This window comes from Salvelinus alpinus, chromosome 2, assembly GCF_045679555.1.
Source record: "Salvelinus alpinus chromosome 2, SLU_Salpinus.1, whole genome shotgun sequence".
NCBI classification, from domain to species: domain Eukaryota; kingdom Metazoa; phylum Chordata; class Actinopteri; order Salmoniformes; family Salmonidae; genus Salvelinus; species Salvelinus alpinus.
This window is the reverse complement of record NC_092087.1, coordinates 10,836,259-10,980,437: the sequence shown is the minus strand read 5'-3', so window position 1 is coordinate 10,980,437 and position 144,179 is coordinate 10,836,259. Positions and strand designations below refer to the sequence as shown.

Sequence of the window (144,179 nt, the reverse complement as noted above, 5' to 3'; positions counted from 1 at the left end):
ACGGAATGCATATTTACTTGTGCTTTTGGGGGGGGGGGACAGTTTACTTCATGTTCTGAGAGGAGAATTGTAAACGTAACCACTGGGCACAGACGTCAATTCAACGTCTTCCACATTGGCTCAACGTAATTTCATTGAAATGATGTGGAAACATTGTTGATTAAAAAAAAAAAAATTACATCCCCTGAATATTGCCAAGAACTGACATAAAAGAGAACCATACATTCTCTGAATGTTCTGAGCATATCGCTTAAGGCACACCATTTTTTAGAACGTTTGAAGAATGTAGTAAAAATATGACATTAAATAGAACCACATGGGAGCCTGTTTAGAATGTTTTGTGGAAGTACTGACAATCCCACAGAAGAACAATGTTTTTTTAACGTTCTCTGAACAATTTGAGAATAGGACTTTAATCAGAACCATGAGGAAACTCGTAGGAAAGGGTATGCTGAAATACTGAAATTCACACATAATATATTTTTTTTATGTTCTCGAAACAATTTCAAAACATTTCTTTAAACAGAACTATGAGTAAGCCTGTAGAAAACGTTATGCTGAAGTACTGAAATTCCCACAGAAGAACGTTGTTTCTTAACGTTCTCTGAACCATTTGAGAACATTGTCAAAACAGTTGGAGAATGTTGCTAGAACATTAACAAAATTGAAAATAAATGTAACCATTTCGGAACTTTTACGAAACGTTATGTTAAAGTAATGAAATACCATGTAAATAAGGGTTTATTGTCATGTTCCTTAAATGTGCTGAGAACGTTCCAAAGCCAAGCAACTGTCCTGCACCATTCCCAGAATGGTGTGCGAAGGTTGTATGCAAAATAACCATAGGACAACCTCGCTCTAAGAAACACATGGTTCTCAGAACGTTATGTGCTAGCTGGGTTGTGCGTTCATTTTAAGCTCCATTACCCCTGTAATGAATGGATACTTCCAGCACCCCTGGAGTCAAGGATACAGGTGGCTCACCGGGAAACCCATCTCTCCTCCTCTCTCTATCTTTATCCTTCTATCTATATTTACCTATCTATCTATCTTGATGGGTTGATCTGTCCGTGGATGGTCAGCCCAGTCAGTCGATCGGTCCGTCATGTTGCTTGTTTGGCCAAACATTGTCCTTTATCTGTGACTATATTCATGATATGGGACAAGGTTCTTGTGCCATACTGCTTACATACAATATCATCAGAAATATCTTTTGTCGGTTGGGACATACGTCATTTGGCAAAATCCAAACAGAATAAGGTTATACAGGTAGAGAGTAGGCCTGCAGTATGGTGACTCTTCGACATACTTTCGGGGGCCAAGCCAAATGTTTTGATCAATACCCGGGACGAGCACGAATCAGTTCCCCTCACAATTGAAATGTGCTTCTTTGAAAACAAAAGAGTGTGAGAGACCAACAGGAGAAACAATGCAATGTACTTTCAAAAAACATTTTGTATTTTTTGTATTTATTTAACCTTTATTTAACTAGGCAAGTCAATTAAGAACAAATTGGTATTTACAATGACGACATACCAGACATGGTACAGTCACTCTCAGGCTGCGACCCAAAATGGCAGCCATTTGTCCCATCTATTACCAGGACAACAGAAGAGGTGTTATTGTCTGTGACTAATCTAGACTACAGCACTATCTGCTGTCATTGAAATGGATTAGTCTCCAAGCTCCTTGTTCTGTCACATAACAATTTAGTTTAGTTTATTAATTCGACCTTTAAAAAACAAAACAAGCACAGATAAAACTAAGATCATTTAAAATATTTTTTATTGAACCTTTATTTAACTACACTGCTCAAAAAAATAAAGGGAACACTTAAACAACACAATGTAACTCCAAGTCAATCACACTTCTGTGAAATCAAACTGTCCACTTAGGAAGCAACACTGATTGACAATAAATTTCACATGCTGTTGTGCAAATGGAATAGACAAAAGGTGGAAATTATAGGCAATTAGCAAGACACCCCCAATAAAGGAATGGTTCTGCAGGTGGTGACCACAGACCACTTCTCAGTTCCTATGCTTCCTGGCTGATGTTTTGGTCACTTTTGAATGCTGGCGGTGCTTTCACTCTAGTGGTAGCATGAGACGGAGTCTACAACCCACACAAGTGGCTCAGGTAGTGCAGTTCATCCAGGATGGCACATCAATGCGAACATCCTATAAGAAAGGTCTAGTGGCCTAGTCCTTCCCAGTACAGACAGAGGACATGGAGGAGGGGGGAATGTAGAGAGACAAGTTGAACAATAGCTGCTGTTCACTGAGCAGAGAGAAGAGAGAACACTGCAGGCCACACATTAGGAAGACAGAGGCAATCTCCATTTCATCAACGCACCATCCATCTCCCTTCCTCCTTCCCTCGCTCTCTATTTCCTTGTCATCTCTTTCCCTTTCTCTCCCTCCTACTCTCTCTGTCATTTCTTCTCCTCCCTGCTTTCCTCCCTCTCTTCTCTCCTCCTGTCCCCTAAACCTCCCCCTCCCTCTCTTCTCTCCTCCTGTCCCCTAAACCTCCCTCTCCTACTCCCTCTCTCCTCTAGTGTAAACACCAACCCAGGGTTCACCAGAGTGAAAACATGGTCTTTGGTGGTATTAGTGCTCTGAACACCAGCTGAATGCTGATCAACACTGAGGGAGTGAGGGAGCATTGCCATCATGGTGTCATCACAGAGTGGCCTACAGCTTGATTACACTGGAGAGGAAGATGTGGAGCGTATACACCTGGTATTCTGCTGAGAGAGAGACAGAGAGAGAGGGAGAGAGACAGAGAGAGAGAGAGAGAGAGACGAGAGATACGAGAGAGAGGGAGAGAGAGACAGAGAGAGAGACGAGAGAGCTTTATTGGCATGGGAAACATGTTTACATTGCCAAAGCAAATGGAATAGCCAATAAACAAAAATAAAATAGACAAGGGAAATAAACAATCAGTAAACATTACACTCACAAAAGTTTTCAAATGTTATATTGTTGGCTATGTACAGTGTTGTAACAAAGTGAAAATAGTTGAAGTATGAAAGGGAAAATAAATATAGGTTTTATTTACAATGTTGTTTTTGTTCCACTGGTTGCCCTTTTCTCATGGCAACAGGCCACAAATCTTTCTGCTGTGATTGCACACTGCGGTATTTCACCTAACAGATATGGGACTTTATCAATGTTTGATTTATTTTCATATTCTTTGTGGGTCTGTGTAATCTGAGGGAAATATGTGTCTCTAATATGGTCAAACATTTGGTAGGAGGTTAGGAAGTGTAGCTCAGTTTCCACCTCATTTTGTGGGCAGTGTGCAAATAGCCTGTCTTCTCTTGAGAGCCAGGTCTGCCAATGGTGACCTCTCTCAATAGCAAGGCTATGCTCACTGAGTCTGTGCACAGCCAAGGATTTTCTTAATTTGGTGTCAGTCACAGTGGTCAGATATTCTGCCACTGTGTACTTTCTGTTTAGGGCCAGATAGCATTCCAGTTTGCTCTGTTTTTTGTGTGGATTCTTTCCAGTGTGTCAAATAGTTATGTTTTTGCTTTCTCATAATTTGGTTGGGTCTAAATGTGTTTCTGCCCTTGGGACTCTGTGGGGTCTGTTTGTGTTTGTGAACAGAGCCCCAGGACCAGCTTGCTTAGGGGACTCTTCTCTAGGGTCATGTCTCTATAGGTGAGGGCTTTGTAATGGAATGTGTGGGTATCGCTTCCTTTTCGGTGGTTGTAGAATTGAACAGCTCTTTTCTGGATTTTGATAACTAGCAGTATAGTCCTAATTCTGCAAACACCCAATTGAGCAGAGTCTCAATTGGGTGTTTGTCCCATTTTGTGAATTCTTGGTTGGTGAGTGGTCCCCAGACCTTCATAACCATAGCGGGTAATGGGTTTGATAACATAACTGATTGAAGTATTTTTAGCCAGACCCTAATTGGGATGTTGAGTTTTGTGTTCCTTTTGACAGCATAGAAGGCCCTTCTTGCCTTGTCTCTTAGATCGTTCACAGCTTTGTGGAAGTCACCTGTGGTGTTGATGTTTAGGCCAAGGTAGGTATAATTGTTTGTGTGCTCTAGGGCAACAGCGTTTAGATAGAATTTGTATTTGTTGTCTTGGCTACTGGATCTTTTTTGGAACACCATTATTTTTGTCTCACTGAGGTTCAATGTCAAGGCCCTGACAGAATCTGTGCAGAAGATCTAGGTGATGCTGTAGGTGCTCCTTGGTTGGGGACAGAAGCACCAGATCATCAGCAAACATTTGATTTCTGATTCCAGTAGGGTGAGGCCGAGTGCTGCAGACTGTTCTAGCGCCCTCGCCAATTCATTGATATACAGTACCAATCAGAAGTTTGGGCACACCTACTCATTCAAGGGTTTTCTTTATTTTTACTATTTTCTATATTGTAGAATATTAATGAAGACATCAAAACTATGAAATAACACATATGGAATCATGTAGCAACCAAAAAAGTGTTAAACAAATCAAAATATATTTTAGAATCTTCAAAGTAGCCACCCTTTACCTTGATGATAGCTTTGCACACTCTTGGCATTCTCTCAACCAGCTTCGCCTGGAATGCTTTTCCAACAGTCTTGAAGGAGTTCCCACATATGCTGAGCACTTGTTGGCTGCTTTTCCTTCACTCTGCAGTCCAACTCATCCCAAACCATCTCAATTGGGTTGAGGTCAGTTGATTGTGGAGGCCAGGTCATCTGATGCAGCACTCCATCACTCTCCTTGGTCAAATAGCCTTACACAGTCTGGAGGTGTGTTTTGGGATATTGTCCTGTTGAAAAACCAATGATAGTCCCACTAAGCACAAACCAGATGGGATAGTGTATCGCTGCAGAATGCTGTGGTAGCCATGCTGGTTAAGTGTGCCTTGAATTCTAAATAAATCACAGTCAGTGTCACCAGCAAAGCACCCCCACACCATCACACCTCCTCCTCTATGTTTCACGGTGGGAACCACACATGCGGAGATCATCCGTTCACCTACTCTGCATCTCACAAAGACACAGCGGCTGGATTCAAAAATCTCAAATTTGGACTCATCAGATGAAAGGACAGATTTCCACCAGTCTAATGTCCATTGCTCATGTTTCTTGGCACAAGCAAGTCTCTTCTTATTATTGGTTTGTTTGCAGCAGTTTGACCATGAAGGCCTGATTCACGCAGTCTCCTCTGAATAGTTGATGTTGAGATATGTCTGTTACTTGAACGCTGTGGAAAAAATGTAGACTGCAATTTCTGAGGCTGGTAACTCTAATGCACGTATCCTCTTCCTTTCCTGTGGCGGTCCTCATGAGAGCCAGTTTCATCATAGCGCTTGATGGTTTTTGTGACTGCACTTGAAGAAACGTTCAAAGTTTTTGACATTTTCTGGATTGACTGACCTTCATGTCTTAAAATTAATGATGGACTGTCATTTCAAAACTGTCACCAAGGCAAAGGGTCATCAAGGCAAACATTGAAGAATCTCAAATATAAAATATATTTAGATTTTTTTAACACTTTTTTGGTTACTACACGATTCCATATGTGCTTTATCATAGTTGGGGGATTATCCATACATCTCCATTTTGGATAGATAGTTTGTCTAGTATGTACCATTTTTTCCAGAAGTGATTTGACACTATGAATTCTTCTATCACAATTAGCTGTTTTCTGTCATGCTGTTCCTTCTTTTACCATAGTGTATTTCTTTACTGTTTTAGTGTTTCACCATATTTATTTAACTGGGCAAGTCAGTTTTAAGAACAAATTCATATTTACAATGGGGGCCTACCCCGGCCAAACCCGGACGACGCTGGGCCAATTATGTGCCGCTCTATGGGACTCCCAATCACGGACTGGATACAGCCTGGATACGAACCAGATACAGCAGTGACGCCTCTTGCACTGAGATGCAGTGTCTTAGACCGCTGCGCCACTCGGGAGTCCATAGCGAAGGCGTAAGCTCAAGTTTTCTGGGTCTCCATGTTTTTGTTTGTATAGGTTTCTCAATTTCATTCTTGGGTTTTTGCATTCTTCATCAAACCATTTGTCATTAGTTGCCAGAAATTATATCTGATATGTTAGCTGATAGGTCAAATATATTGTTTAGGCTTAATATAAATTTACACTTCACTATTGCAGGAAAACATTTTGTCCACTAAGTTTTCTAGGAGGGATTCGATTTATTGTTGACCAATCGTTTTTGGTAGGTTTCTACACCACCTTCCTTCCATCTATAGCATTTGTTACTAGTATGCCGTTTGTTGGGCTTTGATGCTTCATGGTTGATCATTGCTCCATTCAAGTAGTTGTGATTTTGCTGTGATCTGACAAGGGTGTCAGTGGGCTGACAGTGGACACTCAGAGACTCTGGGTTGAGGTTGGTGACACTACTACTGCCAAGAGATTAACTATAGGTGTATCTACCGTAGGAGTCACCTCGAAGCCTACCATTGACTATGTACATACCCAGAGTGCGAAAACATTGTGACCCGTTTTTGTTGGTTATGTTGTCGTAGTTGTGTCTAGGGGGGCATATGGGGGAGGGAATGCTGTCACCTCCAGGTATACATCTCTCCCTCTCTGTCTATTCCTCCCCCTCTCTCTCCCTAAAGACTTTCAGTCAGTCGCCTCACTATCCTACTCAGCCAAAGCAGCTCTGACAGCCCCAGCCATGTTCCCACAGCCACCATGTCTCTAGGGCAGACCACATTATGAAACAATTACCACCTTAATGGACACTTAATTCATCTAAAGTCAATTTATCCTTGCCACGGTAACCTTGAGAGCGAAAGGTGGTGGCAGTGGTGACATAGGGTGAGAGACAGGGTCTGATGGGGGGGAGGAAAGATAGAGAGAGTGAGAGAGAAAGAATAGAGAGAGAGAGAAATGATATAGAGAGAGAGAAAGGATAGAGAGAGAGAGGGAGAGAGAAAGGATAGAGAGAGAGAAAGGATGGAGAGAGAGAGAAAGGATAGAGAGAGAGAGAAAGGATAGAGAGAGATAGAGAAAGGATAGAGAGAGAGAAAGGATAGAGAGAGAGAGAGAAAGGATAGAGAGAGAGAGAGAAAGGATGGAGAGAGAGAGAAAGGATGGAGAGAGAGAGAAAGGATAGAGAGAGAGAGAAAGGATAGAGAGAGAAAGGATAGAGAGAGAGAAAGGATATAGAGAGAGAAAGGATAGAGAGCGAGAGAAGGAGAGAAAGGATATATATATATAGAGAGAAAGGATGGAGACAGAGAGAGAGATTATCTCTACTCTGTCAGAGATACGAAGCAGAGACAGATTCTTACCAAGTACAGGCTGAGTGACCACCAACTGGCAATAGAAACAGGCAGACATAAAAAGACATGACTACCCAAAGAGGAGTGAGTGTCTATCTGGTCACTGCACAACAGGGGAGGTAGAGACAGAGATGCACTGCCTCCTCTACTGTGAGAAATATTCCTCACCAAGAGATACATTTTTACGTAGAAATTTCTACATTTATTCCAAATCTTTTTAAACCCAGAGGAAAAACTAAAAATACTCATGGGTGAAGCAGCAACGGCCCCTCTTGCAGATAAATATGAATTTACCTGCCATAGCCTGAGGGACACTGAATAATAACATCTTCATAGTAAGCAGTAACTTACTTATTATTAATATTATTGTGATTGTTATTGCAAATAGTAGTGGTACGGTTTATAGGGGCGATGGTAACGGTAGTAGTTTAATGATGTGGTAGTACTGATATAATGGTGAGGATGACAGTTAGTTATAAATGAGTTATTGTTGTAGTAGGTAGAGATATTACAGATATAAATGCTACTGGTGGTAATGGTAGTAGTAGGGATAGGTGTAGTATTAGTGTTAATAATGGTGGTGGCAGCATTCATTTTGGTAGAAATAATAGTAGCATGTTCAGGCTTTTATTATCGCTACTATTTAATCTATTTTTATTTTCTACTATTGATTGTTACTATTTTAATATTTATCAATTTTTTTACTACCCTTTTATATTTAAGTGATAATGCCCTCGAAGCCGGTGTTTGGAGGATATATTGGCACTCAGACAGGCCAATAAAAATAAAAGATTAAGATGGGCAAAAGAACACAGACACGGGACAGAGGAACTCTGCCTAGAAGGCCAGCATCGCGGAGTCGCCTCTTCACTGTTGATGTTGAGACTGGTGTTTTGCTGGTACTATTTAATGAAGCTGCCAGTTGAGGACTTGTGAGGTGTCTGTTTCTCAAACTAGTCACTCTAATGTACTCGTGCTCTCGCTCATTTGTGTACCGGGGCCTCCCACTCCTCTTTCTATTCTGGTTAGAGCCAGTTTGCACTGTTCTATGAAGGGAGTAGTACACAACGTTGTACGAGATCTTCAGTTTCTTGGCATTTTCTCTCATGGAATAGCCTTCATTTCTCAGAACAAGAATAGACTCGTGAGTTTCAGAAGAAAGTTCTTTGTTTCTGGCCATTTTGAGCCTGTAATCGAACCCACAAATGCTGATGCTCCAGATACTTAGTCTAAAAGGAGGCCAGTTTTATTGCTTCTTTAATCAGAACAACAGTTTAAAACTGTGCTAACATAATTGCAAAAGTGTTTCTAATGATCAATTAGATTTTAAAAAGATAAACTTGGATTAGCTAACACAACGTGCCATTGGAACACAGGAGTGATGGTTGCTGATAATGGACCTCTGTATGCCTTTGTAGTTATTCCATAAAAAATCAGCCATTTCCAGCTACAATAGTCATTTACAACATTAACAATGTCCACACTGTGTTTCTGATCAATTTGATGTTATTTTAATGGACAAAAAAAATGGCTTTTCTTTCAAAAACAAGGACATTTCTAAGTGACCCCAAACTTTTGAACGGTAGTGTACGTATATACTGTATATACGTATATATATATTAGCATGGGTATTGAATGATACCAGAGGGTGGATAACAAAATAAAGCACCAATATAAGAAGTAGATGGTACATGTTTTGTTTTTGGGCTAAATGTATACATTATGATTCGTCTCTGAACTGTCTGTGAACCCCTCTGCAATCCACTGGTACTAACCATTAAAAACTAGGACTTCAACCAGGCTGTCCCTGTGCTATTTGCTCTCTTTCTCTCTTAAACTGCTAGCACAAAGCCTATGTGAAAATGTTTTTTTTTCTCACAAAAGATCATGAAAAAAAAATGTAAGCTGGCCCAAATCATCTCTACATAATTCAGCAGGGAGGTGTGCAACTACCACACATTACACCCATTATACCAGTGGAGAAACTACGTCACCTACATAGGTATTACCATATCCCTTTCAATTCACATTCCTTGCAGAAAGAACAATTTGCAAACCTTTTAAAAAATGTCCAGAAATACAGTGGTCTTATTTATACTTTAAAATACATATTGTATGTGAATGGATATGGATGAAAGAATTCTGCCAGTGTTTTAATGTCCTATTTTCATATATAAATATCCAAGTGATTCTATGAGGACGTTGGGGATCAGATGTACCATCATACCCCATTGATCAAACGTATAACAGACAGACACGGCTCAAAAGGAGTTGTGATATCTACACTCAGTTGCCACTTTATTAGGCTCACCACTCTGTTCATGAAAATAAATTGCTCCTACATACACCAAGTCCCGTGGTCTTGGCTTGCTAGACACTAAAGCATGCAGAGATGTATATTCTATTACTGTTTGTTTGAACTTTAGAATGTGCAAAATGTCAGCACAGTCTGTGATGGTCTTTGGTAAGTCAGAAAAGTTTCAAAACTGTTTTTTATTTTTATTTTTTATCATTCCAACACTCAGCTTGTACTGACTGTAATAAACTCCAACTGGACTTAAACACATGAACAGTCTATCTCCTTTCCCAGTTTCATCAACTGTTTTGAATTCACGCTGTTCCAGATGGTTGTACCTAATAAAGTGACCACTGTATCTATAGCCTTTCCAGAATGTGCTCTGGGAATAACAAGGGTATTAAACATTTAGTGGTAAGTGTTGAACAGTTGAATCTATTACCTTAGGAAAAAAGCCTGAATAAGGAAATACTGATATTGGAAACTACATTTTGGGAGCTTTAATGTACTTTGATGTAGGTTTGATATACCTACTGTAGTTGTTGTAATTCATGTTACATATATTTCTAAATCCCACATGGTAATCTCATGGAACCTTGCTGTTTTTATGTCTTGGCCACTAGGGGGAGGTGTTATTTTTATTCTGCAGTAGGCAAACAGGAAATACAGAAAAAGGAGGGAAATTCTCAGACTTACAGTTGATTACAACACGGTTGACTAGGTGTTTTCCAGGTGAACTTCTGGCTCCAATGGGTCGTGTAAAGCAGAAAGACAATCTTTGAGGAACCCCTTGGGGAATATTCAGAGGTGGAAACTTTCCGTAGGAATTAACGGGAATATATGAGAATTAGTGGGAATATATGGGAATTAACGGAAATATATGAGAATTAATATTAATACCGTTTAAATGTAGATGTTTTTTGCATTGGATATATTTACCATATTATATGGAGACAGAAACATAAGCCTTTTACCTTATCATAAGTAGACAAATTGCAAACGATTAAACCCTTCCAATAAAAAAATAAAAAAATACTATTTAGTTACGAATGTAACTTTAATTAAATGAGTTGACTCTTCACATGGGATGATTTCACTGAACAACAAAAGATAGGGAATATTGAATGATCCCCAATGATCCATCGCATCTCCTAAAAACGTTTTCAACATACATCTGTAAAATGATAGTCTAGAAACTAAAGCTTTGGTTGTCTTCCTCTCAAGCTTCCATGTCTTCTCCCTGGACCTCCTCAATGTCCACCTCTTGAACATCAGACTCTGAGGCTTCATCTTCACTGTCACTTTCCAACCTTGTTGAGGATGGCTCATTGTCAGGCTCAAAAAGCCTCAAGTTTGCCTGGATGGCCACCAATTTTTCAACCGTTGTATTGGTCAGCCTGTTGTATGCGTTCCCAAACAAGGACCAGTTGCGCTCTGAGGCGGTTGATGTTGGTGGGATTTGGAGGATGATGGCGGCAACAGGGGAAAGAGCCACAGATCCACAAAGTCCCTTCCTCCAGGTGGCTGATGAGATATGTTGGCACGACTGCCATATTGCATCTCCATCCCAAAGCCCTTGCTTGGAAGTGTACTTCGCCAGACTGCCAAGATCCTTGCCCCCATCCAGGCCAAGGTGGCGAGACACTGTAGTGATGACACCATAGGCCTTGTTGATCTCTGCACCAGACAGGATGCTCTTGGCAGCATACTTGGTGTCCAACATGTATGCTGTGGCATGTATGGGCTTCAGGAAGAAGTCTTCACGCTTTTTGATGTATTTCAGAACTGCAGTTTCCTCTGCTTGGAGCAACAGTGAATTGGGCAGGGCAGTACGGTTTCTTCTCTTACATTTGCAAGCAGAGTCTGAACATCAGACAGGATGGCATTGTCTCCCTCAATCCGTGCAATGACTACTGCTATAGGTTTCAGGAGTTTCAGGCTGCTTACCACTCTCTCCCAAAACACATCATCCAGGAGGATCCTCTTGATGGGGCTAACTAGCAGAAATTGTTAACAAGTTAGAAATGATTTAAACACATTTTGCTGTAAGCTACTATTTACTAGTTAACAAAAAATAATGCATGTCAAATGAAATATCTTCACCCCACCCAGTATTGTAATCAAAACCTACCAGAAAGCATGTAGTCCTTGGCTCAGACAGTGTAGTAGTGTGGACTCAATAGCATCTCATTAGTGTGCAAGATCTTGAGAATCAGCTGTACATGTGATGGAAGAGTGCACTGCACATGTGATGGAAGAGTGCACTGTAGATGTGATGGAAGAATGCACTGCACATGTGATGGAAGAGTGCACTGCACATGTGATGGAAGAGTGCACTGTGCATGTAAAGGGTTTCAATTCCATTGAATTGGGGATAGTTTAACCAAAATGTGCCACAAGACCTAGAATTGCCTTATGTGTATCCCACAAAAAAGGTTCACTGTTATAAGCTAACTAGTTTGATGAATTTAAGCAAAATTCCCGGGATTAACTTCCATGGAAAATTTCCGAAACAATTCTGTCCCTTTGCAACCCTAGTTATTGCCCAATGTTCTATTACCATGACTCTATTTTATTATTCTACTGTGAGAGATACTGGGAACATACTATGACAGCAATTCACTGTAATAGGTACACAGGTTGTATCTGGCACAAGCAACGATTAAACTGATTTGGATTTCAGAGACTAAAGACTATTATTGTAATGTTTGATAGTACAACATTGATGTGTGATAACTTATTTATCAACACATACGTTTTTTGCAAATGTATGCCTTTATTACTACATTATTTATATCGCCTGAATACTCAACGATGATTAACACCTCAGTTATGTGTGCTTCTGTCAGGGTTGTGGTCAAATGCATGTCATTTAAAGTCAATTTAGCAATTGAACAAAAATTCAATTCAATTTGAAAATGTTCCTATTTGCAAAAGCTTGGAAGAGAATTTGGGTATTCCAGAACTGTAATTTACATGTAAATAAACATAACCCTGTTTTATGTTTTGAATACTGCAGATAGAATGCTCTGTGTGCCAGAGACGGTACCATTAGGCTTGTCTGGGGATGACAAAGAAGGACTTCAACAAAGCCAAAATAGAAAATTATTGGAAGGGGCCTCTTTGCTGTTAAATTAGAGACGTTGAAATAAATGACTGTTGTGCCTTGTAACTACATTAAAATGTGGAACTGTTGCACTAAAAATGCAAATATTTATTTGACATACAATTTAAGACTGTAAACATTGTACAACTTTATGTAAACTTTGTACAACTTTATGTAAACATTGTCTACGTTCATATAGAACAAACTGCACTTGAAATTAACATTTCCTAAAGTTATTGCAAATAAATGCATATTTTCACTTTTTCTGAGACAATCACTGAATTAGATTTCTTCATCTTTAAATGCAATATTTGAGATTTTATGTATTTCTATCAAATCAAGACTGAAATTTCTACTCAAAACAAAGGTTGTAAAAGTATACTAGACATTTATAGAATAAATCATATCTAGCTTGATGGTTCTGTGACAAACGGTGAATTAATTATTGATTTATACATTTTTAAATGGCTTTTGGCGAATGTCTGTTGAATGTATTTCTTTAAAATCAAAACTGGAATTTTCCTCAAAACAAAGGTTGTAAAAGTATACTAGACATTTATAGAATAAATCATACCTAGTTTGATGTTTCTGTGACAAACAGTGAATTAGTTATTGATTTATACTGCTTTAAGTGGCATTTTAGCAGATGTCTGTTGAACGTCCGATGAACGTCTGTCGAATGTTTGTCGAATGTCTGTTGAATATCTGTTGAATGTCTACTCAAAATCTGTTAAAGGTCTGTTAAAAGTCTGTTGAATATCTATTGACATGTCTATAGAATAATTATCGAATATCTGTTGAATGCTCTGATGAATGTCTGTTGACAAATCTGGTGAATGTCAGTTGAATGTCTGTTGAATGTCTGTTGAACATTTGTTGAATATCTGTTGAATGTCTGTTGAATGTCTGTTGAATGTATGTTGAATGTCTGTTGAACGTCTGATGAACGTCTGTTGAACGTCTGATGAACGTCTGTCGAATGTCTGTCGAACGTCTGGCGAACGTCTGGCGAACGTCTGTCGAACGTCTGTCGAACGTCTGTCGAACGTCTGTCGAACGTCTGTCGAATGTCTGTTGAATGTCCGAATGTGTGAATATAAAACTAACTTTACCTCTGTGTTTTCTACCTGCAAATGAATACATGTCTAGTGCCAAATGTGTTAAATTATGGCCATGGTATGAAAGGGTTATAATCACCTCGGGGCTCTATGCGTTCTCTGGAAAATAATGCAACAGCATGGAAGTCAGTTCCAGTCCGGCAGCGCGTCGTGGAACACACCTCCCACGTCGTTCATTATTTTCCATAGAACGCATAGCCCCTCGTTGATTTTCCCTTACATACACTTCCACCTGCAAACATTATTATTATTATTAATTATTGTGAATTCCACCTGCAAACATTCCCACACCCTTTATTCCCCCATCCCCTCTCTCTTCTCTCATCTCCTCTCCTCTGCCCCCCTATTTTATCTTCTCTCACCTTCTTCTCCTCTCCCCCTGTCCCCTCATCTCATCTCCTCTGTCCCCCTATCTTCTTTCCTCTTCTCTCCTCTGCCTTCTCTCCTCCTCTGCCCCATTCCCTCTCCTCTCCTCTGCCCCCTACCCTCTCTCTTCTCCTCTGCCCCATTCCCTCTCCTCTCCTCTGTCCCCCTATCCCCTCTCTCTTCTCATCTGCCCCATTCCCTCTCCTCTCCTCTGCCCCCTACTCCTCTCTCTTCTCCTCTGCCCCATTCCCTCTCCTCTCCTCTGTCCCCCTATCCCCTCTCTCTTCTCCTCTGCCCCATTCCCTCTCCTCTCCTCTGCCCCCTACCCTCTCTCTTCTCATCTGCCCCATTCCCTCTCCTCTCCTCTGTCCCCCTATCCCCTCTCTCTTCTCATCTGCCCCATTCCCCTCTCATCTACTCTGTCCCCCTATCCCCTCTCTCTTCTCATCTGCCCCATTCCCTCTCCTCTCCTCTGCCCCCTACCCTCTCTCTTCTCCTCTGCCCCACTCCCTCTCCTCTCCTCTGTCCCCCTATCCCCTCTCTCTTCTCCTCTGCCCCCTATCCCCTCTCTCTTCTCCTCTGCCCCCTACCCTCTCTCTTCTCCTCTGCCCCCTACCCTCTCTCTCGTCTTTCCCTCTCTTCTCATCTCCTCTGCACCATCCCCTCTCTTCTCATCTACCTCCCTATTCCCTCTCTCTTCTCATCTGGCCCCTCTGTTCAAAAACAAACTTGGATTTACATTCACCCATTTACCCCCCTTTCATGAAACTCTCTTAGTTTTGTCTGAATAGCAGTGTGTATAAATGTGTTTCTCTCCGGTGTTGTGTTGCTTTCTGTTGGTTGGTGTGACAAGACAAAGCTCTCCCTTCACGCCCAGCTGAGTGTCTGTGATTAAAGAGACGACAACCAAAACCATCTGCTTGTCACATGCATCTGTCATGGCAGAGCATTCGCCATAAGCAGCCCATCACTCAACACAGAGAGGAGAATGACAGAGAGGAATGGAATGACGTGATGGGGGGAGAGAGGGTGGTGGGTGGGTTAGAGAGAGGCAGGGGGTGAGAGAGACTGAGAGGACGGGGGAGAGAGAGGCAGGGGGTGAGAGAGACTGAGAGGACGGGGGAGAGAGAGAGATGGGGTGAGAGAGACAGAGGACGGGGGGGAGAGAGGCAGGGGGTGAGAGAGACTGAGAGGACGGGGGAGAGAGAGATGGGGTGAGAGAGACTGAGAGGACGGGGGAGAGAGAGGCAGGGGGTGAGAGAGACTGAGGACGGGGGAGAGAGAGATGGGGTGAGAGAGACTGAGAGGACGGGGGAGAGAGAGGCAGGGGGTGAGAGAGACAGAGGACGGGGGGGAGAGAGGCAGGGGGTGAGAGAGACAGAGGACGGGGGAGAGAGAGATGGGGTGAGAGAGACTGAGAGGACGGGGGAGAGAGAGGCAGGGGGTGAGAGAGACTGAGAGGACGGGGGAGAGAGAGGCAGGGGGTGAGAGAGACTGAGAGGACGGGGGAGAGAGAGATGGGGTGAGAGAGACTGAGAGGACGGGGGAGAGAGAGGCAGGGGGTGAGAGAGACTGAGCGGACGGGGGAGAGAGAGGCAGGGGGTGAGAGAGACTGAGAGGACGGGGGAGAGAGAGATGGGGGGTGAGAGAGACTGAGAGGACGGGGGAGAGAGAGATGGGGTGAGAGAGACTGAGAGGACGGGGGAGAGAGAGGCAGGGGGTGAGAGAGACTGAGAGGACGGGGGAGAGAGAGATGGGGTGAGAGAGACTGAGAGGACGGGTGAGAGATGGGGTGAGAGAGACTGAGAGGACGGGGGAGAGAGAGGCAGGGGGTGAGAGAGACTGAGAGGACGGGTGAGAGATGGGGTGAGCGCGTGACTGGGCACATACCATGGGGATGTTGGTCTGTTATCTCTTTTCTGGAGGTAGATGACATCATTATTAACCTTTAGACGTACCAGTTAGCATACCCAGTCTCAGAGTTGGCTAACTCTGGAAATTCATTCTGTCTCTATACAGAATTAGGTATATCAGCTTTTCATTTTGTTGCACCTTACTTCAAACACTCTCTACAATGGGATGTTTTGGTGTCCTCTGGGGCAATTCAGACAGCTGATTAAATACCTTTTACCTGAACAATGTTTTTATCTTCTATGATTCTGTTTTTGTATTTCGGTTTTACAGTCTATTTTGTTGTGTGTCTATTTGTTGTGTGTTTCTTTGTTATCACAAGGCTCGTTTGTAAAAGAGACCCCTGGACTCCCTGTCAAAATGAAGGTTAAATCACATCAACTTGTTCACGTTGTCCTTCACAGGTGAGAGAGACAATAGTAGAGGTGTCGAGCCGGTCTGACTTTGGCCCGACTTCTCTACAAAGATGAAAAAGTATGTGGTAAAAACCAGCAAGATGTCAGCAGACTGCAGACTTCCCACCATCTCTACCTGTTCTCTTCATCCCTCCTGCTATCCCCCTTGTTCTCTCCTCTCATGATAGACTCTACTAAAATACTTAGTCAGCCAACAGGCCCTAGGAGATCCTGGGGAAACGTGCGCTCATTCTTCATCCTCTCATCTCAGGTCATCTTCCTACACCCCTCTTCTCTTTCTCTTTCTCTCTCTCTCTCTCTCCATCTCTATTTTCTTTATCTCTCTCCATTCTAACCTGCCCCACATCCGTAGGAGTATCGATTTAGAGCATGGTGTGATTGAGTCTTGGAGGTGTAATGTGGGCCCTTAGGTGTCTGCAAAATAGAGAGCCACATGAATTATGGTCTCACTGACCTGAGTCTGAGACTCCCCTAGACACCACACAGCCAGTAACAACAGTACTGCTACTCCCCTAGACACCACACAGCCAGTAACAACAGTACTGCTACTCCCCTAGACACCACACAGCCAGTAACAACAGTACTGCTACTCCCCTAGACACCACACAGCCAGTAACAACAGTACTGCTACTCCCCTAGACACCACACAGCCAGTAACAACAGTACTGCTTCTCCCCTAGACACCACACAGCCAGTAACAACAGTACTGCTACTCCCCTAGACACCACACCCAGTAACAACAGTACTGCTACTCCCCTAGACACCACACAGCCAGTAACAACAGTACTGCTTCTCCCCGAGACACCACACAGCCAGTAACAACAGTACTGCTACTCCCATAGACACCACACAGCCAGTAACAACAGTATTGCTACTCCCCTAGACACCACACAGCCAGTAACAACAGTACTGCTACTCCCCTTGACACCACACAGCCAGTAACAACAGTACTGCTTCTCCCCTAGACACCACACAGACAGTAACAACAGTACTGCTACTTCCCTAGACACCTCACAGCCAGTAACAACAGTACTACTACTCCCCTAGACACCACACAGCCAGTAACAACAGTACTGCTACTCCCCTAGACACCACACAGCCAGTAACAACAGTACTGCTACTCCCATAGACACCACACAGCCAGTAACAACAGTACTGCTACTCCCCTAGACACCACACAGCCAGTAACAACAGTACTGCTACTCCCCTAGACACCACACAGCCAGTAACAACAGTACTGCTACTCCCCTAGACACCACACAGCCAGTAACAACAGTACTGCTACTCCCCTAGACACCACACAGCCAGTAACAACAGTACTGCTACTCCCCTAGACACCACACAGCCAGTAACAACAGTACTGCTACTCCCCTAGACACCACACAGCCAGTAACAACAGTACTGCTACTCCCCTAGACACCACACAGCCAGTAACAACAGTACTGCTACTCCCCTAGACACCACACAGCCAGTAACAACAGTACTGCTACTCCCCTAGACACCACACAGCCAGTAACAACAGTACTGCTACTCCCCTAGACACCACACAGCCAGTAACAACAGTACTGCTACTCCCCTAGACACCACACAGCCAGTAACAACAGTACTGCTACTCCCCTAGACACCACACAGCCAGTAACAACAGTACTGCTACTCCCCTAGACACCACACAGCCAGTAACAACAGTACTGCTACTCCCCTAGACACCACACAGCCAGTAACAACAGTACTGCTACTCCCCTAGACACCACACAGCCAGTAACAACAGTACTGCTACTCCCCTAGACACCACACAGCCAGTAACAACAGTACTGCTACTCCCCTAGACACCACACAGCCAGTAACAACAGTACTGCTACTCCCCTAGACACCACACAGCCAGTAACAACAGTACTGCTACTCCCCTAGACACCACACAGCCAGTAACAACTGTACTGCTACTCCCCTAGACACCACACAGCCAGTAACAACAGTACTGCTACTCCCCTAGACACCACACAGCCAGTAACAACAGTACTGCTACTCCCCTAGACACCACACAGCCAGTAACAACAGTACTGCTACTCCCCTAGACACCACACAGCCAGTAACAACAGTACTGCTACTCCCCTAGACACCACACAGCCAGTAACAACAGTACTGCTACTCCCCTAGACACCACACAGCCAGTAACAACAGTACTGCTACTCCCCTAGACACCACACAGCCAGTAACAACAGTACTGCTACTCCCCTAGACACCACACAGCCAGTAACAACTGTACTGCTACTCCCCTAGACACCACACCCAGTAACAACAGTACTGCTACTCCCCTAGACACCACACAGCCAGTAACAACAGTACTGCTATCTTACCTAGACACCGCATAGTCAGTAACAACAGTCCTGCTCTCCCCTTCACACCACACAGCCAGTAACAGCAGTACTGTTACAGCCCTAGCACATCACACAGTTAGAAACAATACGTTTCTCCACGCCACTGTTTCGGTAAAAAGCTGAGGGATGGGGCTGGAGAAATGTACACACAAATTCATCGACAGAGCTATGGATGCAACAGTACTGACCACTCCACTAGACATCACACAGTATATTTTTAACCGTACTGCTGTTTTCCTAGGATACTCACACAGCCAGTGGCTACAGTACTGTCTACGGCCCTTGACATCTCACTGTCAGTAACAACAGTACTGCTGGTTCCCTAGATATCACACAGCCAGTATCATATCCGGACTGTTATTGGGCTAGACGCCACACAGTCGGTCAGCGTCAGTCCGGGTATTGGCCGAGGTATGGCACAGTCATTGTAAATAAGAATATTGTTACTTCCCTAGACTTCACTTAGTTAGTAATAACAGGTTAACTGCTACTCCCCTATACACCACACAGCCGGTTGACAACAGTACTGCTACTCCGCTTAGACACCACACTGGTTTAGTAACAACAGTATTGCTACTCCCCTTGGGCGCCGCACGGCCAGTAGCGACAGTACTGAACTAAGCTCCCCATGAATCATCCACACAGCCAGTATTCATCAACAGTCACTGGCTACATCCCCTTGACACCTACACAGTCCGAGTAATCAACGTAGCAACTGCAGACTCCCAGTTAGACACCGCGCAGCGCAGTAACAACACGTGACTTTCCTACGGTTCACTAGACATCGCATCAACATGCCAGATTGGCAACAGTACTGCTGACATCCCCTGTGAAAACGATGATAATGTCCTTTTAGTGTACAGCAGTACTGCTACTCCCCAAGACACCATCTCAGCCAGTAACGGCGGGACTGCGACTCCCTTGGTCTGCCACGCGTGCCAGTAACACCAGTGCTGCTACATCCCCTAGACACCACACAGACCAGTAACAACAGTACTGCTACTCCCCTAGACACCACTCTGCCAGTAACAGCTAGTACTGTTACTCCACTCAGACCACCACCCAGCCAGTACCTAGCAGTACTGCTACTTCCCTGAGACATGTACACAGCTAGTAACAACAATCACAGCTACGCGACAGTTTGACATCTACACGGGTCCAATAATAGGGGACAGTACTGTCTAACTTCTCTCCTTGACTTTGGGGAGTGTTGTGTTTTATTGGTCACATAGGAGGGTAGTTTGTTTTTATACGGTCACAGTAGGAGCGGTAGTGCTACTCCCATTGGCATCACAGAGCGAGTGGTAGTAGTGTTGCTTCTTGGTCACATAGGAGGGTACGTTTGTTTTTATTGGTCACATAGGAGGGTAGTGTTTCTTTTATTGACGTCACATAGCGAGTGGTAGTAGTGCTGTTACTGGCCACTAGAGGAGGGTAGCGTGTTTTTATTGGTCACAGCAGGAGGGCTACTGCCCCTGTTTTTAATGGTCACAGAGGAGGGTAGTGTGTTTTTATTGGTCACAGAGGAGGGTAGTGTGTTTTTATTGGTCACATAGGAGGGTAGTGTGTTTTTATTGGTCACAGAGGAGGGTAGTGTGTTTTTATTGGTCACATAGCAGGGTAGTGTGTTTTTATTGGTCACAGAGGAGGGTAGTGTGTTTTTATTGGTCACATAGTGTGTTTTTCCCCTCATTTATATTTGCCATTTTGCAGGTTTTACTATATAACATCTTCTATATAGCCACGTTTGCTAATTTGTTTGCATATGCCTCCCTAATCAAGGTGTTTTGGTACTTCCCTAATACACTACTCTTTTCCTAGTGCTTACTATACCACTGGTCAATATACCCAGCTAGCACATTTGGTTCCTTGGAGGTTGTAGGTACATCGTTTTTGGTTTCCCATTGGTTGTGGGAACGAAGCCATATGTTTCCTGACCGGTAAAACAGAACTTTTTTTCAATGTTCTGAGAACAGAAGTTACAATTTTTCCCTTTCTGGGAACGTTAATATTTAGGTTGCAGTGAGGTTCTGAGAACGTTTTACTTTGATTCCCTGAAAGTTTTAATAACGTTCAAAGAATGAAAACTATAACTTATTTAAAGGTATAAGAGGGTTTCTGTTTATGCTGGTATCAAACATTGGGTTGCACGGGCCTATTGCAACTTTCTGCCCTGTTTCTGTACTGTACATCTGACCGGTCTGGAGAGGCTGGGAGAACATGGAAGGCCGAGAGCTCCCCCAATACAGTTCAGTAACAGGAGGAAGATAATTATTAATAAAATCTTGAGGGTAAAAACTTTAAACCAAATTTAATGCAAAATCACAATAAAACATGCATACTGGATCAATTAAATAAATAATTAAGTAAGTACATAATTGGAAATACCCCTAATAGATGAAGGGATTAAGTGCCATGTTAAAGTGCAGAATATGATAAAAAATGTACTTACAGTGGGGAGAACAAGTATTTGATACACTGCCGATTTTGCAGGTTTTCCTACTTACAAAGCATGTAGAGGTCTGTAATTTTTATCATAGGTACACTTCAACTATGAGAGACGGAATCTAAAACAAAAATCCAGAAAATCACATTGTATGATTTTTAAGTAATTAATTTGCATTTTATTGCATGACATAAGTATTTGATACATCAGAAAAGCAGAACTTAATATTTGGTACAGAAACCTTTGTTTGCAATTACAGAGATCATACGTTTCCTGTAGTTCTTGACTAGGTTTGCACACACTGCAGCAGGGATTTTGGCCCACTCCTCCCTACAGATCTTCTCCAGATCCTTCAGGTTTCGGGGCTGTCGCTGGGCAATACGGACTTTCAGCTCCCTCCAAAGATTTTCTATTGGGTTCAGGTCTGGAGACTGGCTAGGCCACTCCAGGACCTTGAGATGCTTCTTTTTGAAGGTAATTAAACAATGTTCTGAGAACATGTTTCAATAAGAATTTTAATAATAATAAAATAACGTTATGCTGAAGTACTAAAATCCCCACAGAATAATTTTGTTTCTTAAAGTTCTTGGAACAATTTGTGAACATTAATTTAAATAGAACCATGGGGAAACCTGAAGGAAACGTTTTTTTTGCGGAAGAAGTGAAATTCCCACCAAAGAAACATATGGTTCTCAGAACCTTACGTGCTAGCTGGGTATCCTGCACCATTCCCAGAATGTTGTGGGAAGGTTGTATGCAAAATAACCATAGGACAACCATACTCTCACCAAGCTGTAATAAACATATGATTCTCAGAACGTTATATACCAGCTGTGTAGTCTACCAGTCAACTGTCCATCCTGCTCTCTATCTATAGTGACATTAGTGGTAGGTGGATCGTTTGTCCAGATCTGCAATTGGTTAACTAGCAATCATACCACACATAAAATCTGCAGCAATTTTTAGGCCGCGGAGAGGCCAGGTGCAGCGGAGAGGTCAGGTGCATCGGAGAGGCCAGGTGCAGCGGAGAGGTCAGGTGCAGCGGAGAGGCCAGGTATATCGGAGTGGCCAGGTGCAGCGGAGAGGCCAGGTGCAGCGGAGAGGCCAGGTGCAGCGGAGAGGCCAGGTGCATCGGAGAGGCCAGGTGCATCGGAGAGGCCAGGTGCATCGGAGAAGCCAGGTGCATCGGAGAGGCCAGGTGCAGCGGAGAGGCCAGGTGCAGCGGAGAGGCCAGGTGCAGCGGAGAGGCCAGGTGCAGCGGAGAGGTCAGGTGCAGCGGAGAGGTCAGGTGCATCGGAGAGGCCAGGTGCATCGGAGAGGCCAGGTGCAGCGGAGAGGCCAGGTGCATCGGAGAAGCCAGGTGCATCGGAGAGGCCAGGTGCAGCGGAGAGCCGTAGACATCTAGGTGGTAGTACCTCTCTAGGAGCTGATCCGTCGTCAGTATTGTGAAATAATGATAATGTTAAGGTACGATTTTAATGGAGAAAGCTGATCTGAGAGCAGTGCTCCCTTTCTTTCGATACTATCAGTACGGACACATGCTCCAACGAAGGACTTAGCGACCGTTCTCTCTACGCAGCCTGGTCTCATAGACTAGACGTAATTTAGTACATGTTAATCCGGGACACTCATAATTGTATGATATGTTTGGTATGGTCACATTACACAGATGGGTACTTAAGGTAGGTTGGTCTGGGTGTGCGTATAAAGGTACTTTGCAACTAGCATGTTAGCTAACCCTTCCCCTAACACTAACCTTAACCCTTTTATCTTACCCTTCACCTAATTCTAACCCCTTAATTTAACTCCTAAACTTAACCCTAACCTTAACCTTAACCCTAACTCCTAAACCTAACCCCAACCTTATAGCTAACGTTAGCCACCTAGCTACAATTCGAAACATATCATACATTTAAGGAAATGCATAACTTATAGCACGTTTTGCAAGTTGTAAGCTAAAGTATGTTTTGCAGATTCATAACATATAATACGAATTGTAAATCGGAACATATCATACAAACTGGAGCATCTGGGATTTAGAACAGAATAATATGAAATGCTCTGAGACCAGGTTGCTCTGCGTGGTGTTTCGGGAAACACTTGAGACCAGGTCGCTCTGCGTGGTGTTTCGGGAAACACTTGAGACCAGGTTGCTCTGCGTGGTGTTTCTGGAAACACTTGAGACCAGGTCGCTCTGCGTGGTGTTTTCGGGAAACACTTGAGACCAGGTCGCTCTGCTTGGTGTTTCGGGAAACATTTGAGACCAGGTTGCTCTGCGTGGTGTTTCGGGAAAACACTTGAGACCAGGTCGCTCTGCTTGGTGTTTCGGGAAACACTTGAGACCAGGTTGCTCTGCGTGGTGTTTCGGGAAACACTTGTCACATCGGCAGCCGTTGTAGGAAAACTGCATCATTAAAACACTCGTAAGCCTATCGGGAAACTGGCCCCAGGTTATCACAAACCAGACCTCGCTTAAATATGTACACTTTAAGGGGCATTTCATACACTTTCCCTGGCATGCAGACAAACAGAAACATTTGCTATCCACAGAGACAATGTCTACATATTTACATTGGACCGTAGTTCTTTGCTGATACACTGTACTCCAAATCGAAGTGTGTATTTATTTATTTGTGTCTGTTGTAACTTCCTGAAGCAGCACTGACTGTAATTCCTGAATCCTATTAGTTAGTGGCCCCAGAGTCGCTTCGGAGTGGGCCTGAGCTAAGAGCAAATAAATAATGTTAATGACCCTTAATTTTCTTCTGTCCTCTCCTCTCCCTTGGGGCAGTGCCAGTGCAGGTGTGGGCTGACGGCTATGGGCCTCCCCTGGTGGTAATTGCTTCCAAACTTCTCTCTGGGTCTTTCCTCTCTCTCTATATGGGTAGTCTCAGTCTCTCTCTCTCACAGACACACACACACGCACACACACACGTAAAGCAGTACTTCACAAAAAGCAGGAAAACATTTTAAAAATGAAGTGCTAAAATCTATACCTGATCTAGCAAAGAGGAATTGTAATATAGTTGAATGGAATATAGTTGAATGGAATATAGTTGAATGGAATATAGTTGAATGGAATATAGTTGAATGGAATATAGTTGAATGGAATATAGTTGAATGGAATATAGTTGAATGGAATATAGTTATAGTAATTTTTTTCACTAAATACGATTCTGAGGGTCAGCGGTTATGACCCGTCTTAGGGTCAGCTGTTATGACCTGTCTTAGGGTCAGCTGTTATGACCTGTCTTAGGGTCAGCTGTTATGACCTGTCTTAGGGTCAGCTGTTATGACCTGTCTTAGGGTCAGCTATCATCAGTTCTACAGTTCTAAAACATTACAATTCAATCTAGACGTACATTTATTTATTTTAAATTTTATTTTACCTTTATTTTACCAGGCAAGTCAGTTAAGAACACATTCTTATTTACAATGACGGACTAGGAACAATGGGTTAACTGCCTTGTTCTGGGGTAGAATGACAGATTTTTACCTTGTCAAATTGGGGATTCAATCTAGCAACCTTTCGGTTACTAGTCCAACGCTCTAACCACTAGGCTACCTGCCGCCCCAACGTACATACTGTATGTTGTAATGCATCTGATTAACATTCTGGATGAAAAACATTGTCCAAGACCAAGAAACCAAGAGCAAATAAAAAAATATAAAACATGACCACGATAAACCAAAGACTAAAAAAGCCACCGCATCGTTTAAAATGTCCGCTCATTCACCAACCAGTTGATGTCAACAAGGGCCCTCCACGTTGCTGGAGGAGAGGGGGGATACTTAGGAATGTTCTATCTGACCTGGATAGGTAGTCTAGGTCTATATCAAGATTAGCATGTGTTTTCACTATGGGATGAAATTCTAAAGACCCTCTACTGTGTGATGCTGGGTTAGATGAATATCTGGACTGGGTTAAACCAGGTACAACATCGCCCTCTGGTGGATAAAGTTAGCATCACAGCTAAATCTGTACAATTATTTTGAGTGTCTCTAAGATGTGTAGTTGAGCAATGATATAATATACTGACCTTTCATAAAATGCCTTTTTCAAAAGTTTCCGATGAAATCAGTTCCCTTGTGTGGCACCCTTTTAATATCACAGCACCCTTTTAATATCACAGCACCCTTTTAATATCACAGCAGGAAACCAGGCTGACTGAGCTGCATCCATTTCTTTAGTACTTTAGTCTCTCTGCCTGCTGCCATGCTCCTGTCTGTCTCTCTGCCTGCTGCCATGCTCCTGTCTGTCTCTCTGCCTGCTGCCATGCTCCTGTCTGTCTCTCTGCCTGCTGCCATGCTCCTGTCTGTCTCTCTGCCTGCTGCCATGCTCCTGTCTGTCTCTCCTCCCTTGTCTCTCTGCCTGCTGCCATGCTCCTGTCTGTCTCTCCTACCTGTCTCTCTGCCTGCTGCCATGCTCCTGTCTGTCTCTCCTACCTGTCTCTCTGCCTGCTGCCATGCTCCTGTCTGTCTCTCCTACCTGTCTCTCTGCCTGCTGCCATGCTCCTGTCTGTCTCTCCTCCCTTGTCTCTCTGCCTGCTGCCATGCTCCTGTCTGTCTCTATGCCTGCTGCCATGCTCCTGTCTGTCTCTCCTCCCTGTCTCTCTGCCTGCTGCCATGCTCCTGTCTGTCTCTCCTCCCTGTCTCTCTGCCTGCTGCCATGCTCCTGTCTGTCTCTCCTCCCTGTCTCTCTGCCTGCTGCCATGCTCCTCCCTGTCTCTCTGCCTGCTGCCATGCTCCTGTCTGTCTCTCCTCCCTGTCTCTCTGCCATGCTCCTGTCTGTCTCTCCTCCCTGTCTCTCTGCCTGCTGCCATGCTCTTGTCTGTCTCTCCCTGTCTCTCTGCCTGCTGCCATGCTCCTGTCTGTATCTCCTCCCTGTCTCTCTGCCTGCTGCCATGCTCCTGTCTGTCTCTCCTCCCTGTCTCTCTGCCTGCTGCCATGCTCCTGTTTGTCTCTCCTACCTGTCTCTCTGCCTGCTGCCATGCTCCTGTCTGTCTCTCCTCTTTGTCTCTCTGCCTGCTGCCATGCTCCTGTCTCTCTCTCTCCTCCCTGTCTCTCTGCTCATTGCCATGCTCCTCTCTCTCCTTCTTGTCTCTCTGCCTTTTGCCATGCTCCTGTCTGTCTCTCCTCCCTGTCTCTCTGCCTGCTGCTTGCCTCCTGTCTGTCTGAAAAGCTTGACAGGGGTTAGAGGTCAGAGATGACATGGCAGATCTGATGTCATGTCTCCCCATTCTGCCGTCTTGGTAAAGGGCAACCATGGCTGTTTCTAAGGGGAAGTGACCCGTGTCTGAAGGGTTCCTGTGTAGTCCAATCAGAAGACTGCTCAAGCATAGCTACCTGAGAGAGAGATGGATAAAGAGAGAGAGAGAGAGAGAGATAAAGAGAGAGAGAGAGAGAGAGAAAGAGAGAGAGAGAGAGAGAGAGAGAGAGAGAGAGAGAGAGAGAGAGAGAGAGAGAGAGAGAGAGAGAGAGAGAGAGAGAGAGAGAGAGAGAGAGAGAGAGAGAGAGAGAGAGAGAGAGATGAGAGAGAGACATGAGAGAGAGAGAACTTTAAAGAGTGATAGACATAGAGAGATGAGAAAGGGAGAACTTTGGTATATACTGTACATTATACATGGGGCCTAACCAGAGCCATACACTGTAGATTACATATGGGGCCAAAGCATTTCTAGCCTGCTCAACCTGCTCAGTTTCCCACCACAAAACGGCAAACAAGGAGTAGAACCAGGCGACCTGCTTTCAGTTCAGTTCACATAACAGGTTTCACTTTAAAATGAGGGACAAACGTTAATGAATCACTAAATCACATTAAATAAATAATCATCTTCAGAAAATGAAGCAGAAAAATAACTAGAGCTTTACAATGGTGGTAAAACTTGGACAAAATGTTTGATTAAGTGGGTTAAAATCTTTCTAGAAGTGACAGAGGTTTGACAGAGGCATTCATTGAATTCTCCATGTGGTCTATATTAAAGGCCACTTCATTCAATATAACAGACTTTCAAAATGCAATATTGGTGCACAATTATTTACTTAAAATATCAAAGGGACGCTAAAGGCACTCATTTCATGGAAGGACCCTCATGAATAACGGGAAAAATGTCAGAAAGAATAAGAAATCCACCATTCCATTTCATAAAAACCCTAAATATGTTTATTACACTGCCTCCCAGTGACCAGTGACATAAAGCTACGGTATTTGGGGGGAAAAATGCTTTAAAATTCTCAAACTGTGCTCTAGTCTACAGTTTTAATTTCATCCTCATATAAATGGCCAGAGCCTCAGATCTCCCGGAGAAGATTGGCAGGGGAGAACCCCAGCTTCTGTCCATTGCTGACTTTCTTCACAACGATCTGGGGGTACAGACAGACATACTGTATCTCAGCTGATCTAGGATCAAGTCCCCCCCCGTCCATAAAATACCATTCATTAGGAATTGAAAGGGATAACTGATCACAGGTCAGCGCTACTCTGACACGTCGTGAATAAGGGCCCCGACTCTACAGCAACTATACAAATCCACATCTATTTCTTCCATATATAATTCAGGAGTATAGATTCAGCATGTGTCTATTGTCTGTAACCTCATGTACACACCAAATCAATGTTCCTGAATAATGTAATATTTAAGAAGTAGTAGTAGCCTGGACCAGGCTGAGCACTGTGATTAATAGTAGCCTGGACCAGGCTGACCACTGTGATTAGTAGTAGCCTGGAACAGGTTGACCACTGTGATTAATAGTAGCCTGGAACAGGCTAAGCACTGATTAACAGTAGCCTGGATCAGGCTGAGCACTGTGATTAGTAGTAGCCTGGAACAGGTTGACCACTGTGATTAATAGTAGCCTGGAACAGGTTGACCACTGATACATAGTAGCCTGGACCAGGCTGAGCACTGTGATTAATAGTAGCCTGGAACAGGCTGACCACTGATTAATAGTAGCCTGGAACAGGCTGACCACAAATTACTAGTAGCCTGGAACAGACTGAGCACTGTGATTAGTAGTAGCCTGGACCAGGCTGAGCACTATGATTAATAGTAGCCTGGAACAGGCTGAGCACTATGATTAATAGTAGCCTGGACCAGGCTGAGCACTGTGATTAATAGTAGCCTGAAACAGGCTGACCACTGATTAATAGTAGCCTGGATCAGGCTGAGCACTGTGATTAGTAGTAGCCTGGACCAGGCTGAGCACTGTGATTAATAGTAGCGTGGACCAGGCTGAGCACTGTGATTAATAGTAGCCTGGAACAGGCTGAGCACTGTGATTAATAGTAGCGTGGACCAGGCTGAGCACTGTGATTAATAGTAGCCTGGACCATGCTGAGCACTGTGATTAATAGTAGCCTGGAACAGGCTGACCACTGATTAATAGTAGCTTGCTCAGTGTGTTGGGTCAGGGTCTTGGTTGTTCTTTAAGTACAGTTAGACTCAGATAATAACACAATACATGGCCACCTCAGCCAACTCATACATATACAGTACAGTATGGTAGCGCTGTGCCAAAGTGTGGTGACCTTGAACAAACAGAACATAGATTTGTATTTAACATGTATTAATTCAAGTATTGTTTAATCTCTCTGGTAAGAGGTTTGACATTGCATTTTCTACATAAATAGCTCAATTGAATTGTGCCCCCCAAAAAAGGTTATAAAATTCCAATTCTCTGGTCAATGAGGAGACCTTATCCAAGACTACAGCAATATTATCAGTATTACAAATGAATGTCTTGAACAAAACATCCACCTGTAACATAGTGCACCGCCCTGGTCTTTCTTCAGGGTGATCTGTCCCATCTCTCTGTTACCTACAAAGGAACGTGTCACCTTGTAACACCCTCTCCCCAGAACGCACCAGAGAGACTAATTGACAAAGAGACTAAGTGACAGAGATGCACAAAGACTATGTGACAGAGAAACAGAGAAACTAAGTGACAGAGACTAAGTGACAGGGAGACTAAATGACAGAGAAACACAGTGAGACTAAAGTGACAGAGAGACAATGTGACAGAGAGACTAAGTGACAGAGAGACTAAGTGACAGAGCGACTAAGTGACAGAGATGCACATAGAGACTAAAGTGACAGAGATGCATAGAGAAACTAAGTGACAGAGATACACAAAGAGACTAAGTGACAGAGATGCACAGAGATAGACGGAGAAACTAGGTGACAGAGACTAGGTGAAAGAGAGACTAGGTGACAGAGAAACTAAGTGACAGAGATGCACATAGAGCCTAAGTTACAGATATGAACAGAGACTAAAGTGACAGAGATGCACAGAGAGACTAAGTGACAGAGAGACTAATTGACAGAGAGACTAAGTGACAGAGATGCACAAAGCGACTATGTGACAGAGAAACAGAGAGACTAAGTGACAGAGACTAAGTGACAGAGAGACTAATTGACAGAGAAATACAGTGAGACTAAAGTGACAGATGCATAGAGAGACTGACAGAGATACACAGAGATAGACAGAGAGACTAGGTGACAGAGAGACTAGGTGACAGAGAGACTAAGTGACAGAGAAACTAAGTGACAGAGAAACTAAGTGACAGAGATGCACATATAGCCTAAGTTACAGATATGAACAGAGAGACTAGTGACAGAGATGCACAGAGAGACTAAGTGACAGAGAGACTAATTGACAGAGATGCACAAAGAGACTATGTGACAGAGAAACAGAGAGACTAAGTGACAGAGAGACTAATTGACAGAGATGCACAGAGAGATTAAGTGACAGAGATACACAGAGAGACTAAGTGACAGAGATGCACAGAGAGACTAAAGTGACAGAGAGACTAATTGACAGAGATACACAGAGAGACTAAGTGACAGAGATGCACAGAGAGACTAAAGTGACAGAGAGACTAATTGACAGAGATACACAGTGAGACTAAAGTGACAGAGAGACTAATTGACAGAGATACACAGAGAGACTAAGTGACAGAGATGCACAGAGAGACTAAAGTGACAGAGAGACTAATTGACAGAGATACACAGTGAGACTAAAGTGACAGAGAGACTAAGTTGACTTAGTTGTGCACTATATAGGGGATAGGGTTTCATCTGGAATGCAGATCCTCTGACCGTAACCTCCTCCTCTTTGGCTAAATTCTCAGGGGCTGGAGGGTTGTTATGGATAGCCACAGAGGCCTTATCGTCCAATCTGAACCATAGGACAGAAAAAAAAAAAAATGTAAAAAAGACTAAATATATTCTGAAATATATTGTTCATTAGGACAACAAGTAAGTGACAAATATGGGACAAGTTCAAATCTCTCTGGATTTAAAAATAAATCTGTTGAAGAATATTTTACATGTCACAAGTAGCTATAGACCTGACAAGGTAAACATCTGTCGTTCTGCCCCTGAGCAAGGCAGTTAACCCACTGTTCCCCTGAGCAAGGCAGATAACCCACTGTTCCCCTGAACAAGGCAGTTAACCCACTGTTCCCCTGAGCACGGCAGTTAACCCACTGTTCCCGTGAACAAGCCAGTTAACCCACTGTTCCCCTGAACAAGGCAGATAACCCACTGTTCCCCTGAACAAGGCAGTTAACCCACTGTTCCCCTGAACAAGGCAGATAACCCACTGTTCCCCTGAACAAGGCAGATAACCCACTGTTCCCCTGAACAAGGCAGTTAACCCACTGTTCCCCTGAACAAGGCAGTTAACCCACTGTTCCCCTGAACAAGGCAGTTAACCCACTGTTCCCCTGAACAAGGCAGTTAACCCACTGTTCCCCTGAACAAGGCAGTTAACCCACTGTTCCCGTGAACAAGGCAGTTAACCCACTGTTCCCGTGAACAAGGCAGTTAACCCACTGTTCCTGTGAACAAGGCAGTTAACCCACTGTTCTCCTGAACAAGGCAGTTAACCCACTGTTCCCGTGAACAAGGCAGTTAACCCACTGTTCCCCTGAACAAGGCAGTTAACCCACTGTTCCCGTGAACAAGGCAGTTAACACACTGTTCCCCTGAGCAAGGCAGTTAACCCACTGTTCCCCTGAGCAAGGCAGTTAACCCACTGTTCCCCTGAACAAGGCAGTTAACCCACTGTTCCCCTGAACAAGGCAGTTAACCCACTGTTCCCCTGAACAAGGCAGTTAACCCACTGTTCCCCTGAGCAAGGCAGTTAACCCACTGTTCCCCTGAACAAGGCAGTTTACTCACTGTTCCCCTGAACAAGGCAGTTAACCCACTGTTCCCCTGAACAAGGCAGTTAACCCACTGTTCCCCTGAGCAAGGCAGTTAACCCACTGTTCCCCTGAGCAAGGCAGTTAAACCACTGTTTGACAGCCCCCCCACCTCTCTGATTCAGAGGGGGTGGGTTAAATGCAGAATACACATTCAGTTGAATACATTCAGTTGGACAACTGACTAGGTATCCCCCGTTCCCTTTCCATTGTGCTGTATGGTAGTCAGGTCTTGGTGTCTATGGAAGGGCAGAGGGAGCAGTAGGATGTCGTAGAGACAAAGAAGGAGGCTGCTAATCTGCTGCTTCGCTTGTTGTGAATACATCAAGAGCATCCTAACCGGTTGCATCCCGCCTGGTATGGCAACTGCTCAGCATCCCGCCTGGTATGGCAACTGCTCGGCATCCCGCCTGGTATGGCAACTGCTCAGCATCCCGCCTGGTATGGCAACTGCTCGGCATCCCGCCTGGTATGGCAACTGCTCGGCATCCCGCCTGGTATGGCAACTGCTCAGCATCCCGCCTGGTATGGCAACTGCTCGGCATCCCGCCTGGTATGGCAACTGCTCAGCATCCCGCCTGGTATGGCAACTGCTCAGCATCCCGCCTGGTATGGCAACTGCTCTGCATCTGACCGCAAGGCGCTACAGAGGGTAGTGCGTACGGCCCAGTACATCACTGGGGCCAAGTTCCCTGCCATCCAGGACCTCTATACTAGGCGGTGTCAGAGGAAAGCCCATACAATTGTCAGAGACTCCAGTCACCCAAGTTATAGACTGTTTTCTCTGCTACCGCACGGCAAGCTGTACCTGAACGCCAAGTCTAGGACCAAAAGGCTCCTCAACAGCTTCTACCCCCAAGCCATATGACTGCTGAACAATTCATAGAATTGCCACCGGACTATCTAGAGTCGTGGCCAAAAGTTTTGAGAATGACACAAATAAAACATTTCACAAAGTCTGCTGCCTCAGTTTCTATGATGTACAAATGCCTACAGTAAATAACACCATACCTACAGTAAATAACACCATGCCTACAGTAAATACCACCATGCCTACAGTAAATAACACCATGCCTACAGTAAATAACACCATGCCTACAGTAAATAACACCATGCCTACAGTAAATAACACCATGCCTCCAGTAAATAACACCATGCCTCCAGTAAACAGCACCATGCCTACAGTAAATAACACCATGCCTACAGTAAATACCACCATGCCTACAGTAAATACCACCATGCCTACAGTAAATAACACCATGCCTACAGTAAATAACACCATGCCTACAGTAAATAACACCATGCCTACAGTAAATACCACCATGCCTACAGTAAATAACACCATGCCTACAGGCAGCATCCTGTTGTGGGGGTGTTTCTCTTCAGCAGGGACTGGAGCACTTGTCACGATAGAAGGGAAAATGGACAGTGCAAAATACCAACAGATTCTTGAGGAGAACCTACAACTCTCTGTCAGGAAGTTGAAAATGGGAAGATGGTTCACGTTTCAACATGATAAAGTACACCGCCAAAGCAACCGAACAGTGGTTGAAGGACAAGAAGGTGAATGTCTTTGAGTGGCCTAGTCAGAGCCCAGACCTAAATCCCATAGAGAATCTATGGAATGACTTGAAGAGTGCAGTCCATGAGCGGTCACCATGCAATTTGACAGAGTTTCAACAATTCTGCAAGGAAGAATGGGCAAATGTTGTAGAGTCTAGGTGTGCAAAGTTAGTAGAGACATATTCAAAGAGACTCATGGCTGTAATTCAAGCAAAAGGTGGTTCCACCAAGTATTAACTCAGGGGGGTGTTCACTTATCCAAATGGAGTATTTTACTATTTTAATACATTTTCAGATACATTTCAGATTTTACTTAGATATTGTGGGTTACTGTGTGTAAATAAAGCCGGAAAAAGTACAATTTTATGAGTTTTAATTTCAGGCTGTAAGGCAATAAAAGGGGAACATTTTGAAAGGGGGTGGTGACTTTCTATACCCACTGTACATCCCTGTTCGTGAGCATTTCTCCTTTGCAAGATAATCCATCCACCTGACAGGTGTGACATTTCAAGAAGCTGATTAAACAGCATGATCAATACACAGGTGCATATTGTGCTGGGGACAATAAAAAGGCCACTCTAAAATGTGCAGTTTTGTCACGCAACACCATTTTTGAGGGAGCGAGCAATTGGCATGCTGACTGCTGGAATATCCACCAGAGCTGTTGCCAGAGAATGTAATGTTAATTTCTCTACCATAAGCCACCTCCAACATCGTTTTAGGGAATTTGGCAGTACGTCCCACCGGCCTCACAACCGCAGACCACGTGTATGGCGTCGTGTGGGCAAGCGGTTTGCTGATGTCAATGTTGTGTACAGAGTTTCCCACGGTGGCGGTGGGGTTGTGGTATTGGCAGGCATAAGCTATGGACAATGAACACAATTGCATTTTATTGATGGAAATTTGAATGCACAGAAATACTGTGATGAGATCCTAAGGCCCATTTTTTTAAAGGTATCTGTGACCAAGAAACTGATACAGTATCAGTCAAAAGTTTGGACACACCTACTCATTCAAGGGTTTTTCTTTATTTGACATGAAAATAGGATGCTCTCGATGGTGCAGCTGTAAAACCTTTTGAGGATCTGAGGACCCATGCTAAATCTTTTCAGTCTCCTGAGGGGGAATAGGTTTTGTCGTGCCCTCCTCACAAATGTCTTGGTGTGCTTGCACCATGTTAAGTTTGTTGGTGATGTGAACACCAAGGAACTTGAAGCTCTCAACCTGCTCCACTACAGCCCCGTCGATGAGAACGGAGGTGTGCTCGGTCCTCCTTTTCCTGTAGTCCACAATCAATTTTGTCTTGATCACGTTGAGGAAGAGGTTGTTGTCCTTGCACCACACGGTCAGGTCTCTGACCTCCTCCCTATAGGCTGTCTCAATTGACTGATTTCCTCATATGAATTGTAACTCAGTAAAATCTTTGAAATTGTTTCATGTCGAGTTCATATTTTTGTTCAGTATAAATCTAAATCATAATTATAAAACGGGTTGTTTGGATCCTGAATGCTGATTGGACAAGCAGTTCGAAGTCTTGCTGTAATGCGCCGACATTGGCTCACCTTTGCCTGCTAACCTGAATAACAACAGTGTGTGTGTGAAGAGAGACGTTTGCTTTGATATTAATGCTGAGCAGACGGTTGTGATGGATGTGTTAATGTGATGACTGACGTCTAAACGGTTCACTACACTGGGAGGACCTGGAGACACAGCGTTCTCATTCCTACCAGTCAGCTGAGACACAGGGTTCTCATTTCTACCAGTCAGCTGAGACACAGGGTTCTCATTTCTACCAGTCAGCTGAGACACAGGGTTCTCATTTCTACCAGTCAGCTGAGACACAGGGTTCTCATTTCTACCAGTCAGCTGAGACACAGGGTTCTCATTTCTACCAGTCAGCTGAGACACAGGGTTCTCATTTCTACCAGTCAGCTGAGACACAGGGTTCTCATTTCTACCAGTCAGCTGAGACACAGGGTTCTCATTTCTACCAGTCAGCTGAGACACAGGGTTCTCATTTCTACCAGTCAGCTGAGACACAGGGTTCTCATTTCTACCAGTCAGCTGAGACACAGCGTTCTCATTTCTACCAGTCAGCTGAGACACAGGGTCCTCATTTCTACCAGTCAGCTGAGGCACAGGGTTCTCATTTCTACCAGTCAGCTGAGGCACAGGGTTCTCATTTCTACCAGTCAGCTGAGACACAGGGTTCTCATGTCTACCAGTCAGCTGAGGCACAGGGTTCTCATTTCTACCAGTCAGCTGAGACACAGGGTCCTCATTTCTACCAGTCAGCTGAGACACAGGGTCCTCATTTCTACCAGTCAGCTGAGGCACAGGGTTCTCATTTCTACCAGTCAGCTGAGACACAGGGTTCTCATTTCTACCAGTCAGCTGAGACACAGGGTTCTCATTTCTACCAGTCAGCTGAGACACAGGGTTCTCATTTCTACCAGTCAGCTGAGACACAGCGTTCTCATTTCTACCAGTCAGCTGAGACACAGGGTTCTCATTTCTACCAGTCAGCTGAGACACAGGGTTCTCATTTCTACCAGTCAGCTGAGACACAGGGTTCTCATTTCTACCAGTCAGCTGAGACACAGCGTTCTCATTTCTACCAGTCAGCTGAGGCACAGGGTTCTCATTTCTACCAGTCAGCTGAGACACAGGGTTCTCATTTCTACCAGTCAGCTGAGGCACAGGGTTCTCATTTCTACCAGTCAGCTGAGGCACAGGGTTCTCATTTCTCTCAGTCAGCTGAGGCACAGGGTTCTCATTTCTACCAGTCAGCTGAGGCACAGGGTTCTCATTTCTACCAGTCAGCTGAGGCACAGGGTTCTCATTTCTACCAGTCAGCTGAGACACAGGGTTCTCATTTCTACCAGTCAGCTGAGGCACAGGGTTCTCATTTCTACCAGTCAGCTGAGACACAGGGTTCTCATTTCTCTCAGTCAGCTGAGGCACAGGGTTCTCATTTCTACCAGTCAGCTGAGGCACAGGGTTCTCATTTCTACCAGTCAGCTGAGACACAGGGTTCTCATTTCTACCAGTCAGCTGAGGCACAGGGTTCTCATTTCTACCAGTCAGCTGAGACACAGGGTTCTCATTTCTACCAGTCAGCTGAGACACAGGGTTCTCATTTCTACCAGTCAGCTGAGACACAGCGTTCTCATTTCTACCAGTCAGCTGAGGCACAGGGTTCTCATTTCTACCAGTCAGCTGAGACACAGGGTTCTCATTTCTACCAGTCAGCTGAGACACAGGGTTCTCATTTCTACCAGTCAGCTGAGGCACAGGGTTCTCATTTCTACCAGTCAGCTGAGACACAGCGTTCTCATTTCTACCAGTCAGCTGAGACACAGGGTCCTCATTTCTACCAGTCAGCTGAGACACAGGGTTCTCATTTCTACCAGTCAGCTGAGACACAGGGTTCTCATTTCTACCAGTCAGCTGAGACACAGCGTTCTCATTTCTACCAGTCAGCTGAGACACAGGGTTCTCATTTCTACCAGTCAGCTGAGGCACAGGGTTCTCATTTCTACCAGTCAGCTGAGACACAGGGTTCTCATTTCTACCAGTCAGCTGAGACACAGGGTTCTCATTTCTACCAGTCAGCTGAGACACAGCGTTCTCATTTCTACCAGTCAGCTGAGGCACAGGGTTCTCATTTCTACCAGTCAGCTGAGACACAGGGTCCTCATTTCTACCAGTCAGCTGAGGCACAGGGTTCTCATTTCTACCAGTCAGCTGAGACACAGGGTTCTCATTTCTACCAGTCAGCTGAGACACAGCGTTCTCATTTCTACCAGTCAGCTGAGGCACAGGGTTCTCATTTCTACCAGTCAGCTGAGGCACAGGGTTCTCATTTCTACCAGTCAGCTGAGGCACAGGGTTCTCATTTCTACCAGTCAGCTGAGACACAGGGTTCTCATTTCTACCAGTCAGCTGAGACACAGGGTTCTCATTTCTACCAGTCAGCTGAGACACAGGGTTCTCATTTCTACCAGTCAGCTGAGGCACAGGGTTCTCATTTCTACCAGTCAGCTGAGGCACAGGGTTCTCATTTCTACCAGTCAGCTGAGACACAGGGTTCTCATTTCTACCAGTCAGCTGAGACACAGGGTTCTCATTTCTACCAGTCAGCTGAGACACAGGGTTCTCATTTCTACCAGTCAGCTGAGACACAGGGTTCTCATTTCTACCAGTCAGCTGAGACACAGCGTTCTCATTTCTACCAGTCAGCTGAGACACAGGGTTCTCATTTCTACCAGTCAGCTGAGGCACAGGGTCCTCATTTCTACCAGTCAGCTGAGGCACAGGGTTCTCATTTCTACCAGTCAGCTGAGACACAGGGTTCTTATTTCTACCAGTCAGCTGAGACACAGGGTTCTCATTTCTACCAGTCAGCTGAGACACAGGGTTCTCATTTCTACCAGTCAGCTGAGACACAGGGTTCTCATTTCTACCAGTCAGCTGAGACACAGGGTTCTCATTTCTACCAGTCAGCTGAGACACAGGGTTCTCATTCCTACCAGTCAGCTGAGACACAGGGTTCTCATTTCTACCAGTCAGCTGAGACACAGGGTTCTCATTTCTACCAGTCAGCTGAGACACAGGGTTCTCATTTCTACCAGTCAGCTGAGACACAGGGTTCTCATTCCTACCAGTCAGCTGAGGCACAGGGTTCTCATTTCTACCAGTCAGCTGAGACACAGGGTTCTCATTCCTACCAGTCAGCTGAGGCACAGGGTTCTCATTTCTACCAGTCAGCTGAGACACAGGGTTCTCATTTCTACCAGTCAGCTGAGACACAGGGTTCTCATTCCTACCAGTCAGCTGAGACACAGGGTTCTCATTTCTACCAGTCAGCTGAGACACAGGGTGTGTGATGTGCTCAGCTGTCCCACCCACACACACCGGAGCATTACTATACCTGTGAGGACTTTTTGGGGGACCAACAATTGATTCCCATTCAAAACCATATTTTCCCTAACCCCAAACCCTGATTCTAATCCCTAAGCCCAAAACATACTTTTTATAAGTGAGAACCGGTGAATTGTCCTCACTTATCCACATTTTCCTTGGTTTACTATTCTTCTGCAGACTTCTGGTGCTCACACATGGCTAGTACTACACACACACACACCTCGGAAGGGTACAAAGTCATTACAGCGGTCCAGTGATGCAGAGATGTTGACACTGGCGTGATGTCAACAGATGACTCACTTTAGGATTCTAGAAGGGGCAGAACATAAAAATATATAATACACAATGTTCTATTTAAGGCCATGGCATAGATGGAAGAATGTGTTGTGTAAACAGAAATATACATCCTGTGATTTGACCGCGTGTGTATTTATGGAGATTAGATATAAATCAAATTGATCAAATAAATTCCACTCACATCCAAATCCTCCGGGTCTGTTGAAATCATTGCAACACAGGAACAATTTGTTTAGATTTTTTATCTCGGCTTTTATAGTTTTTTTTTTAAAACAAAATAAAATAAAATAACTGATTAAATCAAATTTACAATAGACATTATGCAATCATTATGCACTTTTAACTACTTCTTCTGGTACGTTCTGCACAGCTGTCACCGAAAAACAGAAGCACAATGAGGGGAGAGTGGGGTCATGGCACTGGGAGAATAGGGTAAGGTGGGGTTGCAAGGGTAGGCTAGTACAGGGTTAGTTGGGCTGGTGAGGTAGGCTAGGACAGGGTTTGTTGGGGTGGTGAGGTAGGCTAGGACAGGGTTTGTTGGGGTGGTGAGGTAGGCTAGGACAGGGTTTGTTGGGCTGGTGGCGTATGGGAAAATTGGGCTGGTGAGGTAGGTGAGGAGGGGGTAAGTTGGGCTGGTGAGGTAGGTGAGGAGGGGGTAAGTTAGGCTGGTGAGGTAGGTGAGGAGGGGGTAAGTTAGGCTGGTGAGGTAGGTGAGGAGGGGGTAAGATGGGCTGGTGAGGTAGGTGAGGAGGGGGTAAGTTGGGCTGGTGAGGTAGGTGAGGAGGGGGTAAGTTAGGCTGGTGAGGTAGGTGAGAAAAAGGGTAAGTTGGGCTGGTGAGGTAAGATAGAACGGGGTAAACTTATCCACTGAAAAAGTCACTGAATATATCATTAATTTAATTCCATACGTCACTTATATAAATATATATAGAACCAAAAAAGAACAATACTCTTCTGAGAAAAACAGCGATATACAGAAACCCACAACAGCAGTATAAAGGCCAACAGAAAGCAGGAGAGACTAGTTGGAGAATGTGCAGAGAGAACGAGAGCATGACAGAGTATGAGACAATTGGCTAAATAGAGAGAGTTGGGGTAGGAGAGAAAGATAAAAGAAAGAGAGCAACTGTGCATATGAACGTTTAAATAAGTCAGCCTGAGAGAGAGAGAGAGTTAGAGAGTTAGAGAGCTAGAGAGCTAGAGAGCGAGAGAGCGAGAGAGCTAGAGAGCTAGAGAGTTAGAGAGTTAGAGAGTTAGAGAGTTAGAGAGCTAGAGAGTTAGAGAGTTAGAGAGCGAGAGAGCTAGAGAGTTAGAGAGCGAGAGAGCGAGAGAGCTAGAGAGTTAGAGAGTTAGAGAGTTAGAGAGTTAGAGAGTTAGAGAGCTAGAGAGCTAGAGAGCTAGAGAGTTAGAGAGAGAGAGAGAGAGCTAGAGAGCTAGAGAGCTAGAGAGAGAGAGAGAGAGAGAGAGTTAGAGAGCAAGAGGAGGAAGTCTGGAGGAGAGCGAAGGGAAGGATGGACTGAAGTTGACTGTCCAGTGTGTTCAGGAGCGCCACGTAACCCTGTTGCCTGTCTGTGCATGGACGTGGGTGTTAGCACAAATACACAGCAACAGTGATCCACATGCTCACGTATCTAATGTGCTCTTTAGGTATCAATAATATAAAACAAAACAATTGAAAATGAAAATATATTTTCATATTTTGCAAACACCATCTTCTCAGTTTGTGTTCTGTGTTCACCTGTTCCCCTTAACGTGTGACGTCTTGTCCCACTTTCCTGTCCGTCCAAACTGCTCAGTCCCCTCAGTCCAACTCCTTACCACTCCTACTTTTCAAAAGTCCCTTCTCTACTTTCTTTTCACTGGGAGCTGGCCCTCTCCAGCACTCTTAGGTCATAGTTCTTTTTGGTGGCCCTCAGTTTGAAGAGGCTCGCCCCACTGTTGTTGAGTTTGAAGGAAGCACTCTGTGCAGCCATGGTGGAAGGGAACACAGCCACCACCGTGTAGAGGTGAGCCGGGTCGCTGCCGCGGCCGTCGCCCTTCCCCCCTCCAGGCCCCATCCCAACCCCAGGACCGTGATGCCCTCCTGGGCCACAGTAGCCTCCACGGCCCCCCACCACCGGGTCCTTGAGCCACTGGATCTTCGCACCGCACATGGACAGCTGGTTGAAGAGCTTCTCGGCCTCAGGGCGACTGATGCCCTCTGGGAGATCTGTCACCTCCAGCACCCGACTCACCACTGGCGACGGGAAGACAGAGGTCAGACAAGACACGAATATAACTTACACACAATAACTGAAGGAATACATTCAGACCCATTCCAGTAAATCATTGTCAATAAAAATGTATTATTATTTGACCTACCTGGTATAATAAAGGACAAATAAAGATCAAGCATTTGTGTGTGTGTGTGTGTGTGTGTGTGTGTGTGTGTGTGTGTGTGTGCGCGTGTGTGTGTGCGTGTGTGTGTGATGGTGAAAGCATAAGGTAGTCTGTAGATCTAGCGTTTGCAATGTCATGAAGAAGTCTGATGTCTTACCGACGTCAGTGGTCCCCAGGTCTGTAGATTGAGACTTCAGTGTCTGTCTCTTCCCTCTCGCCCCATGCTTCATTCCTACTTGGCTCTGAAATTCACCAACAGCACCAGGGTCAAGCAGGTAATAGGCTAGTTATAGGTTATAGGCTGGTTATATGCTACACTTGAAGGGACGCGGAGGGCCGGAACAGAGACGAGGGAGGGATGGAGGGAAGGAGAAAGAGAGAGACACTACCTGATGTGAGCTGTAATTGGTCTGGCTGTGGATGAGAGGAGAGGGACAGAGGCTGTACTGGAGAGGCTGGCCCAACAGAGAGTAGCACCCGTCACCTGCACACACATGGCACAGAACACAAACTGAAATATTATAGAAATATGTGTGAGCCAGAATCAAAAAGGTGAACGTGGGTTTAAAGGGTTAGCTGGGAAAGTTGGGGAGAGATGTGTCTGTGAAAGGCCAGGATAACGGAGTGTCTGTGAAAGGCCAGGATAACGGAGTGTCTGTGAAAGGCCAGGATAACGGAGTGTCTGTGAAAGGCCAGGATAACGGAGTGTCTGTGAAAGGCCAGGATAACGGAGTGTCTGTGAAAGGCCAGGATAACGGAGTGTCTGTGAAAGACCAGGATAACTGTGTGTCTGTGAAAGGCCAGGATAACGGAATGTCTGTGAAAGGCCAGGATAACGGAATGTCTGTGAAAGGCCAGGATAACGGAGTGTCTGTGAAAGGCCAGGATAACGGAGTGTCTGTGAAAGGCCAGGATAACGGTGTGTCTGTGAACATACAGGATAACGGAGTGTCTGTGAAAGGCCAGGATAACTGTGTGTCTGTGAAAGGCCAGGATAACTGTGTGTCTGTGAAAGGCCAGGATAACTGTGTGTCTGTGAAAGGCCAGGATAACTGTGTGTCTGTGAAAGGCCAGGATAACTGTGTGTCTGTGAAAGGCCAGGATAACTGTGTGTCTAGAGTGTGTAGAGTGTAAACGGTGAGCTGAGGCAGTGTGTGAAGATAGATGTGTAGGTGAAAGAGCAAGCTAGGCAAGGTGGTGTGATGTGTGTGTGTGTGTGTGTGTGTGTGTGAGAATGTGTGTAGGGAAGGGGGGGGGGGGGGGTTCAGCGCAGCCATGTGGGTAAGGTGAGTAAGGTTCTCCGGGCCTGCTGGTGGCTGATCAAAAACAACATGGACAGCTCATCATGAAGGGGTCACTGTGTGAAGGGGTCACTGTGTGAAGGGGTCACTGTGTGAAGGGGCCACTGTGTGAAGGGGTCACTGTGTGAAGGGGTCACTGTGGAAGTGGGTGAAAGAGCAAGAACCAGGATTTGGCCAGGACTCATATCTCAATGCCAGGAATAACAGACCTGTATTATAACAAACCTGTGTATGTATGTGTGTGTGTGTGTGTGTGTGTGTGTGTGTGTGTGTGTGTGTGTGTGTGTGTGTGTGTGTGTGTGTGTGTGTGTGTGTGTGTGGAGGTTCCTCAGAAGAGGAAGGGGAGGACCATCCTCCTCAGTGAAAAATAAAAAATGAAAACACGAATCATTTTTAGTAGAGGTCGAACGATTATGATTTTTCAACGCCAATACCAATAATTGGGAGGACCAAAAAAAGCGGATACCGATTAAATCGGCCGATGTTTATATATATATATAAAAAAATAATAATAATAAATATAATAAATAATATATATAATGACAATTACAACAATACCTAATGAACACTTATTTTAACTTAATATAATACATAAATAAAATATGTACATAAATAAAATAAAATAAATAATGAAATATGTTCAATTTGGTTTAAATAATGCAAAAACAAAGTGTTGGAGAAGAAAGTAAAAGTGCAATATGTGCCATGTAAGAAAGCTAATGTTTAAGTTCCTTGCTCAGAACATGAGAACATATGAAAGCTGGTGGTTCCTTTTAACATGAGTCTTCAATATTCCCAGATAAGAAGCTTTAGGTTGTAGTTATTATCGGACTATTTCTCTCTATACCATTTGTATTTCATAGACCTTTGACTATTGGATGTTCGTACAGGCCCTATAGTATTTCCAGCCTACTCTCGGCAGTTGATAGGCTTGAAGTCATAGACAGCGCTGTGCTTCAAGCATTGCGAAGAGCTGCTGCCTGCCACCACTCAGTCAGACTGCTCTATCAAATATCAAATCATAGACTTAATTAAAATATAATAAACACACAGAAATACAAGCATTAGGTCATTAATATGGGCAAATCAAGAAACTATAATTTCCAAACTAAACGTTTATTCTTTCAGTGAAATACGGAACCGTTCCATATTTTAATCGAACGAGTGGCATCCATAAGTCTAAATATTGCTGTTACATTGCACAACCTTCAATGTTATGTCATAATTATGTAAAATTCCGGCAAATTAATTATGGTCTTTGTTAGGAATAAATGGTCTTCACAAAGTTCGCAACGAGCCAGGCGGCCCAAACTGCTGCATATACAGTTGAAGTCTGAAGTTTACATACACCTTAGCCAAATACATTTAAACTCAGTTTTTCACAATTCCTGACATTTTATCCTAGTACAAATTCCATGTATTAGGTCAGTTAGGATCACCACTATATTTTAAGAATGTGAAATGTCAGAATAATAGTAGAGAGAATTATTTATTTCAGCTTTTATTTCTTTCATCATATTCCCAGTGGGTCAGAAGTTTACATACACTCAATTAGTATTTGGTAGCATTACCTTTAAAGTGTTTAACTTGGGTGAAACGTTTCGGGTAGCCTTCCACAAGCTTCCCACAATAAATTGGGTGAATTTTGGCCCATTCCTCCTGACAGAGCTGGTGTAACTGAGTCAGGTTTGTAGGCCTCCTTGCTCGAACATACTTTTTCAGTTCTGCCCACAAATTTTCTACAGGATTGAGTTAAGGGCTTTGCGATGGCCACTTCAATACCTTGACTTTGTTGTCCTTAAGCCATTTTGCCACAACTTTGGAAGTATGCTTGGGGTCATTGTCTATTTGCGACCAAGCTTTAACTTCCTGACTGATGTCTTGAGATGTTGCTTCAATATATCCACATAATTTTCCTCCCACATGATGCCATTTATTTTGTGAAGTGCACCAGTCCCTCCTGCAGCAAAGCACCCCCACAACATGATGCTACCACCCCCATGCTTCACGGTTGCTTCACTGTGTGAAGGGGCCACTGTGTGAAGGGGCCACTGTGTGAAGGGGCCACTGTGTGAAGGGGCCACTGTGTGAAGGGGCCACTGTGTGAAGGGGCCACTGTGTGAAGGGGTCACTGTGTAAAGGGGCCACTGTGTGAAGGGGCCACTGTGTGAAGGGGCCACTGTGTGAAGGGGCCACTGTGTGAAGGGGCCACTGTGTGAAGGGGCCACTGTGTGAAGGGGCCACTGTGTAAAGGGGTCACTGTGTAAAGGGGTCACTGTGTGAAGGGGCCACTGTGTGAAGGGGCCACTGTGTGAAGGGGCCACTGTGTAAAGGGGTCACTGTGTGAAGGGGCCACTGTGTGAAGGGGTCACTGTGTGAAGGGGCCACTGTGTGAAGGGGTCACTGTGTGAAGGGGTCACTGTGTGAAGGGGCCACTGTGTGAAGGGGCCACTGTGTGAAGGGGTCACTGTGTGAAGGGGTCACTGTGTGAAGGGGTCACTGTGTGAAGGGGTCACTGTGTAAAGGGGTCACTGTGTGAAGGGGTCACTGTGTAAAGGGGTCACTGTGTGAAGGGGTCACTGTGTGAAGGGGTCACTGTGTGAAGGGGTCACTGTGGAAGTGGGTGAAAGAGGAAGAACCAGGAGTATCTCAGCTGGAATAACAGAGGCTCACCGTAGTCAAATATGCCTGTGTGTGTGTGTGTGTCTGTGTCTGTGTGTGTGTGTGTGTGTGTGTATGAGCATGTGTGTGTATGAGCGTGTGTGTGTGTGTATGAGCGTGTGTGTGTGTGTATGAGCGTGTGTGTGTGTGTATGAGCATGTGTGTGTGTGTGAGCATGTGAGCGTGTGTGTGCGTGTGTGTGTGTGTGTGTGTGTGTATGAGCACGTGTGTGTGTATGAGCGCATGTGTGTTTGTGTGTATGAGCGCGTGTGTGTATGAGCGCGTGTGTATGAGCGCGCGTGTGTGTGTGTGTGTGTATGAGTGTGTGTGTATGAGCGCGTGTGTGTGTGTGTATGAGCGTGTGTGTGTATGAGCGCGTGTGTGTGTGTGTGTGTGTGTGTATGAGTGTGTGTGTATGAGCGCGTGTGTGTGTGTGTGTGTATGAGCGTGTGTGTGTGTGTGTATGAGCGCGTGTGTGTGTGTGTGTATGAGCGTGACTGCTACCGGCTCACAGTGACATTTGGTCAGTAAGGTGGCATGTACACATCTGTTTGTCATGACATGTCAAACTGGTGTGTGTGTGTGTTTAAAAATAGATATTTTTCTCCCCTTATTTCGTGTCATCTTGTGTTATCACTGCAACTCCCCAACGGGGTTGGTAGAGGCATGCGTCCTGCATCACATGACCCGCCAAGCTACTTCTTAACACACTGCACGCTTAACCCGGGAAACACCGTTCAACTGACCACTAAAGTCCACTTGCAGGCGCCGGGCCCCGCCACAAGGAGTTACTTAAAGCGTGGCGAGCCAAGGAAAGCCCCCCCCCCGGCCAAACCCCCCCCTAACCCGGACGGCGCTGGGCTGAGTGTGCGCCGCCCTATGGGACTCCCATCATAGTCGACTGTAGTGGCGCCTTAGACCGGGGCACCTTTCGGGAGGCCACTTGTGTGTGTGTGTGTGTCTTTGTATGCGTGCATGCGGTGTGTGCATGGTAAGTGTTACGGTGTGCTGTCTGTCTGTCTCTGTGTGGTGTTACCTTGTACGGGCCCTGGTCCGGGCCGGGGGAACTGTGACAGTAGGGACAGAGGGCCGAGGCCTGGACAGACGCTGCTCACGCTGCCTGAGGGGGAGGGGGTAGGAGACTGGGTGGGGGAGGACAGGGGACTGCTCTGCGTCTGTGTACTCGTCTGGAGGGGGGAGGGGGGAGGGAGAGAGAGAGGGTAGGACATGGATAGAGGAGAGGACGAGACGTACTGTAGTTCACAATACAGATAGTCAACAAATATATCACAAATTAGTATTTTTTTTCATTTAAAATGTCATGGAGAATCCGACGCTGTGCTCCATATGAATAGTCCACGGGATACTGTAAGTGAGGAAGTGGTATAGAGTATACAGGAAGTACAGTAATTCTGTATATATAGCACCAGTCGTACTGTAGTGTAGTATTCTAGTACTGCTGTATATAGTACCCATTGTAGTACTGTAGTGTAGTATTATAGTAGTGCTGTATACAGTAGTGCTGTATATATTATCTGTTGTAGTACTGTAGTATTCTAGGACTGCTGTATACAGTACCAGTTGTTGTACTGTAGTGTAGTATTCCAGTAGTGCTGTATACAGTATCTGTTGTAGTACTGTATGGTAGTATTATAGTAGTGCTGTATATAGTACCTGTTGTAGTACTGTATGGTAGTATTATAGTAGTGCTGTATACAGTAGTGCTGTATATATTATCTGTTGTAGTACTGTAGTATTCTAGGACTGCTGTATACTGTACCAGTTGTTGTACTGTAGTGTAGTATTCCAGTAGTGCTGTATACAGTATCTGTTGTAGTACTGTATGGTAGTATTATAGTAGTGCTGTATATAGTACCTGTTGCAGTACTGTATGGTAGTATTATAGTAGTACTGTATGGTAGTATTATAGCAGTGCTGTATATAGCATATGTTGTAGTGCTGTATGGTAGTATTATAGGAGTGCTATATATAGTACCTGTTGCAGTACTGTATGGTAGTATTATAGCAGTGCTGTATGGTAGTATTATAGTAGTGCTGTATGGTAGTATTTTAGTAGTGCTGTATATAGTATCTGTTGTACTACTGTATGGTAGTATTATAGTAGTACTGTATGGTAGTATTTTAGTAGTGCTGTATATAATATATGGTGTAGTACTGTGTGGTAGTATTATAGTAGTACCTTATGGTAGTATTATAGTAGTGCTGTATATAGTATTATAGTAGTGATGTATATAGTATCTGTTGTAGTACTGGATGGTAGTATTATAGTAGTGCTGTATGTATTATCTGTTGTAGTACTGTATGGTAGTATTATAGTAGTGCTGTATATAATATATGGTGTAGTACTGTGTGGTAGTATTATAGTAGTACCTTATGGTAGTATTATAGTAGTGCTGTATATAGTATTATAGTAGTGATGTATATAGTATATGTTGTAGTACTGGATGGTAGTATTATAGTAGTGCTGTATGTATTATCTGTTGTAGTACTGTATGGTAGTATTTTAGTAGTGCTGTATATAATATATGGTGTAGTACTGTGTGGTAGTATTATAGTAGTACCTTATGGTAGTATTATAGTAGTGCTGTATATAGTATTATAGTAGTGATGTATATAGTATCTGTTGTAGTACTGGATGGTAGTATTATAGTAGTGCTGTATGTAGTATCTGTTGTAGTACTGTATGGTAGTATTACAGTAGTGCTGTATGTAGTATCTGTTGTAGTACTGTATGGTAGTATTATAGTAGTGCTGTATGTAGTATCTGGTGTAGTACTGTATGGTAGTATTATAGTAGTGCTGTATGTAGTATCTGTTGTAGTACTGTATGGTAGTATTATAGTAGTGCTGTATGTAGTATCTGTTGTAGTACTGTATGGTAGTATTATAGTAGTGCTGTATGTAGTATCTGGTGTAGTACTGTATGGTAGTATTATAGTAGTGCTGTATATATGCTGTATATAGTACCTGCTGTGTGTTGTCAGATTTGTAGAGGTCTCCAGGCTTACTGGGTCTCTGCTCTAGGCTGTAGTATTTGCAGGGGTTCCACTGTACCAGAGGAGGGTTGTGGGTAGGCTGGGGTCCGTTGGGGACACTAAGCTGCATGACCATCACCCCAGGCTGTGGGGGAGCCACCCCTGTAGCACCACACACAAAGTTAAACCATTGTAGGGAAAAGGTTACACTTTTAAAGTGAACCCTTCGTCATAAGGGCTACAACATAGGGCCAACGTTGTTGACCAAACCTAATCGATAAAGTTAGAGCTCGGAAACAGATGAACTCTCACCTGATTGGCATATTCAACAAAGTCAGAATACACCTGTGTGGCCTTCCTTCTGGTTCATCGCAGACCAGATGAACTCTCACCTGAATATTGCTGCTGCATCTGTGGAGGGTTGCAGGGAGAAGTAGACGGGTTCATCTGGTACTGCTCTGAGCTGGGCTGCAGGTACCCTACTGATGGACTGGAGAGACACACACAGAGAAACACACACACACAGACACAGACAGAGACATACACACAGAGAGACACAGAGACATACACACAGAGAGACACAGAGAAACACACACAGAGAGACACACACACAGAGAAACACACACACAGAGAAACACACACACAGAGAAACACACACACAGAGCCACACACAGAGCCACACACAGAGACAAAGAGAAACACACAGACACACGCACTGTAAGCACTTGGCAGTCATCCACAGACGTTAGGCATATCACATCAACAAGCTGCTAGGCTTCACTTACAACGCTCATATTTTGTTTAGTGAGCGTGTGGAAGCAATGTGTCAAAGAAAATAAAGATTCAAGTGTTTAAATAGGTTGTTATATAATAATAGGTTGGTTATTGATTCCAGTCAGGTGATTTTCTATCCTATTCAATAGTTTTTAATGACTTCATTTACAGCTCAGTTTCCCCAGAGTGTCTTACAATTATTGCTTAGCCAGGCGGTCAGCAGGAGAACTTGTTACAGAGAGAGTTACATTCAACTTCATTCAGGGAGGAACGGATTCAGACTCTATCAGTCTGCCTCTGGAGTTTAGACCATTTCCTCTGTAATGCTTGTTTGTTTGTTTTAAAGCATACTTTATTATTGTTATTCCAGAAGTGAGATTAGAAGTGACACTTATCTAGAACAAGTTATCTGGGTTGTAGCTCAACAGGTCTGCTGAGGCAATACGTTGGCTAGTGGAGTTCTTCCCCATACAATATCCAGCACTTCAGCATCTGTTCAAAGCACGCTATATATAAATCACTTTTTTTTAATGTATCTACCTTGTGCTGTTCTGTTGTGTGGGGGTGATGACGCTGTAGTATACGGGCATGGGCCCCTGGACAGTCTGTAGAGACTGGCTGACTGGCACCATGACCTGCTGCTGGTACTGCTGGTGCTGGATCATCTGTTGAGAGTCACTGGCCACAGGGACCTGCTGGGAGCCAAGACACATGAACACGTAGCCAAGGTGAGTTGCCACCCTCTGCCCAAGAGGGAATATCCTCTTGGTCCAATTGCCTGGTTTCCCCGAGCGAGAGACCCGGGTTCGGATCACACCAGTTACATCCCACTAGTTACTTTTACATAAGAATAGTTGTGGTCCGAGAACTGAGCCTTGAGAAACTCCCAAATGCATACAAGATGTAGCAATCACATTAACACACACACACACACACACACACACACACACACACACACACACACACACACACACACACACACACTTAACTGTACCTGATATGAGGGCATCTGTGGGTACTGGACCATCATGGCCGTCACCTGTCCATGCATGCCCTGCCCCTGGGAGGTGAGGAGAGCCTGGTTCTGGGGCTGCTGGGGTACTCCTATCATTCCCTGGTACTGGGGCTGCTGGCTGGGCATCATGGTCTGGAGAGCTGCTGGTTATGTAGGACATGGTCATGGTAACACAGGTGTGTGTGTGTGTGTGTGTGTGTGTGTGTGTGTGTGTGTATTCTGGGTATGCTGCATTTCCATCAACCCTGGTCCTACTGGTGACACGCAAGTCACATGTAAGAATCACATTTATACTCCAAATACATTTGAATGTACAGGAATTTGACAGGATATACAGACAAGCGATAAACAGGATATACAGACAGGCGATAAACAGGAGATACAGACAGGCGATAAACAGGATATACAGACAGGCGATAAACAGGATATACAGACAGGCGATAAACAGGATATACAGACAGGCGATAAACAGGATATACAGACAGGCGATAAACAGGATATACACAGGCGATAAACAGGATATACAGACAGGCGATAAACAGGATATACAGACAGGCGATAAACAGGATATACAGACAGGCGATAAACAGGATATACAGACAGGCGATAAACAGGATATACAGACAGGCGATAAACAGGAGATACAGACAGGCGATAAACAGGATATACAGACAGGCGATAAACAGGATATACAGACAGGCGATAAACAGGATATACAGACAGGCGATAAACAGGATATACAGACAGGCGATAAACAGGATATACACAGGCGATAAACAGGATATACAGACAGGCGATAAACAGGATATACAGACAGGCGATAAACAGGATATACAGACAGGTGATAAACAGGATATACAGACAGGCGATAAACAGGATATACAAACAGGCGATAAACAGGATATACAGACAGGCGATAAACAGGATATACAGACAGGCGATAAACAGGATATACAGACAGGCGATAAACAGGATATACAGATGCAGAATTTATACAAATCCACATACAGACAGGCGATAAACAGGATATACAGACAGGCGATAAACAGGATATACAGACAGTCGATAAACAGGATATACAGACAGGCGATAAACAGGATATACAGACAGGCGATAAACAGGATATACAGACAGGCGATAAACAGGATATACAGATGCAGAATTTATACAAATCCACATACAGACAGGCGATAAACAGGATATACAGACAGGCGATAAACAGGATATACAGACAGTCGATAAACAGGATATACAGATGCAGAATTTACACAAATCCACATACAGACAGGCGATAAACAGGATATACAGATGCAGAATTTACACAAATCCACATACAGCAAGCTAATAACTACAGAATACACTATACACTAAGATACACTATTTAAATTATGCATGTAGGGACGTATCAATAAAACATTATTTAAATTTCATGTTAACACAGGCTGTCTAGAAAGAAAGGAATGTAAATAAAAAGTCATGGAAGACCATGGGCCTATCTGGGAAGCAGAACATGACTGTCCGGCAGGGGGTAGGCTTGTCGCCGCCTGGATGCTCAGGGTCATTCCGACTATAATCAAGGTAACTTTTTAGGACTCATTGCATCAGTACTTCTGTCCCCAACTACACAATGTGGTGACTAAAATAGCCATTTATTCCTGGGAACCAGTATTTAGCTAACCTTGATCCTTGTGTTATTTTAGAGCACTGTTGGCGTTGTTTCTGTTGACACAGCAAGGGTCTGATCATGTTGACTGGGTGAGTGAACGGCTACCGTACACAGTTGCCAAATCAGGTAATCAGCACTTCGGTGCCTCTATGCCTTGAAGGTCTCTGTACTCGAAACACAACACACTGTTGATAAATGTTTATTCAGCAAATATACACAGTGAAATACAGTGTGCAGTAGTCCTGGCTTGCACCGGTCCTGCTTAGTCAGATTCTGACGCAACTGAGTGTAACCTCATTTTAACATGAAGTGCAGAAATTGAGTTGGCTTTGGTCAATAGCATGTCCAATACATTAAAAAAATGAAATAATAATGTTTATAACCTGGTATTTGGTTAAAAAAAAAGAAAAATGGCTGAACGGACAGTTACGAGATGCAGGGAGTGTATCGTGTAGCCCCATCCAAGTGGATGTCAGAAGTTTTATCAAAATTGGTGTTGTATGAACACGGATGTGGTCAGATGTAATCACACCCAACCTAAATATAAACGCAACATGTAAAGTGTTGGTCCCATGCTTCAAGAACTGAAATAAAAGACTCCAGAAATATTCCAAATACACAAAAAGCTTATTTCTCTCAAATGATGTGTACAAATTGGTTTAAATCCCTGTTAGTGAGCTTTTCTCAGTTGGCCGGCTGGACGTAGTGACAAATTCAGCAGCTTATGGAAGAAAAATTAACATTATATTCTCTGGCAACAGCTCTGGTGGACATTCCAGCAGTCAGCATGCCAATTGCATGCTCCCTCAAAACTTGAGACATTGTGTTGTGCGACAAAACTGCACATTTTAGAGTGGCCTTTTATTGTCCCAGCACAAGGTGAACTTGTGTAATGATCATGCTGTTTAATCAGCTTATTGAAATGCCACACCTGTCAGGCGGATGGATTATCTTGGCAAAGGGGAAATACTCACTAAAAAGGGAAGTAAACATATTTGTGCAAAATATATCAGAATGTATTTTTTTTGTGTACTGGGGAAAAAAATATAGTTTTTTTATTGGATCACAAGGGCAATACAATCATAAAAATAAAATTACAATTTCCCCCCCATAAAAAAAAAAACGTACATCCCCTCCCACCCATTCCAAATATACATACACACCCCCCACCCCACTTTCCATGTTTCCAGAGTGCTAGGACTTGTTTTATTCATAGGGCAGTGGATTTCTCCAACATAATTACATCCTGAAAGTATGCAAGCCAGTTCCTTATATGAAGGTCAGCGTACGGAACATTTCTGGAGTCTTTCATTTCAGCTCATGAAACCAACACTTCACATGTTTCATTTACAGATTGTACTCAGACCCCTTGACTTTCTTCCACATTTTGTTAGGTTACAGCCTTATTCTGAAATGTATTAAGTTGATGTTTTTTTCCCTCATCAACCTACACACACAATACCCCATAAAGACAAAGCAAAAAAAGTTAAGAAATTTTAGCAAATTTATGAAAAAGAAAAACTGAAATATCACATTTACATAAGTATTCAGACCCTTTACTCAGTACTTTGTTGAAGCACCTTTGGCAACGATTACAGCCTCGAGTCTTCTTGGGTATGAGGATACAAGCTTGGCACACCTGTATTTGGGGAGTTTCTCCCATTGTTCTCTGTAGATCCTCTCAAGCTCTGTCAGGTTGGATGGGGAGCGTCGCTGCACAGCTATTTTCAGGTCTCTCCAGAGATGTTAAATCGGGTTCAAAGCCAGGCTCTGGCTGGGCCACTCAAGGACATTCAGAGACTTATCCCAAAGCCACTCCTGCGTTGTCTTGGCTGTGTGCTTAGGGTCCTTGTCCTGTTGGAAGGTGAACCTTCACCCCAGTCTGAGGTCCTGAGCGCTCTGGAGCAGGTTTTCATCAAGGATCTCTCAGGTAATTGGCTCCCTTCATCTTTTTCTCGATCCAGGCTAGTCTCCCAGTCCCTGCTGCTGAAAATGCTCCACACAGCATGATGCTGCCACCACCATGCTTCACCGTAGGAATGGTGCCAGGTTTCCTCCAGACATGACGCGTGGCATTCAGGACAAAGAGTTCAATCTTGGTTTCATCAGACCAGAGAATCTTGTTTTTCATGGTCTGAGAGTCTTTAGGTGCCTTTTGGCGAACTCCAAGCAGGCTGTCAAGTGCCTTTTACTGAGGAGTGGCTTCCGTCTGGCCACTTTACCATAAAGGCCTGATTGTCGAGTGCTACAGAGATGGTTTTCCTTCTGGAAGGTTCTCCCATCTCCACAGAGGAACTCTAGAGCTCAGTCAGAGTGACCATCGGGTTCTTGGTCACCTCCCTCACCAAGGCCCTTCTCTCCCGATTGCTCAGTTGGCCGGGCGGCCAGCTCTAGGAAGAGTCTTGGTGGTTCCAAACTTCTTCCATTTAAGAATGATGGAGGCCACTGTGTTCTTGGGGACCTTCAATGCCGCAGAAATGTTTTGGTAGCCTTCCTCAGATCTGTGCCTCGACACAATCCTGTATCAGAACTCTACGGACAATCCCTTCGACCTCATGGCTTGTTTTTTTGCTCTGAGGTGCACTATCAACTGTGGGACCTTTATATAGACAGGTGTGTGCCTTTCCAAATCATGTCCAATCAATTGAATTTACCACAGGTGGACTCCAATCAAGTTGTAGAAACATCAGAAGGATGATCAAAGGAAATATGATGCACCTGAGCTCAATTTCAAATCCCATAGCAAAGGGTCTGAATACTTATGTAAATAAGGTATTTCTGTTTTTGATTTGTCATTATGGGGTATTGTGTGTAGATTGCTGAGGAAATTGTTTTATTTAATACATTTTAGAATAAGGATGTAAAGTAACAAAATGTGGAAAAAAGTCAAGGGGTCTGAGTACTGTATATTTTTGTTCAGTATAAAACTGTACAACACTTTAAAATTACAGACAGACTAATCTTTAATTGAGAAAGATGGTACTTTAGTGGTACTGACCAGACTGCTGTGTGGGCTGAGCCATGGGCTGGGGCATGGGCTGGGCAGGGTAGGACACCTGGTGAGACATGGGTCCAGGCCGGTACTGTTGCCCTGTGCTGGGGTACTGCTGCCCAGGGCTGGGGTACTGTTGCCCTGTGCTGGGGTACTGTTGCCCAGGGCTGGGGTACTGTTGCCCTGTGCTGGGGTACTGTTGCCCAGGGCTGGGGTACTGTTGCCCAGGGCTGGGGTATTGTTGCCCAGGGCTGGGGTACTGTTGCCCTGTGCTGGGGTACTGCTGCCCTGTGCTGGGGTACTGCTGCCCTGGGCTGGGGTACTGCTGCCCAGGGCTGGGGTACTGTTGCCCAGGGCTGGGGTACTGTTGCCCAGGGCTGGGGTACTGTTGCCCTGTGCTGGGGTAAGATATCTGGAGGAGCAGAGGGAGGGAGAAATACAGTCAGTTCATCGGTAGTACAATAAGAACCAACCAAGGTGCATTAATAATAAGGGCACAAACTAGAAATCAGCTCTTAGAGGTTGATGGAAGTTCAAAGTAGAGGTCGACCGATTATGTATTTTCAACGCCGATATTTCAGTCCCTTGCTCAGAACATGAGAACATATGAAAGCTGGTGGTTCCTTTTAACATGAGTCTTCAATATTCCCAGGTAAGAAGTTTTAGGTTGTAGTTATTATAGGAATTATAGGACTATTTCCCTCTATACCATTTGTATTTCATTAACCTTTGACTATTGGATGTTCTTCAGTATTGCAAGTGTAACAGTATAGCTTCCGTCCCTCTCCTCGCTCCTCACTGGGCTCGAACCAGCAACACAATGACAACAACCACCATCGAAGCAGCGTTACCCATGCAGAGCAAGGGGAACAACTACTAGAAGCCTCAGAGCGAGTGACGTTTGAAACGCTATTAGCTCGCTAACTAGCTAGCCATTTCACTTCGGTTACACCAGCCTCATCTCGGGAGTTGATAGGCTTGAAGTCATAAACAACGCAATGCTTGACGCACAACGAAGAGCTGCTGGCAAAACGCACGAAAGTGCTGTTTGAATGAATGGTTACGCGCCTGCTTCTGCCTACCACCGCTCAGTCAGATACTTAGATACTTGTATGCTCAGTCAGATTATATGCAACGCAGGACACGCTAGATAATATCTAGTAATATCATCAACCATGTGTAGTTAACTAGTGGTAATGATTGATTGTTTTTTATAAGATAAGTTTAATGCTAGCTAGCAACTTACCTTGGCTTACTGCATTCGCGTAACAGGCGGTCTCCTTGTGGAGTGCAACGAGAGGCAGGCAGGTTGTAATAGCGTTGGACTAGTTAACTGTAAGGTTGCAAGATTGGATCCCCCGAGCTGACAAGGTGAAAATCTGTCGTTCTTTCCCTGAACAAGGCAGTTAACCCACCGTTCCTAGGCCGTCATTGAAAATAAGAATGTGTTCTTAACTGACTTGCCTAGTTAAATAAAGGTATAATTTATTTATTTATTTATTTATTTATTTATTTTAAACGGCGCCCAAAAATACCGATTTCCGATTGTTATGAAAACTTGAAATCGGCCCTAATTAATCGGCCATTCCGATTAATCGGTCGACCTCTAGTTCAAAGGTAGCATTTATATTTATTATGGATGCCCATTAGTTCCTGCCAAGGCAACAGCTACTCTTCCTGGGGTCTAGCAAAATGAAGGCAGTTACAATACATTCATTACAGATTTCACAACACATTGTGTGCCCTCAGGACCCTACTCCACTACCACATATCTACAACCGCTACCTCACAAAGTGCTGAACACACTGCCACTAGTTACCTCACAAAGTGCTGAACACACTGCCACTAGCTACCTCACAAAGTGCTGAACACACTGCCACTAGTTACCTCACAAAGTGCTGAACACACTGCCACTAGTTACCTCACAAAGTGCTGAACACACTGCCACTAGTTACCTCACAAAGTGCTGAACACACTGCCACTAGCTACCTCACAAAGTGCTGAACACACTGCCACTAGCTACCTCACAAAGTGCTGAACACACTGCCACTAGTTACCTCACAAAGTGCTGAACACACTGCCACTAGCTACCTCACAAAGTGCTGAACGCACTGCCACTAGCTACCTCACAAAGTGCTGAACACACTGCCACTAGTTACCTCACAAAGTGCTGAACACACTGCCACTAGCTACCTCACAAAGTGCTGAACACACTGCCACTAGTTACCTCACAAAGTGCTGAACACACTGCCACTAGTTACCTCACAAAGTGCTGAACACACTGCCACTAGCTACCTCACAAAGTGCTGAACACACTGCCACTAGTTACCTCACAAAGTGCTGAACACACTGCCACTAGCTACATCACAAAGCCAACAAGAGACAGCAGTGGAGCTATTTGCCAAACTCCTACTTGCCCCCTAAAGCTCCTTTTGTGGGAACTATCCCCCCAGGGTGTAAGGTCAATGCCGGAGGTTTCCGCCTCCAGGATTTAAATTAATCTTTTATGGATTCAAGCAGTTTGTTACAGGGCTGCGGGACGGTGACGAGGAGAGAGGAGAGAAAGAGAGAGAGAGAGAGAGAGGGTGAGAGAGAGAGAGAGAGAGAGAGAGAGAGAGAGAGAGAGAGAGAGAGAGAGAGAGAGAGAGAGAGAGAGAGAGAGAGAGAGAGAGAGAAAGGGAAAGAGAGAGAGAGAGAGAGAGAAAGGGGGAGGGCGAGAGAGAGAGGGTGAGAGAGAGAGAGAAGGTGAGAGAGAGAGGACTTCACAGCCAGTCACACAGTACTCTGAGTGGGAGAGAGATACTGTCACACCGCCACCGACTGTGTGAATCCCGCCGCGATTTCACAGCAATCGAAACTCTCTCACATTTATTGGTAAATTTTGTTAAACAAAGTTTGGGCCAAATGTTCCACTTCAGCTTTTCAGGCTGCCAGGCTGTATATGTACCTGCAGTCTAACTCATGATGACAAAGGAAGAAAGGAAATTTTAATCCAAATTCTACTCCTTATTGATTCAAACCGAGTGTAAAGCACTTTGGGACAACTCTTGATGATTGATTGCGAACCCAGTATCATACCTGTTGAGGGGGAGACGGCTGCAGGTACCCCTGCGGCGGTGGTGGGGGCTGCATGATGGTCTGGGAGGGAGGGGGTGGAGGAGGAGGAGGAGGAGGATGATGGAGGTGTCTGGTGTTAGGCTGGTAGCCAGACTGAGGGGCCAGGGGCTGGGCCGTGGTGGCCATGATATAGCCCGCCTGGGGTGGGGGATGTTGGGTGAGGACAGTGGGCCCCTGGGTCTGGTATATGGCGGGGGGCTCCGGGGCCTCGCTGGAACTCTGTCGACTCAGAGTCATCTGGCTGAAGTGGGGAGCCAGCTCCTCACCCTGAGAGGGAGAAGTGGTTCATACAAACAGTTACTGGTGGATTTGATACAGTAACCAATAAACTGATTGTAGGTTAAACTGGATATGATGATATCATTTGAAGATATTTGCCCCTAAAAATGAAATCTTTCTATCTTCTGCACAGCATAATGACTACCAGAGGCTGTAATAGTAGTAAGGACGCAAGCATAGAAGAGAGTAGGTGTGAATATAGAGTTGATGACGATTGTCATATTGCCACTTCAGTGGCAATAATAGACCGGGAGAGAAACACAAGCAATGAAAGGTTTGGTACCATATTGTATAGTTGTTATATTTACTGTAAATAGAGAGAGAAGGTATGAAGGGTACCAGTAACATGTACTGCTTGGAGGGAGGAGAGACTGGGCTCAGTAACATATTGTATTTATAAAGGTATGGATGGTAGTAGTACCATGTACTGCTGGGGGGAAGAGACAGGCAGGAGGACCTGGGGACAGGAGGAAGAGTAGGACACAGGTTGAGAGGGCTGCAGAGACCCCACCGGCTAACAGAGGGAGAGATGGAGGGAGAGGGAGAGATGGAGGGAGAAGGAGAGATGGAGGGAGAAGGAGAGATGGAGGGAGGGAGAGGGAGGGAGAAGGAGAGATGGAGGGAGAGGGAGAGATGGAGAGAGAGAGAGAGATGGAGAGAGAGATGGAGGGAGAAGGAGAGATGGAGGGAGAGGGAGAAGGAGAGATGGAGGGAGAAGGAGAGGGAGAGATGGAGGGAGAAGGAGAGATGGAGGGAGGGTGAGAGATGGAGGGTGAGATGGAGGGAGGGGGAAAGATGGAGGGAGAGGGAGAGATGAGGGAGAGGGAGAGGGAGAGATGGGGAGAGATGGAGGGAGGGAGAGAGAGATGGAGGGAAAGATGGAGGGAAAGATGGAGGGAGAGGGAGACAGGGAGAGGGAGAGAAGGGGACAGATGGAGGGAGAGGGAGACATGGAGGGAGAGAGTTGGAGGGAGAGATGGAGGGAGAGGGAGAGAGGGGGACAGATGGAGGGAGAGGGAGACATGGAGGGAGAGAGATGGAGGGAGAGGGAGAAATGGAGGGAGGCGGAGACATGGAGGGAGAGAGATGGAGGGAGAGGGAGAATGGAGGGAGGGGGAGAGATGGAGGGAGAGGGAGACATGGAGAGATGGAGGGAGAGATGGATGGAGAGGGAGAGATGGAGGGAGAGGGAGACATGGAGAGATGGAGGGAGAGATGGAGGGAGAGATGGATGGAGAGGGAGAGATGCAGTGGAGAGGGAGCATGGAGGGAGAGATGGAGGAGAGGGTGAGATGGAGGGAGGGGGAGAGATGGAGGAGAGGGAGAGATGGCGGAGAGGGAGAGATGGAGGGAGGGGGAGAGATGAAGGGAGAGGGAGAGATGGAGGGAGAGGGAGAGGTGGAGGGAGAGGGAGAGAGGGAGGGAGAGATGAAGGGAGGGAGAGATGAAGGGAGAGGGAGAGATGGAGGGAGAGGGAGAGATGAAGGGAGAGGGAGAGATGGAGGGAGAGATGAAGGGAGAGGGAGAGATGGAGGGAGAGGGAGAGATGGAGGGAGAGGGAGAGATGGAGGGAGAGAGATGGAGGGAAGGGGAGCGATGGAGGGAGAGAGATGGAGGGAGAGATGGAGAGAGATGAGGGAGAATGGAGGGAGAGTGAGAATGGAGGGAGAGTGAGAATGGAGGGAGAGGGAGAGATGGAGGTTGAGATGGAGGGAGGCGGGGAGATGGAGGGACAGATGGCGGGAGAATGGAGGGAGAGGGAGACATGGAGGGAGAAGGAGAGATGGAGATGGAGGGAGAGATGGAAGGAGAGATGGATGAGAGGGAGAGATGGAGGGAGAGATGCAGTGGAGAGGGAGAGATGGAGGGAGAGATGGAGGGAGAGAGAGAATGGAGGGAGATGGAGAGATGGAGGGAGGGATGCAGTGGAGAGGGAGAATGGAGGGAGAGATGGAGGAGAGGAGAGGGAGAGCAGGAAGAGATGCAGACAGATGTTAGGTTAGGAAAAATGCAGGAATATAGCCAAGTCAAGCTGAAAGTGTATTTAAATAACCATCAGGGTATTTAAATAAAAAAGGATTAATGATATCAGCTTCTCTCTCACCTGAGTCATGTGGTTATGGTTATAGTTGCCCATGGGGTGTTGCTGTGGGGTGGGCAGTAGGGCGGTCTGGGGGGGCTGGGCCTGGACCTGGGAGGGGCAGGGCAGCAGACTGCGACCCCCGGGGCAGGGGCCAGGCTGGGGGACTGGGGGCTGGGGACACATGTCTGGACTCACCAGTGGGAGTCCTATAACACAACACAAGAGTCAAGACAAAAGTCAAAATACAGAAACAGTATTGTTTTGTTCCTCAACATTTCTGCACTCGTCTGTACTCTCTTCAGGTTCTTTCCCCTTTTGATTTGTTTTCAAAAAGATGAAGGGTTTGTCTTCTGTTTTCATCTGACCATCCTGTTCTGTGTCAGTGACCTCTAAAGCCACTAGAGGGCTTAAACACTTCTAGGTTGCAACAGGTCTGTGTGTTGCCATTTCAATTGAAATCAGTATTTTCACATTGAGAAATTCAAGTACTAGAATGAACTGCCCAGAGCACAATTGCCACAACGTTTTAATTTCCAACTACAGGAGTCGTTTTTCATTATACAATCCCCATTGGGATGTCTGTCTGGTACATACCAGTGCGTGAGCCCCTACAGCTGCCCTGAGAGCTCTTGTTGCTGCCCAGACTATCTCCTCTGGTCAGAATGGAGATGCCAGAGAAGCTGGATGCCTTGGTGACCGGGGGCCGCAGGGTCCTGTTTGAACTATCGGAGTCTGTGCTGCTCCAGGGTCTTGGTTCCAGGCACTTCATATCACTGTCAGTGCTGCTCTGACGACTGCTGGACGCACGGCTGGAGCTCTCAAGGTTACCCCTGTGCAGGGGAGGAGGGGAGAGGGAGGGAAACAGGGGAAGATGAGGAAGGGTGTTATGGAGAGAAAGAGAGAGAGGAACAGAGGTGGAGAGAGAGAGAGAGAGAGAAAGAGACAGAGAGAGACAGAGAAAGAGACAGAGAAAGACAGAGAAAGAGACAGACAGAGAGAGAGACAGACAGAGAGAGAGAGATAAAGAAAGAGAGACAGAGAGAGACAGAGAGGAACAGAGAGGTGGAAACAGAAGGTGATCAGGTTAAGAACAACACTGACATGTGGGGAGAACATGGGGCATTCAACCAAACCCCTGTAGTGTACAGGACATTCACCAAACTGCCACCCACATCACAGAGAAACACACATGCAGATCGCTGATGTTTCATCCAATCAACACCAAGGTGAAAAAGAAGACAGGAGTACATTGAATAAAGTACAGATCCTGACTGAGTGACAAGGCAACAACAGGTCCATTCTGGAAATAACACAGCCATAAAGAGGTTTTCCATTACAATGGACACCAGGAGTAATATGCTAACCACACCGCGCGCGCATCAAAATGAATGGACACATACATGTTATTCAGATCATAGCAACCACACTGGTCGCGAGCATCTGCATTGCCAGGCTCTAAAATAGAACTTGGTTCTATTTGTGACGCTTGATGCGCTGCAAGTCCCGCCTCTCCCATCTCCTCATTGGTTTTTAGGAGCATATACCCACGTGGGTGATTGAAAGATGAACTGAGGTCCACACTCCAGTCCAGTTGGTGGTGGTAATGCACCTTAAAGTTGGTTGCCAACCACCATATAAAGTCAGAAGAAGAAGAAGCCTGAAGGAGGAAAGGTTACTAGAAAAACAAACTCGGTTTCCCATTTTATCTGTGGATTAATTGTCGGAGTAGAGGACCTTGTGCATTTCAGGTAAAATAACAACCCAATGTTTATATTCCAAGAAAAATTAGCGAGCAACAGCAAGCTAGCCAAATAGGACAAATTAGCTAGCAACAGCAAGCTAGCTAGGTAAATTGCAATAAATGTTTCATGCTTTTTGACCTGTCCCCATAATGAATATATTTGGTTCAGAGTTTATTTTGATATTTCAAACTGCATGTCCACATAGCGTCTGGTATGGGTGGACAAAAATCAATATGCACGTGAGTGGTCTGGTCAGAGTGCAATGAGGCACGCACTACCGAACACACACACAGAGTACACACACACACACAGGACACAGACACACACACACATCCCCTATTCACTATAGAGTCACACATCCCCCTCATACCGTCACTATAGAGTCACACACATCCCCCTCATACCGTCACTATAGAGTCACACACATCCCCCTCATACCGTCACTATGGAGTCACACACATCCCCCCTCATACCATCACTATGGAGTCACACACATCCCCCCCTCATACCGTCACTATGGAGTCACACACATCCCCCCTCATACCGTCACTATGGAGTCACACATCCCCCCTCATACCGTCACTATGGAGTCACACACATCCCCCCCTCATACCGTCACTATGGAGTCACACACATCCCCCCTCATACCGTCACTATGGAGTCACACAAATCCCCCCTCATACCGTCACTATGGAGTCACACACATCCCCCTCATACCGTCACTATGGAGTCACACACATCCCCCTCATACCGTCACTATGGAGTCACACACATCCCCCTCATACCGTCACTATGGAGTCACACACATCCCCATTCCATTTCTTCACAGAGCGACGTTAGCAGTAGGCCGGGCGACGGTAGCAGGAGGCCGGGCGACGGTAGCAGGAGGCCGAGCGACGGTAGCAGGAGGCCGGGCGACGGTAGCAGTAGGCCGGGCGACGGTAGCAGTAGGCCGGGCGACGGTAGCAGTAGGCCCGGGCGACGGTAGCAGTAGGCCGGGCAACGGTAGCAGTAGGCCGGGCGACGGTAGCAGTAGGCCGAGCGACGGTAGCAGGAGGCCGAGCGACGGTAGCAGGAGGCCGAGCGACGGTAGCAGGAGGCCGAGCGACGGTAGCAGGAGGCCGGGCGACGGTAGCAGTAGGCCGGGCGACGGTAGCAGTAGGCCGGGCGACGGTAGCAGGAGGCCGAGCGACGGTAGCAGTAGGCGGAGCGACGGTAGCAGGAGGCCGAGCGACGGTAGCAGTTGGCCGGGCGACAGTAGCAGTAGACTGGGTAAGTTCCTATCACCGTTATTAGAATGTCCCTAGCAGCGACCAGGAGGCTATCAACTTGTCATTACCTTCAAAACTACAGCATCGTCGCTCACTGTCACTTTGCTTATATCCTACTTTCATTTGTTCTAACGTCATCTAATATGGATGATATGGTGTTGCACTGAACAAAATGTCTGACAAATGCAGGTTTGGGAGGGTAATGTGGTGACAGACTTACCACCTAAAATGCTGACAACAAATGCTTGGATTTGCTTGAACAAGGGAAAATACAACTCAAGTGAATTACAGTGGGGTGCTCTGACTGCAGAATACCCTGGTTACCTATATGATGGGAATAGCCAACCCCTAAGAACAAGCTATACAACTTAAAGACAACACAGATACACAAAATGGCCAGGTCAGCTAAACGTCTCTGTTCTAGATATTCAGAGAAATGACTGAGGTAGCCTAGGACAGAAGATTGAAAAAGAACCAAAACAGGCCAGGGAATCTCCTTATAATATCAGATATAAGGAGACAAAAAGATAGAAATGATTGGTGGTGGAAATCTGTTTGAAGGTGGCAGTTGGTGATAAATATTTCAGAGAAACAGTAATTAATGGATGAGCTATTTTAAGCGTTCTCCCTGCGTCTTTCTCTCCCAGGCTCTAATTTTTTCTCTTCCTCCCCCTCTCCCCCTCTCTTCCTCCCCCTCTCCCTGCCTTCTTCCTATTCATCTCTCCCGCCTCCCTGTCTCCCAGCTTCCACCGCCTATTTTAAGGAAAGAAAGGCAGAGTGGTAGCTCGCTCACACTGTGCAGACAAAGATGAGCGAGAGAGAGATCCTACTTTTAAAAATCACATTTTTTCTCTCCTGTTTCAAACACAACACTCTCTCCATCCAACACAGGGGGAGATGTTCTGTCACAATAACTTTCCTCAAAAAAAAAAATCGCACTTTAGATTTCATTAGCATTTCCCGCCCACAAAATACAATAATGTTCAATAGACAATTATGTAAATAACAACTATATGTTTCTACTGTATATATGACATGGTAAACATTGTCAGAGGAGGATAGGAGAATACTGAATTACCTATGAATCCTCATCATCATCTCCACACACACACAATGTAGGATTTGCACTTAGTCAACATTGAACAAGACAACATAAGTGCCAAAGGGACAGTAGTCTCACTTCAGTGAGACATCATTATGCAATAGCTAGTCTGGTCAACTATTGGAACTGAAAACCAACCCGTTAATCCCTCTTTTCAACATTACTGAGGTCAGTCGGCTAAAGACATTTCAGTTTGTATGTGTCACAGCTGCAGTACAAACATAATCACTGATCACAACCAACACAAAGAGAGAGAGATCTGAAGGTGAATGAATTACATTTTATTTTTGAGTCAAAATGCCAATTGGCAACCCGTCCCTTATGGGATTAATTGACACAAACACACATTACAATAATTCACCGTGGTAATGAAATGATGTGATAGCAGTGTTACTGCATCTCTCTTTAGGACAGACAGTAATAGTAGATCTATCCTCAGGATACCACAGACAGTAGTAGTAGATCTATCCTCAGGCCACCACAGACAGTAGTAGTAGATCTTTCCTCAGGCCACCACAGACAGTAGTAGTAGATCTATCCTTAGGACACCACAGACAGTAGTAGTAGATCTATCCTCAGGACACCACAGACAGTAGTAGTAGATCTATCCTCAGGCCACCACAGACAGTAGTAGTAGATCTATCCTTAGGACACCACAGACAGTAGTAGTAGATCTATCCTCAGGACACCACAGACAGTAGTAGTAGATCTATCCTCAGGACACCACAGACAGTAGTAGTAGATCTATCCTCAGGATACCACAGACAGTAGTAGTAGATCTATCCTCAGGCCACCACAGACAGTAGTAGTAGATCTATCCTCAGGCCACCACAGACAGTAGTAGTAGATCTATCCTCAGGCCACCACAGACAGTAGTAGTAGATCTATCCTCAGGCCACCACAGACAGTAGTAGATCAATCCTCAGGACACCACAGACAGTAGTAGTAGATCTATCCTCAGGCCACCACAGACTGTAGTAGTAGATCTATCCTCAGGCCACCACAGACAGTAGTAGTAGATCTATCCTCAGGACACCACAGACAGTAGTAGTAGATCTATCCTCAGGCCACCACAGACTGTAGTAGTAGATCTATCCTCAGGCCACCACAGACAGTAGTAGTAGATCTATCCTCAGGCCACCACAGACAGTAGTAGTAGATCTATCCTCAGGACACCACAGACAGTAGTAGTAGATCTATCCTCAGGACACCACAGACAGTAGTAGTAGATCTATCCTCAGGACACCACAGACAGTAGTAGTAGATCTATCCTCAGGACACCACAGACAGTAGTAGTAGATCTATCCTCAGGACACCACAGACAGTAGTAGTAGATCTATCCTCAGGACACCACAGACAGTAGTAGTAGATCTATCCTCAGTCCACCACAGACAGTAGTAGAGACAACTACTGTACAAGTAGTAGAGCAAAGATGAAGAGGGGTTAGAAAACCAAATCAACAGAGATCATGGAGGATGTAGCAGCACAGTATTATATAAAGATGTTTCAATGATGACGGACGGATAATAAGTAGTACCCAGTCCCAGAAAAACCCCAAAGCAGCCATGCCATAGGTGTTGCTCTGAGCCAACCCACACCAAGCAACAACACCAACATTCAGTGGTAGGTCTGAAATGGCAACCAAAGCCCCTAAACGCACTAAGTAGGGAATAAGGTGCCATTCCGGACACACCCAATCAGTCAGTCATATCAAAGCACAACTAGACAGAGGGTAGAACGGCATGGCAACACAATCACAGACTGCTAGAGTCACACGTCACATGGATGTGTCGGTACCGAAAGATCTGCCTCCTCTTTTGAGAGGTAGAGGAGTAGCCTTCAGGGGAAAGTCTGTTGGGGGACAGTGGAGGGAGAGAAGGGAGAGCGGGGGTTACTGGGTGGGTATAGAAGAGGGGGTCAGGTAGGTTTTGGAACAGCCATTCCCAATTCATTCCCTCCCCCTCCCCTTGGCCCCTACCCTTCAATGTTCTGTAGATCTGTAAGATGGCCAAGAGGAGGGATAGGGAACGATTTGGGACCAGTTTTAACAGTGTTGCACTGTATCCAACTCCCAGCCCAGAAAAGATCAGACACACAGAGCAGAAATGTTGACAGTAAAAAAAACAGGGAACAAAGTTCCCCCACTTATTTTTGTCTCTCGAACACATCGGTTTAATAATCGTTCATCTCTATCAGAAAGGGAGAGGGGTTGAAAGATGTACTTTTGTTGTGCTTTGGACTACATGTGGAAAACGATTGTCAGTTCACCCCAACATTCAAACTTAGCAAACCCAAACTTTGGTGCCAGAATGATTAGATCTCTTCAAAAACACCTCAATATAATTTGGTGGTCTAATTTTATGGTGCCAGGGGGTTTGAAACAGGGTTAGGGGGGCTTTGCTGTGACCAGGCCGCCCCGACTGCCTCTCCTACACACCTAAGGGACTATACTGGCTGGGGACTAACCCCGTACTCTAGGATCCCCTTCAGAAGTACACACATTAAACTCTCCACTGTAATGCATACTGTTACTGGGCGTTACTGTGAGCTTACCTGTTGTCGTTGATGTATCCATTTTGAGAAGACTGAAAAGGGAAAGAGACACCTGTAAATTACCAATAGCTGTAGCTTGTTGATCCCATAAACTATGTTGATTTAATAGCTTTCATTTGACCAAGTAGGTTATTGAGAACATATTGTTTTTATCTCAAGTTAACCAAGGTTCACTCGTGACCTCCAAGAATATGGACATAACTTATTTACTCTGCCTTCTTACTCTATTCCACCATTACGTTATTAAAATGAACTTCTGGTTAAAACAGTGGTTAATAGAACAGACAGTGGGAGGACAAGTTAAGTATAGCTGTCCATCCCCATCCTCACTGTTGAGCCCGACCAGAGTTGCCCTTAGACTTTATTTAAAAATTTGACATTTTATTTCACCTTTATTTAACGAGGCAAGTCCGTTAAAAACAAAACAAATTCTTATTTACAATGACGGCCTACCCCGGCCAAACCCTCCCCTAAACCGGAAGACGCTGGGCCAAATTGTGCGCCGCCCTATGGGACTCCCGATCACAGCCGGTTGTGATACAGCCCGGGATCGAACCAGGGTGTCTGTAGCGACGCCTCTACCACTGAGATGCAGTACTTTTGACCGCTGAGGCACTCGGGAGCCAGATCCGCTGAACTTGGGTCAGTTGTGTGCGTTAATGTCGACGATGCTTAATGTCACGATTTGATGAGGGTAAACTGATCCTAGATCTGTGCCTAAGAGCATCTCCTATCCTCCACCACTTACTTCTCGGGAAAAGATCCGGTCTCGTACTCTCTGATACTCCTCCTCCCTCTCCTCTATCGATTTGCTGCGCCGCCCGTCCGACAGCGGCACGCGGATCTGCGATTGGACAAGAGGAAGAAGGGGTGTGATCAGTAAACATCATTGGACAGAAGTGGTATTCACTATTCACTATGAATACTATTCAGAGCATCTTCTCAGGAAGAATACGTTTAAATTAAAATATTGTGCGAGATAAATTTATATATACTCAGATAATCGTCAACAGGATTAATTAAATTCAGCCTTCTCATATATCGTATCCTCGTGTTCTACAAAGACCTACAACGGTAAAAACAGCTACAAATAAAATGTATGAAGGATCTGTGAATCAGAACTGTTAAGTATTTAATTATTAGACTTAAGTGTAATTAATTGTTAAGTATTTAAGTAATAAAAAGCAACAGGGAATCATTTTTAAAAAAGGGACTAATGACCTGATTATCATCCTTGTCCATACTGGCGTCGTCTCTCTTGAGGATAAACTTCTTCTGGAAATCCGTGTTCCTCTCATCCTTGATGTGCTCTGAGAACCTCTGCTCTGGGCTGAAGAAAAAAACTATTCAGAAACTCGTTAGGACAAGTCTTGTAACGATACCAACATTTTTACTAACGATACCAGGCCAAGTATCACGATACCAATGAGTATTACGGTACCAATGAGTATCACGATACCACGGTACCAATGAGTATCACGATACCAAGTAGTACCACGATACCAAGTAGTACTACGATACCAAGTAGTACTACGATACCAAGTAGTACCACGATACCAATGAGTATCACGATACCAAGTAGTACCACGATACCAATGAGTATCACGATACCAATGAGTACCGCGATACCAAGTAGTACCACGATACCAAGTAGTACTACGATACCAAGTAGTACCTCGATACCAAGTAGTACCACGATACCAATGACTACCGCGATACCAAGTAGTACCACGATACCAATGAGTACCTATATGAATCACACCTATATGAATCCCACATATATGAATCCCACATATATGAAGCACGCCTATATGAAGCACGCCTATATGAAGCACGCCTATATGAATCCCGCCTATATGAAGCACGCCTATATGAATCCCGCCTATAGGAATCCCGCCTATATGAATCACACCTATATGAATCACGCCTATATGAATTACGCCTATATGAAGCACATCTCATGAGTAGCAGACCCTTTTTCTTTCTGTGCCAATCAAATTTGCCTAGACCTACTGTTAACTTACCAGGTTGTTAGCTAGCTAGGTAACATGACTGAACTACCTTGTTTGTTATCAAACCAATAATTGGCGGCCCGGGACTAGTTTAAAACAGCACGTGACATGGATTGTGAAATTATATCAAATGCAAATCCCAATGAAAAAAAAATAAAGGCGTGTCTGGTAACACGGGTCATATTTCTATAACTGTTTAGACTAGAAACAAGACCTCTGGTAACACGGGTCATATTTCTATAACAGTTTAGACTAGAAACAAGACCTCTGGTAACACGGGTCATGTTTCTATAACTGTTTAGACTAGAAACAAGACCTCTGGTAACACGGGTCATGTTTCTATAACTGTTTAGACTAGAAACAAGACCTCTGGTAACACGGGTCATATTTCTATAACAGTTTAGACTAGAAACAAGACCTCTGGTAACACGGGTCATGTTTCTATAACTGTTTAGACTAGAAACAAGACCTCTGGTAACACGGGTCATGTTTCTATAACTGTTTAGACTAGAAACAAGCCATTTTCTTTGTTGTAAAGCTGCAGGCATGCCTTTCACTCTCTGACACTCAGAGGCTGCATGACAGTTAACTTGCACAGTCTACTCAGACTGGCCTGTGCTCACTGTTATAACAGGTGATGGAACACTGCCAGCTCCGCACGCTGCTCCAATGTAACACCAGAAGACCCATCAGGGTCTGCATCACCACTCCCCATCACGGATAAATTATATTTACACAACTGATGACCACGAATAGCAACCAGAGAGATGCAGGTGAGTGAGGGATGGTAGAGGATGCTGAGAGATGCAGGTGAGTGAGGATGCTGAGAGAAGCAGGTGAGTGAGGGCTGGTAGAGGATGCTGAGAGATGCAGGTGAGTGAGGGCTGGTAGAGGATGCTGAGAGAAGCAGGTGAGTGAGGGCTGGTAGAGGAAGCTGAGAGATGCAGGTGAGTGAGGGCTGGTAGAGGATGCTGAGAGAAGCAGGTGAGTGAGGGCTGGTAGAGGAAGCTGAGAGATGCAGGTGAGTGAGGGCTGGTAGAGGATGCTGAGAGATGCAGGTGAGTGAGGGCTGGTAGAGGAAGCTGAGAGATGCAGGTGAGTGAGGGCTGGTAGAGGATGCTGAGAGATGCAGGTGAGTGAGGGCTGGTAGAGGAAGCTGAGAGATGCAGGTGAGTGAGGGCTGGTAGAGGATGCTGAGAGATGCAGGTGAGTGAGGGCTGGTAGAGGATGCTGAGAGATGCAGGTGAGTGAGGGCTGGTAGAGGATGCTGATAGATGCAGGTGAGTGAGGGCTGGTAGAGGATGCTGAGAGATGCAGGTGAGTGAGGGCTGGTAGAGGATGCTGAGAGATGCAGGTGAGTGAGGGCTGGTAGAGGATGCTGAGAGATGCAGGTGAGTGAGGGCTGGTAGAGTATGCTGAGAGATGCAGGTGAGTGAGGGCTGGTAGAGGATGCTGAGAGATGCAGGTGAGTGAGGGCTGGTAGATGCAGGTGAGTGAGGGCTGGTAGAGGATGCTGAGAGATGCAGGTGAGTGAGGGCTGGTAGATGCAGGTGAGTGAGGGCTGGTAGAGGATGCTGAGAGATGCAGGTGAGTGAGGGCTGGTAGAGGATGCTGATAGATGCAGGTGAGTGAGGGCTGGTAGAGGATGCTGAGAGATGCAGGTGAGTGAGGGCTGGTAGAGGATGCTGAGAGATGCAGGTGAGTGAGGGCTGGTAGAGGATGCTGAGAGATGCAGGTGAGTGAGGGCTGGTAGAGGATGCTGAGAGATGCAGGTGAGTGAGGGCCGGTAGAGGATGCTGATAGATGCAGGTGAGTGAGGGCTGGTAGATGATGCTGAGAGATGCAGGTGAGTGAGGGCTGGTAGAGGATGCTGAGAGATGCAGGTGAGTGAGGGCTGGTAGAGGATGCTGATAGATGCAGGTGAGTGAGGGCTGGTAGAGGATGCTGAGAGATGCAGGTGAGTGAGGGCTGGTAGAGGATGCTGAGAGATGCAGGTGAGTGAGGGCTGGTAGAGGATGCTGAGAGATGCAGGTGAGTGAGGGCTGGTAGAGGATGCTGAGAGAAGCAGGTGAGTGAGGGCTGGTAGAGGATGAGGATGATTGGATCTGAACATACAAGAGACTGGAGGCTGTTGCTTCAATTCAACTGAATTTATAAACATTTTATAAACAGGCGCCAGCAGGTTCTTTGGGTCGGTAGGGCTGAAACATTTGGTAGTATCATCTGAAACGGTATTACGGTGCTCTAAAATGTTGGTATAATAAGTATCATGACGTTTTGGTTCCGTGATATTACCGTGGTACCGGTATACCAAGGTCGTCTAAGTTCTACATGTGGTCTTCTAAGTTTTACACGTGGTCTTCTAAGTTCTACACTTGGTCTTCCAAGTTTTACACATGGTCTTCTAAGTTCTACACTTGGCCTTCTAAGTTCTACACTTGGTCTTCCAAGTTTTACACATGGTCTTCTAAGTTCTACACATGGTCTTCTAAGTTCTACACATGGTCTTCCAAGTTCTACACTTGGTCTTCCAAGTTTTACACATGGTCTTCTAAGTTCTACACTTGGCCTTCTAAGTTCTACACTTGGTCTTCCAAGTTTTACACATGGTCTTCTAAGTTCTACACATGGTCTTCCAAGTTCTACACATGGTCTTCCAAGTTCTACACATGGTCTTCCAAGTTCTACACTTGGTCTTCCAAGTTCTACACATGGTCTTCTAAGTTCCACGAGTCTCCCACTCACATGCGTGTGTTGCCAGTCTTGTTAATGATGACGGCCTTGCCAGTCTGGTCTACGTTGTGGTCCATGCCAAAGTAGGCCGCTACACGGTGCAACAGCATGCGGTGGTACGACGTCATCTGGGGAAACTTCTTGTACTGGTTACTGGAGGGGAGAACTGGTTACTGGAGGGTAGAACTGGGAGATTAAACAACGTGTACTGGTTACTGGAGGGGAGAACTGGTTACTGGAGGGAAGAACTGGGAGATTAAACAACGTGTACTGGTTACTGGAGGGGAGAACTGGTTACTGGAGGGGAGAACTGGGAGATTAAACAACATGTACTGGTTACTGGAGGGGAGAACTGGTTACTGGAGGGGAGAACTGGGAGATTAAACAACGTGTACTGGTTACTGGAGGGGAGAACTGGTTACTGGAGGGGAGAACTGGGAGATTAAACAACGTGTACTGGTTACTGGAGGGGAGAACTGGTTACTGGAGGGAAGAACTGGGAGATTAAACAACGTGTACTGGTTACTGGAGGGGAGAACTGGTTACTGGAGGGGAGAACTGGGAGATTAAACAACGTGTACTGGTTACTGGAGGGGAGAACTGGGAGATTAAACAACGTGTACTGGTTACTGGAGGGGAGAACTGGGAGATTAAACAACGTGTACTGGTTACTGGAGGGAGGAACTGGGAGATTAAACAACGTGTACTGGTTACTGGAGGGGAGAACTGGGAGATTAAACAACGTGTACTGGTTACTGGAGGGGAGAACTGGTTACTGGAGGGGAGAACTGGGAGATTAAACAACGTGTACTGGTTACTGGAGGGGAGAACTGGTTACTGGAGGGGAGCACGTGGAGATTAAACAACGTGTACTGGTTACTGGAGGGGTGAACTGGGAGATTAAACAACGTGTACTGGTTACTGGAGGGGAGAACTGGGAGATTAAACAACGTGTACTGGTTACTGGAGAGAGGAACTGGGAGATTAAACAACGTGTACTGGTTACTGGAGGGGAGAACTGGGAGATTAAACAACGTGTACTGGTTACTGGAGGGGAGAACTGGGAGATTAAACAACGTGTACTGGTTACTGGAGGGAGGAACTGGGAGATTAAACAACGTGTACTGGTTACTGGAGGGGTGAACTGGGAGATTAAACAACGTGTACTGGTTACTGGAGGGAGGAACTGGGAGATTAAACAACGTGTACTGGTTACTGGAGGGAGGAACTGGGAGATTAAACAACGTGTACTGGTTACTGGAGGGGAGAACTGGGAGATTAAACAACGTGTACTGGTTACTGGAGGGGAGAACTGGGAGATTAAACAACGTGTACTGGTTACTGGAGGGGAGAACTGGGAGATTAAACAACGTGTACTGGTTACTGGAGGGGAGAACTGGGAGATTAAACAACGTGTACTGGTTACTGGAGGGGAGAACTGGGAGATTAAACAACGTGTACTGGTTACTGGAGGGAGGAACTGGGAGATTAAACAACGTGTACTGGTTACTGGAGGGGAGAACTGGGAGATTAAACAACGTGTACTGGTTACTGGAGGGGAGAACTGGGAGATTAAACAACGTGTACTGGTTACTGGAGGGGAGAACTGGGAGATTAAACAACGTGTACTGGTTACTGGAGGGGAGAACTGGGAGATTAAACAACGTGTACTGGTTACTGGAGGGGAGAACTGGGAGATTAAACAACGTGTACTGGTTACTGGAGGGGAGAACTGGGAGATTAAACAACGTGTACTGGTTACTGGAGGGGAGAACTGGGAGATGAACCATCTAGTGATGATACTTGAGTGGTAGTACAGTGTCTCTCTCTTAGATGGGGACCGTTACCCTTTTCTAAAACAAAACGAAATTGTTAAACTGTTAGAGACGGGACTGATTTACATTTGAAATAGAACAAAATAAACTTCAGGTGAGGGTAATGATACCATCCCATCGACAGGTGGACACAGAGTCCCAGGCAGCCAAATATACCATACTGATATACCAACCACAGTACAATCCCCATGTTTATCCCATTATAAATACACCGGTTTAAAGTAGCAGTATGGAATGTGGATACGTTCCACATGGCACCCTACTCCCTACATTGGGCACTACTTTTGACCAGAGCCCATATAGGGAATAGGGTGCCATTTCTCACTCACTTGTCGTCATTAATGAACTCCAGGATATCTTGTTCTAGTTTCAGCAGCATCATTCGATCCCTGTTGGAGAGGGGAGAGATAGAGGGGAGAGATAGAGGGGAGATAGATAGGAGAGAGGAGAGAGAGCGAAAGAGAGCGATAGAGAGAGAGCGATAGAAAGAGAGAGAGAGAGAGAGATGGAGGCTTAACATGGACTACCATGTCTATCATGCATTGATGTGTGCAAAAAACATGAATCCCCAAGCTGATCTACAGTTAAGATTCTGCCCTAAAAGTTTCTCAATCCATTTCCATCTGTTGAGTGCTGTGGCTGTGATAGGAGATCGATTCATCTCCCCTGCCATAACTGGGGTTGTTTTTCAGTGTGTGTTACCTGGGGTTGTTTTTCAGTGTGTGTTACCTGGGATTGTTTTTGAGTGTGTGTGTGTGTGTGTGTGTGTGTGTGTGTGTGTGTGTGTGTGTGTGTGTGTGTGTGTGTTACCTGGGGTTGTTTTTCAGTGTGTGTTACCTGGGGTTGTTTTTCAGTGTGTGTTACCTGGGGTTGTTTTTCAGTGTGTGTGTGTGTGTGTTACCTGGGGTTGTTTTCAGTGTGTGTGTGTGTGTGTGTGTGTGTGTGTGTGTGTGTGTGTGTGTGTGTTACCTGGGGTTGTTTTTCAGTGTGTTGACCAGGAAGTCGTGCACGTCGATGCCGGTGGAGTCTGTGTACTCCTGGCTGGAGTCTGGCGGAAGGGAGAGAAGACAGGATGCTTAATAAAATAGCTCCAAAAATGACACCACACACACAACCTGGTAACACACAGGCATGCACTCAGGAGTATCCACACACACACACACAACCTGGTAACACACAGGCATGCACTCAGGAGTATCCACACACACACACACAACCTGGTAACACACAGGCATGCACTCAGGAGTATCCACACACACACACACAACCTGGTAACACACAGGCATGCACTCAGGAGTATCCACACACACACACACACACACACACACACACAACCTGGTAACACACAGGCATGCACTCAGGAGTATCCACACACACACACACAACCTGGTAACACACAGGCATGCACTCAGGAGTATCCACACACACACACACACACACACAACCTGGTAACACACAGGCATGCACTCAGGAGTATCCACACACACACAGTCGGTCAGTGGGGTTAGAAAGGCAAAAAACTGCAACAGCTGCAGAAAGGGTGTGTTGTTTCTGAACAAATAGGAATGGAGGATCGTTTTCAACTATTTACTGACACACACACACACCATGATACAGACTGTCCGTTTCCCCATCAGCTGGGTCTGCCCCTCTTTGCTACTCGAATGAATCCTCTTCAGCATTTTCCCCCCAGAGACATCTTACCTCGTGACAACATCTTGCGTGGAGTCCTGTCCTTCTTCTCCTTCTCATCCTCGTTCTCATAGTCATCCTTAGAAGACTTCTCCTCCTCCTTGTCCGAGGGACAGCTGATGTGGAGCTGGATAATGTCTGGAGGTCCGTCAGTACAGAACGGACCTGATGACTCCTCACACACCGCCAGGCTCCTCACCAGCTTCAGCTTGGCATTGGACTGAAACACACCCAGAGACACACACACACACACCACAGTGAAGCAGCAGACTACACACATAGTGAGAGACACACCACAGTGAAGTCATTTATAGCTCTTCGGTTCATCAATAATAGATCAAATTCATTGCACACTATCAATATTTGACAACAAATGTTAAAAAATTAACATCTGCATTTTAGCTTGGCATTAGACTGAAACACAGAAACACACACACCACATCGAAGCAAGCTGCTAAGTAAAAAAACACAAATATTGAAACGCAGAAACACTCCACATTGAAGAACCCAGGCTACATAAATCTGGTCCTACTACTGAGAGATAGCTGGTCGCATACCAGCACCATTTTACAATACATGAGGTGATGCTGGAAAGACTTCATTGGTTTGAGATAAGTAAACAAACAAATTCAACTTATGTAGACAACATATTCAAAATGTTGGGATTACACTGGGTCGGAGGGGACTAACACACTGGGTCGGAGGGGACTAACACACTGGGTCGGAGGGGACTAACACACTGGGTCGGAGGGGACTAACACACTGGGTCGGAGGGGACTAACACACTGGGTCGGAGGGGACTAACACACTGGGTCGGAGGGGACTAACACACGGGGTCGGAGGGGACTAACACACGGGGTCGGAGGGGACTAACCCACTGGGTCGGAGGGGACTAACCCACTGGGTCGGAGGGGACTAACACACTGGGTCGGAGGGGACTAACACACTGGGTCGGAGGGGACTAACCCACTGGGTCGGAGGGGACTAACCCACTGGGTCGGAGGGGACTAACCCACTGGGTCGGAGGGGACTAACCCACTGGGTCGGAGGGGACTAACCCACTGGGTCGGAGGGGACTAACCCACTGGGTCGGAGGGGACTAACACACTGGGTCGGAGGGGACTAACACACTGGGTCGGAGGGGACTAACACACTGGGTCGGAGGGGACTAAGCCACTGGGTCGGAGGGGACTAAGCCACTGGGTCGGAGGGGACTAAGCCACTGGGTCGGAGGGGACTAACACACTGGGTCGGAGGGGACTAACACACTGGGTCGGAGGGGACTAACACACTGGGTCGGAGGGGACTAACACACTGGGTCGGAGGGGACTAACACACTGGGTCGGAGGGGACTAACCCACTGGGTCGGAGGGGACTAACCCACTGGGTCGGAGGGGACTAACACACTGGGTCGGAGGGGACTAACACACTGGGTCGGAGGGGACTAACACACTGGGTCGGAGGGGACTAACACACTGGGTCGGAGGGGACTAACACACTGGGTCGGAGGGGACTAACACACTGGGTCGGAGGGGACTAACACACTGGGTCGGAGGGGACTAACACACTGGGTCGGAGGGGACTAACACACTGGGTCGGAGGGGACTAACACACTGGGTCGGAGGGGACTAACACACTGGGTCGGAGGGGACTAACACACTGGGTCGGAGGGGACTAACACACTCGTTGGAGGGGACTAACCCACTCTTTGGAGGGGACTAACCCACTGGGTCGGAGGGGACTAACCCACTCGGTGGAGGGGACTAGCATGTAAATTGTGAGTGTACACACACATGAAAGCTGACTTCCATAAATACACTAGGTAATAGGCTGTGTGTGAGCTCATGGCTAAGCAGGCCTCACCTCTGCAACTTGTCCTGCTCTATCTAACCTGCTCACCAGCGAACTCTGTGTCTAGTACTGCTAAGTAGGACCCTTTATCTAACGGGTGGACTTTAATCCCAGGATTAGGATCATGATATGGAAACGTACACAACAACATCAACACAACAGACAGGATAATACCGTCCTTACCCTGGCCCTTTTCCTGCCATGGCCGTGGTTCTGAGTACGCCTCTGCAAGGGAAGAACATCTGGTAATACTAGCTACACTCAAAACCATTTACAATGTTAAATAAATATGTTAAAACCATATTTTAGTGAACAAATGTTTGATTTCGTTGTTAATATAGGGAGATTACCATGGTTGCTGTGGAAACAGATTATTCAACTTCCTATACTGTTTCTGTTAGATATTTGTTGAAGCTGATGTTGACTACAAACCCACAATGCAATGCACAGTCGTGAAGGTGTGACAGTACTTCTTCCCCCTCAGGAGGTTGAAAAAGTTTGGCATGGGCCCTCAAATCCTGAAAAGGTTTTACAGCTGTACCACTGAGAGCATACTGGCTGCATCACTGCTTGGTATGGCAATAGCACCGCCTTCGGTCGCATGGCGCTACAGAGGGTGGTGTGGACAGCCCAGTACATCACTGGGGATGAGCTCCCTGCCATCCAGGACCTCTCTTTATCAGGCGGTGTAAAAAGTAGGCCCGGAAAATCGTCAAAGACTCCAACCGCCCAAGCCATAGACTATTTTCTCTGCTGGCGCACAGCAAGAGGTACCGGTGCATCAAGTCTGACCTCAACAGGCTATTGAACAGCTTCTATCCCCAAGTAATACGACTGATAAATAGCTAACGAAATAGCTACATGGACCGAGTTTACCTTGCATCTTTCATTTCAATATTTGCACATACAGTCGTGGCCAAAAGTTGAGAATGACAAAAATATACATTTTTCAAAGTCTGCTGCCTCCGTTTGTATGATGGCAATTTGCATATACTCCAGAATGTCAAGAGTGATCAGATGAATTGCAATTAATTGCAAAGTCCCTCTTTGCCATGCAAATTAACTGAATCCCCCAAAAACATTTCCACTGCATTTCAGCCCTGCCACAAAATGACCAGCTGACATCATGTCAGTGATTCTCTCGTTAACACAGGTGTGAGTGTTGACGAGGACAAGGCTGGAGATCACTCTGTCATGCTGATTGAGTTCGGATAACAGACTGGAAGCTTCAAAAGGAGGGTGGTGCTTGGAATCATTGTTCTTCCTCTGTCAACCATGGTAACCTGCAAGGAAACACGTGCCGTCATCATTGCTTTGCACAAACAAAAAGGGCTTCACAGGCAAGGATATTGCTGCCAGTAAGATTGCACCTAAATCAACCATTTATCAGATCATCAAGAACTTCAAGGAGAGAGGTTCAATTGTTGTGAAGGCGGCTTCAGGGCGCCCAAGAAAGTCCAGCAAGTGCCAGGACCGTCTCCTAAAGTTGATTCAGCTGCGGGATCGGGGCACCACCAGTACAGAGCTTTCTCAGGAATGGCAGCAGGCAGGTGTGAGTGCATCTGCACGCACAGTGAGGCGAAGACTTTTGGAGGATGGCCTGGTGTCAAGAAGGGCATCAAAGAAGCCACTTCTCTCCAGGAAAAACATCAGGGACAGACTGATATTCTGCAAAAGGTACAGGGATTGGACTGGGGTAAAGTCATTTTCTCTGATGAATCCCCTTTCCGATTGTTTGGGGCATCCGGAATAAAGCTTGTCCGGAGAAGACAAGGTGAGCGCTACCATCAGTCCTGTGTAATGCCAACAGTAAAGCATCCTGAGACCATTCATGTGTGGGATTGCTTCTCAGCCAAGGGAGCGGGCTCACTCACAATTTTGTCTAAGAACACAGCCATGAATAAAGAATGGTACCAACATCCTTCAAGAGCAACTTCTCCCAACCATCCAGGAACAGTTTGGTGACAAACAATGCCTTTTCCAGCATGATGGAGCACCTTGCCATAAGGCAAAAGTGATAACTAAGTGGCTCGGGGAACAAAACATCAATATTTTGAGTCCATGGCCAGGAAACTCCCCAGACCTTAATCCCATTGAGAACTTGTGGTCAATCCTCAAGAGGCGGGTAGACAAACAAAAACCCACAAATTCTGACAAACTCCAAGCATTGATTATGCAAGAATGGGCTGCCATCTGTCAGGATGTGGCCCAGAAGTTAATTGACAGCATGCCAGGGCAGATTGCAGAGGTCTTGATTTTTCAAGAAGGGTCAACACTGCAAATATTAACTCCTTGCATCAACTTCATGTAATTGTCAATAAAAGCCTTTGACACTTATGAAATGCTTGTAATTATACTTCAATAGTCCATAGTAACATCTGACAAAAATATCTAAAGACACTGAAGCGGCAAACTTTGTGGAAATTAATATTTGTGTCATTCTCAAACCTTTTGGCCACGACTGTAAGCGCACCACTCACATACTGTAATATGCACCAACATTTATCCTGACTCTATACACACCACTCACATACTGTAATATGCACCAACATTTATACTGACTCTACACACACCACTCACATACTGTAATATGCACCAACATTTATACTGACTCTATACACACCACTCACATACTGTAATATGCACCAACATTTATACTGACTCTACACACACCACTCACATACTGTAATATGCACCAACATTTATACTGACTCTACACACACCACTCACATACTGTAATATGCACCAACATTTATACTGACTCTACACACACCACTCACATACTGTAATATGCACCAACATTTATACTGACTCTACACACACCACTCACATACTGTAATATGCACCAACATTTATACTGACTCTATACACACCACTCACATACTGTAATATGCACCAACATTTATACTGACTCTATACACCACTCACATACTGTAATATGCACCAACATTTATACTGACTCTACACACACCACTCACATACTGTAATATGCACCAACATTTATACTGACTCTATACACACCACTCACATGCTGTAATATGCACCAACATTTATACTGACTCTATACACACCACTCACATACTGTAATATGCACCAACATTTATACTGACTCTATACACACCACTCACATACTGTAATATGCACCAACATTTATACTGACTCTACACACACCACTCACATACTGTAATATGCACCAACATTTATACTGACTCTATACACACCACTCACATACTGTAATATGCACCAACATTTATACTGACTCTATACACACCACTCACATACTGTAATATGCACCAACATTTATCCTGACTCTATACACACCACTCACATACTGTAATATGCACCAACATTTATACTGACTCTATACACACCACTCACATACTGTAATATGCACCAACATTTATACTGACTCTATACACACCACTCACATACTGTAATATGCACCAACATTTATCCTGACTCTATACACACCACTCACATACTGTAATATGCACCAACATTTATACTGACTCTATACACACCACTCACATACTGTAATATGCACCAACATTTATACTGACTCTATACACACCACTCACATACTGTAATATGCACCAACATTTATACTGACTCTATACACACCACTCACATACTGTAATATGCACCAACATTTATACTGACTCTATACACACCACTCACATACTGTAATATGCACCAACATTTATACTGACTCTACACACACCACTCACATACTGTAATATGCACCAACATTTATACTGACTCTATACACACCACTCACATACTGTAATATGCACCAACATTTATACTGACTCTATACGCACCACTCACATACTGTAATATGCACCAACATTTATACTGACTCTATACACACCACTCACATACTGTAATATGCACCAACATTTATACTGACTCTACACACACCACTCACATACTGTAATATGCACCAACATTTATACTGACTCTATACGCACCACTCACATACTGTAATATGCACCAACATTTATACTGACTCTATACACACCACTCACATACTGTAATATGCACCAACATTTATACTGACTCTACACACACACACACACACACACATACAAGCTGCTGCTACTCTGTTTATCATATATCCTGCTGCCTAGTCACCTTACCCCTCTACATATATACCTCCCCTATACATATCTACCCTTTACATATCTACCTCCCTATACATATCTACCTCCCCTATACATATCTACCTCCCCTATACATATCTACCTCCCCTATACATATCTACCTCCCCTATTCATATCTATCTACCCAATACATATCTACCTCCCCTATTCATATCTACCTCCCCTATACATATCTACCTCCCCTATACATATCTACCTCCCCTATACATACCTACCTCCCCTATACATATCTACCTCCCCTATACATACCTACCTCCCCTATACATATCTACCTCCCCTATACATATCTACCTCCCCTATTCATATCTACCTCCCCTATTCATATCTACCTCCCCTATTCATATCTACCTCCCCTATACATATCTACCTACCCTATACATATCTACCTCCCCTATACACATCTACCCTATACATATCTACCTGTGTCCCTGCACATGTAAATATGATATTGGATCTTCCTTTAATATTTTCTGTATATAGTATGCTGACTTACTTAAAAGGTGCATTTCATATTCTTATTAATTTTTTCTAGTAATACATTGCTATTGACTATTTCATTGTTGTGTTTTGAGTTTGCAAGAAAGGCAATTCACTGTACTTGTGTATGTGACATTAAAACTTATTCTCTCTCTGGGCAGGTCATGGCTAGAAAGGATACAGTTTGTCAAATTTACATCAAAAGTTCATTTATTTTTGCATTTGAGCTAACGATAACCCTTTTCCTAACCTTTACCTAATTCTCCTATCCTGCTGACAAAAGCTGTATCCTTTTTACTCAAAACCCTCTGGGCAGGGCCACTGTCAGCATTTCAGTGAGAAGGCATTCAGTTGTACAACTGACATCTGTGTAATTAGTTTGATGCTAGAAGCACAGCTAGCTATATTTCATGGCTTCAACAAACTAGCTAAGTACCTTTGAGCAGGCTAGCCATCTTCGGCTGGACCATGTGGCTAGCTAACGATGGCTGGCTATGCCGCTAGCTAGCACAAGCCAGCACTACTCGTCGTCTGCCTGCATCGAGCAAGCAGAAACAGACAGCTAGCAACTCTTGCAGGCCAACGATGATGATACGTCACGTAATACGTTGTTATGCAGTCCAACTTGCTACTACATCGCTCAGTGCTGTAGTGGAGCAGGTTGAGAGCTTCAAGTTCCTTGGTGTCCACATCAACAACAAACTAGAATGGTCCAAACACACCAAGACAGTCGTGAAGAGGGCACGACAAAGCCTATTCCCCCTCAGGAAACTAAAAAGATTTGGCATGGGTCCTGAGATCCTCAAAAGGTTCTACAGCTACAACATGGAGAGCATCCTGACTGGTTGCATCACTGCCTGGTACGGCAACTGCTCGGCCTCTGACCGCAAGGCAATACAGAGGGTTGTGCGTACGGCTCAGTAGATCACTGGGGCTAAGACAAAAAGGCTTCTCAACAGTTTTTACCCCCAAGCCATAAGACTCCTGAACAGGTAACCAAATGGCTACCCGGACTATTTACATTGTGCCCCCCGACCCCTCTTTTACGCTGCTGCTACTCTCTGTTTATCATATATGCATAGTCAATTTAACCATATCTACATGTACATACTACCTCAAATCAGCCTGACTAACCGGTGTCTGTATGTAGCCTCAATACTTTTATAGCCTCGCTACTGTATATAGCCTGTCTTTTTACTGTTGTTTTATTTCTTTACTTACCTATTGTTCACCTAATACCTTTTTTTGCACTATTGGTTAGAGCCTGTAAGTAAGCATTTCACTGTAAGGTCTACTACACCTGTTGTATTCGGCGCACGTGACAAATAAACTTTGATTTGATGTAGTGTGCATAGCGCTGAGAGAAAAAAAAAAGTTTTTTTTTTTTTTTTAACTAGGTCCCCGACGCTGTTCAATTCCTCGAAATCAATTTTTTTTTGTGAGCTCAACACGCCATTTCTCTAAATTGAAATCAAAGCTAGTCGGAACTCTTAAATGTCCGACTCGCTAACTGGTTGAACACGGCGCGTGTATAACTTACAACCAATCAGCAAGTCGGAAATGTCAGAGTTTCCTAGTTCCGACTAGGACGTGAACGCGGCATAAGTCAAGAACTATGTGGGACCGCTAGGCTGATTGGAAGTTGTAGTTTAGTTTACATTAGGTAAATATTCAACCTAGTTTAGCGCAGAAATGTGGTAATTAACTACAATGACCATAATCCATTGCGCCCATTCTTTCCGGCCACGGACAGAGGTGGATACACACCATATGAGACCGCATGAGAGAGGAATGACAACATGACGACGAGAGGGATAGAGACAGTTTGTGAGGTAGCTCTACCCGATTGATAGTTAGTAATAGTTCGTAAAAGTAGTCTTCAAAGTATGCTTTATCTACTTTACTTTTCAACCCCACTGTCAGTGTCAGATTGATGGCTGAGGGAAGCTCTAAAATCATTTTAATGTCATTACTTTGATAATCCATTTAATGCTTACATTTTTCATTGAAAACGAAAATCGAAAACCGTGATTATTTTTGTAATAATAGAACCAAAACCGAACTCAAAAAAGCACGTATTGCGCAACACTTTAGTGTCAATGACAGTCATTCACTAAAAAAGGGGCAATTTCTCTCAACCACATCCAAACCCTGCCAACCCACCCCCACTACACTCCAGTCGCAGCCTTGCAGCGCATGTGCATCGTGGCCGTATGCAACTATGCAATGCATGATGGGAGCGCAGGTTCAAACAGAACTGAAAAAGACGTCTCACTGTGTATTTTGAGCACGTCATGCAAAAAATATGCTTTGTCATTACAATATAAAATGTCTGAATATGTTCAAATCTAGACAGCCACAGAATTCACAGACATTTTATTCTCTAGTGTAGTAGGACGATTCCTTCAAAAACTTTTCTGGAAATTACAACCCTAGAAGTGCAGTGCCGAGGAGGCAACAGGGTGTTTCTCAATAATATCTCCTTTCTCCTGAAGTGTGTACTCGTTTACTACTCACCACAAATGTAAAAGCATCCCTTCCATTAAGGGAAGTAAACAAGTCCACAATTCGGGAGAAAGGAGAGATTATTAGGAAGCAACCACAATGCCGTTGAGGTCAGTTACCTGCGAGTCCTGTGTGGCGCTCTCCTCTGCCTCCATGCCCTCCCCGGTGCCCCCAGCACCCTCCTGTCCCTGGCAAGGTTCAGGGGACGGGGAGAGCTTCATCCTCAAGTCATCATCGAACGCTCCACTACTTCCAATAGCCCCCTCCGCCTGGATGTCCTCCCCAGCAAGGCTCACGGACATCCTCTCAAGGGGAGGGCAGGAGGGACTCAGAGACTGTTAAAGAAGAGAAGAGGTTCAAGGCTGTACAGGTTACGACCTGGGCTGGAGAAAACTCCGGACCCTAAACACGGTAGGAGTCGAGAGATACCGACCATGTAGTTCACGAATACAGTGAACTGTACCTGACTAGGAGGGTCAGCTGTTCTGCGCTGATTCCTTATGGAGTGTGTTCCCAGGAGAGGGCTCTACAGAGGAGGACTGTGCCGCTCTGCTGGGCGAGGGTATCCCATAGCACGTTCCATATAGAGAGGGGGGGGGAGAAAACAGCCGAGACGGGAGACACCAGGTGAGTGGGTCTATCCGTCCGTCCGTCCGTCCGTCAGTATATCCGCCCGTGCGTCTCAGTGCAGCAGCATGTTGATGAGAGCTCCCTCCAGCCAGGACCGCTGGGGATGAGAGAAAGGTAGAATGACGTCACTAACCGTTACAACACACCGATCCTCTGACTGGGTCTCGGCTGACTCACTGCTCAAAGCGTGGGAGGACAGAGCTTCCGGGCTGGCTGTGGAAGTATGAATTCAGGCAGTGCATTAATGAACACTTGCAGACCTGGGTTGAAATATGACTTGTTTTTTATTTTTTTGTTCTGAAACTTTACAACAGCTTACTGACAGAGTAGAGACGGCGTGTTTCTCACTCTTTAACAACACGAAGCTAATGAAAACACGACGGCATACTGTCAGCACCTTCAGGACACACACACCAGAGCAAGACAGACAAACAGGACGCCGTGTGGAGTAACACGGTTCTCTTCAGTTTAACACAATTTCCTCGAAAGTCATCAGGAAGCTGTGTGTGTGTGTGTGTGTGAGATGCAGACAGGAGAGGAGGCTGTATGGCAGGCAGGGATTCCCAAAGCAGGGGAAAACCCAGGCACAGCAAGGACCTCATCACTGAGGCAGCAGGACAATGCATCAATGACCAGGCCACCCACCCACACAACCACCCACACACAAACACCCACACACAAACACCCACACACAAACACAACCACCCACCCACACACAAACACAACCACCCACACACAAACACAACCACCCACAAACACAACCACCCACAAACACAACCAACCACCCACACACAAACACAACCACCCACAAACACAACCACCCACAACCACCCACAACCACCCACAAACACATCCACCCACCCACCCACCCACACATCCACCCACAAACACAACCACCCACCCACACACCCACAAACAATATGCCCTCCAGGACACCTACACCACCCGATGTCACAGGAAGGCCATAAAGACCATCAAGGACAACAACCACCCGAGCCACTGCCTGTTCACCCCGCTATCATCCAGAAGGCGAGGTCAGTACAGGTGCATCAAAGCAGGGACCGAGAGACTGAAAAACAGCTTCTATCTCAAGGCCATCAGACTGTTAAACAGCCACCACTAACATTTAGTGGCTGCTGCCAACATACTGACTCAACTCCAGCTCACTTTAATAATGGGAATTGATGGAAATTGATCAAAAATGTATCACTAGCCACTTTAAACAATGCCACTTAATATAATGTATATGTATATACTGTACTCTATATCATCTACTGCATCTTGCCATCTTTATGTAATACATGTATCACTAGCCACTTTAAACTATGCACTTTTATGTTTACATACCCTACATTACTCATCTCATAGGTATATACTGTACCCGATACCATCTACTGCCTCTTGCCTATGCCGTTCTGTACCATCACTCATTCATATATCTTTATGTACATATTCTTCATCCCTTTACTCTTGTGTGTGTAAAAGGTAGTAGTTGTGGAATTGTTAGGTTAGATTACTTGTTGGTTATTACTGCATTGTCGGAACTAGAAGCACAAGCATTTCGCTACACTCGCATTAACATCTGCTAACCATGTGTATGTGACAAATAAAATTTGATTTGACCCACAAACACAACCACCCACACACACACAACCACCCACAAACACAACCAACCACCCACAAACACAACCAACCACCCACAAACACAACCAACCAACCACCCACAAACACAACCAACCACCCACAAACACAACCAACCAACCAACCACCCACCCACAAACACAACCACACACCCACAAACACAACCACCCACAAGCACCCACACACACACCCACAAATACAACCAACCGACCACCCACCCACAAACACAACCACCCACCCACCCACACTCAGCTCTGAAGAGGCAAATAGTATTTAAAAAACCATTGCAAATAGCCTACAGCTGTTCTTGATTGAGCTTGCCTGTAGCAATGGGACCAATAGACACGTCCCCAAAGTGCAAACCACACCCACTTTTGACCTGGCACTCCGGGCTAAAGAAAATTCTCAAATGATTTGTATTATTTCAAATAGAATATGAACCCAAGTCTGGAAGACAGACAGAGCCTGCTGAAGACCGATTCACTGAGGGTTATTTAGTGCAGGTATTGAGTCCCTGTCCCTCCGGTTAATTGAACCTTTTTTGTGGGTCGTAGCAGGTCAGGGTCTAAGTAATAGTTGGTACCGGACGACAGGAGAGAAAACAGGGGGTTTATGCTATAATATAGGCTTCTGTAAGTTATAGGGAACCAATGTAGCTGCTAGTTATTTATAAACTGCAGCTGTAATCACATGGCCATTTAGCAGGTTGAATTTTATAATGGAGAGGAGAGATTCCTCTGTGAGGAACAGAGAGAGGGATAGAGAGGAACAGAGAGAGAGGGAGAGAGAGAGCTGTGAGGAACAGAGAGAGGGATAGAGAGGAACAGAGAGGGAGAGAGAGAGCTGTGAGGAACAGAGAGAGGGAGAGGGAGAGAGAGAGCTGTGAGGAACAGAGAGAGGGATAGAGAGGAACAGAGAGAGAGAGAGAGAGCTGTGAGGAACAGAGAGAGGGATAGAGAGGAACAGAGAGAGAGAGAGAGAGAGCTGTGAGGAACAGAGAGAGGGATAGAGAGGAACAGAGAGAGAGAGAGAGAGAGAGAGAGCTGTGAGGAACAGAGAGAGGGATAGAGAGGAACAGAGAGAGAGAGAGAGCTGTGAGGAACAGAGAGAGGGATAGAGAGGAACAGAGAGAGGGAGAGAGAGAGCTGTGAGGAACAGAGAGAGGGATAGAGAGGAACAGAGAGAGAGAGAGAGAGCTGTGAGGAACAGAGAGAGAGGGAGAGAGAGAGCTGTGAGGAACAGAGAGAGGGATAGAGAGGAACAGAGAGAGGGAGAGAGAGAGCTGTGAGGAACAGAGAGAGGGATAGAGAGGAACAGAGAGAGAGAGAGAGAGCTGTGAAGAACAGAGAGAGAGGGAGAGAGAGAGCTGTGAGGAACAGAGAGAGGGATAGAGAGGAACAGAGAGAGAGAGAGAGAGCTGTGAGGAACAGAGAGAGAGCTGTGAGGAACAGAGAGAGGGATAGAGAGGAACAGAGAGAGAGGGAGAGAGAGAGCTGTGAGGAACAGAGAGAGAGCTGTGAGGAACAGAGAGAGGGATAGAGAGGAACAGAGAGAGAGGGAGAGAGAGAGCTGTGAGGAACAGAGAGATGGATAGAGAGAGAGGGAGAGAGAGAGCTGTGAGGAACAGAGAGAGGGATAGAGAGGAACAGAGAGGGAGAGAGAGAGCTGTGAGGAACAGAGAGAGGGATAGAGAGGAACAGAGAGAGAGGGAGAGAGAGAGCTGTGAGGGAGAGAGGAACAGAGAGAGGGATAGAGAGGAACAGAGAGGGAGAGAGGAACAGAGAGAGGGGTAGAGAGAGAGGGAGAGGGAGAGAGAGAGAGGAACAGAGAGAGAGGGGGAGAGAGAGAGATAGAGAGAGGGATAGAGAGGAACAGAGAGAGGGAGAGCTGTGAGGAACAGAGAGAGAGGGATAAAGATGCAGAGAGAGAGAGAAAAATAGAAAAACAGAGGGAATGAGTCAGAGCTGAGCAGAGAGGGGGAGGATGACGTCAGCAGGCTGAACATTAAGAGGACACATTAGAAGAGGAAGAGAGAGAGGAAGAGGGAGTGAGGACAGAACAGAGGAGGGGCAGATCAGGGGTATCCTCTATGACAGAGAAGAGGAAGAGGGAGTGAGGACAGAACAGAGGAGGGGCAGAGCAGGGGTATCCTCTGACAGAGAAGAGGAAGAGAGAGAGGAAGAGGGAGTGAGGACAGAACAGAGGAGGGGCAGAGCAGGGGTATCCTCTATGACAGAGAAGAGGAAGAGAGAGAGGAAGAGGGAGTGAGGACAGAACAGAGGGGCAGAGCAGGGGTATCCTCTGACAGAGAAGAGGAAGAGAGAGAGGAAGAGGGAGTGAGGACAGAACAGAGGAGGGGCAGAGCAGGGGTATCCTCTATGACAGAGAAGAGGAAGAGAGAGAGGAAGAGGGAGTGAGGACAGAACAGAGGAGGGGCAGAGCAGGGGTATCCTCTATGACAGAGAAGAGGAAGAGAGAGAGGAAGAGGGAGTGAGGACAGAACAGAGGAGGGGCAGAGCAGGGGTATCCTCTATGACAGAGAAGAGGAAGAGAGAGAGGAAGAGGGAGTGAGGACAGAACAGAGGAGGGGCAGAGCAGGGGTATCCTCTATGACAGAGAAGAGGAAGAGAGAGAGGAAGAGGGAGTGAGGACAGAACAGAGGAGGGGCAGAGCAGGGGTATCCTCTGACAGAGAAGAGGAAGAGAGAGAGGAAGAGGGAGTGAGGACAGAACAGAGGAGGGGCAGAGCAGGGGTATCCTCTATGACAGAGAAGGGAAGAGAGCGCGGAAGAGAGAGTGAGGACAGAACAGAGGAGGGGCAGAGCAGGGGTATCCTCTATGACAGAGAAGAGGAAGAGGGTGTGCGGACAGAACAGAGGAGGGGCAGAGCAGGGGTATCCTCTGACAGAGAAGAGGAAGAGAGAGAGGAAGAGGGAGTGAGGACAGAACAGAGGAGGGGCAGAGCAGGGGTATCCTCTATGACAGAGAAGAGGAAGAGAGAGAGGAAGAGGGAGTGAGGACAGAACAGAGGGGCAGAGCAGGGGTATCCTCTATGACAGAGAAGAGGAAGAGGGTGTGCGGACAGAACAGAGGAGGGGCAGAGCAGGGGTATCCTCTATGACAGAGAATAGAAAAGAGAGTGTGTGTGGGAGGTCAAGATTGAAAGAGGGAGGGGGAGAAAGAGTGACACAGAGAGACGGACAGAGATAGCAGAGCTGCTGACCGTAATCACCCCGCCCTTGTTCATTATAAAGACACAGAGGAGAGAAAGAAAGACACAGAGGAGAGAAAGAAAGACACAGAGGAGAGAAAGAAAGACACAGAGGAGAGAAAGAAAGACACAGAGGAGAGAAAGAAAGACACAGAGGAGAGAAAGAAAGACACAGAGGAGAGAAAGAAAGACACAGAGGAGAGAAAGAAAGACACAGAGGAGAGAAAGAAAGACACAGAGGAGAGAAAGAAAGACACAGAGACAGAGACAGAGACAGAGACAGAGACAGAGAGAGAGAGAGAGGCTATGTGCTCACTGCCCACAAAATGAGGTGGAAACTGAGCTGCACTTCCTAACCTCCTGCCCAATGTATGACCATATTAGAGAGACATATTTCCCTCAGATTACACAGATCCACAAAGAATTCGAAAACAAATCCAATTTTGATAAACTCCCATATCTACTGGGTGAAATTCCACAGTGTGCCATCACAGCAGCAAGATTTGTGACCTGTTGCCACAAGAAAAGGGCAACCAGTGAAGAACAAACACCATTGTAAATACAACCCATATTTATGTTTATTTATTTTAACTTGTGTGCTTTAACCATTTGTACATTGTTACAACACTGCATATATATAATATGACATTTGTAATGTCTTTATTGTTTTGAAACTTCTGTATGTGTAATGTTTACTGTTCATTTTTATTGTTTATTTGACTTTTGTATATTATCTACCTCACTTGCTTTGGCAATGTTAACACATGTTTCCCATGCCAATAAAGCCCATTGAATTGAATTGAATTGAGAGAGAGAGAGAGAGAGAGGAGATCCTTTCTATCCATTATTGATGAGTGCTGGAATGTGGGCGGGGAAGAGAGAAGGATACCGGTATGGAGAAAGAGAGAGGAAGAGAGGGACAGGGGAACCTTTCTCCAAGTCATCCTTCACAGCAGCAGGTCATCAAGAGAACAAAAACTCACCTCTTCTCTCCATTCATGCGATTTGAATCAACAAAAATTATTTAAAAAATAAAAAGATGACTACCTCAACTTTTTCCAGCCACACATGTCAATGAACATTCATCATGATGAGCTCATTATGAATAGAGTGTCAGGAGTCAGGACAAGTCCTCCTAACACTGTCTGTTATCATGACACTAGTATTACAGATGACTGTTTATCTGCTACCCACAGGAGGGGCTCAAAGCAGGCTGCATTCACTCATGTCCACAAGTCTTTACATTCAACACAGCAGTGGGTTTTGGGCTCCCGTGTGATGCAAATGTTGTCACCTAGGACGACTCTATGTCACTGAATCAAGTGTAACGTGGTTAGCCTTCTTCAGAAGTGTGCTGGATGGATTGGAGGCTACCACTCAAAGAAAAATAAATGTCAAAAGAAACACCGGAAATTGGTCCCGTTCCCCTTATAGACCTTACGTCATTTCTGCCCTTCTTCTAGTTTGGGGGGAGCAGGGGAGAGACTTTTTTTTTTTTTTTTTTTAAATCAACGATGAAACAGACTGTGCTGCCGTGCGATTGGCCGAGGCCTCCACCAATGGGAGGCCCAGCTCCATGGCAACAGGCTCTGTCACCAAGAGAAAACCAGAGAGCTCCCTCAACACCCCCATCTCTCTGTAGCACCCCCCCCCCCTTCCTGGCTGCCGAATCCAAAACACACCTCTCTCTCTCACCCCCCTTCTTGCCTGGCGAACCAAACACACACCTCTCTCTCTTACTGTAGCACCCCCTTTCATGTAGAACCCAAAAACACACACACACACACACTTCTCTCACTGTACCACCCCCCCCTTCATGTAGAACCCAAATACACACCTCTCAGTATTACCCTTTTCCCATCCCCAATAACCTAGCTCTGCAGATTTAAGGAGCTCAGCTCTCTCACAATCTCTCTCTCTCTCACACACACACACACACAGGAAAAATTATCTGAGTTACAAAACACCAGCACACACGGAAAGTGATCCAATTCATAAACATTCTAGTGAAGTGTACAGATGGATGACTCCTTGACACACTACTCTGTTCTGTGTTGTGGTGTGTCGGGAATAAGCTCAGCAGATCGGTTTCAGGTGACCCCTGACCTCAGCAGATTGAGGAGCAGACGCACATTGAGACAGAGAGGCCTGAGGAGCTAACTAGTGAACGTGGACAGATCGGGAGGAGGACCATGCTTCCTGGGGCTCCACACTCACATATGAACAGCTACAAGCCAGCTACTGAGACCAGCCGGAGTCACATCTCAACAAAAAAAACATTCACCAAATGTTACAGAAATATTTCCCCAAATATCGCTAGTTAAAACACATGGCACTTAGCGTCACTGACAAGCATTTATGCCTCTGCTACATCGGACCGCTGCAGGCAGAGGTCTGGCCACGAGGCCATCTTAGCTGCTATAGTATTCCTGATAACGATATAGATGTTTTCAGAGTCCAGGAGGACAACTGATGAGATTAGGATCTCTAGGACAAGTTGACATCTCTCCTCTCTCCTTTTTTACTTGTTAATTCTAATGATGCTGTTTTGTACTGTGTCGGACTGCTGTTGCTTTCCTGTGTCTGGTCTGAGTGGTGTGTATTCCATCAGGGAACACATTGGAAACAAGTGATGTTCACTTTAATGTGTTATCCCCTGGATTGTACTCGGTGCACCCAATATTTCCCCAATAAATCAATCACAAAGGTAGTTAATATTGGCCTCAGTGCATGTGGTCCAGGCAGGTAGCAAACCAACATTTGTAGACAGTAAACACCGTGCTCCATTACTGCAACAAATTGAGCCATCCATCCAATCTGAACCACCTATCATGTGAGCAATGCCTAGTCCCTCCCTCCCTCCCAGCACCCAGCTACCTCCATCCATCCCTCCCACCCACCCAGCTACCTCCATCCATCCCTCCCACCCACCCAGCTACCTCCATCTCTCCCTCCCAGCACCCAGCTACCTCCATCCATCCCTCCCTCCCACCCACCCAGCTACCTCCATCCATCCCTCCCTCCCTCCCACCCACCCAGCTACCTCCATCCCTCCCTCCCAGCCAGCTACCTCCATCCCTCCCTCCCACCCAGCTACCTCCATCCCTCCCTCCCACCCAGCTACCTCCATCCATCCCTCCCAGATACCTCCATCCATCCCCCCCTCCCACCCAGCTACCTCCATCCATCCCTCCCACCCACCCAGCTACCTCCATCCCTCCCACCCAGCTACCTCCATCCCTCCCTCCCTCCCACCCACCCAGCTACCTCCATCCCTCCCTCCCACCCAGCTACCTCCATCCCTCCCTCCCACCCAGCTACCTCCATCCCTCCCTCCCAGATACCTCCATCCAGCCCTCCCAGATACCTCCATCCAGCCCTCCCAGATACCTCCATCCAGCCCTCCCAGCTACCTCCATCCCTCCCTCCCACCCAGCTACCTCCATCCCTCCCTCCCAGATACCTCCATCCCTCCCTCCCAGATACCTCCATCCAGCCCTCCCAGATACCTACATCCAGCCCTCCCAGCTACCTCCATCCCTCCCTCCCACCCAGCTACCTCCATCCCTCCCTCCCAGATACCTCCATCCCTCCCTCCCAGATACCTCCATCCAGCCCTCCCAGCTACCTCCATCCCTCCCTCCCACCCAGCTACCTCCATCCCTCCCTCCCAGATACCTCCATCCCTCCCTCCCAGATACCTCCATCCAGCCCTCCCAGATACCTCCATCCAGCCCTCCCAGATACCTCCATCCAGCCCTCCCACCCACCCAGCTATCTCCATCCCTCCCTCCCTCCCTCCCACCCACCCAGCTACCTCCATCCATCCCTCCCTCCCTCCCACCCACCCAGCTACCTCCATCCATCCCTCCCTCCCTCCCTCCCAGCACCCAGCTACCTCCATCCCTCCCTCCCACCCACCCAGCTACCTCCATCCCCCCCTCCCTCCCAGCACCCAGCTACCTCCATCCATCCCTCCCTCCCTCCCTCCCTCCCTCCCACCCAGCTACCTCCATCCATCCCTCCCTCCCTCCCTCCCTCCCACCCAGCTACCTCCATCCCCCCTCCCTCCCAGCACCCAGCTACCTCCATCCATCCCTCCCTCCCAGCACCCAGCTACCTCCATCCCCCCCTCCCTCCCAGCACCCAGCTACCTCCATCCCTCCCTCCCACCCACCCAGCTACCTCCATCCCCCCCTCCCTCCCAGCACCCAGCTACCTCCATCCATCCCTCCCTCCCTCCCTCCCTCCCACCCAGCTACCTCCATCCCCCCTCCCTCCCAGCACCCAGCTACCTCCATCCCCCCCTCCCTCCCAGCACCCAGCTACCTCCATCCCTCCCTCCCACCCACCCAGCTACCTCCATCCCTCCCTCCCACTCAGCACCCAGCTACCTCCATCCCTCCCTCCCACCCACCCAGCTATCTCCATCCCTCCCTCCCACCCAGCTACCTCCATCCCCCCCTCCCTCCCAGCACCCAGCTACCTCCATCCATCCCTCCCTCCCAGCACCTAGCTACCTCCATCCATCTCTCCCTTCCAGCACCCAGCTACCTCCATCCATCCCTCCCTCCCTCCCTCCCACCCACCCAGCTACCTCCATCCCTCCCTCCCACCCAGCTACCTCCATCCCTCCCTCCCAGATACCTCCATCCATCCCTCCCTCCCACCCAGCTACCTCCATCCATCCCTCCCTCCCACCCAGCTACCTCCATCCCCCCTCCCTCCCAGCACCCAGCTACCTCCCTCCCAGCACCCAGCTACCTCCCTCCCAGCACCCAGCTACCTCCCTCCCTCCCCCTCTCCCTTCATCCAGCCAGCCAGGTCTCCTGCTACTTCCCTCTCTCCCCCAGACATGAACCACTAATCCTGACTACTGACCACTGGGCAGTGCTCCTGTCCAGTGGCTTCCATCCCAGGTTTGGGGTATATCACCCTTAGCTGTTCCAAAGTCAACTATACTGTGTGGTGTTTTAGGCTGAAACCGTCTGCCCTGAAGTCTACAATAGATCTGTGTCATCAGTCAAGCTGTCGAATGGACACATGAGGTTATACTGTGTGATTGATGATAGAGAGCGAGAGAGAGAAGACAGGCTATGTGCACACTGCCCATAAAATGAGGTGGAAACTGAGATGCACTTCTTACCAAATGTATGACCATATTAGAGACACATATCTCCCTCAGATTACACAGATCCACAAAGAATTTGAAAACAAATCACTGTCTGGTTCCCACCAACCTACAGCCAGCCAGGAGACAGTGGAGAGAGAGAGCAGGGCAGCCAGCCAGGAGACAGTGGAGAGAGAGCGGAGCAGGCAGCCAGCCAGGAGACAGTGGAGAGAGAGCAGGGCAGGCAGCCAGGAGACAGTGGAGAGAGAGAGCAGGGCAGGCAGCCAGGAGACAGTGGAGAGAGAGCGGCGCAGGCAGCCAGCCAGGAGACAGTGGAGAGAGAGAGCAGGGCAGCCAGCCAGGAGACAGTGGAGAGAGAGAGCAGGGCAGCCAGCCAGGAGACAGTGGAGAGAGAGCAGGGCAGGCAGCCAGCCAGGAGACAGTGGAGAGAGAGCAGGGCAGCCAGCCAACTCAAAAACGACAGAAAGACCAGCAGCCTTCCCACCTGCCAAATACAGACCCTTCAAATCCCTCAGCACACCCACACGCAGGCAGACACACAGCACACCCACACGCAGGCAGACACACAGCACACCCACAAGCAGGCAGACACACAGCACACCCACACGCAGGCAGACACACAGCACACCCACAAGCAGGCAGACACACAGCACACCCACAAGCAGGCAGACACACAGCACACCCACAAGCAGGCAGACACACAGCACACCCACACGCAGGCAGACACACAGCACACCCACAAGCAGGCAGACACACAGCACACCCACAAGCAGGCAGACACACAGCACACCCACAAGCAGGCAGACACACAGCACACCCACACGCAGGCAGACACACAGCACACCCACACGCAGGCAGACACACAGCACACCCACACGCCGGCAGACACACAGCACACCCACAAGCAGGCAGACACACAGCACACACACACGCAGGCAGACACACAGCACACCCACAAGCAGGCAGACACACAGCACACCCACAAGCAGGCAGACACACAGCACACCCACAAGCAGGCAGACACACAGCACACCCACACGCAGGCAGACACACAGCACACCCACAAGCAGGCAGACACACAGCACACCCACAAGCAGGCAGACACACAGCACACCCACACAGCACACCCACACGCAGGCAGACACACAGCACACCCACACGCAGGCAGACACACAGCACACCCACACGCAGGCAGACACACAGCACACTCACAAGCAGGCAGACACACAGCACACCCACACGCAGGCAGACACACAGCACACCCACAAGCAGGCAGACACACAGCACACCCACAAGCAGGCAGACACACAGCACACCCACAAGCAGGCAGACACACAGCACACCCACACGCAGGCAGACACACAGCACACCCACACGCAGGCAGACACACAGCACACCCACAAGCAGGCAGACACACAGCACACCCACAGACAGCCCTTGGGTCAGGGTCACAGACACACAATGAGCAGTGGGTTCCACTGCAACAATAACACACCAGCTCTCATCTGACAGACTCACTAGAGACGGAGCTGTAGTGGAGCAGGTCGAGAGCTTCAAGTCCCTCGGTGTCCACATCACTAAGGATCTATCATGGTCCACACACACCAACACAGTTGTGAAGAGGGCACGACAACGCCTCTTCCCCCCAGGAGAATGAAAAGATTTGGCATGGGTGCTCAGATCCTCAAAAAGTTAAACAGCTGCACCATCCAGAGCATCTTGACTGGCTGCATCACCGCCTGGTATGGCAACTGCTTGGCATCCAACCGCAAGGCGCTACAGAGGGTAGTGCGTACGGCCCAGTACATCACTGGGGCCAAGCTTCCTGCCATCCAGGACCTATATACCAGGCGGTGTCAGAGGAAGGCCCTAAAAACAAATCTGACTCCAGCCACCTTAGTCATAGACTGTTCTCTGCTACAGCATGGCAAGCGGTACAGACGCACCAAGTCTGGAACCAACAGGAAACCTGAACAGCTTCTACCCCAAAGCCGAAAGACTGCTAAATATTTAGTTAAAAAGTTAGTCCGGGTAGCTATTGGTTATCTGCATTGACCCTTTTTGCACTCTCTTTTGACTCCCATACACTGCTGTTACTGTTTATTATCTATCCTTTACCCCTACCTACAGTATACTGATGTTACTGTCTATTATCTATCCTTTACCCCTACCTACAGTATACTGCTGTTACTGTCTATTATCTATCCTTTACCCCTACCTACAGTATACTGCTGTTACTGTCTATTATCTATCCTTTACCCCTACCTACAGTATACTGCTGTTACTGTCTATTATCTATCCTTTACCCCTACCTACAGTATACTGCTGTTACTGTCTATTATCTATCCTTTACCCCTACCTACAGTATACTGCTGTTACTGTTTATTATCTATCCTTTACCCCTACCTACAGTATACTGCTGTTACTGTCTATTATCTATCCTTTACCCCTACCTACAGTATACTGCTGTTACTGTCTATTATCTATCCTTTACCCCTACCTACAGTATACTGCTGTTACTGTCTATTATCTATCCTTTACCCCTACCTACAATATACTGCTGTTACTGTCTATTATCTATCCTTTACCCCTACCTACAGTATACTGCTGTTACTGTCTATTATCTATCCTTTACCCCTACCTACAATATACTGCTGTTACTGTCTATTATCTATCCTTTACCCCTACCTACAGTATACTGCTGTTACTGTCTATTATCTATCCTTTACACCTACCTACAGTATACTGCTGTTACTGTCTATTATCTATCCTTTACCCCTACCTACAATATACTGCTGTTACTGTCTATTATCTATCCTTTACCCCTACCTACAGTATACTGCTGTTACTGTCTATTATCTATCCTTTACACCTACCTACAGTATACTGCTGTTACTGTCTATTATCTATCCTTTACCCCTACCTACAGTATACTGCTGTTACTGTCTATTATCTATCCTTTACCCCTACCTACAGTATACTGCTGTTACTGTCTATTATCTATCCTTTACCCCTGCCTACAGTATACTGCTGTTACTGTCTATTATCTATCCTTTACACCTACCTACAGTATACTGCTGTTACTGTTTATTATCTATCCTTTACCCCTACCTACAGTATACTGCTGTTACTGTCTATTATCTATCCTGTTACCTGGTCACTTTACCCCTACCTACAGCATACTGCAGTTACTGTCTATTATCTATCCTTTACCCCTACCTACAGTATACTGATGTTACCTCTTCTGTTGCCTGGTCACTTTACCCCTACCCACAGTATACTGCTGCTACTGTTTATTATCTACCTATATGTACAGTACCTTCGGAAAGTATTCAGACCCCTTGACTAACATGTTATGTTAGACTTAATCTAAAATAAATTACATTTAAAAAAAAATCCTCATCAATCTACACACAATACCCCATCATGACATCACAATGCCCCATCATGACATCACAATACACCATCATGACAAAGCAAAAACAGGTCTTTAGAAGTGTTTAGCAAATGTATTAAAAACAGAAATACCTTATTTACGTAAGTATTCAGACCTTTTGCTATGAGACTCGAAATTGAGCTCAGGGGCATCCTGTTGTTTCCTTTGATCATCCTTGAGATGTTTCTAAAACTTGATTGAACTTAATCCACCTGTGGTAAATTCAATTGATTGTACATGATTTGGAAAGGCACACACCTGTCTATATAAAGGTCCCACAGTTGACAGTGCATGTCAGAGCAAAAACCAAGCCATGAGGTCAAAGGAATTGTCCGTAGAGTTCCCGAGACAGGATTGTGTCGAGGCACAGATCTGGGGAAGGGTACCAAAAAAATGTCTGCAGCATTGAAGATCCAAGAACACAGTGGCCTCCATCATTCTTAAATGGAAGAAGTTTGGAACCACCAAGACTCTTCCTAGAGCTGGCCGCCCAGCCAACTGAGTAATCGGGGGAGAAGGGCCTTGGTCAGGGAGGTGACCAAGAACCTGATGGTCACTGACTGAGCTACAGAGTTCCTTTGTGGAGATGGGAGAACCTTCCAGAAGGACAACCATCTCTGCAGCACTCCACCAATCAGGCCTTTATGGTAGAGTGGCCAGACGGAAGCCACTCCTCAGTAAAAAGGCACATGACAGTCCGCTTGGAGTTCGCCAAAAGGCACCTAAAGACTCTCAGACCATGAGAAACAAGATTCTCTGGTCTGATGAAACCAACATTAAATGCGTTGGCTTGAATGCCAAGAGTCCCTTCTGGAGGAAACCTGCCACCATCCCTACGGTGAAGCGTGGTCGTGGCAGTATCATGCTCTGGGCATGTTTTTCAGCGGCAGGGGCTGGGAGACTAGTCAGGATCGAGGGAAAGATGAATGGAGCAAAATACAAAGAGATCCTTGATGAAAACCTGCTCCAGAGCGCTCAGGACCTCAGACTGGGGTGAAGGTTCACCTTCCAACTGGACAATGACCTGAAGCACACAGCCAAGACAACACAGGAGTGGCTTCGGGACAAGTCTCTGAATGTCCTTGAGTGGCCCAGCCAGAGCCCGGACTTGAACCCAATCGAACATCTCTGGAGAGACTTAAGAATATCTGTGCAGAAACCTGACAGAGCTTGAGAGGATCTGCAGAGAAGAATGGGAGAAACACCCCAAATACAGGTGTGCCAAGTCTGAGCGTCATACCGAAGAAGACTCAAGGCTGTAATCGCTGCCAAAGATGCTTCAACAAAGTAAAGGGTCTGAATAGTTGTCAATGTTATATTTCTGTTTTTTTTTCAAACAATTTTATACATTTTTGAATAAGGTTGTAACCTAACAAAATGTGGAAAAAGTCAAGGAGTACTGTACATATCTAGGAGTACTGCAGCATACCACCCTGCATACCACTGCTGGCTTGCTTCTGAAGCTAAGCAGGGTTGGTCCTGGTCAGTCCCTGGATGGGAGACCAGGTGCTGCTGGAAGTGGTGTTGGAGGGCCAGTAGGAGGCACTCTTTCCTCTGGTCTAAACAAAGATCCCAATGCCCCAGGGCAGTGATTGGGGACACTGCTCTGTGTAGGGTGCCGTCTTTCGGATGGGACGTTAAACGGGTGTCCTGACTCTCTGAGGTCATTAAAGATCCCATGGCACTTATCGTAAGAGTAGGGGTGTTAACCCCGGTGTCCTGGCTAAATTCCCAATCTGGCCCTCAACCATCACGGTCACCTAATAATCCCCAGTTTACAATTGGCTCATTCATCCCCCTCCTCTCCCCTGTAACTATTCCCCAGGTCGTTGCTGCAAATGAGAACGTGTTCTCAGTCAACTTACCTGGTAAAATAAAAATAAATAAATAAAAAAATTACCTCGTACCCTGCACACCAACCCTGTGTATATAGTCAAGTTATCATTACTCACTGTATATATAGTTATCGTTACTCACTGTGTATATAGTCAAGTTATCGTTACTCACTGTGTATATAGTCAAGTTATCGTTACTCACTGTGTATATAGTCAAGTTATCGTTACTCACTGTGTATATAGTCACGTTATCGTTACTCACTGTGTATATAGTTATCGTTACTCACTGTGTATATAGTTATCGTTACTCACTGTGTATATAGTTATCGTTACTCACTATGTATATAGTTATCGTTACCCACTGTGTATATAGTTATCGTTACTCACTGTGTATATAGTCAAGTTATCGTTACTCACTGTGTATATAGTTATCGTTACTCACTGTGTATATAGTTATCGTTACCCACTGTGTATATAGTTATCGTTACTCACTGTGTATATAGTTATCGTTACTCACTATGTATATAGTTATCGTTACTCACTGTGTATATAGTCAAGATATCGTTACTCACTGTGTATATAGTTATCGTTACTCACTGTGTATATAGTTATCGTTACTCACTGTGTATATAGTCAAGTTATCATTACTCACTGTGTATATAGTTATCGTTACTCACTGTGTATATAGTTATCGTTACTCACTGTGTATATAGTTATCGTTACTCACTATGTATATAGTTATCGTTACTCACTGTGTATATAGTCAAGATACCGTTACTCACTGTGTATATAGTTATCCTTACTCACTGTGTATATAGTTATCATTACTCACTATGTATATAGTTATCGTTACTCACTGTGTATATAGTCAAGTTATCGTTACTCACTGTGTATATAGTTATCGTTACTCACTGTGTATATAGTCAAGTTATCATTACTCACTGTGTATATAGTTATCGTTACTCACTATGTATATAGTTATCGTTACTCACTGTGTATATAGTTATCGTTACTCACTATGTATATAGTTATCGTTACTCACTGTGTATATCGTCAAGTTATCGTTACTCACTGTGTATATAGTCACGTTAGCGTTACTCACTGTGTATATAGTCAAGTTATCGTTACTCACTGTGTATATAGTCACGTTAGCGTTACTCACTGTGTATATAGTCACGTTATCGTTACTCACTGTGTATATAGTCACGTTATCGTTACTCACTGTGTATATAGTTATCGTTACTCACTGTGTATATAGTCAAGTTATCGTTACTCACTATGTATATAGTTATCGTTACTCACTGTGTATATAGTCACGTTAGCGTTACTCACTGTGTATATAGTCACGTTATCGTTACTCACTGTGTATATAGTCACGTTATCGTTACTCACTGTGTATATAGTCACGTTATCGTTACTCACTGTGTATATAGTCACGTTATCGTTACTCACTGTGTATATAGTCACGTTATCGTTACTCACTGTGGATTTATTCCTCGTGTTATTTTTATATTATTTATATATTTCTCTCCTCATTGTTGGGGAGGGGCCAAAAAACACAATTTGATTTGAGACACTAGCATGGCCTCAATGTGGCAAGGCTGCTGGTATGACTGCATCCCATCATCACCATCCCAACTTAGACCCCACCACCAGCCATGCCTAGCCCAGCACACCACCAAGCACACCCAGCACACCACCAAGCACACCCAGCACACCACCAGCCAAGACCACCCGAGCCCAGCCAAGCCCACCACCAGCCAGGACCAGCCCAGCACACCACCAAGCACACCACTAGCCAAGCCCACCCCAGCCAAGCCCACCCCAGCCAGGCCCACCCCAGCCAGGCCCAGCCCACCACCTCTCCGTTTCGTTACGACTCGAGCGATACCGTTTCGTTACGACTCGAGCGATACCGTTTCGTTACGACTCGAGCGATACCTCTCCGTCCATTCTAGCAGCAGGATACACAGAGAATGGAACAGCTGGATAGGGTAAACCACTCGAGTAGCACAAAACGGAATATAACATTGTGGATAAAGTTTTGAATAACACAACGTAAACACCTGAATCACTATACTGAGAACTTTGCCGTTTCGTAAAGGACGTGACGTATTTAGGTGTTTTTGGAGCCTTAGTTCATGTTTGTCCACGGCCCCCATACAGCAGAACGATTCCATTTACATTTAAAAAAATACAGATTTGGTTGAAAAAAGGTAAACTTGTCCTTTAATTAGACAGTGGTGCTGGTGTAGACGTCACCTAGAGCCCTGTGCCAGATCATGGTCACGTCTCTGACCTGACAGCAGTAACAGGACAACCTCTCACTGACTCTCACTGAGAACAGCCATCTGCTCTCACCTAGCCTAGCTGTTGCAACACTCCTCCCTACTCTGTTCTCTCCTCCTCTTTCTCCAAGCCCAGCCTGCACCTCCTCTCCCCCAAGCCCAGCCTGCACCTCCTCTCTCCTCCAAGCCCAGCCTGCACCTCCTCTCCCCTCTCCTCCAAGCCCAGCCTGCACCTCCTCTCCTCTCCCCTCCAAGCCCAGCCTGCACCTCCTCTCCCCTCCAAGCCCAGCCTGCACCTCCTCTCCTCTCCTCCAAGCCCAGCCTGCACCTCCCCTCCAAGCCCAGCCTGCACCTCCTCTCCCCTCTCCTCCAAGCCCAGCCTGCACCTCCTCTCCCCTCTCCTCCAAGCCCAGCCTGCACCCCCTCTCCCCTCCAAGCCCAGCCTGCACCTCCTCTCCCCTCTCCTCCAAGCCCAGCCTGCACCCCCTCTCCCCTCCAAGCCCAGCCTGCACCTCCTCTCCCCTCCCCTCCAAGCCCAGCCTGCACCCCCTCTCCCCTCCAAGCCCAGCCTGCACCTCCTCTCCCCTCCCCTCCAAGCCCAGCCTGCACCTCCTCTCTCCTCCAAGCCCAGCCTGCACCCCCTCTCCCCTCCAAGCCCAGCCTGCACCTCCTCTCCCCTCTCCTCCAAGCCCAGCCTGCACCCCCTCTCCCCTCCAAGCCCAGCCTGCATCTCCTCTCCCCTTAAGCCCAGCCTGCATCTCCTCTCCAGACAGAGATAAATAAGCAGGAGAGAGAGAGCGATCGCTGTGAGGAGAGGAGAGGGAGCCATAAGGACGCTATGCTATAAATAGGTAGGAGAGAGAGAGCGATCGCTGTGAGGGGAGGAGAGGAGAGGGAGCCATAAGGACGCTATGCTATAAATAGGTAGGAGAGAGAGAGCGGTCGCTGTGAGGGGAGGAGAGGAGAGGGAGCCATAAGGACGCTATGCTATAAATAGGTAGGAGAGAGAGAGCGGTCGCTGTGAGGGGAGGAGAGGAGAGGGAGCCATAAGGACGCTATGCTATAAATAGGTAGGAGAGAGAGAGCGGTCGCTGTGAGGGGAGGAGAGGAGAGGGAGCCATAAGGACGCTATGCTATAAATAGGTAGGAGAGAGAGCGGTCGCTGTGAGGAGAGGAGAGGAGAGGAGCCATAAGGACGCTATGCTATAAATAGGTAGGAGAGAGAGAGCGGTCGCTGTGAGGGGAGGAGAGGAGAGGGAGCCATAAGGACGCTATGCTATAAATAGGTAGGAGAGAGAGAGCGGTCGCTGTGAGGAGAGGAGAGGGAGCAATAAGGACGCTATGCTATAAATAGGTAGGAGAGAGAGCGGTCGCTGTGAGGGGAGGAGAGGAGAGGGAGCCATAAGGACGCTATGCTATAAATAGGTAGGAGAGAGAGCGGTCGCTGTGAGGAGAGGAGAGGGAGCCATAAGGACGCTATGCTATAAATAGGTCGGAGAGAGAGAGCGATCGCTGTGAGGAGAGGAGAGGAGAGGGAGCCATAAGGACGCTATGCTATAAATAGGTCGGAGAGAGAGAGCGATCGCTGTGAGGAGAGGAGAGGGAGCCATAAGGACGCTATGCTATAAATAGGTAGGAGAGAGAGAGCGATCGCTGTGAGGGGAGGAGAGGAGAGGGAGCTATAAGGACGCTATGCTATAAATAGGTAGGAGAGAGAGCGGTCGCTGTGAGGAGAGGAGAGGAGAGGAGCCATAAGGACGCTATGCTATAAATAGGTAGGAGAGAGAGCGGTCGCTGTGAGGAGAGGAGAGGAGAGGGAGCTATAAGGACGCTATGCTATAAATAGGTAGGAGAGAGAGCGGTCGCTGTGAGGAGAGGAGAGGAGAGGAGCCATAAGGACGCTATGCTATAAATAGGTAGGAGAGAGAGAGCGGTCGCTGTGAGGAGAGGAGAGGGAGCCATAAGGACGTAGCAGATTCTGTTTATTCAAGAGGGCTTTGCTGCTGCGCTCTCTCTCTCACTCTCTTGCAAGCCCTCTCTCCCTCATCCCTCTGTCACCTGCACCCCCCCTCTTCCTCATCATCATGGTGTCGGAATCATCTATTTGCTGCCAAACTACAGTACACATCTCCATGGATACCGGGCTACATATTGCCTCTTATTGCCTCGAAATCTGTCCATCTGTGTGTACTCTCCTCTCCCCCCTCCTCCTCCTCCTCCTCCTCCTCCTCCTTCCCCTCTCCTCCACCTCCCCCTCTCTCGATACACAAACCAACTAAGCCACCCACAGGCTGCCCTCGCCCCTAATCTCTCTCTCCCTTCCTCCTCTTTTGTCTATCCCTGTTTCTGTCTCCCTCTCTCATAGCTCTCCCTCCCGACCTACCTCCCTCCCTCTCTCATAGCTCTCCCTCCCGACCTACCTACCTCCCTCCCCCTCTCATAGCTCTCCCTCCCCCTCTCATAGCTCTCCCTCTCATAGCTCTCCCTCCCCCTCTCATAGCTCTCCCTCCCCCTCTCATAGCTCTCCCTCCCGACCTACCTCCCTCCCTCTCTCATAGCTCTCCCTCCCTACCTACCTACCTCCCTCCCTCTCTCATAGCTCTACCTCCTTCCCTTTCTCCTGGCTCTCCCTTCCTCTGGGCAGCAGCTAGCCTAGCGGTTAAGAGCATAGGGCCAGTAACAGAAAGGTTTGCTGGTTCGAATCCCGGGGGCTGGCAAGGTGGAAGAATCTGCAGCAAGACAGTTAAACCCCAACAACAACTGCTCCCAATGACGTATGTCGATTAAGGTTAACACCCAGCATCTCTGTGATTCAGAGGGGTTGTGTTAAATACGGAAGACATTTTGGTTGAATGCATTCAGTTGTGCAACCGAATAAGTCTCCCACTTTACCCAGCTCTCTCTCTCTCTCTCTAGTCCCTCTCTCTCTAGTCCCTCTCTCTCTAGTCCCTCTCTCTCTAGTCCCTCTCTCTCTAGTCCCCCTCTCTAGTCCCCCTCTCTAGTCCCCCTCTCCAGTCCCCCTCTCCAGTCCCCCTCCTCAGTCCCCCTCCTCAGTCCCCCTCCTCAGTCCCAGTCTCTCTTCCTCCCTCCGTCCCCTCAGTGCCCCTCCTCTGTCCCAGTCTCTCTTCCTCCCTCCGTCCCCTCAGTGCCCCTCTGTCCCAGTCTCTCTTCCTCCCTCCGTCCCCTCAGTGCCCCTCTGTCCCAGTCTCTCTTCCTCCCTCCGTCCCCTCAGTGCCCCTCTGTCCCAGTCTCTCTCCGTCCCTCAGTGCCCCTCCTCTGTCCCAGTCTCTCTTCCTCCCTCCCCTCAGTGCCTCTCCTCTCAATGGCAGGTTCCAAAGTGAGGTACTCTTCCTCTTAACTCTCCACCCCCACCTCCCTCCCCTCCCTCACTCCCCACCTCCCTCCCTCTCTTCCACCTCTCTTCCACGACGCAGTAGCAGGGAATTCCTCATTACCTCACCACTGGCTTCGCCAAAGAGTGAGTCAGTCAGTGGCAACACACACACACACACACACACACACACACACACACACACACACACACACACACACACACACACACACACACACACACACACACACACAGATGCAGCATAGCCTTCATGCACCAGTAATATACTAGAACAATCCATTGGCCTACAGAACATAGTCAGTGATTTCATGCAGTTTCTTAATGTTACAATTTAATAAAATAAAACATTAAATCACAGCTTTCAAAAACGAAAACCAATGCAGGCGAACAGAGCTTCAAAGCTTAACACGTCTGCAGAAGAGTAATTACAAAGACTATCAAACCGTACTTTATAAAAACTATCCGTAGCTCGTGATGTCATGGAACACAGAGAGTGAGAGCTAAGTTGTACCTTAGCAACATTACAGAAGAGATGAGACGAACAGAGACAGACTCAAGGCAATTATAAGCTAAGGCAGTCCACCGAATAGAAGTTTAATCTATGACGCGTCCCGAGATAAATGGTAAATGTGAGTGAAAAATACAAACACAGCAGCACTCACACATACAGACAGCTTACTGTGTTTAGAGTTGTGCAGCTCCCATGCAGAGGCGGTTTTGCAGGATGTAGGAAGGATGTGGTGTCTGAGAGACAAAAAGGTAAAGCTCTGTTCTACTGTAGCTGCTGCTGCTGTGGAAGTCACAGTAAACTAGTTGGAATAAGAGAGAGAGAGAGAGAGAGAGAGAGGAGATTCCATCCTCCACTGTCAGCTAACTAGATACCGCTAGCTGAAGATAATTTTAGTGTCTGGGACCACTGTCAGCCAACTAGCTACCGCTAGCTGAAGGTAATTTTAATGTCTGGGACCACTGTCAGCCACTGTCCTAGCGAGCTGTACACTTCGTAGCTAACTAGCTACCGCTAGCTGAAGGTAATTTTAGTGTCTGGGACCACTGTCAGCCACTGTCCTAGCGAGCTGTACACTTCGTAGCTACTCTTTTCTAAAAGCTGCGAGGGTTTTTCTAAACGAGAGGAAGGAAGGACACCTCGACTGCCCACTTCTTTTTCTGAATGAAGCACAGCAGAGACCTCTCCCTCCCTCCCTCCCTGATAAAAACAAACTGAATGCTAGAAAAACAAGCAAGACACCTGATTAGTGGGGGAAAAGATAATTCCCTAAAGATGAACAAGCCCTCACTGCAACAAGCCCTCACTGCAACACTGCAACAAGCCCGCACCGCAACAAGCCCCCGCCGCTGCACCGCAACAAGCCCCCGCCCCAGCACCGCAACAAGCCCACGCTCCAGCACCGCAACAAGCCCACGCCGCAACAAGCCCACGCCGCAGCACCGCAACAAGCCCACGCCCCAGCACCGCAACAAGCCCACGCCCCAGCACCGCAACAAGCCCACGCCCCAGCACCGCAACAAGCCCACGCCCCAGCACCGCAACAAGCCCACGCCCCAGCACCGCAACAAGCCCACGCCCCAGCACCGCAACAAGCCCACGCCCCAGCACCGCAACAAGCCCACGCCGCAGCACCACAGCAAGCCCACGCCGCAGCACCGCAACAAGCCCACGCCCCAGCACCGCAACAAGCCCACGCCACAGCACCGCAACAAGCCCACGCCACAGCACCGCAACAAGCCCACGCCACAGCAAGCCCACGCCCCAGCACCGCAACAAGCCCACGCCCCAGCATCGCAACAAGCCCACTCCCCAGCACCGCAACAAGCCCACGCCCCAGCACCGCAACAAGCCCACGCCACAGCACCGCAACAAGCCCACACCCCAGCAAGCCCACGCCCCAGCACCACAACAAGCCCACGCCACAGCAAGCCCACGCCACAGCACCGCAACAAGCCCACGCCCCAGCACCGCAACAAGCCCACGCCGCAGCACCGCAACAAGCCCCCGCCACAACAAGCCCACGCCCCAGCACCACAACAAGCCCACGCCACAGCAAGCCCACGCCGCAGCACCGCAACAAGCCCACGCCACAGCAAGCCCACTCCCCAGCACCGCAACAAGCCCACGCCGCAGCACCGAAACAAGCCCCCGCCACAACAAGCCCACGCCACAGCACCGCAACAAGCCCGCGCCGCAGCACCGCAACAAGCCCGCGCCCCAGCACCGCAACAAGCCCGCGCCCCAGCACCGCAACAAGCCCCCGCCCCAGCACCGCAACAAGCCCCCGCCCCAGCACCGGAACAAGCCCCCGCCCCAGCACCGCAACAAGCCCATGCCACAGCACCGCAACAAGCCCCCGCCACAGCACCGCAACAAGCCCCCGCCACAGCACCGCAACAAGCCCCCGCCACAGCACCGCAACAAGCCCCCGCCACAGCACCGCAACAAGCCCCCGCCACAGCACCGCAACAAGCCCCCGCCACAGCACCGTAACAAGCCCCCGCCACAGCACCGCAACAAGCCCCCGCCACAGCACCGCAACAAGCCCCCGCCACAGCACCGCAACAAGCCCCCGCCACAGCACCGCAACAAGCCCACGCCACAGCACCGCAACAAGCCCACGCCCCAGCACCGCAACAAGCCCACGCCCCAGCACCGCAACAAGCCCACGCCCCAGCACCGCAACAAGCCCACGCCCCAGCACCGCAACAAGCCCACGCCCCAGCACCGCAACAAGCCCACGCCCCAGCACCGCAACAAGCCCACGCCCCAGCACCGCAACAAGCCCACGCCCCAGCACCGCAACAAGCCCACGCCCCAGCACCGCAACAAGCCCACGCCCCAGCACCGCAACAAGCCCACGCCCCAGCACCGCAACAAGCCCACGCCCCAGCACCGCAACAAGCCCACGCCCCAGCACCGCAACAAGCCCACGCCCCAGCACCGCAACAAGCCCACGCCCCAGCACCGCAACAAGCCCACGCCACAGCACCGCAACAAGCCCACGCCACAGCACCGCAACAAGCCCACGCCACAGCACCGCAACAAGCCCACGCCACAGCACCGTAACAAGCCCCCGCCACAGCACCGCAACAAGCCCACGCCACAGCACCGCAACAAGCACACTCCACAGCACCGCAACAAGCCCACGCCACCGCAACAAGCCCACGCCCCAGCACCGCAACAAGCCCACGCCACAGCACCGTAACAAGCCCCCGCCACAGCACCGCAACAAGCCCACGCCACAGCACCGCAACAAGCCCACGCCACAGCACCGCAACAAGCCCACGCCACAGCACCGCAACAAGCCCACGCCCCAGCACCGCAACAAGCCCACGCCACAGCACCGCAACAAGCCCACGCCCCAGCACCGCAACAAGCCCACGCCCCAGCACCGCAACAAGCCCACGCCCCAGCACCGCAACAAGCCCACGCCACAGCACCGCAACAAGCCCACGCCACAGCACCGCAACAAGCCCACGCCCCAGCACCGCAACAAGCCCACGCCCCAGCACCGCAACAAGCCCACGCCCCAGCACCGCAACAAGCCCACGCCCCAGCACCGCAACAAGCCCACGCCCCAGCACCGCAACAAGCCCACGCCCCAGCACCGCAACAAGCCCACGCCACAGCACCGCAACAAGCCCACGCCCCAGCACCGCAACAAGCCCACGCCCCAGCACCGCAACAAGCCCACGCCCCAGCACCGCAACAAGCCCACGCCCCAGCACCGCAACAAGCCCACGCCCCAGCACCGCAACAAGCCCACGCCCCAGCACCGCAACAAGCCCACGCCCCAGCACCGCAACAAGCCCACGCCCCAGCACCGCAACAAGCCCACGCCACAGCACCGCAACAAGCCCACGCCACAGCACCGTAACAAGCCCCCGCCACAGCACCGCAACAAGCCCACGCCACAGCACCGCAACAAGCCCACGCCCCAGCCCCGCAACAAGCCCACGCCCCAGCACCGCAACAAGCCCACCCCCCAGCACCGCAACAAGCCCACGCCACAGCACCGCAACAAGCACACTCCACAGCACCACAACAAGCCCACGCCACCGCAACAAGCCCACGCCCCAGCACCGCAACAAGCCCACGCCACAGCACCACAACAAGCCCACGCCGCAGCAAGCCCACGCCGCAGCACCGCAACAACACCACGCCCCAGCACCGCAACAAGCCCACGCCACAGCACCGCAACAAGCCCACGCCACAGCACCACAGCAAGCCCACGCCACAGCACGTTCCTTAAGAGTCTATTGACACACCAATCTGCAAAGGAAGGTGGCCGAGCTACAGCAGTGTTTATCAGGCTATAAAACATCCTGAAAATCGGTCTTCTCAACAAAAAAACGATGCTTATTGGTTAACATTAACAGGGGCTTTAAGGAGGGGCTGGCCTGGGAAACCCTGTCATTAGGGAGCCATACAACCATTATGAAACACAGAGTAAAAAAGTAGTTTTAGTGCAGAAAATAGTTATATGCATTGCAGGCCAGGGCATAACGTAACCTGAAGATAAGGGTGCGACATGGGCCTAGTTGGCTTTCAACCACCAACTGGGGCTTTTGGTAATGCCTTGATTTGGTCATTGAAGATGGCAGTTCAGGGAATCAAACAAGTTCAACTGTTTGAACTTATGCAGGTAATTGGAGGAATGGAATGTAGACAAACATACTGCGTTGTACTGTCCGTATAGGCTGGCTAGGTCGAGGCCGGGGACACCATGGCAGCAGATGTGTACGTGTGTTAGCATATAGCAGGGTTTACACTATTGTACTGTCCATATAGGCTGGCTAGGTCGGGGCCCGGGGACACCATGGCAGCAGATGTGTAAGTGTGTTAGCATATAGCAGGGTTTACACTATTGTACTGTCCGTATAGGCTGGCTAGGTCGAGGCCCGGGGACACCATGGCAGCAGATGTGTAAGTGTGTTAGCATATAGCAGGGTTTACACTATTGTACTGTCCGTATAGGCTGGCTAGGTCGAGGCCGGGGACACCATGGCAGCAGATGTGTAAGTGTGTTAGCATATAGCAGGGTTTACACTATTGTACTGTCCGTATAGGCTGGCTAGGTCGAGGCCCGGGGACACCATGGCAGCAGATGTGTAAGTGTGTTAGCGTGTTAGCATATAGCAGGGTTTACACTATTGTACTGTCCATATAGGCTGGCTAGGTCGAGGCCGGGGACACCATGGCAGCAGATGTGTAAGTGTGTTAGCATATAGCAGGGTTTACACTATTGTACTGTCCGTATAGGCTGGCTAGGTCGAGGCCGGGGACACCATGGCAGCAGATGTGTACGTGTGTTAGCATATAGCAGGGTTTACACTATTGTACTGTCCATATAGGCTGGCTAGGTCGGGGCCGGGGACACCATGGCAGCAGATGTGTACGTGTGTTTGCATATAGCAGGGTTTACACTATTGTACTGTCCATATAGGCTGGCTAGGTCGAGGCCGGGGACACCATGGCAGCAGATGTGTAAGTGTGTTAGCGTGTTAGCATATAGCAGGGTTTACACTATTGTACTGTCCATATAGGCTGGCTAGGTCGAGGCCGGGGACACCATGGCAGCAGATGTGTAAGTGTGTTAGCGTGTTAGCATATAGCAGGGTTTACACTATTGTACTGTCCATATAGGCTGGCTAGGTCGAGGCCGGGGACACCATGGCAGCAGATGTGTAAGTGTGTTAGCATATAGCAGGGTTTACACTATTGTACTGTCCATATAGGCTGGCTAGGTCGAGGCCGGGGACACCATGGCAGCAGATGTGTACGTGTGTTAGCATATAGCAGGGTTTACACTATTGTACTGTCCATATAGGCTGGCTAGGTCGAGGCCGGGGACACCATGGCAGCAGATGTGTAAGTGTGTTAGCATATAGCAGGGTTTATACTATTGTACTGTCCGTATAGGCTGGCTAGGTCGAGGCCCGGGGACACCATGGCAGCAGATGTGTAAGTGTGTTAGCGTGTTAGCATATAGCAGGGTTTACACTATTGTACTGTCCGTATAGGCTGGCTAGGTCGAGGCCGGGGACACCATGGCAGCAGATGTGTAAGTGTTTTAGCATATAGCAGGGTTTATACTATTGTACTGTCCGTATAGGCTGGCTAGGTCGAGGCCCGGGGACACCATGGCAGCAGATGTGTAAGTGTGTTAGCGTGTTAGCATATAGCAGGGTTTACACTATTGTACTGTCCGTATAGGCTGGCTAGGTCGAGGCCCGGGGACACCATGGCAGCAGATGTGTAAGTGTGTTAGCATATAGCAGGGTTTACACTATTGTACTGTCCATATAGGCTGGCTAGGTCGAGGCCGGGGACACCATGGCAGCAGATGTGTAAGTGTGTTAGCATATAGCAGGGTTTACACTATTGTACTGTCCATATAGGCTGGCTAGGTCGAGGCCGGGGACACCATGGCAGCAGATGTGTAAGTGTGTTAGCGTGTTAGCATATAGCAGGGTTTACACTATTGTACTGTCCGTATAGGCTGGCTAGGTCGAGGCCGGGGACACCATGGCAGCAGATGTGTAAGTGTGTTAGCATATAGCAGGGTTTACACACAGTGGGTCTAAATTGACAAACTTCCAATCCCCTTAAAAAAATAACAAAAACGACCAGCAGCCAAATCCAATTCTGACATTTAGAAAACTCTCAAAACAAATCTCTGCATTTAGCACTGTTTGTTTGGACCTCTAGTGGCTCATCTGATAGTGACGACTGATCCAGTTCATCTCCCTCAATCCATCATGTCTGGTCTCAGTGAGTGTCTTGCTGCCTTTATGCTCTTCTTCACAGCAGTGACAGTAATGGACGGACACAGCCATGCAATCAACACACACACACACAGTGCATTGTTTGTATATCGTTGCATTTTACATGTGACTGTGTTTTGTTACTTCTCATGTTTTGTGTATTTTTTTACATTTTAAATGGGTATCCAACTAAACACCACACTCGCACACAATGTAAGCCTGGACCCAGAACCATGGAACCAGTCACCTCTTCCTTCCAGTTCTGATCAATTATTCACATCTAGCAAGCAGTGGAGGGAAAGACAGCAAGGAGGATAGCGAGGAGAGAGAGAATAGGGGCAGAGTAGGGAGAAAGAGTGATGGGAGAGCAAGAATGCATGAGAAAGAGAGGAGGACAGAAGCAGCAGCACCTCAGCTCTGTGCTTAGGCAGAGATCTATAAATAGCTCCTCAAATCTCTCTAGAAAAAGCAACTCTGACTGCTACTACTGCCAATACCACTGTTAATACTGCTGCTGCTAATACTGCTGCTGCTGATGCTAATACTGCTGCTGCTAATACTGCTAATGCTGCTGCTGCTAATGCTGCTAATGCTAATAATGCTGCTGCTGCTAATACTGCTAATGCTAATACTGCTAATACTGCTAATGCTGCTGGTAATACTGCCACTAATGCTGCTAATACTGCTGCGAGAAAACAGATACAGAAGCAGATCTCACGTAGACAAACTGATGGAGAGATAGGGAAAGCCTAATTGACTGCCGCCTAATTGACGGCCGTATAAACAGTGAGCTCCAAAAGTATTGGGACAGTAACCATTTTTGTGTTATTTTGGCTCTGTACTCCAGCACTTTGGATTTGAAATGATATAATTACTATGAGGTTGCATGCTAGGAATATGGGACTAAATACTCAACTTTTGACTACTTTAATATACAAATTAATTTGTTACAATACTTTTGGTCCTCTAAACTGGGAGGGGGGGGGGGGGGGGGGGGACTATATACAACATGTCCTGTGATTTCTAAACACCTGATTCAAATCCAAAGCCTTTCAATGTATAAGCCTTTCAATGTTCTGTGTCATCAAGTCCGTAAACCCTTCAGTTATAGAAAATAATCATCAAGGGAACAAAACTTAGGAAAACGTAACATTTTCCAATTCAAAATAAAAAAACAGTAAGTCCAACTTGACTAGAGAAATAGCACATTTCCATAAGAGGTTAATGTTGATATACCCAAGACTAGTTAGGCTATTGACACCAGTCCAATAGCTGAGGTGGATGAGAGAGAGAGCGCAAGATTATTCTCTAAAACCACATAGCCCTTCCACAACAACCTGACAGCAGTTTAGAATTAGAGAACTAGGCAGCATCTACCCAGGCATACGCAGCAGGTAGCCTAGCGGGTAGAGCGTTGGTGTGGGCGAACTGCATCGAGTTGCTGTCAGTTTGAAACTTGTAAAAATGTACATTTTTGTACACAAAAACAAAGTCGTCTGTGGTTCCAGTAGTTAGCTACACAGCAAAATAAATAATGAACTACTGAAAATATTACCAAGATTTGAATTTAGTTCAACTACCACCAGTCCAAGTTACTACAAAATGAACACTGAACAAACATTGTATATTTAACAAGTGTTGGTTCCATGTTTCATGAGCTGAAATAAAAGATCCCAGAAATGTTTACTATACGCAAAAAATATAATTTTTCTCATTGTGTACAAATATGTTTACATCCCTGTTAGTGAGCATTTTTCCTTTGCCAAGATAATCCATCCACCTCACAGGTGTGGCATTTCAAGAAACTGATTAAACAGCATGATCATTACACAGGTGCACCTTGTGCTGGGGACAATAAAAGTCCACTCTAAAATGTGCAGTTTGTCACACAACACAATGCCACAGATGTCTCAAGTTGAGGGAGCGTGCAATTAAAATCAAATCAAATTTGATTGGTCACATACACATGTTTAGCAGATGTTAATGCGAGTGCAGCGAAATGCTTGTGCTTCTAGTTCCAACAGTGCAGTAATATCTAACAATTCCCAACAACTACCTTATACACACAAATCTAAAGGGATGGAATAAGAATATGTACATATAAATATATGGATGGCCGAGCGGCATTGGGGCGGCAGCGTAGCCTAATGGTTAGAGCGTTGGACTAGTAACCGAAAGGTTGCAAGATCGAATCCCCGAGCTGACAAGGTACAAATCTGTCATTCTGCCCCTGAACAAGGCAGTTAACCCACTGTTACTATCATTGAAAATAAGAATTTGTTCTTAAATAGTTAAATAGTTAACGAGTTTAATAAAGGTCAAACAAATATAAAAATAGGCAAGATGCAGTAGATGGTATAAATTACAGTATATACATGTGATATGAGTAATGTAAGATATGTAAACATTAAAAGTGCCATTGTTTAAAGTAACTAGCGATCGGGTCTCAATGCAGCCTCTCAGAGTTAGTGATTGCTGTTTAGCAGTCTGATGGCCTTGAGATAGAAGCTGTTTCTCAATCTCTCGGTCCCAGCTTTGATGCACCTGTACTGGCCTCGCCTTCTGGATGATAGCGGTGTGAACAGGCAGTGGCTCGGATGGTTGTTGTCCTTGATGATATTTTTGGCCTTCCTGTGACATCGGGAGCTGTAGGTGTCCTGGAGGGCAGGTAGTTTGCCCCCGGTGATGCTTTGTGCAGAGCCCACCACCCTCTGGAGAGCCTTACGGTTGAGGGCGGTGCAGTTGCCGTACCAGGCTGTGATGCAGCCCGACAGGATGCTCTCAATTGTGCACCTGTACAATTGTGTCAGGGTTTTGGGTGATAAGCCACATTTCTTCACCCTCCTGAGGTTCACCACACTGTCTGTGTGGGTGGACCATTTCAGTTTGTATGTGATGTGTTCACCCAGGAACTTAAAACTTTCCACCTTCTCCACTGCTGACCCTTCGATGTGGATAAGGGGGTGCTCCCTCTGCTGTTTCCTGAAGTCCACGATCATCTCCTTTGTTTTATTGACGTTGAGTGAGAGGTTGTTTTCCTGACACCACACTCCGAGTGCCCTCACCTCCTCCCTGTAGGCTGTCTCGTCGTTGTTGGTGATCAAGCCCACTACTGTTGTGTCGTCTGCAAACTTGATGATTGAGTTGGAGGCGTGCATGGCCACGCAGTAATGGGTGAACAGGGAGTACAGCAGAGACTGAGCACACACCCTTGTGGGGCCCCAGTGTTGAGGGTCAGTGAAGTGGAGATGTTGTTTCCTACCTTCACCACCTAGGGGCGGCCTGTCAGAAAGTCCAGGACCCAATTGCACAGGGAGAGGTTGAGACCCAGGGCCTCCAGCTTGATGATGATCTTGGAGGGTACTATGGTGTTGAATGCTGAGCTGTAGTCAATGAACAGCATTCTTACATAGGTATTATTTTTGTCCAGATGGTATAGGGCAGTGGGCAGTGTGATGGCGATTGCGTCATCTGTGGACCTGTTGGGGCAGTATGCAAACTGAAGTGGGTCTAGGGTGGCCGGTAAGGTGGAGGTGATATGATCCTTGACTAGCCTCTCAAAGCACTTCATGATGACAGAGGTGAGTGCTACGGGGCAGTAGTCATTTAGTTCAGTTATCTTTGCCTTCTTGGGTACAGGAACAATGTATGCTGGCATGCTGACTGCAGGAATATCCACCAGAGCTGTTGCCAGAGAATTTAATGTTCATTTTTCTACAATAAGATGCCTTCAACGTCGTTATAGAGAAATTGGCAGTATGTCCAACCGGCCTCACAACCACAGACCACGCCAGCCCAGGACATCCACATCCGGCTAATTCACCTGCAGCCTCGTCTTAGGAGTGTTTCTGTCTGTAATAAAGTCCTTTTGTGGGAAAAACCCATTCTGATTTGCTGGGCCTGGCTCCCCATTGGGTGGGAGGGCATAGGCCCGCCCACTTGACAGCCAGGCCCACCCATGGCTGCACCCCTGCCCAGTCATGTGAAATCCATAGATGAGTGCCTAATTACAGTTCATATCAGCCAATTGAAATAAAGTCAGTAAAATCTTTAAAATTGTTGCATTTACATTTTTTGTTCAGTATAGTTACATTACTAGTTTAATTACATGTAGTTCACTACTCCTCAACACTGAAACCATAAGACAGTAAGTATCCTGTTGCATTGTTGTTGGTGATGTTCACCCAACATCAAAACAATGAGTGAGTGGTAATGTTTGGTTGTTTCGTGCTGCTGTTATTCACAATTCATTGAGAATCGTCTAAAACGCTTCAGATCAAGGCTTTGGTTCAATGTTGTGTAGGTAGAATAGCTGATCTCTCAGTGGTTGGTAGAATATTTGAAACCTCTCGCTTACCGTTAAGAGTGAGTCTTCTCTAGATGAAAGCTTCTTCTTTGACGAGGAGTTGTTTCGAGTCGAAAGGCAGCTAACGTTGCATTGTACACAGACAGGCTAACGTGAGCGTGGGTAGCAGCTGCTGGTGCAGTGCCGAGTTCCCGAATGTTTAAATGGACAGCTCACACTGACAACAATACGCAGAAAGCAAGTTAGCCTTTTCTTCTGTCTGTAGCTGTCAACCAGCTGTCAGCTCACAGCTGCTCATTCAACTAGCTAACGTTAGCTACAACACAATCGATGACACGATCATGGGTTATCATGAGCCCATTGACGAAATGCAGATATGCGGCTTGCTCGCTAACGTTAGCTACCTCTTGTCAACCACCCTCCGAATGGTTTACACGTTACTAATAATGGTAGCTAGCAATAAATAGCGAACTAGAGGGCTAACTAGCTCGATGGCTAGCCAAACGCTACTTGGCTCACCGTGAGAGCGACTGTCAAACACTGTCGACTCAAAACAGCGACGCGTGAGACGAGGTACACGAAGCAATGAAGGCCCAACCAAGACAAATCAGAGAGAAAGCATCCAGGTACTAAAATAACTTCTAAAACCAAAATAACGACAACCTTAAGCTTTAAAGAAAATACAAAATAAACAAAAACGCGACACACTTCACCTCCGGCTTCTGCGTGTCAGCACCACTGTTATCGCGCATCTCTGTGCTTTACGTCACCTCACAGTTCTTCAGATTAGTTGCAAAGAAAACAAATAATAATTAGTGTGAATTACTTCAGATTAAAGTGACGCTCCACAATTTTTTTTAAATAATTTCAGCCAGTACTTTTGAAAGTGGTACTAATGAGTCATAACGGGTCCCCGGTTTTTGAGTACTATGTCATCCAATTGTGTAATCCTTTTTTGCAATTTGTATAAAATGGTACAATCCAATTCGTACAATATGTTGCAAATTTGTTGTGTTTAAGATAATGGACTGCATTTGAACTCGCTACATTACTTCTACTGTTATTATTCCACTGAAGGCTACTATTCCACTACAACAAAATAGCACTACTTTACTAGTCTATATTTTTCAACACTTTGGGCAGCTGAAGCGCGTCAAACAATTTTTATTTAGGAAAATTACCCTTGCTAGTTGACTTTATAATAATTTAATTGAGTAAAATCATGTATAGTACCACAGTATGAGTCCTAATACCCCTAAAACCTAGATGCAGAACCTGGAAATTGTTTCAATTGTTTGTTTTTTTACTTCATAAAAGGTCTGTGTTTTGTGTAGGCTTACCCTGGGGTGATGTTTTGATAACCGTGCAAATCTCTCGGACAAGGTAACTTTTATGAATATATTCACCTGTATTTACCCACAAAAGATAACATGCTGATTAGCCGCTAATGTGGCTATCATACAGAACTACACATCCTGTCACAAGCGTTGATGAAATCACTCAAGGTCCAGGGTGGGAAAAGTCTCATCGACAAGTAGCAAGTAACCTAGCAAGTAATTATAGCCTTTTTAGTTTCTCGTGTAAATAATTGATAGTGTATTTCTTGTATGCATTCTTGTTTAACATTTTTTTATTTACCCTAGCCTTTGTAGCTAACTAGCTATCTATCTAGGCAAGTCAGAACAAATTCTTATTTACAATGACAGCCTACCAAAAGGCAAAGGCCTCCTGCGGGGATGGAGGCTGGGATTATAATAAATACCGGACATTAGTTCACGGTTTGTGTAGTCATGCTTCTTTACATGGTGATATGCTAACTAATGTTAGTCCACCAGGCAGGGATATACAGTGCATTCAGAAAGTATTCAGACCCCATGACTTTCCACGTTTTTGTTGCGTTACAGCCTTACTCTAAAATGTGTTCAATTCATTTTTCCCTCGTCTGTCTACATACAATAACCCATAATGACAAACCGAAAACAGGTCTTTAGAATTTTTAGCAAATTTATAAAAAATAAACTGAAATACCTTATTTGCATGAGTATTCAGACCCTTTGCTATGAGACTCAAAATTGAACTCAGGTGCATCCTGTTTCCATTATTCATCCTTAAGATGTTTCTACAAATTGATTGGAGACCACCTGTAGTAAATTCAATTGATTGGACATGATTTGAAAAGGCACACACCTGTCTATATAAGGTCCCACAGTTGACAGTGCATGTCAGTGGAAAAACCAAGCCATGAGGTCGGAGGAATTGTCCGTAGAACTCTGAGACAGGATTGTGTCGAGGTACAGATCTGAGGAAGGGTACCAAAACATTTCTGCAGCATTGAAGGTCCCCAAGAACACTGTGGCCTCCATCATTCTTAAACGGAGGAAGTTTAGAACCACCAAGACTCTTCCTAGAGCTGGCCGCCCGGCCAAACTGAACAATCTATGGAGAAGGGCTCTGGTCAGGGAGGTGACCAAGAAGCCGATGGAGCAGCTCTGACAGAGCTCCAAAGTTCCTATGTGGAGATGGGAGAACCTTCCAGAAGGACAACCATCTCTGCAGCACTCCACCAATCAGGCCTTTATGTTAGTGGCAAGACTTCTCAGTAAAAGGCACATGACAGCCCACTTGGAGTTGGCCAAAAGGCACCTAAAGACTATCAGATCATGAGAAACAAGATTCTCTGGTCTGATGAAACCAAGACTGAACTATTTGGCCTGAATGCCAAGCGTCACGTCTGGAGGAAACCTGGCACCATCCCTACGGTGAAGCATGGTGGCGGCAGCATCATGCTGTGTGGATGTTTTTCAGACGCAGGGACTGGGAGACTAGTCAGGATCGAGGGAAAGATGAATGGAGCAAAGTACAGATAGATCCTTGATGAAAACCTGCTCCAGAGCACTCAGGACCTCATACTGGGGCGACGGTTCACCTTTCAACATGACAACAACCCTAAGCACACAGCCAAGACAACGCAGGAGTGGCTTCAGAACAAGTCTCTGAATGTCCTTGAGTGGCCCAGGCAGAGCCCGGACTTGAACCCGATTTAACATCTCTGGAGAGACTGGAAAATGGCTGTGCAGCGACACTCCCCATATTACCTGACAGAGTTTGAGTGGATCTGCAGAGAAGAATGGGAGAAACTCCCCAAATACAGGTGTGCCAAGCTTGTAGCGTCCTACCCAAGAAGTCTCGAGGCTGTAATCGCTGCCAAAGGTGCTTCAACAAAGTACTGACGAAAGGGTCTGAATACTTATCGAAATGTGATATTTCAGTTTTTTATTTATAATAATTTTGCAAAAATGCCTAAAAATCTGTTTTTGCTTTGCCATTATGGGGTTTTGTGTGTAGATTAATGAGTGGAAAAAAAACAATATAATCCATTTTAGAATAAGGCTGTAACATAACAAAATGTGGAAAAAGTCAAGGGGTCTGAATACTTTCTGAATGCACTGTAGCTAGCTAAATATCACATGGTGGGTTAGCTAGTTAGGCACCTTCGTTGGCTAGTTGGATACATTAGCTAGCTTCTCAGGGGTGCTAGCGTTAGTTCAGGGGTGCTAGCGTTAGCTAGCATCTCAGGGGTGTTGTCGGACTTTTCCGAGAGGCGGTGACATGCTAGCGAATGTGCCTAATGTTAGCGATTAGCGCTAACGTTAAATATCCCTGCCCTGGTGGACTAGGGAGTCCTAGCATGGAGTCTGGAGTCTGGAGAAAACTCTGACTATACGAACAATGAGCTACTTTTGTATATATAGTGTATGTTTTCACCCCTTCAAATTAGTGGATTCGGCTATTTCAGCCACACCCATTGCTGACAGGTGTATAATATCGAGCACACCGCCATGCAATCTCCATAGACAAACATGTGCAGTAGAATAGCTTTACTAAAGAGCTCAGTGTCTTTCAACTCCTTAGCAAAGTTTATTTGTCACGTGCGCCGAATACAACAGGTGTAGTAGACCTTACAGTGAAATGCTGAATACAACAGGTGTAGTAGACCTTACAGTGAAACGCTTACTTACAGGCTCTAACCAACAGTGCAAAAAAGGTATTCGGTGAACAATAGGTAAGTAAAGAAATAAAAAAAACTGTAAAAAGACAGTGAAAAAGTCTACATACAGGCACCGGTTAGTCGGGCTGATTTGAGGTAGTATGTACATTTACATTTACATTTAAGTCATTTAGCAGACGCTCTTATCCAGAGCGACTTACAAACTACATGTAGATATGGTTAAAATGACTATGCATATATGATAAACAGAGAGTAGAAGGCCTCTTTGTCCAAGACTTGGCACTCCGGTACCGCTTGCCATGCAGTAGTAGAGAGAACAGTCTATGACTGGGGTGGCTGGGGTCTTTGACAATTTTTAGGGCCTTCCTCTGACACCGCCTGGTGTAAAGGTCCTGGATGGCAGGCAGCTTAGCCCCAGTGATGTACTGGGCTGTACGCACTACCCTCTGTAGTGCCTTGCGGTCTGAGGTCGGGCAATTGCCATACCAGGCAGTGATGCAACCAGTCAGGATGCTCTCGATGTTGCTTGGCATCGCCATAGGATGCAACCTTTCCAACAAGTCAATTTGTCAAATTCCTGTCCTGCTAAAGGTGCCCCGGTCAACTGTAAGTGCTGTTATTGTGAAGTGGAAACGTCTAGGAGCAACAATGGCTCAGCCGCGAAGTGGTAGGCCACACAAGCTCACAGAATGGGACCGTCGAGTGCTGAAGCGTGTAGCTAAAAATCGTTAAATAAATAAATAAAAATCGTCTACTCTGTTGCAACACTCACTACCGAATTCCAAACTGCCTCTAGAAGCAACATCAGTAAAATAACTGTTCGTCGGGTGCTTCATAAAATGTGTTTCCGGGGCTGAGCAGCAGCACACAAGCCTAAGATCACCGTACGCAACGCCAAGCGTTGGCTGGAGTGGTGTAAAGCTCGCCGACATTGGACTCTAGAGCAGTGGAAACGCGTTCTCTAAAGTGATGAATCGCACTTCCCCATCTGGCAGACAGACGGACGAATCTGGGTTTGGCGGATGCCAGAAGAATGCTACCTGCCCCAATGCATAGTGCCCACTGTAAAGTTTGGTGGAGGAGGAATAATGATCTGGGGCTGTTTTTCATGATTCAGGCTCCTTAGTTCCAGTGAAGGGAAATCTTAATGCTACAGCATACAATGACATTCTAGACGATTCTGTGCTTCCAACTTTATGGCAACAGTTTGGGGATGGCTCTTTCCTGTCAGCATGACAATGGCCCCGTGCATAAACGAGGTCCATACAGAAATTGTTTGTAGAACTTGATTGGCCTGCACAGAGCCCTGACCTCAACCCCATCCAACACCTTTTGGATGAATTGGAATGCAGACTGCGAGCCAGGCCCTAATCTCCCAACATTAGTGGCTGACCTCACCAATGCTCTTGTGGCTGATTTGAAAGCAAGTCCCTGCAATGTTCCAACATCTAGTGGAAAGCCTTCCCAGAGGAGTGGGGACTCCATACTCCAACTCCATAGTAATGCCCATGATTTTGGAATGAGATGTTCGACGAGCAAGTGTCCTCATACAGTACCAGTCAAAAGTTTGGACACCTACTCATTCAACATTTTTTGTCTTTATTTTTACTATTTTCTACATTGTAGAATAATAGTGAAGACATCAAAACTATGAAATATCACTTATGGAATCATGTCTTAAACAAATCTAAATATATTTTAGATTCTTCAAAGTAGCAACCCTTTGCCTTGATGACAGCTTTGCACACTCTTGGCATTCTCTCAACCAGCTTCATGAGGAATGCTTTTCCAACAGTCTTGAAGGAGTTCCCACATATGCTGAGCACTTTTTGGCTACTTTTCCTTCACTCTGTAGTCCAACTCATCCCAAACCATCTCAGTTGGGTTGAGGTCGGGTGATTGTGGAGGCCAGGTCATCTGATGCAGCACTCCATCACTCTCCTTGGTCAACTAGCCCATACACAGCCTGGAGGCGTGTTTGGGGTCATTGTCCTGACGAAAAACAAATTAGAGTCCCAGATAGGATGGCGTATTGCTGCAGAATGCTGTGGTAGCCATGCTGGTTTAGTGTGTCTTGAATGTTAAATAAATCACTGACAGTGTCACCAGCAAAGCACCATCACACCTCCTCCTCCATGCTTCACAGTGGGAACCACACATGCGAAGATCATCTGTTCACCTACTCTATGTCTCACAAAGAAACAGCGGTTGGAAACAAAATCTCAAATTTGGACTCATCAGACCAAAGGACAGATTTCCACCGGTCTAATGTCCATTGCTCATGTTTCTTGGCCCAAGCAAGTCTCTTATTATTATTGGTGTCCTTTTTAGTAGTTTTTTGTTGTTGCAGCAATTCGACCATGAAGGCCTGATTCATGCAGTCTCCTCTGAACAGTTGATGTTGAGATGTGTCTGTTACTTGAACTCTGTGAAGCATTTATTTGGGCTGCAATTTGAGGTGCAGTTAACTCTAATGAACTTATCCTCTGCAGCAGAGGTAGCTCTGTGTCTTCCTTTCCTGTGGCGGTCCTCATGAGAGCCAGTTTCAATATAGCGCTTGATGGTTTTTGCGACTGCACTTGAAGAAACGTTCAAAGTTCTTGAAATGTTCCACATTGACTGATCTTCATGTCTTAAAGTAATGGACTGTCATTCATCTTTGCTTATTTGAGCTGTTCCTGACATAATATGGACTTGGTCTTTTACCAAATAGGGCTATTTTCTTTATACCACCCATACTTTGTCACAACACAACTGATTGGCTCAAACGCATTAAGAAGGAAAGAAATTCCACAAATTAACTTTTAACAAGGCACACCTGTTAACTGAAATGCATTCCAGGTGACTACCTCGTGAAGCTGGTTGAGAGAATGCCAAGCGTGTGCAAAGCTGTCAAGGCAAAGGGTGGCTACTTTGAAAAATCTCAAATATATATTTGATTTGTTTAACACTTTTTTTGGCTACTACATGATTTCATGTGTTATTTCATAGTTTTGATGTCTTCACTATTATTCTACATTGTAGAAAACAGTAAAAATAAAGAAAAACCCTGGAATGAGTAGGTGTGTCCAAACTTTTGACTGGTACTCTACTTTTGGTCATGTAGTGTAACTAGCTAGCTACACGTTACCTAAATATCCATGCGCTGGTGGGCTGACGTTAGCTAGAATGTCACCACGTGGAAAAGTGTGACTACGTGAACGGTGAGCTAGCATTAATTAACTAGCTGGCTAGCTATTGTAGCTCACACAGGACTTGTTGGCTCAATGTTTCCCATAGAAAACACATGGTTTTGTTCCACGAGTGCATATGTTGCACATGATTTAAACAAATTCCCTGTGAAATCAGTTATACATGTCAGCAGGGATGGAAATTAAGCTAGCCCGAGGCTAATATTTTTCCGACTGGGCTAGTAGAAAATGGGCCAAACTAGCTTGACACAGCAGTAACATTTTGCCTTTACAAACATCAAATACCACAGAATTTAGGACCTGAATGTTACCCGTGCTAGTAGAAATCACGGACTGCTGGCCATTGCCCCAAATCCCTGCATGTCAGTCCCTTTCAGACACCCCCCCCCCCCCCCATCACTGTTGATCCTCCTTAGTGACCTCACGGCTTAGGGTTTTAACTTTCCACTTGAGAATTAGAATCAGAAGTACAGTAGTATAGCTCATCGCAATACTTCACCTCATTGGGCAAATAGTACCCTAGACTGTCCTGTCAGGTGATTGGACCGGAAACCCAGTGACAACACTCGGATCTGCAGTTACCATTTTCATGATGGGAAAGAGAAATGGCCCTGTATTTACCAGACAAGGTGTCTCATCCACCATGGCAGAAGAGGAAGATCCAGACTGTTAATTCTGGAGGAAATAACAAACAATGAGGATTGGGAGATGAGGGACAACTTGTCACATTGTCCAAGGTGGGTCTGTGTTATGATAAACAATGTATTTTCTGCCCAGATAAAGATGGTGATACAGCATTGTAAAAGACCCACCACTGACCAAATGTCTCTTTGTTTTCCAGTCCCAACAGGAGAGGTTCCCTCAGACCATCCGGTGCATAGACATCCTGTTCCAGTGTGATCCGAGAGCGAGCATCCAGTTTTGGAGACTACAGCAGATCGAGCCTGTGGACGGACAGGTCAGTAACTCATCAAATATGATACAATATTATGTAAAACATTGAATTTGTAGATGCATCGAAATCTTTACTTTTTGTCTCCTTTTCCCCATTAGACATGAGGCATGACATGCGAAACATCAGGCTCCCCCCACGAGAAGCAGTGCATGATCAACGTCACCCTCAGCAAGGTGATCTGCTGGAAGTGATGTACTCTCTCACTCTGGGGGTAAGACATCATTTAAACATCACAGATATAAATTGCCACTGTGTCCATTATAAAAATGCTATGTGAATTGTGTTGTACTACTAAATGAAACTGAGGAGATGCACTCAGACCAGCCTTTGTGATTGAATTAACGTTAACTACATTACTTTAGTTGGCTGCTTTGAGCAAAACTTTAATGTAATATAACCTATTCTAGGAGCCTTTTTGCTTGTGTATATGTAACGGATGTGAAATGGCTAGCTAGTTAGCGGGTACGCGCTACTAGCATTTCAATCAGTTACGTCACTTGCTCTGAGACTTAAGTAGGGTTTCCCCTTGCTCTGCAAGGGCCGTGGCCTTTGTGGAGCGATGGGTAACGATGCTTCGTGGGCGACCGTTGATGTGTGCAGAGGGTCCCTGGTTCGCGCCCGTGTCGGGGCGAGGGGACGGTTTAAAGTTATACTGTTACATTGATGCTGTTGACCCGGATCACTGGTTGCTGCGGAAAAGGAGGAGGTTGAAAGGGGGGTGAGTGTAACGGATGTGAAATGGCTAGCTAGTTAGCGGGTACGCGCTACTAGCATTTCAATCAGTTACGTCACTTGCTCTGAGACTTAAGTAGGGTTTCCCCTTGCTCTGCAAGGGCCGCGGCTTTTGTGGAGCGATGGGTAACGATGCTTCGTGGGTGTCAGTTGTTGATGTGTGCAGAGGGTCCCTGGTTCGCGCCCGTGTCGGGGCGAGGGGACGGTCTAAAGTTATACTGTTACATATAATCTTTATTCATTGTTCACTTGTTTTTCAACAATGTCAGGTACAGGCAGGGACGACTGGGGCCTTCAGCAAGTAAGACACGGGGTACGAAATAATTTGAACATCACAGATATAAATTCCCACTGTGCCCATGATAAAGTTAACTACATTACTTTAGTTGGCTGCTTTGAGCAAAACTTCTAGGAGCCTTGTGTGTGAACTATGTGGAATATTTTTGGACCATTGTCTTCCCTGAAAACGGGTACTGACAGCAGGAGCAATATGTGTCTGTCAGAGGTTGTTACGCTGGATGGGGACGGATGCTTTGGTGGTCTAAACAATGAAGAAGCAGGTGTCGCTTCCAGGGATGTGGAGCTGACCTTTGACCTGGTGCCTGTAAGGATGGTCTTCACAGAGGCGGTAAGATCCTCCCTCCTTGATATAGAAATAATTTCAACTTCACTGCCTCCTCAACGGTAAGATCCCTTGCATCATAGGGGCACTTGACCTCCACCACGGCTGTCGTACCGACCAGACCATCCAATGAGGCACCCAGGATCCCAGACCTCGTGACCCAAAGCCCTGACTCCTGCACATCCATCCCTGTAGCCATTTTGAATGCCTTGATGCCCTCCTTTTTGTTATCTCTGCCCCACTTTACAGACATCACACCCATCCAATGACTGTGATCTGAGGACCCTTTTTAGCAGCGACAGAGTAACGCGCTTGGATCTAACTGCTCCGTAATTGCTGGCCGTCAACCTCCCTCTCCTCATGGTGTGCCATGTTGGGGTTGCTGTGCTGTCCAACTGACAGCGCCATGCCAACCAGGATGCCTGCATGCCGCAGGTGCCTTTGTTATTATTTTTTTAACAATGTCTGGTACAGACTGGGATAACAGGGAGGGTAGCTGTTGTTCTGGCTCAGGTTCAAGGAGCCATGCCATTCCACTGAACCTGCCCTGGAGACGGTTCCTTAGCCACTGAAGATCGTCCTCTGTGGGCTTTCGGGACAGACGGTTGTAGTCTTCGGCCAGGTACAGATCCCCCACTGAGTGCAACTGGTTGGGCCACGGCTGGCTTCCTCCACTGGCATTCCACATCAGTACGGCCGATATTGTGAACCGTTAAAATAGGCTGCATGGCTACACTGGTGATCTACATGGGGTCATTCTCATGTGGTAGAGAGAATTCTCCTATTTCTCCTATTTACTTAACTTTCCATTGCAGAATATATTCCTCACCTTTTCTGGTCGCGACGGGTTCATATTCCCGAAGGAGCCGTTCAACAAATTACCATGTACATCTCTCATTTAATTGGACCAAGTAGGCTACGAAATAGATCAATTATATGTATTTGAAGTTTTGCAATATCATAGGCAGCGCGGTATATAATATCGGTATACAGTCACATTTAACAGCAGATCTTTTATATTGAAGTCGCCTATGTACTGTATCAAGTTAGTTTCTAGTTTTTATTGTCGCGTGCACAAGTACAGTGAAATGCCTTTTCTTGCTCGCTCATTCCCGGCAATCCAGCCTGGGAGACGCACAATTGGCCCAGCGTCGGCCGGGTTTGGCCGGTATAGGCCGTCATTGTAAATAAGAATTTGTTCTTGACTGACTTGCCTAGTTAAATAAAGGTAAAAAAATGTAAACAATTTAGCAATGAATATCAGTAGTACTGTAAAGACATATATACAAAATCAACTAGAAGAGAAATAAAATAAAACTGTGACTACTGTAAGTACTGTAATTGAAAAAACAATGTGCCCTATAACATTTCAGAATTCGCAGGCCATCATCATATTTAGGTTGGGGTAAAAGTCGATATAAAACTTTCTACTAACTTTCTGCTTAAATAAAGGTGAAATATATATTTTTAAACTGACACAACAATTTGCCTTGATTTTGTCGTTCAGAAACTGACAGTCATTTTCCAAATACAGTGTAAACAACTGCAAAGATTAAAACATTCTGTCAACAACGTAAATAGACAAGTCATTTATGTAAAATTGTTTAAATCAAATCAAATTGTATTGGTCACATACACATATTTAGCAGGTGTTATTAGCCACCATAATCCTGGCTGCTGACTCTGTGACCTAGCCACCATAATCCTAGCTGCTGACTCTGTGACCTAGCCACCATAATCCTGGCTGCTGATTCTGTGACCTAGCCACCATAATCCTGGCTGCTGATTCTGTGACCTAGCCACCATAATCCTGGCTGCTAACTCTGTGACCTAGCCACCATAATCCTGGCTGCTGACTCTGTGACCTAGCCACCATAATCCTGGCTTCTGACTCTGTGACCTAGCCACCATAATCCTGGCTTCTGACTCTGTGACCTAGCCACCATAATCCTGGCTGCTGACTCTGTGACCTAGCCACCATAATCCTGGCTGCTGACTCTGTGACCTAGCCACCATAATCCTGGCTGCTGACTCTGTGACCTAGCCACCATAATCCTGGCTGCTGACTCTGTGACCTAGCCACCATAATCCTGGCTTCTGACTCTGTGACCTAGCCACCATAATCCTGGCTGCTGACTCTGTGACCTAGCCACCATAATCCTGGCTGCTGACTCTGTGACCGCTCCACTTTTTCTCCTGGTTGGCTGTCTCCTGTGCCACGCCGTTGTTGTCACTCTTGCCCTGCTGGACTCCCTAATGTTTACCGTACTACATGTCCTGTCTAGTGTATTGTATCCTATGTATTTCCCCTCTCTGCTGAGTTTGTGGGCCTACTGGATGCTCTCATATGTGTATATATATACTGTATTCTCTACTATCTACTGTATCTTAGTCTATGTTGCTCTGACATTATTCTCAAGTTGCTCGTCCAGATATTTATATATCCTTTACTTAGATTTGTGTATATTTAGGTATTTGCTGTGAAATTGTTAGATATTACTTGTTAGATATTGCTGCACTGTAGGAACTAGAAGCACAAGCATTTCGCTACACCTGCAGTAACATCTGCTCAACACGTGCATGTGACCAATAACATTTGATTTGATACTGTAACATGAGTGATTGTGTCCCTCATTTGTTTTCGTTATGTGAATCTCTGTATTATACTTTTCCCCTGTGTTCCTTATTGAAAATCAAATAAACAAATGTTTTTTTTGTAATATAATTTATTTGTTGACAATCAGTGTCTTACATAAACCATTGCTTACTGTAATTAGTAACTGTAAAATATGCACTGTTGGCCTACTGTAGCCTAGTGGTGCATGTAAGCCAGCTATGGGTGGATGCCTGATTCAGAGGGGTTGGGTTTAATGCGGAAGACATATTTCAGTTGAATGCATTCAGTTGTACAACTGACTAGGTATCTCCCTTTCCCCTTTCCCAGCCTGTTGCAATTGTATTGGTGTAGTAACCACAACTCACCACAAGGTGACGGGCAAGTACATCTAACTGTGATTTAAAATAAACCAGTGAATTGTTATAGGACTACAATTTTGGTTCAACTAGGGTTAAAATGACAGATTACTTAGTCTGACCTATGTTCATCCACCAACATCATACTTTTGAATTTTGATTAAAAAGCTAATGCTTTCGAGTGTTATTCTCTGGGATCATACATCTTGTAAAATAACGGTGGATTTTCTACACACCTTGTATGATATGTATATTTTTTTATTCAATTGGTTTCACTATGACTGTCTTGTCTTATGTTATTAGGAATGTCATTGACCTGGTTCAGGTACACTGTAGAACATTTCCTGTATTTATTTATTTTTACAGTAAATTACTGGCAGCACAGTAGCCAGTAGGTTACTGTACATTTACAGTAAAATACTGGCAGCACAGAAGACAGTAAATTACTGTAGATTTTAGGAACTTTACTGAAACACACATTAACAGCATGTTACTGTAAAACCTGACTACAGCAACATGCTGTATTTCTAGAATTTACAGGGCATTACTAGAAGCACAGGCAGCTAGTGCCAATGATGGGCAGTATTTCTGTTACATGTATTTAATATAGGTACTTCCAATAGTTTCAATACCTATTTTGTCATTTGTATTTCACTGGCCTGAGGTACAATTCATGTATGTTGTAACAGTTTAATTAGAATACATATATTTTGTATTTTCTAATACAAAAATAAGCTTGAACTACAACAACATGCACAGTAAAGGTAACATAATATTTTAACTTGCTATGACTGTGATATGTTCTTGTTTATCTACCATCGTTTAAAACCCATGTAGGTCTAAGCCCTAAGATCGCACATATCTATTAAGCCTGCATATGGAATTGTTTTAAGATGGTCATAAAATGTAGAATTTAGCCATTAGATTTTGAATTTTAGGACCCCTGTAGGTATAAATAAAATATATATACAAATTATTTGATGAAACATTGATGAAGCATCAGGGGATTCATCGGAAGGTAACCTGGCTGTATAAATTGCAATAAGTGCATAGGGGATAAAATGTTCCAAAAATAACATGACTGATCATGGGTAAAAAAAAATACATGCCTTCTTATATCACTCAGATATAGGACAGATATTTCAAGTCCTTGTTCCTTATGATTTATTTTTTTACTTTCTGTTTTGCGTTATTCAATGCATTTCTATGGGATATAGCAGTAAATGCCAAATTCAATGTTTTATCAAATCATTTTTGTATATATATACTTTTTATACCTACAGGGGTCCTAAAATTCAAAACCAAATGGATAAATTCTACATTTTATGACCATCTTAAAACAATTCCATATGCAGGCTTAATAGATATTGCGATCTAAGGGCTTAGACCTACATGGGTTTTAAACGATGGTAGATAAACAAGAACATATCACAGTCATAGCAAGTTAAAATATTATGTTACCTTTACTGAGCATGTTGTTGTAGTTCAGCGGGCTACTTGCAAGTTCATCTGAACTCTCTGTCTCGGACATCCTCATTTCAAAGAGGTCTTCTTACAAAACAGACTATCCAGACCGACCTGTTCGAAATGAGGATGACCGAGACAGAGAGTTCAGATGACTGCTGCAAAGCTAGTGGATGTCATACAGCCAAACAACCAGTCTCCCCTTTTCAATATTGATGACTTATTGGTTTGTAGCTCACACGGTTCGGGTTTTACAGACGATTTCGTGATTATTTTTCTTGTCCGGATCATCTCATGTGTAGAAAAAGGCCGCTTTCACCCACCCCATGTTATGGAATAGGCGGAAAGAGGGGATTGAGCTGCAGCCACTACAAAAATCCGTAAGTCTCTAGTAGTAACACACAGGGAGCTATTCAATATTCAAAATGACATCACCGGGTGCGTCAAATTAACACTTGGAAAGCACACTGCTGTCTATTATTATAATGAGCTCCGCCCCCAAACAAGGCTAAATATTTTTGTACCTGATGTGCGTTCAATTTGCTTGAATGTTTGCTATGTTGCTTAACGGTTTGTATATGTTAATGAGCCAGAAACCGCAATACCATGCACCCACTAGTGTTCAAAATGTTTTTGGAGCGCTCCAAAAATACAGTATGGTACTGTATTCTGGTGGGTGGTACTGAATTACAGGAAAGTACTGGCAGCACAGTAGCCAGTAAATAACTGTAGATTTACAGGACAAGGTTTTTAGATTCCAAAAATACGGTATGGTACTGTATTCTGTGCGGTACAGCATTCTCACTAATGGGTGCAACAAATATAGCCTCTTAAAAGGCACGCCTCAAAACATGTTAATGAGTTAGCGATTCTTTCCCGACCACAACACTTTCTGAAAAAATGCATCATAATTCACAGTATGCTGCTGTTAATATACAGCACTGTAGTGGAATTCCATTAAGCCCCCATTAATGTATTGCTACTTACAGTACTGTAACATGGAATTACAGTAACTAACTGTAAAGTTCTTGCTCTAAATGTACAACAATTTCTTACTGTGTAGGCCCTTTATGGTATTAGTGTACATTGAGTGGGCAGGCAGCCCTATTGGTCTGCTGGCCTACATATGCAGAACAACTTGGAACAAAATCAGTATTTTATTCATGTCCTCTTGTAAATGTAATCTAGGTTACTGTTATTTTTTTTAACCTTTATTCAACTAGGCAATGACCTAATCACATTTTTAGAACCTTCAGCGCCAACGTGTTCGTTCACCTGCTAGGAGGCACGCAGCACTTCAAATCTGTGTATTATCAGTGTATTGACACCATTTTGCAATTGGGTAAAAATATAACACTTACAGTATGCAGACACAAAAATAGCCCATAACGACTATCAATTTCAGACACACCTGCGCACATACGGACTCACACGGTCAAATACATGATCAAAACATTAAATAGAGTAGAATAGACATCAATATCAACATTAAGTTCATATTCCTGAGAGAGACGATACTGCACATCAATATTGTCTCTGTCCTGCTCCACCCCACCCCACTCCATTCTGCAGGACATTTCCCGACAGAGCAATAGGCCTAATTAATTGCATCATATTTACTTACATTATCAAGTCTATCTGTCCATCTAGAGATTGAGTAAAGAGTGATACCTAGCTGGGGTAAAGTTCATAGTTTGCTGTACTTTGGTCTGGTCACTTCAATGTGAGGCGTCGCGCTGACTAATACCCGGGCATCATGCCATCGTTCAAATAAAGATGTGTCAAAGTTGGCAAATGCTACAGGTCTACGTGGCATGGCATGCCACAGGTATTTGCGCTATTATGATTTATTATTCTGTAATATAGGGGTGTGATAGGCTATATTATCGATCCCAGCTATCTCTTATTTTAACCTTAAAAGCACTGTGCGTAATGTGGCATATTTCATCACTGTGCGCTATGGTGCTCTCTCGTTCTTGCACGTATTTCTCTGTGCGCGCGCGCGTGTGTGTGTCTGCGAGTGCGCGTCCGCGTCCGCGAGACTGTGTAGTGGCTGTAATGTATTTGATGTTCTCATTGGTGCCTCCCCTCTAACGTGTCACAATTTCTGGTAGATTAACCCAGATATGGGGAGCATCATCAGGTGTTGAAGTACCACTAACGCTCTCTTAACCCTTGTCTTCGAGGCATCCACCTGCAGGAACAAGCACCTGCTGACTGAAAAAAAGTTCAGAAACTTGTGCAACCAACTCAGGAACAACACATATTTCAACATGTTTTCTTCCATTTGATCGATTATTTTACCAACGCCTTGTGCCTTTAAAATGCATAGTGTTCGAGACTCCACCAACATGCTATTCTCTTCATCTTCAACATTGCCAATGTATTTATTGATGACGTCTCTGCTGGTGATGGGCCTGGAGGCTGCGGCCACCGCAGGGACCACGCCGGGCTGCGCGTCCTGCCGCATGCCGCTAATGGAGAAGGATGCAGAGCAGAGGCTCCTGGTTGAAATCGCCAAGCAGCAGATCTTGAACAACCTGCACCTGAAAGAGAGACCAAATATCACATCGACGGTGCCCCGCGCTGCACTTCTCACCGCGCTCCGCAAACTGCACGCGGGACGTGTCAGATCGGACGGCACCTTTGAACTTGAAAACAAAATCAAGGAAACCAAAGATCCGGGATATGAAATAGTGAGCTTCGCAGAAATAGGTAAGTGTACTTAAAAAATATATATATTATAGTGTATGCTAGTGGAACCTTATGTTCGCTTTATGGGGCTTTATTGTTTATGAACTCAAATGTACTGGTATCGAATGCGCTTTTGGAACAATGTAAATAAGTCATGTACATTGAAATACAAAGTTGACACACTTATTTACATTGAAACCCTGACTTAAGATATCTATTTTACCTCAAGGTACCTCGAGCTTTTGCTCGCATCGTTCTATTTGATCTCAATCCTTTATTTATGCAGAAGTTGGTAACGCTCATGTCCAAAATCAGGTGCATATTACACACCTCTTTTCTCTTGCGCATTTCAATAGAAACTATTAATGATTCGATTTTGATGGTTTGAAATAACTTTGAAATAACAGATTAACATCAGTTTCTATGTTTACTGAAATAAATCGAATGTAGTTCTTGACTTGCATAATGTCGAATGTAGTGCTCGAGATGTATTGGCATCACTTATAGAATGGACCTGAAAGACTGTTTATACTTGAAAGATGACAAACCGATCCTCACTCTTTCTCTCTGTTTGTCTTTTCTCTCTGTGATCTAGATGAGATGAACACTACTACTGGAGCCCAGCCAGGCCTCACCTTCCAGTTCCTGCAGGAGAGAGAACACAGCATCCAGGTGCTTCAGTCTGCCCTGTGGCTGTATGTCCACTCCTCCGACACCCCTAACCGGGGTCCCCGCCCCACCGCCACAGCCCACATCTACCTGTCTAGCCCTGGGGAAGGCAGATCCAACCACACCCTCCTCTTGGAGAAGATCTTGGATGTGCAGAAGAGCAACTGGCATACCTTCCCCATCACCCACACCCTACAGGCGTTCATGGACGGGAGCAAGCGGCTGCTACAGCTTGAGGTCATCTGCAAGGAGGCCGGGTTTGAGCCGGGCCAAGGCCAGAACCTGTGTGAGCTGGGTAAGACCATGGACATGGCTCATCAGCCATTTGTGGTGGCCCAGGTGCGGCTCCGTGACAACTCCAGGCACATCCTCCAGAAGAGGTCTCTGCGCTGCGGGGACAACGTCAGCGTTTGCTGCAAGAAGGACTTCTATGTCAAGTTCAAGGATATCCAGTGGCAGGACTGGATCATAGCACCTGAGGGGTACCATATGAATCACTGTATGGGTCAGTGTCCCCAGGCCCTGGCCGGGTCTCCGGGCATCGCGTCTTCTTTCCACGCCACAGTGTTCAGTCAGCTCAAAGCCAACGGCATCAATTCAGCGGTGTCTTCTTGCTGCGTGCCCATCCAGCGTAGGCCTCTGTCTATGGTCTACTTCAACTCACAGCACAGCATCGTCAAGACCGACGTCCCTGATATGATCGTAGAGTCCTGCGGCTGTACGTAAACACATAAAAGAGAAAGACCAGACATTCAGCTTATGATGCTTTTAGTCTGAGAAGACTAGATTGGATTTGTTACACACACACACACACACACAATTTAAGGTATTCTGTCTCTATCAATTTGATAGATGGTTTTTGCACAGAAAGTGAGAATGAGGCTTCAATGTCTTGTAACTAGCAGACCTGGTTCAAATACTATATAGGGTATTTCAAATACTTTCAAAGACATTTAGAAGTAAGTATTTCAATATATATAATAAAAAAAAAAAAATGTTTTAAGATGTAGTTGAATATTGTAATATATTTGGAAATACACTTGGAAAGTATTTGGAAATACACTTGGAAAGTATTGGAAAATACTTACATACACTGACTCAAATACACTCCCAGGCATTTGAAAATAGTATTTGAAATAAATATTTGGAAATACTTTCAAATAGTAGGCTATTTATGGGAAATTATTTGAAAATACTTTCAAATACTTACAATAGAAGTAGTTGATTAGGGCCATATTTTTGGAAAAATACTGAGATACACAGAAAATAAGTATTTAAATATCAAATAATCAAATACACATGTATTTGATCCCAGGTCTGGTAACCATGCCAACGGGGAATAGTACTGAATGTTAATAGGGTTTGGTCAGTCATGTGGTCACACAAGACACATGACGGAAAGAGGAGAGAGATTAATATATATCTAACCTTCTTTCATTTAAAAAAAAATTAATCTATGAGCTGTGTTATTACTTTATCTTTTATACTAAATGTGTTGTGTATACTGGTGAATGTGAGTTAAAATGCAGTAAGATTTATTGCAGTCAGTCAGCGCCTGGACTTCAGAGAAATGTACTAGAACATATCTGAGCTTTACAAAGGCTCTTTGCGTTTCTTAAATGTTGTGTTGCATTGACAATCTTCACACACATACGACGTACGTATCTGACTGAAAATATCTATCGTATAGGCAGTGCCATTGTACCATTTTTTTTTCTCTCTAAATTGTGAAGTTGTTCGACTCCTACTAGTTCATTACAAGTACTGTTACAATACAGGCATTTGGACTTCAATTTAAAAAATAAGATTGCTAAAATATGTGTTTTTTTGTAAGGTTGATGGCTAATTGGGTGTTCTGATACTGTAGATTCATTCTGTATTCGAAACGTTCTTGAAATCCACAGAGCTACATGCTACACTCTAATAAAAAAGGGTTACAAAAAGGTTATTTGTCTGTCCCGATAGGAGAACCCTTTTTGGTTCCAGGTAGATCCCTTTTTAGGTTCCAGGTAGAACCCTCTGTGGAAACGGTTCCACATAGAACCAAAAGGGTTATACCTGGAACCAAAAAGGGTTCTCCAAAGGGTTCTCCTATGGGGACAGCCAAAGAACCATTTTTGGTTCTAGATGGCACCTTTTTTTCTAAGAGTGTAGAGACTCATGGAATCGTACTCATACGATTCGGATTATGTATGTATGCAACACAAAATAGCAGTAAAATGTTTAAAATAATCTGAATAGATTTCACCCCTGGGAAACCACCCTGACAGGAGACATATCTGATATGGAGAGGTTCAAAATGGTATTGATCAGATAATCAGTTAGGCAACAGCCTGGCTTTGATGACATGAACTCAAGGTTATTACTCAGTTGTGTGAGCAAACATTTAGCTATTGCCACAGTGTCAGGCAACCAGAAAGTCCATCATAAACACAGGTCAATGAGCATGTGCTCCAAAGCACGAAGAAGTCTGCATTTTCCAAAGTCAAATGTTTCTTAGGGCTGATGCAAATTATATGCATCCATTCAAGCAAAGAAAATCTCTGTGTATATGTTTGTTTTCTGTTTTCTGTTTAGAATGTTTACACTATCTGGGTATAGTGTATGTGTATCATACATTTGAAGCTGAAGCATCTTTGCTGCTTTCTTAATGGGTTGCATCTTCAGTATGGCTGGCAGTAGCAGTGTATACTCTAACTGGAGGCCTTCCTACCCTACCCTGGCACTATGCAGGCACTATACTGCTCTAGGCCGCAAAAGGCCCCATTACATTGCAGTATGATATGCTAGCATGGCCTTCAGGTTCCTACAGCAAGCACTTCCTGGTTACCTGGCTTCTAGAATATTAGAACAATAGAACATTCTATAATTCTTCTGGAAGCACTTCCTGTGTATGTCACACTGGGGTGCATATAATGTACCATGATGATAACTAATACCATTGATTTTGATACCAAAAAGTGAACTGTTTTCCAAACAGAAAGCCTCACATAACTTTCATGATCGGCCATGATTTCTGAATGAGCACTTTATCGGCTTACTGTATATTTATGAGATTTTGCAACAGGTTGTCCTCCTAATGCCATTTTCTAGTTTTGTCACTCTGTCACTGCATGTGAAACAATGATAAAGTGATAGTTATCAGGTTATTTTCTTTAGCCCTTGCTGTGTGAATGAATGTGTGGTCTGTGATATAACAGCAACACTTTGAACAAAATGGAGAAAGTTCTGTATTCTGTAACTGGATATACAGTGGGGAGAACAAGTATTTGATACACTGATGATTTTGCAGGTTTTCCTACTTACAAAGCATGTAGAGGTCTGTAATTTTTATCATAGGTACACTTCAACTGTGAGAGACGGAATCTAAAACAAAAATCCAGAAAATCACATTGTATGATTTTTAAGTAATTAATTTGCATTTTATTGCATGACATAAGTATTTGATACATCAGAAAAGCAGAACTTAATATTTGGTACAGAAACCTTAGTTTGCAATTACAGAGATCATACGTTTCCTGTAGTTCTTGACCAGGTTTGCACACACTGCAGCAGGGATTTTGGCCCACTCCTCCATACAGACCTTCTCCAGATCCTTCAGGTTTCGGGGCTGTCGCTGGGCAATACGGACTTTCGGCTCCCTCCAAAGATTTTCTATTGGGTTCAGGTCTGGAGACTGGCTAGGCCACTCCAGGACCTTGAGATGCTTCTTACGGAGCCACTCCTTAGTTGCCCTGGCTGTGTGTTTCGGGTCGTTGTCATGCTGGAAGACCCAGCCACGACCCATCTTCAATGCTCTTACTGAGGGAAGGAGGTTGTTGGTGTAGATCTCGCGATACATGGCCCCATCCATCCTCCCCTCAATACGGTGCAGTCGTCCTGTCCCCTTTGCAGAAAAGCATCCCCAAAGAATGATGTTTCCACCTCCATGCTTCACGGATGGGATGGTGTTCTTGGGGTTGTACTCATCCTTCTATTCCTCCAAACACGGCGAGTGGAGTTTAGAGCATAAAGCTCTATTTTTGTCTCATCAGACCACATGACCTTCTCCCATTCCTCCTCTGGATCATCCAGATGGTCATTGGCAAACTTCAGACGGGCCTGGACATGCGCTGGCTTGAGCAGGGGGACCTTGCGTGCGCTGCAGGATTTTAATCCATGACGGCGTAGTGTGTTACTAATGGTTTTCTTTGAGACTGTGGTCCCAGCTCTCTTCAGGTCATTGACCAGGTCCTGCCGTGTAGTTCTGGGCTGATCCCTCACATTCCTCATGATCATTGATGCCCCACGAGGTGAGATCTTGCATGGAGCCCCAGACCGAGGGTGATTGACCGTCATCTTGAACTTCTTCCATTTTCTAATAATTGTGCCAACAGTTGTTGCCTTCTCATCAAGCTGCTTGCCTATTGTCCTGTAGCCCATCCCAGCCTTGTACAGGTCTACAATTTATCCCTGATGTCCTTACACAGCTCTCTGGTCTTGGCCATTGTGGAGAGGTTGGAGTCTGTTTGATTGAGTGTGTGGACAGGTGTCTTTTATACAGGTAACGAGTTCAAACAGGTGCAGTTAATACAGGTAATGAGTGGAGAACAGGAGGGCTTCTTAAAGAAAAACTAACAGGTCTGTGAGAGCCGGAATTCTTACTGGTTGGTAGGTGATCAAATACTTATGTCATGCAATAAAATGCAAATTAATTACTTAAAAATCATACAATGTGATTTTCTGGACTTTTGTTTTAGATTCCGTCTCTCACAGTTGAATGATATGATAAAAATGACAGACCTCTACATGCTTTGTAAGTAGGAAAACCTGCAAAATCGGCAGTGTATCAAATACTTGTTCTCCCCACTGTAGATACCAGCATTTTGATTGAATATCAATTCCAGTAGATTCTATTGTCTATGTTTTAAATTGCATTATATTTTTTATTAATTTATAATAAGAATACGTTATTAGGAATTTGTTTATTGTACTGTATGCTATAATTCCATTTGAAAATATATTTTAAACAAAACAAATAAATATGTTTGACTTGACACCGATGGCGTTTTTGATTCATTGAGGTGTTGCCTGTTCTACCAGAAATACAACCATTTTCTTAACTCTCCTCTCAATAGCAAAGTTTTTACAGTACACCTGTGCATCAATCTAAAGTAATATAATTTAAAAAATCCCCATCAAAATCCGGCAATTTTTAAGCTAGCAATGTCATTTTTTTTTGCATGGACTGTGTCTGAATCCTCCGCAGTTTGTCAGACCATGAGAGATCCCGTAAATCGGTCTTCTCGTGAAAATGTCTGTAGCATCCTAACCGTTTGAGCTTCAAACTAATATGACTGCACTATGGAAAGGGGAGACTCTCAGGAACACGAAGGTAACCCATACAAACAAATGGAAGTACGGAGGTAGTTTTGTGCCAACAAAAATAAGGGGTTAAATATGTGTCCAAAAAAACAAAAATATATCCTGAGCTTTGTTATATCTCCTAGATATAGGACAGACACTTCAAAACCTTATTCTTTATGATTTATTTTTGGACTGTCTTTTTTGCCATTTGTGAATTTGTTATTCAATGTGTTTTTATGGGCTATAGTACTTTTTTTATATATATATATACCTACAGGGGTCCTACAATTCAAAATAAAATAGCTAAATGATCCATGCTATGACCATCTTAAAACAATTCCATATGTACCACCTCACCCCACCCCCAACAGCTTAGACTTTTAGAGGTTTAAACACGACGGGTCTTTGGCAAAGCTTACAAAGAAAAACACAAGTCTGAAACTTCATTGTATACAATAATGACTTGAAACATGTTCATCAGATTACTCAATTCCAAACCACTCTCTTTAAAAACACAGTAATACTATTCAACTTTTCACACTTAACTGCAAAGTATTTGGGAAAGTAATGGGGGAAATTATATCTCACAAAAACTAAAATCAATAGCGTCTGAAAGGCAAAGAGCGTGTTTGCCTGGACAAATACTAGAAGTGATTTTTATGGATTGTCTGTGTTTGTCAGGTAAACATAGTCAAATGTTTCTGGCACCTTGCAGCCTGTAACGCTTCTCGTGGGCTGAAGGAAGAGAGGACCAAGGTGCAGCGTGGTACGTGTTCATGATTTTTAATAACACTGAACACTAGAACAAAAAATAACAAAACGGAACAAACGAAACAGTCCTGTCTGGTACAAACACAGAGACAGAAAACAACTACCCACAAACCACAGGTGGGAAAAGGCTACCTAAGTATGGTTCTCAATCAGAGACAACGATAGACAGCTGCCTCTGATTGAGAACCACACCCGGCCAAACACATAGAAATAGACAACATAGAACAAAAACATAGAATGCCCGCCCCAACTCACGCCCTGACCAATCAAAATAGAGACATAAAAAGGATCTCTAAGGTCAGGGCGTGACACAGCCTCTGTAAGCATATCATGCATCCGCCCGCTAGTGATGTGCGGGTTGACTCATTACCCACAGGGCCTTTTTTTGAGTCATCCAATATTGTGTGGATGAAGGGAGGGTGGGTGGTGGGTAATTAAATAGTGTGTGGATGAAGGGAGGGAGGGTGGCGGGTAATTAAATATTGTGTGGATGAAGGGAGGGAGGGAGGGTGGCGGGTAATTAAATAGTGTGTGGATGAAGGGAGGGTGGGTGGTGGGTAATTAAATAGTGTGTGGATGAAGGGAGGGTGGGTGGATGAAGGGAGGGAGGGTGGTGGGTAATTAAATAGTGTGTGGATGAAGGGAGGGTGGGTGTATGAAGGGAGGGTGGGTGTATGAAGGGATGGCGGGTGTATGAAGGGAGGGAGGGTAGTGGGTAATTAAATAGTGTGTGGATGAAGGGAGGGAGGGTGGCGGGTAATTAAATAGTGTGTGGATGAAGGGAGGGAGGGTGGCGGGTAATTAAATATTGTGTGGATGAAGGGAGGGAGGGTGGCGGGTAATTAAATATTGTGTGGATGAAGGGAGGGAGGGTGTATGAAGGGTGGCGGGTAATTAAATATTGTGTGGATGAAGGGAGGGTGGGTGTATGAAGGGAGGGTGGGTGGCGGGTAATTAAATATTGTGTGGATGAAGGGAGGGTGGGTGTATGAAGGAAGGGAGGGTGGCGGGTAATTAAATAGTGTGTGGATGAAGGGAGGGAGGGTGGCGGGTAATTAAATATTGTGTGGATGAAGGGAGGGTGGGTGGTGGGTAATTAAATATTGTGTGGATGAAGGGAGGGAGGGTGGCGGGTAATTAAATAGTGTGTAGATGAAGGGAGGGAGGGTGGCGGGTAATTAAATAGTGTGTGTATGAAGGGAGGGAGGGTGGCGGGTAATTAAATATTGTGTGGATGAAGGGAGGGAGGGTGGTGAGTAATTAAATAGTGTGTAGATGAAGGGAGGGAGGGTGGCGGGTAATTAAATATTGTGTGGATGAAGGGAGGGTGGGTGGTGGGTAATTAAATAGTGTGTGGATGAAGTGAGGGAGGGTGGCGGGTAATTAAATAGTGTGTGGATGAAGGGAGGGTGGGTGGCGGGTAATTAAATAGTGTGTGTATGAAGGGAGGGTGGGTGGTGGGTAATTAAATATTGTGTGGATGAAGGGAGGGTGGGTGGTGGGTCATTAAATATTGTGTGGATGAAGGGAGGGTGGGTGTATTTTTGGGAGGGCGGGTGGATGAAGGGAGGGTGGGTGGCGGGTAATTAAATAGTGTGTGTATGAAGGGAGGGTGGGTGGCGGGTCATTAAATATTGTGTGGATGAAGGGAGGGTGGGTGTATGAAGGGATGGCGGGTGTATGAAGGGAGGGCGGGTGGATGAAGGGAGGGAGGGTGGCGGGTAATTAAATAGTGTGTGGATGAAGGGAGGGTGGGTGGCGGGTCATTAAATATTGTGTGGATGAAGGGAGGGTGGGTGTATGAAGGGATGGCGGGTGTATGAAGGGAGGGCGGGTGGATGAAGGGAGGGCGGGTGGATGAAGGGAGGGCGGGTGGATGAAGGGAGGGCGGGTGGATGAAGGGAGGGCGGGTGGATGAAGGGAGGGTGGGTGGGTGTATGAAGGGAGGGCGGGTGGTCGGCTGGATAAAGAGAAAACAATACCGTAAAAAATCCCAAACATTTAGTTTTTTATTTCATTTTTTGGTGGGCTGTGAAATGAGGCAACTCATGCGAGGGAAAAAAAACTCACCCAAATGTATAGCCCCGTTGGAAAATATAAATGGACTGTTTGAAAATGTGATGAAAAATGTATTTATTTATTTGTACAGTATATGTGAATCAGGTTTTTATTTGGCGTACCCCCTACGGCATTGCACGTACCCCAGTTTGGGAATACCTGCTGTTGGGGGTTAAACTAAAACTTAAAGTTTGGATCTGTGTGTGAAAGAGCCTCATGTGATGAATTGATTAGTTATTTCAGAAAGTATTCACACCCCTTGACTTTTTCCACATTTTGTTGTGTTACCGCCTGAATTTAAAATGAATTAAATTGAGATTTAGTGTCACTGGCCTACACACAATACCCCATAATGTCAAAGTGGAATTAAGTTTTTCGAAAGTTTTACAAATTAATAAAAAATGAAAAGCTTAAATGTCTTGAGTCAATAAGTATTCAGCCCCTTTGTTATGGCAACTTGTTAGGACTTGGGACCTTTTTTTCAGAATTTCCGCCTGACTGACGTGCCCAAAGTAAACTGCCACATACCGGAGCATGTGAGTTCAAATAGACTTTTAAAAGCCGAGCTGGCTCATGAAAACAACTGCCTTCCAGTCTTGGCACAGACTTCTTATACATTTGTCCTTCTGACGTCATACTCATAGTAACTCCTTTTAAAGCCAACTGACATTTACTCCTGATGTGCTGACCTGTTGCACCCTCTACAACCACTGTGATTATTATTGTTTGACCCTGCTGGTCATCTTTGAACATTCGAACATCTTGGCCATGTTCTGTTATATTCTCCACCCGGCACAGCCAGAAGAGGACTGGACACCCCTCAGAGCCTGGTTCCTCTCTAGGTTTCTTCCTAGGTTCTGGCCTTTCTAGGGAGTTTTTCCTAGCCACTGTGCTTCTACACTTGCATCGCTTGCTGTTTGGGGTTTTAGGCTGGGTTTCTGTACAGCACTTTGTGACATCGGCTGATGTAAAAAGGGCTTTATAAATACATTTGATTGATTGTACCCCACACATACCATTATCTGTAAGGTCATTCAGTCGAGCAGTGAATTTCAAACACAGATTCAACCATAAAGACCAGGGAGGTCGCAAATGCTTCGCAAAGAAGGGCACCTGTTGGTAGATGGCACCAAAAAAAAGCAGACATTAAATATCCCTTTGAGCCTGGTGAAGTTATTAATTACACATTGGACAGTGTATCAATACATCCAGCCACTATGGTCCCGTGTGGCTCAGTTGGTTGAACATGGCGCTTGCAATGCCAGGGTTGTGGGTTCGATTCCCACAAGGGACCAGTATGGGAAGAAAGTATGAAAATGTTTCCCCTCACTACTGTAAGTTGCTCTGAATAAGAGTGTCTGCTAAATGACTTAAATGTAAAGATACAGGTGTCCTTCCTAACTCGGTTGCTGGAGAGGAAGGAAACCGCTCAGGAAATTTCACCATGAGAACAATGGTGACCTTAGAACAGTTACAGAGTTTAATGGCTGTGATAGGAAACAACTGAGGATGGATCAACCATGTTGTAGTTACTTCACAATACTAAAAGATGGAAGCCTGTATAGAATCCTGTTTGCAATAAGCCACTAAAGTAAAAATGTGGCAAAGAAATTAACTTTAAGTCCTGAATACAAAGCGTTATGTATGGTACAAATCCAACAAAACAAATCACTGAGTACCACTCCTTATATTTTGATCATGTTATGGGTATGCTTGTCATCTGCAAGGACTAAATAGTTTTTTAGGGGGGGATAAAAATAAATTGAATAGAGCTAAGCACAGGTAAAATCCTAGAGGAAAACCTGGTTCAGTCTGCTTTCCAACAGACACTGGGAGACTAATTCACCTTTCAGCAGGACAATAACCTAAAACACAAGGCCAAATATACTCTGGTGTTGCATACCAAGACAACAGTGGTTGTTCCTGAGTGACCTAGTTACAGTGTTGACTTTAATCAGGTTGAAAATCTATGGCAATACTTGAAAAAGGCTGTCTAGCAATGATCCACAACCAATTTGACAGAGCTTGAAGAATTTATTAAAGAAGAAAACAAAAAAATTCCACAATCTAGGTGTGCAAACCTCTTAGAGACTTACTCATAAAGACTCACAGCTGTAATCGCTGCCAAAGGTGATTCTAACATGTATTGACTCAGCGGTGTGAATACTTATGTCAATTAAATATTTATGTATTTCATTTTCAGTAAATTAGCACACATTTCTAAAAACATGTTTTCACTTCGTCATTATTGGGTATTGTGTGTAGACCGATTATCTTCTTTAAAAAAAAATCTATTTTGAATTCAGGCTGTAACACAACAAAATGTGGACTAAGTCAAGGGGTATGAATACTTTCTGAAGTCACTGTAAAATAGACTCAAAGAAATGTTTGCATGGTACCCATACTTCTACCAAAGCAAGATATCCAAAGGTTGTCTATGGAAATCATTCAGAACACATATTTGTTTTTGTCAATCAATAAAAGCCTCCATCAACCTGCCACCTCCTGCCCTCTTGCCGGCAGACCCACTTCTTTCAACCCCAGCCTCTCCACTTATTTAAAAACTTTAACCACTATTGTGCCTTGCTCTA

The 144,179-nt window shown here is 45.9% G+C and overlaps 4 protein-coding genes and 1 long non-coding RNA gene across 13 annotated transcripts; 4 read left to right on the top strand and 1 right to left on the bottom strand.

The window, feature by feature from the left end:
* Positions 1-38,521: 38,521 nt before the first annotated feature.
* On the bottom strand, positions 38,522-116,886 carry LOC139553543 (R3H domain-containing protein 2-like). 9 transcript variants are annotated; one of them, XM_071365986.1, is made up of 25 exons: positions 116,156-116,884; positions 83,959-84,222; positions 83,615-83,830; positions 76,534-76,575; positions 74,512-74,719; positions 73,777-73,855; positions 73,137-73,196; positions 70,985-71,125; positions 67,449-67,557; positions 66,976-67,071; positions 66,228-66,259; positions 65,472-65,525; positions 60,154-60,389; positions 59,581-59,765; positions 57,898-57,990; positions 57,159-57,464; positions 54,087-54,492; positions 49,402-49,565; positions 48,948-49,102; positions 48,026-48,123; positions 47,626-47,795; positions 45,674-45,824; positions 41,065-41,159; positions 40,833-40,917; positions 38,522-40,532 (listed from the first exon to the last, which is right to left on the bottom strand). In XM_071365986.1, exons 3-25 carry the CDS (start codon positions 83,795-83,797, stop codon positions 40,153-40,155), a joined length of 3,528 nt encoding a protein of 1,175 aa, XP_071222087.1. In that variant the 5' UTR covers positions 83,798-83,830; positions 83,959-84,222; positions 116,156-116,884; the 3' UTR covers positions 38,522-40,152. The 9 variants fall into 9 exon arrangements, 8 of the variants coding, with proteins under 8 accessions (XP_071222087.1, XP_071222105.1, XP_071222097.1 ...); XM_071366004.1 differs by having other exon boundaries at positions 48,948-49,099; XM_071365996.1 differs by having other exon boundaries at positions 49,402-49,562; positions 116,156-116,883.
* LOC139568836 (uncharacterized) lies at positions 100,960-102,445 on the top strand. Its single transcript, XM_071390934.1, has 2 exons — positions 100,960-101,250; positions 101,798-102,445. Exons 1-2 carry the CDS (start codon positions 100,960-100,962, stop codon positions 102,443-102,445), a joined length of 939 nt encoding a protein of 312 aa, XP_071247035.1.
* Positions 106,301-109,350, top strand: LOC139568835 (uncharacterized). Its single transcript, XM_071390933.1, has 3 exons — positions 106,301-106,792; positions 106,842-108,203; positions 108,253-109,350. Exons 1-3 carry the CDS (start codon positions 106,301-106,303, stop codon positions 109,348-109,350), a joined length of 2,952 nt encoding a protein of 983 aa, XP_071247034.1.
* Positions 116,887-123,725: 6,839 nt separating the features above from the next.
* Positions 123,726-124,652, top strand: LOC139553538 (uncharacterized). The gene is made up of 3 exons (XR_011670671.1): positions 123,726-124,041; positions 124,146-124,262; positions 124,358-124,652. It is a non-coding gene; the product is annotated as an uncharacterized lncRNA (long non-coding RNA).
* Positions 124,653-132,191: 7,539 nt separating this feature from the next.
* LOC139553532 (inhibin beta B chain) lies at positions 132,192-134,385 on the top strand. Its single transcript, XM_071365967.1, has 2 exons — positions 132,192-132,765; positions 133,340-134,385. The coding sequence occupies exons 1-2, from the start codon at positions 132,375-132,377 to the stop codon at positions 134,137-134,139; spliced, it is 1,191 nt and encodes a 396-aa protein (XP_071222068.1). The 5' UTR covers positions 132,192-132,374; the 3' UTR covers positions 134,140-134,385.
* Positions 134,386-144,179: the final 9,794 nt, after the last annotated feature.

Bases quoted from the DNA above. Each gene is read 5' to 3' on its own strand.
- LOC139553543 (XM_071365986.1), bottom strand. From the start codon at position 83,797: ATGTCCGTGAGCCTTGCTGGGGAGGACATCCAGGCGGAGGGGGCTATT. The intron at 49,103-49,401 runs GTACAGTTAAGT...CTTGGCTCCCAG, and splicing joins CACAGATGCCCTCATATCAG to CAGGTCCCTGTGGCCAGTGA. The intron at 41,160-45,673 runs GTAACACCACAC...ATGTGTGTGCAG, and splicing joins CGGACCAGGGCCCGTACAAG to GTGACGGGTGCTACTCTCTG.
- LOC139568836 (XM_071390934.1), top strand. From the start codon at position 100,960: ATGGCCTCAATGTGGCAAGGCTGCTGGTATGACTGCATCCCATCATCA. The intron at 101,251-101,797 runs GTTACGACTCGA...TCTTTCTCCAAG, and splicing joins GCCCACCACCTCTCCGTTTC to CCCAGCCTGCACCTCCTCTC.
- LOC139568835 (XM_071390933.1), top strand. From the start codon at position 106,301: ATGAACAAGCCCTCACTGCAACAAGCCCTCACTGCAACACTGCAACAA. The intron at 106,793-106,841 runs GCACCGCAACAA...CCCACTCCCCAG, and splicing joins CACAGCAAGCCCACGCCCCA to CACCGCAACAAGCCCACGCC. The intron at 108,204-108,252 runs GCACCGCAACAA...CCCCCGCCACAG, and splicing joins CGCAACAAGCCCACGCCCCA to CACCGCAACAAGCCCACGCC.
- LOC139553532 (XM_071365967.1), top strand. From the start codon at position 132,375: ATGCATAGTGTTCGAGACTCCACCAACATGCTATTCTCTTCATCTTCA. The intron at 132,766-133,339 runs GTAAGTGTACTT...TCTGTGATCTAG, and splicing joins AGTGAGCTTCGCAGAAATAG to ATGAGATGAACACTACTACT.